Source organism: Hoplias malabaricus, chromosome 14, assembly GCF_029633855.1.
Source record: "Hoplias malabaricus isolate fHopMal1 chromosome 14, fHopMal1.hap1, whole genome shotgun sequence".
Classification (NCBI taxonomy): domain Eukaryota; kingdom Metazoa; phylum Chordata; class Actinopteri; order Characiformes; family Erythrinidae; genus Hoplias; species Hoplias malabaricus.
Window position 1 is genome coordinate 12671276 of NC_089813.1, and position 144179 is coordinate 12815454.

At 38.0% G+C, this 144179-nt stretch overlaps 6 protein-coding genes across 21 annotated transcripts; 3 read left to right on the plus strand and 3 right to left on the minus strand.

The window, feature by feature from the left end:
- The first annotated feature begins 2352 nt into the window (after nucleotides 1–2352).
- mmp23ba (matrix metallopeptidase 23ba) lies at nucleotides 2353–20397 on the plus strand. The gene is made up of 8 exons (XM_066644125.1): nucleotides 2353–4244; nucleotides 12645–12784; nucleotides 14311–14450; nucleotides 15312–15479; nucleotides 15891–16055; nucleotides 16505–16615; nucleotides 19491–19617; nucleotides 20223–20397. The coding sequence occupies exons 1-8, from the start codon at nucleotides 4128–4130 to the stop codon at nucleotides 20395–20397; spliced, it is 1143 nt and encodes a 380-aa protein (XP_066500222.1). The 5' UTR covers nucleotides 2353–4127.
- A 1205-nt stretch (nucleotides 20398–21602) lies between these two features.
- cdk11b (cyclin dependent kinase 11B) lies at nucleotides 21603–41095 on the minus strand. Of its 13 annotated transcripts, none has more exons than XM_066643738.1 (19): nucleotides 41080–41095; nucleotides 38934–39061; nucleotides 37606–37721; nucleotides 36824–36951; nucleotides 36585–36732; nucleotides 35496–35683; nucleotides 34814–34954; nucleotides 31063–31158; nucleotides 30481–30597; nucleotides 29567–29638; nucleotides 28852–29051; nucleotides 27447–27659; nucleotides 27004–27109; nucleotides 26745–26866; nucleotides 26157–26264; nucleotides 25905–26021; nucleotides 25306–25454; nucleotides 22756–22945; nucleotides 21603–22322 (listed from the first exon to the last, which is right to left on the minus strand). In XM_066643738.1, exons 2-19 carry the CDS (start codon nucleotides 39042–39044, stop codon nucleotides 22230–22232), a joined length of 2415 nt encoding a protein of 804 aa, XP_066499835.1. In that variant the 5' UTR covers nucleotides 39045–39061; nucleotides 41080–41095; the 3' UTR covers nucleotides 21603–22229. The 13 variants fall into 13 exon arrangements, with proteins under 13 accessions (XP_066499835.1, XP_066499833.1, XP_066499828.1 ...); XM_066643736.1 differs by having other exon boundaries at nucleotides 38934–39064; XM_066643731.1 differs by having other exon boundaries at nucleotides 40970–41092.
- Nucleotides 41096–42979: 1884 nt separating this feature from the next.
- On the minus strand, nucleotides 42980–60624 carry si:ch73-236j9.2 (solute carrier family 35 member E2A). Of its 2 annotated transcripts, none has more exons than XM_066643989.1 (9): nucleotides 60343–60624; nucleotides 58386–58834; nucleotides 51852–51987; nucleotides 49769–49896; nucleotides 48342–48462; nucleotides 47342–47395; nucleotides 46361–46433; nucleotides 45581–45726; nucleotides 42980–45488 (listed from the first exon to the last, which is right to left on the minus strand). In XM_066643989.1, the coding sequence occupies exons 2-9, from the start codon at nucleotides 58666–58668 to the stop codon at nucleotides 45260–45262; spliced, it is 1170 nt and encodes a 389-aa protein (XP_066500086.1). In that variant the 5' UTR covers nucleotides 58669–58834; nucleotides 60343–60624; the 3' UTR covers nucleotides 42980–45259. The 2 variants fall into 2 exon arrangements, with proteins under 2 accessions (XP_066500086.1, XP_066500087.1); XM_066643990.1 differs by having other exon boundaries at nucleotides 60313–60624.
- An 869-nt stretch (nucleotides 60625–61493) lies between these two features.
- LOC136666261 (uncharacterized) lies at nucleotides 61494–75436 on the plus strand. The gene is made up of 9 exons (XM_066644359.1): nucleotides 61494–61857; nucleotides 64813–64903; nucleotides 65004–65175; nucleotides 66663–66805; nucleotides 69946–70122; nucleotides 70376–70492; nucleotides 71543–71629; nucleotides 71860–72007; nucleotides 72931–75436. The coding sequence occupies exons 1-9, from the start codon at nucleotides 61844–61846 to the stop codon at nucleotides 72951–72953; spliced, it is 972 nt and encodes a 323-aa protein (XP_066500456.1). The 5' UTR covers nucleotides 61494–61843; the 3' UTR covers nucleotides 72954–75436.
- Nucleotides 75437–78166: 2730 nt separating this feature from the next.
- nadka (NAD kinase a) lies at nucleotides 78167–98424 on the minus strand. Of its 3 annotated transcripts, none has more exons than XM_066644833.1 (12): nucleotides 98339–98424; nucleotides 96342–96517; nucleotides 91481–91564; nucleotides 86244–86373; nucleotides 86019–86127; nucleotides 85810–85895; nucleotides 84705–84807; nucleotides 83331–83470; nucleotides 82745–82844; nucleotides 82430–82587; nucleotides 81849–81931; nucleotides 78167–80786 (listed from the first exon to the last, which is right to left on the minus strand). In XM_066644833.1, the coding sequence occupies exons 2-12, from the start codon at nucleotides 96515–96517 to the stop codon at nucleotides 80636–80638; spliced, it is 1320 nt and encodes a 439-aa protein (XP_066500930.1). In that variant the 5' UTR covers nucleotides 98339–98424; the 3' UTR covers nucleotides 78167–80635. The 3 variants fall into 3 exon arrangements, with proteins under 3 accessions (XP_066500930.1, XP_066500931.1, XP_066500929.1); XM_066644834.1 differs by lacking the exon at nucleotides 98339–98424 and adding an exon at nucleotides 97476–97673 and having other exon boundaries at nucleotides 86019–86124; XM_066644832.1 differs by lacking the exon at nucleotides 98339–98424 and adding an exon at nucleotides 97476–97673 and having other exon boundaries at nucleotides 78168–80786.
- Nucleotides 98425–121579: 23155 nt separating this feature from the next.
- Nucleotides 121580–139427, plus strand: LOC136666266 (Fc receptor-like protein 5). Its single transcript, XM_066644364.1, has 10 exons — nucleotides 121580–121886; nucleotides 122060–122256; nucleotides 122342–122582; nucleotides 130018–130287; nucleotides 133146–133424; nucleotides 135851–136189; nucleotides 137592–137855; nucleotides 138737–138985; nucleotides 139068–139184; nucleotides 139294–139427. Exons 1-10 carry the CDS (start codon nucleotides 121580–121582, stop codon nucleotides 139350–139352), a joined length of 2322 nt encoding a protein of 773 aa, XP_066500461.1. The 3' UTR covers nucleotides 139353–139427.
- The last annotated feature ends 4752 nt before the right edge of the window (nucleotides 139428–144179 follow it).

Genomic DNA, 144179 nt, shown 5'->3' on the forward strand with positions numbered 1-144179 from the left:
CCAGGTGACTGTCTGTGAGGAGTTTGGTGTGTTCTCCCCCTGTCCATGTAGACAAAAACCCAAGTTGGTAAGTGGATTGGTGACTCAAAAGTGTGTGCTGTGTGTGTGTGTGTCTGTGTTGCCCTGTGAAGGACTGGCGCCCCCTCCAGGGTGTGTTCCTGCCTTGCGCCCAATGATTCCAGGTAGGCTCTGGACCCACCCTGAACTGGATAAGCGGTTACAGATAATGAATGATAGATAGATAGATAGATAGATAGATAGATAGATATGGCAGTAGCTGCTCTTAAAGTGGAAGGCGGAGAGGATCGTCAGAGCATAAGGAAGTTCATTACTTCTGCAACACTGTGGATTTTTTTTCTGCATTCAAATTTCCTATTGACTTTCTAGAAAAGGACCCTAGTGGGATAACAACCTGTCATTCCAGTCATCACAGCAAGTCCTATACAGAATTGTTGGTGTAAGCTATTTTGTAGAATGTGTTGTAGCACGGATCCAGGACTAAAATAAAGTTCTGACAAAGGACCAACAGCAGTGTCAGTTCCATCTACACCTTAAAAGATGCAGATGTCCTGAAGGAAAATGAAAAAACACAGGAGTGACACAGGAGTTACAATGAAGAACTATTTTAACAAGAAGCACCTTAGGAAAGACCTCCTTTTGGCTTAGGTGCACTTCTGAGGACCGCCCTATTGTTGGTGATCCTCAAGAATGATTAGTTACGCAAACAATAAGGAGGCTTGGTACTGATGGACCACAAAAGCCACTCCAGCTTTTCACAAAGGTATAGAATAGTGCTTCTTAATCTCATGTGCAGTTGCTCCAGAGGATCTCCTTTCAATTCATGCTTTCCTATAGAGATTATACAAAATGTTTTTGCACAACTAAACATCCGCTTCTACAATTCATCTGAAAGTACAGTGATCAGAAACATCCGGATAAATATTCTTTCATGTTGTTAAACCACAAACCCTATTTCCACAAATGTTTAAAATAGTGTATAATGTAGTAAAGTATTAGTGACTTAGTGGGTTTTTCTTAAAGTAGAACTGATTCTGACCACAAACTTTCTATGAAAATGAGCACATACAGAAAGTGCTACAGAGCTAAACAGCTCGAGTTGCAAATGAGTTTCTCTGGTAATTCAGTGAATAAAAACTTACAGGCAAAATAAACTTCAACCTTGAACCAGTCAGCTTTTACTAAATATACCATTCCACCTTAAAAGATGCAGAGCTTCTGAATGAAAATGAACACAAGCGGGAGTTTGTTTTACTGTCAGAACAGTAGTTCTCCTGAATTGTCTTCATTGCCTTTAACTTAAAGTGGTACATAGACAACACTTGATTCAGTTGATTCGGTATTGTAAATTTGATGCCAGTAATATGTTATAAAAAAATTAAGGCAGGGGCATGTTTACTACTCTCTTCCATTTTTTTAACAATACTGTAAAGATTTTAAAGCAGACGATAGCATTTGCTTTAATTTTGAAAGTGAAATATTTTCCATTTTTTGCTTGATATAGGATTTAGGATTTCAACAACTCAGCAGCTCAGGGTCTCCATTAGAGTATTTGTTTTTAATCAATTTCATTTATTTATTCATTGTCTGTAACGGCCTATCCAGTTCAGGGTCACAGTGGTCCTCCGCAGGGCGACAAACATTCACACATTCGCTAAATAATTTTATCACGCACCAAATGTTTTCAATGGGCTTGAACTAGTTTAGCACCTCTTGTTTTCTATGGGACAATGCTGTTGTAATTAATGCAGAATGTGGAGTGGCATTGTCCTGCAATAATAAGCAAGGTCTTCCCTGAAAAATACAAGGTCTGGATGGTAGCATGTTGCTCCAAACCTGTATATATGGCTCAGAAATAACTGCCTACACAGATGTGCAGGTCACCCATGTCATGTACACTAATGTTCCCCCTCACCATCGTGGACGCTGGCTTTTGAAGTTTGTGCTTTAAAACAAAATGGATGGTCGTTTTTCCTTTTCAGCTCAGAGGATGCAGCATCCATGATTTCCAAACAGAATTCCAAATTTTGATTAGCTGGACCACAGGACACTTTTCCACTTCACCTCAGTCCATCTTAAATGAGCTCAGGCCCAGAGAAGAACTTGGTGTTTTTGTATCCTGTTTATATAAGGTTTCTTCTTCACATTTATGGAATTTTATTGTGCATTTTTGGAAACCCAGGCAGAGACGGGGAAAACACAACAGACACACAGCAACTGAGCTGAGGCAGTGCCTGAACTCATAACACCACGACCTCTTTAATTATGTGACAATGACAGTACATATCGCGCTATGCTTCTCTAATTATTTTCCAGAATCAGGAATGTCCACCAAGTATGGACAAATAAATATCCTTCTTTTCAGGATTATGTCTCCAAAAGCCATACATTTTTATTACAGATTCTGTTGTTTATTACAAAAAACTGGTTATCGGTCATATTTTTCCACACCTCCAAAGAACAATCTTAGAAATTGATTGCAGCCGCATGACCTTTGGGACATGGATCTCTGAGTTTTTTCACAATGGAAAGACAGACACAGTGGACAGATATTTAAAGATCAGCGGCAAGAGTAGATCTTGAATTTCTCCTAGTGGTTCTTCAAGGGTTGGTTCATTAGTATTTGGCTTTATAAATGGTCCTTTTGGAATATAGTGTAGTTTTATAAGAATAAAAATGGATGTGATATTACACTTTGATCTGGTAGATTTGGCAGCTATTGTGTAATATAAATGTAAACCGATCAGTCGTAACATCAAACCACCTGTCAAATATTGTGCAGGTCAGCTTCTTGCCATCAAAACAGCCCTGACCTTCTCAGGCATGGAACCTATAAGACCTCTGAATGTGTACTGTGGTATCTGGCACTAAGACGCTAGCAGCAGATTCTTTACCTGCTCTAAGCTGTAACGTGGGTCTTCAACACACTGATCTTGTTTCCAAAGATCTGGGAAATTTGGAAACCAAGGTAACACAATGTCTTTTAATATTCTGCAAACCGTTCTTAGACATTTTTGCTGCATTGCGATGTGCATTATCTTGTTTAAAGAGGCTACTGCCGTTGCAAGGAAGGTGTGTACCTGGTTGGTGACAATGTTTAAGAAGGTGGTGCCTGTCAAAATACTATCTACATGAATGCCAGCAGAACATTGATCACCGAATTACTGTGTAACCAACAAGAAGAATGAACTTCTTCCCAATTAATTTGTTGGTGCTACCTTCTCCACAGGTAAGTGACGCACTTACACCCTCACATCCACATGATGTAAAAGCAATTGTGGTTTATTAGACCAGGGCACCTCCTTTCATTGCCCCAGAGACAGACGTCAACCTGCATACTGGGAACACCCCAGAGAACCTGGTGTTTTTGAGGTCATACAGTCATCACAGTTTTGGCTCTTCTCAAAGTCACAAAGATCCTTACATTCATTATTCCTACTTCCAGCACGTGGACTTTAGGGACTTCACCAGTCATTGACATTAATGTTATGACTAATCAGTTACCATTTCCTGTCTTTTTCAGCCAATGAAGCTTATGAGTCTTCTGATCCTAAATAAAATGTCTAATTGGGATTATATAGATTTTGAAAAGTAGAAATTGTCCCCAACTACTAAGACTGAACTTTGGAGCTGTGGAAGAATATCCCTGCTGATTTCTAAATCTGAAAATCTAAATGGCTACTCTCAAATACGTCTCTTGCTTTTCCCTTGAAACTGTAACTGAACAGCTTTCTGACTTTACACAGGAGCCCAGAAAGCACCCGTTTCCACATAACCTTCTCTCACATATTACCTGAAACCTCTTAATACCTGAATCCTATGAATCCTAGGAATGTGAGCACACTCCCCTCATTTGTCAGATAGTAATCTCCACTGAAGAAACGTGAGACCACACGGCACTCATCCAGAGAGAGAGAGAGAGAGAGAGAGAGAGAGAGAATGGTATACAGGCGGCTCATCCTGTCATCCGGAGTTTGCTCAGCTCTTCAGCCCGAGCTCCGTGCTCTTCCTCCGCTGATGTGAAGGCGGCGGACCAAGCGGCGAGGAGAGAGCAGTAGAAGCAGGAGGAGAGCTGTCCTTCACCGCAGAGTCAGTGCCCGAGCGCCGCGATGTCCAGCTCCAGCTCCAGGAGAGAGCAGCGCTGCGGCTTAGCGCTGCTCGCCGTGCTTGGAGTCAGTTTAGCGGCGCTGCAGCGAGCCACTGCCCGTCCCCTTTGGACACCTGAGGTATGGAGGGAGAATTCTGTCAGTTTTTATCTTTTAATGTCAAATAAAACTTTGTCTAAATGTCTACGAGAACAATTTTACTGCTTCTGCCGCTTTTTCATGCGTTAGCATCATTAGCCGCGGACGGTTGAACGTTACATTAGAGGAGTGCAGAGTTTGTATCAGAAGTTGGAAAATGCAGCTACAGAAAGATTTTCATTAACATTTAGCAAATATGCTCAAGAAAATAAACCTTGCTTAAAAGAGTTACAATATAAAGATTTACTTCATATTATAAAAAAAGTGATTTCGCATTTATTCCCAAAAAATATCATGCCATCTCTAACTTAGTCGAACTTATTGGACTTATGTGATCAAGTTGGACTTATGTGATCGAATTGAATGGAAAATTAGCATATTTGAAATTTATAACTGCAGTACATTTTAAGGGCGACTTAGTACTTCTACAATAAACACTGAGACGACTTAAGAGCACACGTCCTTTATATTTTTGCTATTTAATACATTCATAGAAAGATTAGAACATGCTCTCACCAAACTACCTGGCATGTATTATACAAATATGAAGTAATTTTGGGAATCCTGCAGGTAAATAATTCCCAAACCCCATAGCCAGTGATATAGCATGGAACCGTAGTGCTGCCAAGTATATAAAAAAATCTTCAGCTTGAGAACGTTACATTTCATTATTATACATCATTATGTCATATATATGATATACAAAACCTCATATTTCTTGTTTTGTTATGTCATTTAAACAAGGCTACACAGCAAATTCACCAGTGTTAAATCAACACTATTAATGTTAACGTAACACTGAGAGTGTTAAATTATTACACTAACAGTGTTAATTTATCACTAATAGTGTTGATTTAACACGGGTGAATTTGCTGTGTGTTGTGTAGAAGCCGCCTGCTCACACAGGTCCTGGACATGCCACTTAGTGACACTAAGATTCCACTGTGCTTTAAGCCAAGCATAAATTAAAACTTGCTTGATTCAGTCCTTGAGTTGAGTCAGAATGATGCTGTGGTGCCATCGGTAGCCCTCAGTTAAAACAAAATGACCAGATTATTTCTTATAAATACAAGATGTTGAATGTAACTTCTACATTATGTCTCTTAATCACATTTGTTTCTCAGACAAGATGTGGTTTATTATAATTATTAAGTTGTTTTTACGACATTAATATATTATAATAACAACATACTTTCTCATTATTAAAGAAATGTATTTTATGGTTACGACATGATATATTTTTGTTATAATTTGCCGCACTATGCCTCCATCATATTCAAATGAATAAACATATACAATATTAATTTTTCTAACAATAATGTGAACAGTGTGGTGGTGTTCTGCATTAACACTCCATAGGGAACTTTTATTTTACAAGACATTAAAAGCCCATGCAGGTTTTCAAAAGTTACTTTCAGCTTCAAAACTCAAGATAATACACCAGATGATATCACTGCTGAAATTATTGTAGCACATTTGTAGGATGTGAACTGATACTTCTAAAAAAATCATTGGTCCCTGGTTTCTGCAGCATTTTCATATTATTCTCAAATTAATCATCTCTACTCCCATCCCAAGAGTTGAACTCATATTACACAGCAATCAACACTGGGAGTGTGAGGACACGCTTTTCACACTGCTGCTAATCTCCCCCACTGTACTTTCCTATGTGCCAAAGTGGAACGCTTAATGTCCAGGTCATTTACAACAGCTGACACAGGCTTGTGCTGGCCATCCCATCCACACAGATAGAGCAAGGTCAGCTGTGCTTTCTAAGGACTCCCAACTTTGGAGGCTGAGGTATCACCGGGGGGATAGAACCAGGAATCTCCTGATGATAGAACCATTGCTTAGACCTCTGGGCAATTCAAGAGCCTGAGTAGCCATGTTTGATGTTGTCAGGTGATGATTTAGTGATGGTTTAATTATTCTGTTTGGTTAGTGTCCTTTTAAAGGCGAAGTTCACAATTGTAATCAAAAAAGGCTTTTTATAAAATTCAAATATTTCCTCATTGTTTGCTTGCTCTTCGGTCTGTTTGTGTGCTGGAAACCAGTCTATGTTTATGAAGCCCCAGTGTCTGTAAATTCGTAAAATAAAACAAACTGTCTCGGTCCACTATGCTTGACTTTCTCTCTCTGGGAGATGTTTTAGACAACGGAGAGAACTCCAAACATTCAAAAGAACAAACCGAGATGAGGGGGTTGCGCTATTCCTGATCCAGAGTGGGATATATTTACATATTACTTAAGGTGGAAATGTCTCCAAATTTGGGAGATGGCTGAACTGCATTACTGCAAAGTGCTACAAAACGAATCAACACCAGTTACAAATAACTAATATTCAAACGGTGAATAAAAACTGACCAGTTAAACGTAAGCCACGTTAAATAACAATATTTTTTCTTCTCAAACATATAATTCTACATTAAAAGATGCAGAGATCCCCACAATCGTAGACATCCCATTTAAGTTTACTTCCAAGGACAAAAAAACTATGAAAAATAAGAATTGCTTTATAAAGCTCATTTAAAACTTTGTACACTGACCATAGAGCTGGACATAGGATAAACAAAAAAAACATAAAATAAAGTATCAAGATAACACAAATGGCATATTTAGATGTGTATTAAATCAACATAATGAAGCATTGTGTTTGGATTTCCAAGCCCATGCTACATTAGTAATTTTGCATATTTCATTTTATCCCTATGTTTTTATGGATGATGAAATACTTGGATGTGTGTGATAGTTTGTATTTCCCTTTTCCTGGGCTAAAAAAAAAAGTCTTATTGGTCTTATTTGCCTGCAGCTGTCTGTCCAGACTCTACTTTAACACCACAGCAGTGCTGTCAGCAGGTGTGTTATGCTTGCAATCACTCACCCTTTCAGGCCTTGATTAAAGGCTCGAGCACTAATACCATTCCAAGTCTGATCGAATTTGAGATAAAGGTGGAATTAGCTGAAGAAAGGTAAATTTCACACTGAACTACTCTTCCATTGGCTTGTGTTTGAGTAGTTATTCTTGAACATTACTCAACTTAAGTATAGTGTCAGGTCTGGGGTTAGTGGTTTCTGGCAGAATTTATCGCACGCGGCCTTGTGAGGCAGCCACACTGCCCTTGGCTTCAATGGAGTATGGGCTGCCAGATGCTGGTGATTCAAGTGCACTTCAGTGCACCTTCTGGTCAGTGAGGTTTTCAGGTTCACCAGGTCCTTCTGAATATTAGACAAAGTGTCTGAGTTTTAAGGTCTTTAGACTGTGCATTTCAGAAAACTGTTTATAATCCTGAGCTGATCCGTTTTATAAATATTTTCTTTTGAAATTTGTCTCTTTAGAAAAGAGCCTCTAAAAGCTTCTAAAAACCCTAATACAAATGAACATTCATGGTCCTTTAGGCCTTCAGGGAAGACCTTATGAAAAATGTAATTGTTGTATTTTTTGTGTTAGTATTACTATTATATTTAATTGTATTTAATATAGTCATAATTACTTGGCGTATTTAAAAGCATTTGTGTGAAGGGTGTTTAGTAGAGGTGGGATTTACAGTGCATCTTATGATACGATATTATCATGATACTTTGCTCAAGATGTTATCATGATACTAAGCAAATACCAGGAATTATATATTTACTGGTGTCAGTTTCATAGAATATGACAACAAATATGAAACAATATACAACTAAGTGCATAGCTTAGCTTTAGCACACATACACTGACTGCAACTCTTCCAAGTGTGTCATGGTGTAAAATAGCTATAAACGGTTATACATTGGAACAGTTCTGCTGTCAAAATGTCCAGGTAGAATTGGATTAGTGCCACCACATGGAGTAAAGCAGTGACTTTAGTAAGTCAAACTGGAGAGGTGAGTCTTAAGAAGTTCACCTACAATTCAATGGAAATATTGATATTTGACGCCATGTATCGATAAAATGTGGCAAACAAAAATGAAACGATATATCGCTGTATCAATATTTTGTCCCACCCCTAGTGTTTAGCGTGTTCCTAGGCGTATTGACCCGTGATATAACCACTACACCAAGGCATCAAAAATTATTCTAAGTGACTTTGTTGGCGTAAGTTTTCAAACAAAGAAAACCTGCTTAATTCTTACAGAATCATTGTGGAGGCAAAGGGTTTTTTTGTATTCAAATATTTGTACTCAGAACTACCACAGACACTTTAGGGAAACTTTTTGAAAGGGTCCAGCTGTGCAATACGTCATGTGATTATATGCATTGATCTGACATCAGAGCTTATGCAAGTGGTTCTTCAGCACAGCCCACATATAAACAGACTGGCCAGACACTTTATAACAGTTCTGAACCGTATACAGTAACAATGAAAGAGCACCAACTCTGGCTTCTCTCTGTGTGCGATCAAGCTGTCCTCCAAGCTGATCCCCAAAAGCAAACCGTGTCATCTGAGGGTTCGACTGTGCCGTGCCTGCCTTGGACTTCAAACGCCATTTATTTTTTTTTCTCCCATTTTCCATTTATTTTCCCCATGAAAAAAAGAGAAGGCGTCTGCCAAGAGTGCAGCTTAGAACAACAAGCCTGCGAAAGCATTTGATATAAAGCCAGACTACATGGCCTGTTTTGGGACTGTTTTGACTCAGGAATGTCTCCTCTGCCTTGCTGGTCCCCCCCAAAAAAAGCTCTCCACCTTCTCTCTGTCTCTCACCATAAACTGCTGTTATCATTTTTTACGGGAAATCCAAACGGGATCATTTCAAATTTTGGCCAGCGACCAGAGTGGAGCTCTGGCTACCCCTTTACCAGAGGATTTACATGAATAAGGAAAGTTAATCAAAGCTTCTTGTGCCACGTACAGGGATTGTTTCTATTATCAACTGAAGGAGACAGTTAGCGCCAAGAATGAAAGTTCTCTGTAAAACATCGTGGAGGAGCCAGTGGTTAATGCCAAATCTGTAAACTTTTAACCCAGACACGTCCTGGCACTCTGTGAAGTGTGCATGTGTGTGTTCCAATGCTAAGAGCTGAGGTTAGTGTTGGGTTACTGCAGCAGTAGCTAAAATGTACTCTAAGAACTAGACATGGCGCAATAATCACATTTGTTTTCTTCTGATATTGAGTATATTGTCTATTAGACCAAACCTTTGCTTCCAACTGGCACACCAAAATACATTCATTCATTCATTGTCTATAACCGCTTTTCCAGTTCAGGGTCACGGTGAGCCTACCCTAGAGAGGGCGCCAGTCGTTCACAGGACGACAAACACACATTCACTCACATCTTTGGACTTTTTTGAGTCGCCAATCCACCAGGCAACGTGTGTCTTTGGACCTTGGGAGGAAACTGGAGCACCCGGAGGAAACCCACAGCCTATTTCATGGCAGCTACAGCTTATTTCATGTCATTTTGATGTTACGGTTCGTAAAGACGTACTAGAACTTCTTGTGAAGAAACACTGCCAACACTCTTCCCTTTGTAGCCTCATGAGATGGGGAGACGTAGCTAGCAGGTGAATGTCTGCGTTTGAGGGGAAAAAACTGGGCAAATATAAGTGCTATGTTTAGATAAGTGCATATTTAAAACTGAAATGTTACATTTTAAGTCAGCATCTAAAGTCAACACAGGATGAAATCCAAAAGGACATTAATCTAACATCTCAACATTGCCATTGAGCCAGAGCATGTGCCATTTCATGCTAAAGCTGTTTAGGATTGAATCCAGCATTTTCTGCAGACATTGAAGTATTAAATCAGTGCCATCTCTAAGAACACAGTACATACATTTTCTTATATTATGTATATAGTTATGCCACAAAACCAAACAGTCTGTATAATCTGACTCGATATATTTTAATTGGAATGTGTGGTTTAATTGTCAAAACAATTAATTTATTTTTCCATTTATATTGAGAATAGTATTATTCTGATCATTGTAATTTAATATTTAAAGTCAAACTATGCACACAGCACTACCAGTTCTGTACATTCTGGACATTTGCAGAGAGATGAGTAAATTCTTACCAAATGGGTAAGCTAATTTGCCTTTTAATAGCATATCTAGCATGTGTTCACTGCTTAAAAATGCCTGCATGTGTGCTTGTGCGTGTTTATTTGGTGGGGACGTTTCCAATGGCACATTGTTACCAGGAATAATTTATTTCCCTGCCTGCTTGTTCCACTGAAGTCGAATTCACAAACTTACGGAATGACAAGGCCACCCAACATTTTCGACTGTCATTCCCGGCTGGTTATATAAACTGCATGTGTAGAACACTGTTTCAGACATGCAGCCTGATTGAAGAGCGTTGTTGCACTTTTCCAGCCTGTAATGCTTTCAGCAGTGCATGTTTCAATTGTAGTATCATCCATTATGAATGTCTTTCATTAGAAACATTGTGGCTGAGGCACGGCTAAAAGAATGCTGAGCTTCATTGGTGCAGGTTTTAGTTGACATCCTTGTAAAGGGGATGACAGTAATATTTGCATAATGATGATTCAAGAATGTGAACAGAACAACATATGGATACTGCTGCTGGCAGGAATAAGCTTTATATTGTCATCTTTTGGTGTAATTTGAAAACTGTCTTTTTCCATTACCATCCACTGAGAATTGAAATTTTCCATCCTCCTGAAAAGTTACCATTTCAGATATGAGGTTTTATTCTGATGACGAATTTGAACTGAGGGAAATTGGGTTTGGGACATTAGTATATTGAAAAAAATAGAACTGAGAGGTTTAAATAGAGAGTGAATATAATAATGTATATAAATGTAATTCTAAATATCTGCAATTACGCCAGTCTTTGTAAGATTGATGGATGGGGTATTCATCAGTTTCTATATAATTCATAGTGGGCTGTTGAGAAATTCACCAGTCTCTGTACAATGGTAATGTGAGGAATCAGCGTTCACAAAGTCCACAACACAACTATAGCCATTTCATTTACTCACCAAAACCACATGTGAACCCACACATAGCTTATATTCTGAAGTCTTATATAAAAAGCTGATAATGGGAATATAGTGAAAAGTTTGAAGGGACAAAAGGATTCTCTGAGAACTGTTTTGCTTGGCAACACCCTTTATTGACCTTTCTGTGTGCTTTTAAATGCATTAAGGTCTTTAGATGTCCGGTTCCTATCACAAGGAATGTGAAGAACTCTGATTTTCTCTGATGTCATATCAGACATCTATGAATTAATTTTATTATACAGGAAAATAATTTACACTATTTTTGTTTGAATCATAATTTGGGCTGAATTAATTTGTTAAGCATATTTTAAACTAAAAAAGTGATAGTGACTATTAGTTAAAATATGTATGTATTCATTTTAACTCTCACACTGGGATTCTCAGGTCCTTTAGACCACTGATTGCTCAAGTTTTGGAAATTAATTTAGTTTGAGAACCCTATTGCTCCAGGGACCTGGAGGTTGTGGGTTCCAGTCCCGCTCTGGGTGACTGTCTGTGAGGAGTTTGGTGTGTTCTCACTGTGTCTGTGTAGGTTTCCTCCCATGGTCCAAAAACACATGTTGGTAAGTGGATTGGTGACTCGAGTGTCCATAGGTGTGAGTGAATGTGTGTGTGTTGCCCTGTGCAGGACTGGCGCCCCCTCCAGGGTGTGTTCCTGCCTTATGCCGAGTGATTCCAGGTAGGCTCTGAACCCACCGCGACCCTGAACTGGATAAGCGGTTACAGACAATGAATAAATGAATTCCATTAACAAAACCGCTCTTAAGTATTTACGTGCAGTTATATTCATATTAATTTTTATGCATTCATTTATTTTTGCTTGGATTCAATGTAATTGCAAATATCAAATCATAATAAAACATATCCTCTTCTAATAGCGAACACAGTTTGAGACTGATTAAATGTTTACATCCGTTTGAGCAGAATACCTCCATTTGTTACACTGAGTTATAAGAGAGAAATATATTTTACTCACGATAACTGCTGCTTTTAGTACTTCTGGTAAATCTCCCAGGCTGAAGACCCTGCCAGATGTTCCTCACCTCTACACTCACATATTCCCTGTGAATTAACAATGCTGACTTTTGAGTGTAGTATTATGACATCGCTCCAGCTCTGGGTACAAAGAAGGTTTCAGACTGAAAGACAAGTCACACAAAGGCACCAGTTATGCAGCCCGTTTAAACAAAGCCCTTGTCTGTACATTTCATCAATGCACATTTCGAATTGATGCCTGTTTATTTGACTAAGTCTTTCAGGATGTGTTTCTGATTTAACTAACCACTGAGGCTATTAGAGGAGTCCAAACCTTTAAAACCGCCTCTGAAGCCAAGCTACCATGCATTCTGCAGTATACGTGGCATATAATCATTGCTTAGTGGAAAATAAATGATTGCTTATAATCATTTGGCTAATCTGAGATTTTTTTGTCCAAGGAAGAAGCTCACATTTCTGGAGTTTTGATCATCGGGATTCGTAAAGATGCTCGCTCCCACGTGCTTCACCTTTCCAGGAATAAACGCTACACCTTGACCCCGGAGAAGCTGAAATGGGACAAATTCAAGCTAACCTACAAGTAGGATTTGGGATTTCAAAGCATGCTTTTTTCTCCCCCACATATTAAATCATACTATGAGCATCCAAATTGTTTTTCCTCCTGCCAAGACATTATTGCCAAGTCCAAAGGACTTCTTTGTCTCTGTCAAACAGAAATTACAAATGCATTTTCTCTTTTTATTTGTGGCGTTAATGTACCATGGATCCTTTTCTTGGTGTATGTGTTACAGAACAAGATTTATATGGTTAATGGAACAGATCTGCAAATAAAACCCAACATAATTATACAATTTCCCCAATGTTTTGGACTTTGCCTACTACTATCTATAAAAATGGACAGAAGTATATTTTATGGCCTTAATTTGTCCATAGTTCGGTTCATTTGTATTGACACCACCATTATTTTCTCCATATTTGGATTAAATATATTAAGCATTAATCATCTTTAAATACAGACCACATTGTTGTAAGTTTAGCACTAAGATCGGACAATAACTCAATAATAACATATTTTGCAGTATTAAATATTTCAATTACAATGATGTCATTTTACAACATTATTTCTGTATTTCTATATACATTATTTACAGCATCTGTAACTGACTTTCATCATAGGGCACTGCTGTTGGTTCTTTGCATTACATTTTTAAAATATTAATATTGACAAAGCCAAGAGGTGTATGTTTGACAGTGGTGCCATTTTTCTTGTTTGTTCTTGGCAGGTTTTCTTTGGCTTTTAGTGTTAATAGCGATATCAATATGGCGCAACAGGTAGTGTCGCTGTCACACAGCTCCAGGGACCTGGGGCTGTGGGTTCGAGCTCTGCTCCGGGTGACTGTATGTGAGCGTGTTCTCCCTGTGTCCGCATGGGTTTCCTCCCATAGCCTAAAAACACACGTTGGTAGGTGGATTGGTGACTCCAAGTGTCCATAGATGTGAATGTGTGTGTCATCCTGCAAAGGACTGGTGTCCCCTCCAGGGTGGGTAGGTCCCAGACTCACAGCGACTCTGAACTGGATAAGCGGTTACAATGAATATAAATTTTGGCCACACTGTCCTTCCATACATAGCACCTTATTTTTGACTAGTTGTTTTCCCTCAGATACAGACATTCATCTTCTAGCTGGATCTCCCCGTCATGAGGCTTGTGTTTCCAATCAAATATGTGATATACTGTTGTCATAAACAGAGGAAGTAGGTTACAACCGTGTCAAAAGTATTATAGTATTAGAAACTACATAAGTAGGTGTGAGATTAGTTAACATCTTTTGTGATCAGTTATGAATACAGTCTGAAATGTGGCATTTAATACAAAATGTGGCATTTATTACTCAAAATCTTCAGTCGTAGTTCCAGTGCAAAAACTAAAGAACCAAAGTCTGGACACCAGACCATTACACACATTTTGTTGTATTTGTATTAAGTGGAAAATTGTGTATAATCAGGGTTTTTTTTTTCTTCTTCTAAAAACTGATTCCCTAAATGCACATTTTGGATGGCAACAAACTAACGGTTGTGTTTATATTTATTGCTGTGTTTGTGTAGACTGCTGTCTTTCCCAAGGAACCTGATGAATGCCAGTGACACACGCAGGGGCATCGCTAAAGCCTTTGCTATGTGGAGTGATGTGTCGCCTTTCAGCTTCAGAGAGGTGCCTGCTGATCAGGACGCTGACATTAAAATCGGTACAACACTAACATCACTGTGAGAATAGCCCATTGTAACCCTGGCTTTAGACGCTACACTAAAGTATCTGGCTTCGAACACAGCCATTGTTAGTTAACATATTTTGCCTGGAACAATTGTAACAGACCACAGTCGAGCAGAATGTAAGTGGTTCCATTCATCTGAAACAGCAGTAAATCACTTGAATGACTGAGACGAGGATGTTGACCATTTTTAAGGTCTTAGCAGTAGTGTGATTTGTGAGGAAATTGACCTCTTACGACAGTAATTATTGTAATTTCGCTATAGTATTAAAATGTCACTACAGTTCCCTCAAATACAGAACAACTATTAATATTGGTTTAATGTGCATGTCATAAACAAGCTATTTCTGAATCATTATCCTTCTATGTAAGTGGCATAATTAGTTCAGATGAGGGAAATACAATACCGTCAGGTCTCTAGTTTGCCAGAAACCAAGAAATAGGATCAACACTAAAATAACAATAAAATAAAACCCACTAATAAACAAACTCTAATAAAAAAACAAAACATGACACATTAAGGGCTGGCTGTAGTGGTGTTCATGGAACTTTGGCAACGTTCGAGACATTCTGGGTCAAAGTCAAAAGCAAGTCCTCTGGAGACTTGGAAATTCTTGTCAGAGACTGGTGTCAAAGAAATTACAGTCAATCCCCATGTATGTGCACCTCGGGGAGACATTCAGTGTTGGTTCCAGCATAAATTTGCAGAGTTGACTCCTCAAATTTATGCTCCTTAGGGCCATTTACAGCTTTTGGAGAGCATGTTCTGCTGATCTTGAGTCAGTTGTCTGTGTTGGAAAGCTGATTATGACTCAGTGCTCCACTCCACTTTGGCAGGCTTCTACCCTGTAAACCATACAGACTGTCTGCAGTCGTACCTGCATCACTGCTTCGACGGCATCACTGGCGAACTGGCCCACGCTTTCTTCCCACCGACTGGAGAAATCCACTTCGACGATGATGAGTACTGGATTCTGGGGAACATGCGCTTCAGCTGGAAGAGAGGCTAGTGCTGCTCAAGAATAAATAAAGCCTGCAAATGTGTCTATATTAAGAACTATTAGTTACACTAATAGAAAAATGCACCTAAAATTTCCCTGGAATTCAGTGTTAAGGGCAGCCTGCAGCCACTCCTATTCACTAACGAAAGAGCTTGTTTTCTGAAGTCAATTCTAGGTGTAGTGCAGCAGGGATTTGAGCCAAACCAGTCAGAATATTGATTTGAAACTTGTTATTACAGGCCTAAGATTTCAGAATTAGTAGAAGGCTAGATAAGAACAGCTTAGAATGCTTTTATTTATAGATTCATTCAACACAAGTTACCTAGGTATGAAAATCAAAAGACTCATGACTGATATGCAGTTAGTATGTTTTTTTTACCCTTATAATGGGCCTATGTGACTATTCTTTGAACAGGCGTATGGCTGACTGACCTTGTGCATGTAGCAGCTCACGAAATCGGTCATGTGTTGGGCCTGATGCATTCCCAGAACCCCAGAGCCATAATGCATCTCAATGCTACACTGACTGGCCGAAAACTCATAACACAGGATGATGTCTGGGGTCTACATCGACTATATGGTACGTAACCTACAAGCAAAGCAAACAGACGGTTTCAACAAAGTTTATGTACTGGCTACAGATCTGTTACTAAAGACTAATTTATGAGCACAGCATGGGTGGTCATCAGGGGGCGGTAAAATAGGATGACTGATATGCAGACTGTGACCAATGGCAGATTAGAACCTGAGGTGGGGCTTCAGGGGCATAACTAGCTACAACTGAAATATTTTTTTGACAGTTTGGAATAATGTGTTCAACTTTAAGCAGAGCTGGTATATTTTATTATTACAGAGCAATACATTTCACCTTTTAATTAAAAAAATGTCAGTGTGCATTTACTCTTTAATCTCCCTTCTGTCATAATCAGAAATATAAAATCTCTTAAATGGTGTTTCATAATTATTTGAAGCCACGTTTTTAGTTTCCCACTACATGCCTAATACCTCTCTCCCTCTCTGTCCCTCCAGGATGTTTGGATAGATTATTCATCTGCCCCGCTTGGGCCAAGAAAGGCTACTGCGTGAGCAAAAGAAGGCTCATGCAACAGCATTGCCCATACAGCTGTGACTTCTGTTACAGTAAGTGCAACCAATGATGCCAGTCCAGTCATAATTCTTTAGAATCAGACACAGACGGTTAGTTAATAATTGTGACACTATTTCTTAAAGGACTGAAGGTGGACTACAGCCATTAGGAAACGTTATTGCTGTAAAAGCCGAAATGAAACTTGGCCACAGTCAGACATAGGTAGATCTCTCACTTGTCTTGGCTAGAGTGGTGGTGCATTAACTGCTGAACCAAAAGAATATCTGGGAATGTAGAGTGAGTGCTGGGGAAGTTCCACACAGAGGAGCATAATTTATTCCTCTAAGCGTGTTTCATTTTATTCATAGAGGGCTTGTAAATTAGCTGATGAGTCACATGAGTCAGGAACAGTGTTACAGTTTATTATTTGAGACTGTACACTTGATTTTGGCATATCTTTCAGCCACTAAAATAAACTGGAAATTGGTGTTCATTGCAAAAAAAGGTGACTTACAAGTAAAGAAAATGGTACAGGCTTGTCTTACAAGCTTCAAAACTTGTTTTATTAGCTAGTTATTTTTAGTCACAGTCAGTTACACACTGGAATTGTAAATCCCATAAATTCACCACCAGAAACTGGCATTACCATAGCGCTATAAAATGTAAAGAGCTACGTCCAAAACACTATACACTATAATACACTAATATTATTTTACAGATCATGAATATGCAATATAATGTAGATTGTTCATTCATTCATTTTCTGTAACCACTTATCCAGTTCAGGGTCGTGGTGGGTACAGAGCCTACCCGGAATCACTGGGTGCAAGGCCGGAACACACCCTGGAGGGGGCGCTAATACTTAATTGAGGGACACAAACACACACACCTATGAATCGCCAATCCAACTACCAACAAGTGTTTTTGGGACTGTAGTAGGAAACCGGAGCACGTACTTGGTGTACATGGGGAGAACACACCAAACTCCTCACAGTCACCTGGAGCAGGACTTGAATCACCAATCACCGGGTCCCTGAAGCTGTGTGACTGCACCACTGTGCCGCCCATTACGTAGATTGTGAATTACCATATTCAGTTAGTGCTAATACACCAAGTACAGGGGGTCCTCGACTTACGACGTTGATCTGTTCCTACGTCGCGTTGTAAACCGATTTTCGGTGCAACTCGGAACATATGTACATACTGTACATAAATAACATACTGTAAGGACTTATTCTAACACCTATCCCGAGCCGCGTAACCGTGCATTCTTCCGCCGCGCACACCAAACACGAATTTCACATTACGACGTTTACGACGCAACACTTTTTAGCCAAAACAAGGCTTTATACAGTAAATGGGAGGTGTGTCGTAACCACGAAACATCGTAACTTGGGACTGACGTAACCCGAGGACCTCCTGTACATGTAATTACAAAAAAGGTGATAATATACACTGATAGCCGTGTCTTGGTCAGGAATTGTCTGTTTAAACCCACCTTTGCACTCTGACATTAAAAATGGCAAACGCTGCGATGGTACCATTATGATTCCCGTTATTATAGAATATAGGGAGCAAAATCTGAATAGCTTGTTTTATTCCATGATTGGTATGTGGGTTGGAAGGCATCCAAGAAAACTATACAATCATCCAATCCAACTGCACTGAAATACATCTAATTTTAATAAATCTATTAAACGGTTGCAGATTAAAAAAAAAAAAAAATTCTATCTATAACACCTTAGGTGCAATTTACATGAATTTGTCCTAAATTACATTAGGGCATATCATCACTGTCCAATTAAAATCATCTATCTCCATTTTTGTCGATTTTTAGTTTTACTACATAATGTGAAAATTTCATGCAGAATGGACCAATAGAAATCATCCAAAATGACTTGGAAATAAGTCTTTTTACATTGTTTCATTGAAAATAAACAAAATGAAAAATTCACCTTTTCATGTAGTTATCATAGTGGGAGATACCTTTTTAACTGGACTGCAACAATATGTTATGGTTTAACTACGAAATCAGCAACACAATCCTGGGCACATATTTAATAGCTGTTGAAGAAGAAAACATTTGTGTAATTCTGTAATGAGCATGTTTGTAGTAAAGAGAACCCCCCTGTGCCATGATCAAATTAATAATTCATGTGATAGACACACCCAAAGAATTGTAATATTCATGAAAATATATTTTAGGGACAGTATATTCTAGGTTTTTTTTTTTTTTTTTTTTTAAACAAAGTGTGTGTGTGTGTGGAGGGGGGGGGGGGTTTAACACTGAATTCAATTGAGTCTGAGGCGTCAGACTTCAATCATTAAGCAATTGAAGTCTCTTGGTGGAGTCTTGAATCTGGTCATTGGAGTACAGTGGTTTAGCTGAGGGATCTCAGCAAGGCGCTCTGCTCAAGAATCCAAGTATTTTGAGCCAGCCCCGTGTCCTGGAAGAACACAACAGGAAACGTCTCCTCCTCTAGACTCCCCAGCGCAGACAGCTTTTCCATCGAAGCGTTGGGATTTTGTTTGTTCAGGAGAATGAGAGGATGCGGTTCCTAATCTGATTCCCACTGGAGACAGTGCAGTTTGATCCCGAAGGGAAAATTTCTTGCGTGAATGCAAGCCACTGGAATCTCAGAATTTGCTTTACTGGCTTCAGATGCGAGAACAAAGACCACAGTATAAATGGTTGGTCCTAATGAGAAGTTAGCTTAAAAGCATTTCTTTAAGCAATGACCCATAGTGTAAAGTTTTCTTTTTTGCCAATCCTCGCAAAACCATGGTAGAACCCTGTGCGAATGGGAATCTCGTCTAGAACCAGAACTTGAAGGTGACTTTCATAAAGAGCTTTAAATATGTATATTGCAGATGTTACATTAGCGAATGTCATTTCCAAGTAGTGACATTGTCTTAATGCCCAAACAGCATTCCCTTTTCCCACCGTCGCCCCAACTCCAATGCCATTACGAACCAAACACAAGCTTGTTGCTGAGGGAAAGAAACTCACCTTCCGTTGTGGAAAGAAAATTGCCGCAAGGCAAGGCAAAGTGTAGTAAGTTACTGTTCTCTTTTCCTTATCACTGAGCATGATGAGTCTAATGCTTTTATTTTGCCACCTGTAAAGTTATACATTTTACAGTAAAACGTCAGAGATCACCCTTAATTTAATTTTTCCAGTCAAATTGTGAATTAAGCTAAAATGGTTTTGAGATTTGTTTTTTTGAGAATTGACTTGTAACACAGTTACACAAGGTGAACAGATAATTAGTGGGGAAAAAAAGCATAAACTATTAATCTGTGAACAAAATTACTGAGAAAAGGAATAATAAAAAAAAAAAAAAATGTGCAAATCAAACAAAAAAGCTGATTTCTGTTCTTTGAACAAAGGAATGGCCACATACCTCAATATCACTAAATGTGTTTGGGGTCCTGTTTTTAAACACATACTGATCTTGAAAGTTCTAAAGTTTTGGTGTATTTTTTCTTTTCAAAACCGATAAATAACAATGACCGTGCTTGTACTTAATTGGCAATTTTGTTTGTAAACAAATGAAAGGTGCTCTCTGACTTGGTGCATGATTATACTTCTGAATATTAGTTTGCTTACCCCTTGTTTTAATCACAATCCACTAACTGCTTACATATTGATCTTTCTAGCTGGTATAAAGACGGCGAGTTGCTGGAGTTCTCACACCCTGGCTACCTCTCCCTGAAGGATGACCACATTAGCATTGTGGCTAACGCAATCAATGAGGGTACATACACCTGCATTGTGAGGAAGAAGAACAAGGTTTTAACAAACTATTCATGGAAAGTACGGGTGCGTTTTTGAGGGCTGGAGTGAACTTGAACGTACACTTCAGGTATAGCTATAGTCAACCATCAATGCAAAGAAGCACTGGGTAATACCAGCAACTGGTTCTGTTCCAAAGCAGTTCTGTTTCCTCCTTATTTAAAGTGCTCTGCCATTCTGTGATCAAGTGCTATCTAGGATAGGGGGAAGGAAGAAAGAGAAAAAAGCAGAACAAATGAGATGGAACCTAAGCTTAAATTCATCATAGCACCACATGGAACCTCACTCTCACGGGCACATATCCAACTAGATTCATACACAAATCTACCAGTGATGTCAGGGTTTTTCTGTTCTCTTGTTTTTGTAAATTGTGTGTTCTTAGGTGCAAAATAAACTTGTTCTGTGACAGTTTCTGATTTTCAGAATTGCAACGAAACATTTGGATGATTTTTTTTTTAAACATCACACAGTATGTTCTCATTCAGGAGTAAAGGAAAAGAATACATCTTGAAATCTTAATCCTAAGGATTAGCCAGAGCCAAGGAGCATCTTCAGAATGTAGCATTCTGAATCTTCTTGTTTCTGATCTATTTTATTTATGCTAGTCTATGCAGAAATTATTAACCAATGCCATCTGGCAAAGACCACGTTAAAAGATTTACTTCAGGTTGACAGCAAGTGGCACTTCAGATGTCAACCAACTAAATCACAGTAGCTAATCTGCAAGTTTCCAACATTTAATTGGCAACCATGTTGATTTAAGACACGCTAGCAATTTAGTGAGTGGAAATACAAGCAGACTGATGTTGCGTGAAAGAGCCAAGGAAACTTCAGAAGTCCACTGTGAAACAAGGACTTGGGGAAATTATATAATGTTGCGAAGGGGTGGAGAAAGAAAGAAAGAAAAAAAAAAGAGAGAGAAAAACTTCATTTCATTTTAAATGCCCAAATCATAACATGTCTATGACAAATATGGAGAAAATTGTTTAGAGAAGTCAGAGTGGCTTCTTCTCTATTAAAACGAAAAAGGGAGACAAAGACCTCTTGATTTTGCAGAGTATGTGCAGTGCAAAGAATGACATCATTTTTGGACATCTGGTGCTGGGGCTGCTTTCAAGGCTGGTTGGCTTTCTTCCCCCGTCTTTCTTGTCGTCTCTGTTTTAAAACTCAGTTTCCTTATTCCTCCCTTCTGTTTTTTTTTTTTTTAAATAAATAAAAATATACGCGTCATACCTACAGACTTAAGAATTACAAGTGTAGTTATAGACTTACAAATTGTTTATTTATCGCAGCAATGTCACCTCTACCACTCAGATTCTGGTGAGTTTTGGTGCACTAAGTTATTAAAGAAATACCGTTATAAATCCAGCTTTTTTAGGAGGAAATACAGGTGAATAATCCCTCGTCCGTTGCATAAAACCAGGTTTGAATTCAAAATCCATGAGGTTCTGATGCAACACAAACTGGACCTTAACTCTGCACCAACACAAAAATAAAGACGGAAGGAACATCAGGTGCTCTAAGAATGTTACAAAATCAACAAAGGAAATTAAAACAATAAAACTTACTGACATCTGAAGTCAGAATCCCAATTTGGGTTTGGTTTTTTTTTTTTCAATAGAAGAGCTATCACTTGCTTCTAACTGTGAGAGGAATGTGAACTTGAAGCAGTAGGAAGTCTCTGTGTTCTGCATCCCTCTGAAGAACAGTTTGCAAGAGTCTATTCTGTGTCTCAGCAAGGTTCAGAGAAAGGGTCATGGCTTGCTTTTTTAATGAGTATCTCTTCAACAGAGTCCTGGCATTAGTGCCACAAAGACAGCAAGAATTCCCTTTGCTCTGGCCTGGTAACTGCATAGCGATGAGTCAGGGTCTCAGAATTTTAAACTAAATCCTGGGCCAGACTTGGACAGTCCTTGGTTAGCTGTAGTTAGATGGAATCCAGTGTCTTTTAGATCATCATCCCCCTGAAATGGACATGGAAATATGTTAAAGGTTAAGCAAAAGAGATAAGACTATTAGAACAAGACAAGTTCTATCTAGATTACTTAAAATATCTGAATAGAATTCATGCCTCAATTGTCATGTCAAAACCTTTAGTAGTAAGTAGCTCTTTAAGTAGCTCTTTATAAAACCCAAGAATGATAATTAAATACATAAAAATTATTAATTAATAGTATTTATTTTTGTTTGTTTGTTTCCCCATACTCTTTCAAACCCATGCTGCAAGATTTAGCCATTAAAGCTCTAAGTGGACTAAAACCATCACGACCTCTGGCCTACTTAACTGACTGATAGAAAGCAGCCAAAGAGCACTGTAAAAGAATGATGTTTCTGATTCTACATGTACAACAAGCTTTCCAGGCACAACATTGGCAGGTTAGCTTTGGTTTTTCTTACCAGCTGGCTATAGCCCAGACCACCCTCTGGGGGTCGGGGGCTGGTCCCCCTCTTCACCCGCTGTTGCTCACTCTTTGCTGGCCAAGTGGGGAACATGGATGGCTCAATGGGGAGCGGAGTTTCCCGGAAATACTCATGCTTCAAGGCCTCGTCAGCACTGATCCGCTTGGCAGGACAGTAGGTAAGGAATCTGTGTGCATGAGGGAAGGTAGATTTATTAAAGTGACAAAAACAATAAATTCATGCATACCTGCTAACACACTATTTTTTCTTTTAGTTTAACCCCTTACTCACCAACTAACCTGTTTTGGTTAGTTGTATTTGTTTTGTAGTTTGGGCAATACATTTTTTTTAATGTGTCTCTTAATCTGGCAACCCACTCTATCCAGCTCCTAAATTACTCCTTGGTTTCACTGTCAACCTGAACCTTAAATCTGGCTCACATTTTGTCTGATCCATTTAATGTTAATTATTCTATATCATTAAATTTACAAATGCCAGGCTTGGAAGGATTTCTATTTATGTTTGTTTTTAAATTAAATAATTAAAATACAAAGCACTACTACTTGCAAAATGGATTCAAATTGGGGTAGTACAGAAGTTTCATTTACATGTTTTAGTCTGCAAATATAGTGTTATCTCTCATCTAAATAGTCATACTTGATAGTGGCTAATTATACCATGTGTAAATCAATATACTAAGGTCTAATATAAACAGCAGTTTCTTGGCATGTTTACAAAGCAGTTTAGAATGTGAAAAAATGTCCTAATTTTCCAAAACTGTCAAGAGCTAGCTCAGGGGAGAGATAAATACTGGAGATATACTAGCAAGATATTTATTCTAGGCAGCATGTGTGAATCTAAAATGTTGTCTGATGGCAAAAATGAGGATGTGGCAAAAGATGCCTTTGCATATTGTGAAGAATACAAATAAAGTTAATGTTAGTCATTTAATCAACATTTAACTGAAGGAAGAATGAAGGGTGGTAAGGGGTGAAGACTACTATACGTACGGTGGTACATAAAAGTTTGTGAAGCCTTTCAAACAGCACAAACAAATATTTCTTAGGACAACCTCTGAAAAGGAACTGCTGATTCTCATCAAACTGGAAAAGGTTACAGAACCATCGCTAAAGGGTTTGGAATCCAAGCCACAGCCCAACAGATTGTGTACAAACCACTGTAGCAGAGAGGCCAACCAACAAAGTTCACTCCCAGAGCAGTGTCTGAAGGTCACACAGGATCCTATTTCTAAGCAACAAAGGCCTCTCTCACACTGATTAGTGTTCATGTGTCCAGCTTCAGGAGAACACTGTACAACAATGGTGCACATGGTAGGTCCACAAGGAGAAAGCTCACCTAAATAGTACAGCTAAGGCTATTAAAAAATGTTTAGTGGGCTGATGACCCTAGGGTCCTTGTGTGTTATATCTAGGGAGATGACAAAGCAAGAAATAAGGTTCTTATTAGAAACTTATTCCTTTAGTGAAACATGGTGGTAACATTGTTGGAACAAGGAATTCTCAATTAACATAGGAAATTCTTGAAGGAAACCATTAAGACATCTTTTTGTGAACTGAATATCAAGAGCAATGATGCTTGGGAGACAAGATATTCTAGGTAGGTTCTAACAAGTCCTAAACCTAATCCAAAAGAAATGTCACAGAAGGACCTGAATTGAGTAGTTAATCTGGAAAGAACTCAACATCCCAGGACTAAAGTTGTTCAGACTGGAGGAATGGGCTAAAACTCCTCCAAGCTGATGTCCAGGATTGATACACAGTAAACAGAAACATTTAGTTGCATTTATTGCTGCACAAGGGGTTTCATATACTGTTGTCACTCAGATTGGCTTTTTCTCAGTTACTAAATGATGAAGTGTATTATTTTTGTGCCTATTGTTTAGTTTGGTTCTCGTCCTATAGTTTTAGGATTTTTGTGAAAACCTGATGGCGTTTTAGGTTACATTAATGTAGAATCACAATTCTAAATGTTCCACAAACTATCAAGCATAACTAATGTAGCTATTTTTCTCCACCCTGCATCTAACAGAAGGGCAGAAAGTATGCTCCTGTTGCTCCAGAATACAAATCATTCCTCATCATATTCACATACAGTATGACTGCATGCCATGTGGATATGCCACAGACACACATATGCATGGTATTTGAAGCCAAGCTGTTATCATTTAGAGATTTTCATGCTGAAATCAGCCATACATTCTTTAAAAAAAAAAAAAAAAACATGGAAAAATTCTCCATAGTCTGTGATATGCGAATGAAAGGGCAATAGATAATTCAAAGATACAATAATTCAAGGCATTACAGACACTCCAGTAATAGCATTCTTGTTTGAACTGATCCGACAATAAAGAGAGCTGATGCCTGTTGCACAAAGCTCATGTGAACATCCTGGCTATGACTATCTAATTTGGATGAAAGTTCACAGATATTCTATATTAGATATATCAGCCAAACAATACCCTGCTGAAGAGTGCCCCTCTCTCCTTCCTCTACATATTCAAAATGGCACAAGGAACTGAAAATTTACTTGTTCATGAGGTCAAAGCCCTGGTCCGACAGCAGTGCTCCAAAGCGCTTGCGCAAGTTGTTGTAGGGGTACTCTGTAAAAGTCATCTTCTTAACTGCAGGCAGCTCATTGTACCCTGGCCAAATTTTCTCGCTGGGAGAGCCTAGGTCCTGCAATAGAGGAAAAAATTATTCAAAAACAATCGTGCATATAACACACAAATGGCTTTGAGAGGGTTTGGGGAAAGGTTCTGGCAAAGGCTAACCAAACACTCATCAAATATTTTAATAGTACACTAAATCTCAGAGAACAAAACCAAAGCTACATTTGACAGCTCCTCTAACTGGGCTGTGTTTGGTAGCAGGCATTGGCATGATAAAAGTACAAAAACTGGTTTGTGTTTACAGGAATGGGGGATCTTTATAAAATGTGTGTCCCGTGGTCAGATATCAAAACGATAATTTTTTTTGTTCAAAAGATTTCATTTCAAATGATTAATACCATGTAAAGACAATGAAAAGGAAAACTGACTGCACTATTACCAAGGCTGGACAGTATACAAAATGTGGTTTTCTCCACTCAAACCACAAGTGTATCTTTTCTGTATAAACTCAAACTACCTTAAATATTTTGTTGATTTGGTCAATCTCCGACTTGCCGGGGAAGAGTGGTTTTTGGGTGAGCAGTTCGCCAAATATGCAGCCCACTGACCACATGTCAACAGCTGTGGAGTATTCCTGTCAAGAAAAAAACGAAACACTAAAATTCCTAAGTTAAAGTAGGCTTTCATGAAATATTCCGGATAACCAAGATTACGACAGTGAGTTTAAACTTTCAGTAGTGCATGGCTCAGAATTATTACAGTCACTAACCTTTGCCCCCAAAAGCAGTTCCGGGCTACGGTACCACAGAGTGACCACCACTGGTGTGTAGGGTTTTAGGGGAGAGCCATACTCTCGTGCCAGTCCAAAATCTCCAATCTGAAGGAGACAGTAACCAGACTGAATATAATCACAAATTCACAACAAGGTTTTGCAATCATTTTCCACAACTGCTCATTTTCACAACTCTTAAATGCAGCTGACATAAATAACAGTTTAACTGTATATGTTTATCTTTTGCCTTTAGGCAAATTCATGTAAACAGTGAAACACCTAAACCTTACAAAAGCAATTCAGATTTCACACAAAACCATGTTTAAAAGGAAATACTGTTTATACTCTGAATATACCGAAAAGACCTGCTAGATAAGGACTCAGTTTTGACTCTGAAACCCAAATGAGTACAACATGTAAGGCTAAATGCCAGAGATTTGACACACATAGACCCGTCATGAATGTTTTACTGATGATGTATTACCATATAAATTACTTATGTAGTCTAGTATATCCTCATATTCATGAATGGCCATTTGAATGAGAAGATTCTAAATCTGTTTTCTGTCAGAACAAAACAGACACCTTTAAAATGCCTTTGTGGCTGAGTAACAGGTTAGAGGTCTTGAGGTCACGATGTAGAATCCAGTTGTCGTGGAGATGACGAACTCCTCTCAACAGCTGAATCATCAGTGTCTTCACTTCACCTAAAGGAATGAAAAAACATATGTGACAACGGTTAACAGATTATTTGTAAATTATCCTGCACATTATTTTGAAAGAGAAGAACCCATTAAAAATTTTGCAAGAACAACAACAAAAATTATGTCCATTTGCACACTACCTGGAAGGAAGGGCTGTTTCATGGTCTCCATTAGGCTCTTCAAGTCATGCTCTACATAGTTCATCACTATGTAGATCTTATCCATATTGCTACCCACAACTATCTCCTACAAGAATGATGGTTAAGAATGACATGGTTAATTAACCAACATTACACTCATAACTATACAGTCTTACTCCTGTACCTCAGCGCAGGACATTCACTTACAGGAAAATACATGTTAAATCACTGAGTAACACATATTCCTATGCAGAAGATTGAACATTTTTGTTCAAACAGCTCTATACCCTCTATAGAAAATTAAACCAAGACTAGGGCTGGCCCAGAATATTCACACATCCCTTCATTGGGTATTCAGTTTTTAAATCAGGGATTTAAAAAAATTTTTTAATTGGGAAAAATTAAACAATAAAATAAACCCCCTCAGTGCTGAAATAACTCACCCTGACAGTAACAATGTTGGGATGCTGGGCCTTCAGGATAGTGTTGATCTCACGAAGAGATGTAATTGGAAATCCCTCCTTCTCTTTCTCCATCTTTAACCTTTTGAGGGCCACAATTTCATCTGTCTTTTTGTCCTTGGCTCTGTAGACCACACCATATGTGCCTTCTTCTATACGGTTCAAACACTGGAATTCCTCCACACTCCGACAGCCCTGAAAACAGAAAGGTAATTTAGTTACATATAGCATATGCAAATGTAATACATGGTGACAGACACTGACATGATAGTCTGTATGCAAGTGTTTGTATCATGTGCACAAAATCAGTTTTTCATGGATGTGTGATAGTGCTTGATGCATTGGTTGGCTACAAAGTGATGACACCAAAACTGTAAATATTGGGGGCCTGGAGGTTGTGGATTCGATTCCCGCTCCGGGTGACTGTCTGTGAGGAGTTGGTGTGTTCTCCCAGTGTCCGCGTGGGTTTCCTCTGGGTGCTCCGGTTTCCTCCCACAGTCCAAAAACAGACGTTGGTAGGTGGATTGATGATTCAAAAGTGTCCGTAGGTGTGAGTGTATGAGTGAATGTGTGTGTGTGTGTCTCTGTGTTGCCCTGTGAAGGACTGACGCCCCCTCCAGGGTGTATTCCCGCCTTGCGCCCAATGATTCCAGGTAGGCTCTGGACCCACCGCGACCCTGAACTGGATAAGCAGTTACAGATAATGAATGAATGAATGAATGGATTGGCTGTGGAACACTGATCTGTATGGGCGATGTGTAAGCAGGCTAGCCATCTCAGCAAATAATATTCTTATGTATGCAATATATAATCATAAAATAAATATACCTATATTTGGCCAAATTAAGTAAAACAGCAACGTGCCTTAATAAAAACAGAGTTGTTCACCACACAGCATAAAATACAGCATACCCAATTGAGATGAATAGCTCCATTATTTCCTAAACTTTTACCCTCTTTCTCTTTAAATTGAATGAACTGTTCACATGGCCCACTCTTCATAAATTTCACATAATTTTAAAGCCGTGCTGTTGTTTGGTTATGCTTCATGACTTTCATTTACTGACACATGGTTCTAGGGTTTCTGTAGCCAACACTGACTCTAGACTCCTGCTGTTTGAGATGATGGAATGCACTCACTGGCTGCACATTATATTTTAAACAACACAGTGCTCCAGCTATAGACAAATCAAACGTGACACCAGCCTGTACTTTTTATCTGTGAACTTTGCTGATTGTTTCAACTATTAGTTCTTAAATTATAACTTAAGAGCAGCAAAGTAAGCTGTTTTGACATGAACAATAGATGAAGTTGAAAGAAAAGCGTAAGTGCTGAAACCTATGTCAACATTTACATTTTCGAGGGGGTAATTGCCTTGCTGTGTACCTGTAAAGCTGGGAGATATTTGGGCAGTTCTTTCTTCAGTTCTACAGGTGACACAGGAGGTGAGTCTGGGATATAGTTTTCTTCTGGTGTGGCAGATTGAGAATGAGACAAGGGGGTTCCATCTCCCCCATCTTCTCCTTCCTCTCCCTCTTCTTCCTCACCACTGTCCTCTGAGTCATGATCAAAGCGTGACTCTGGGACTGAAGAGAAAAAAAAGGTTCACTAAGAAAATAATTTAAACAATACGGAGCACAGCATGACTAGATTATTAACAACAGTCAGGGTACTTGTGTACACATTGGATTCTTGTAAGAATAGCATACCATTCTTTTTTAGCTCACTAAGACAAAACAATATTTTTATGCATCAGCAAAAACCAGAATGTCTGGATTATGTAAAAATGGTACGGACAAATTGTTCTAGCTCAAAATAAAGCAGCTGGAAAGCGGCAAACTACAATGGGGAGAGATGTTGCACATGTTGAAACATGGTCTATTTTGGTCATAATTCATTTTATAACTCTTCTTTTAGATGACTTTTTATTCTACGTATTTGTTCCTGCTCATAAAATGGCAAAGTAGATAAATAAATCTTATTTATTTGCACTTTGTCTTTCTTACTTCATTATGTTTCTCTACTTCTTTATATTGCATAAAGGCTCAACTATGGGTTTAAAATTAATAGTAAAACTTTACATGTGCAAGAGCTTTCTCACCAGCAGGAATGTGGTTTCCATTTTCTCTTTCCTCTTCCTCCCCTTCTGATTGCTCCTCATCACTAACATCATCTACAGAAGGGAAAAAGCTAACTATTAACCAGATCAGTTTTCACTTTTGTTCAAATGCAACTCTCCATGTATCATCTATTATTATTCATCTATTTTAGCATGGTGGAAGAACTATAGACAGGACCCAATTAAGATACAATAACTAGACTTGGAAAATTAAATGAAAAACAGTAGCCTGACACTTTGTATACATTTTGGTTTCCCTTGGCACCATTTGAATAGATAAACCTAGACTGTTATATCAATTAACTGACTTTGTTGCCAAATTTAAATGGAAAAGACTGTAAAACTGATTGTGTGCTGCCTAACTGGGACTATTTAATGTAAGTCCACACTATGGGTTTTTCCAGACATATATTAAAGCATATTCCTGGACTATACTTGACTTTCAAGCAAGAATCTCTATTCTGAATGATGAATAGGCAGGCCTGGAAACCTTCTACAGATTTCCAAAATGTAGGTGGTCGCAGGTCCGAAATGACTTCTAAAATCAGTTATTATGGAGTTTTTGCCTCATTCCTGCAGTTCTTCTGGGATTTGAATGAACTGAGCAACATCACATCAGCCAATGCATTTATATTGAGATTATATAGCACGTGCTCCTTAAAATGTGCAACATGGCACAATGTGCATCAGAGGTTGCCCTATAGCACCAGCATATCTGACAGAAACAAACATTCAGAGGAAAGGCAAACCAAGTTCATAATATCATTAAGAACTAACGTTATCATGGCTAGTCCTTTGTCAGAGGCCATTTCTGCTGAAGAATTTTTGTTCCTTTCTGTTTCTGGATACCTCTGACAACACTATGTGATTTAGAGAGTAGATGGAAGCACTCTAACCTGCACTCTGATCAGAACCTGATTCTGAGCCTGACTCTCCCTCTTCATCTCCTTCACTCTGGCTGCTTGACTCTTCTTCGTCTTCATCATCGTCATCCTCTGATGCAGAACCTGAACCTTAATTACACAATGCATCATATCACAAATGCTGTACAAGGACAAAATTAATTTTTTTAGCATTTAGTTTTGTCATTTAGAATCACATGCACGAGTGTAATGCTGTACTTTTCACGCTAGTGCAGGCAGCAAATTGTTCGGATATCATAGTTAATCAGAATTTACATGATGCACAGCTGCACCGCAGAGCCACACAATACAAAGTTCACTCATTTTCACATGAGGTTTTGGAGGACACCATTTTAGTGCATCTGAGATTCTGTGGGCTACATTTACAAGTTATTCCCTTCTCTGAATCAGAAGACAGATGTTTACATGGATATCTGCAGAAGTATGAACCCACTTATTGTTCATATAATCGTACCACATAGCAATAGCCGCCTTAAAATTGAATTTCCCACAACTTAAAAAAAAAACTGTTTTTGGGGTATTGTTTAGGAAGTTGAGTGACTGTTTGGTTCTTACCTATCGAGGACTCTGCTGTACTTGTCTTTCTCTCACTGTCACTGATATCTTGAAGATCGGCGAGCAAGTCTCTAATCTCTGACTTCTCTTCTTTTACTGGGGGGGAGAAAAATCAAGCTTCATCTTAAAAAATGAACACTATGCTTTTCATTACAGAATAGTCTCAATGTCTGTAAGGATAGATAAATATGTGCTTATCTTTTACAGTAACCTTGCAAATATAAAAATTAAATAAATAAATACATTAAAAAAAAAAAAAAAAAAAACCCACAACGTGAAGGAAACTGGGTGATATAATAGCCTCTGGGCTGCAGACCACAGGACATACCCCGCCAGTGAGGGAACAGTAATGGCTAGCACACGCCACTAAAAGTCTCTTATTACCACACAAGCTGGGCTAGACTGGGCTATTAAGACTTGTAGGAAAAACTCTGGCTGAACTTCATTTCACAGTGTGGAAATAACTCGGCATGTATTAATAGAAGACTTCTAAATATGCACTGATTATACTCACCTACTCGCTTTAATGTGAACAGCACTGTTTCATCCAAAAGTGCAAAGTAAAATTTTTGCAATATTTATAAATATTGGATTTTATTTTAGTAATCTAATTAACACACACGTGATACTGTCAGCACGAACGAACTTGCCATAAAAGAGTTTGCCAACACTACTGGCTACTGTAAGATCCAATGTCACATTAAAAGCCAAAAGACAGGAGCATATTTGTTTGACTTTTCTCATAAGAACAAAGGCTAATATTTATAAAAATGAATTTTTTTTTATTTACAATGGACATATACATTTCCCCCTTCATAATTAAGGCTCATTTATGCGCAAAATTAAATATGGATACAGATACAAAAGGAACCTTCTGTCCATACGCTGCGTTCATTTTTTCCGTATTTGTGCACATTCTTGGAAAGCTTCCGAATACGGACGGAACAGAGCAGTATCACTGGAAACCATAGAGGCAGTGGAGAAGACCGTTCGTGTAAAAAAACAACTTTGGTAAAATAAGTGAAAAGAATTCTCTACCCATGTCATGAAGTATCCATTAGCCTCTCAGATCATTGCCGTTTTACACCACTGCCTCTCATCTTTTTAATAGCAAGTAACAATACGCTAACCCCATTTCGTCCACCCTCGCCATGTTGGGATGCATGCAATGTAAAGGATGCATCAATGTAAGAAATATAAATGAGCTTTTAAAACACCACTTTTTGGTGGTGTAAAAAGTAGGATATCAATAATTTCATATATAATTCCACCTCCAATGTAACAATCTGTGCAAATCAACTGCAAAATAAACTGAAATCTTAAAATCTGAATATAAAAATAAATCTCTTAACTTGGAAATCTTTAACAACTCTATCTTGTAAAAGTGCTCCAAATCTGACAGATTGCAAGGCTAGCTCCTGTGCACAGCCCTTCTCAGGTCATCCCATAGATTTCCAATTGGATTTAAATCTGGACTCTTTATGGGCCATTGCAAAACTTTTATCCTTCAGTTCTTGGTAAAAACCACTGCTGCACCATATTTGATCCACTTGTTGATGACAAACTAAGATCACTGCAGTGCATGGCTCTTGCAGTAAGGTGCACCTAAAGCCCTATTCAAATGGGATTAGTTTTACCTGTGGATGTGGGGGTAAAATAATTATTACCTGGTAATAGTTTTAATAGTCTTAATCCTGTCCAAATAGACTATTTCAGACTAAACCTTTTACCTACTGTAAATCAAGCGATAAAAATGACCCCAGGTTATATCAATCCCGTCCAAACTGAAGTGTGGGTTATACTGCATCATATCCCAAAGAAAATGAGTTTTTCATGGGTTTTCTCAAGCTAAAGGAGGCGTTTAGATATGAAATACACAATTTAAGAAAAAGCTCTGCGGCTGAACAACGCACCACACTCAAATCCACAAAACGACTAGTAGTCTCCATATATGAATGTGTTATAAATGTGTGTTGTTACCATTAAACAGTTAATAATATCGGTTAAAAAAAAATAATAAAAATAAACAAACAAACAAAAAAACTGTGTGAAGGATTAGTAAAGTTTCTTGTCACCTTCTCGTCTATTATCTGATACGGGGGACTAGAAGACAAAGCCGTATGCTTTTGGTGGGAGGGCTAATCTCAGAACAGATCTAAAAACTCCAGTAGCTACACACTATGGCAGCAGTGCCTGAATCGAGTAGCCCGTGACATCTGTTATTTTCACCCAGTGCGAATCCACCATAAACACTACTGACGTCTTGTGGAATAAGTTTATTACCCCAGCTCCCCATATAAAATTAATCCTGTGCGAATAGGGCTTTAATCAAGAAAATCTAACTAGAACAGCTGAACTAAATATAGGATTAAGCATTGTGTTATTGATATCAGCTGTGTACTATTTGAGTTTGAATGTGATTGGCTAATTCTGAACACAGACACATACCCAATTAAAGGAGGGTGTGCACACTAATTCAACTACTTTTATTTTTTATTGTTGTTCCCCTCTAATGGATTACACATTGTTGAATTAGGGTGGAAATAAACCTGAAATTATTTATATAGGTCTAATTTTTACAGCATAAAAATCTGTCAATTAGACAGGGCTGTGTGGACCTTTTAAATCCACTGTATGTGGTTAATTAAAGTGTCAGATGAAGGTATTTACCACATTGTTTATATCAAGAAAATGTTGTAATGATTTTAAAATAATCTGGTAACAAAATTATCAGGTCTGCATATCACTGGAGTATAAGTTAATACTAAACACACAATAACAGTCATTTAATATAATATGCTAAAAATTCAATGTTGGTCTTCTACAATCAAGAAGTGTGTGAAAGGAGTCTGTCTGAAGGCACATAAAACCAAGATGTAGAGTTTATTTGGATCCAAGACCCAGCATGGAAACTATGTTGCCTGAATCCCTCTGCAATGATGTAATCAATGATGTAACTTAATAATATAAATATATAACGTTATTGCATTGCAGTTCTAAGAATACAGGATCTTCTCAAAAAGAAACAGCATTAAAATGGCCAAGACGAAATGTATTGCAGATTTAGAGCTCCTGCATAAAGGCCTCTGATTATAGTCAGGTTATGCAGTAGCAAGTATATTTTATTAATAATTTTTTAATAAATTAAGCATAAGAAAATGCAGGTCTAATGGCAATCATAAGGTTGGCAAATGATTCCCAAGGTTACTGACACACACTTAATTGTCCCATTTAAGCTTAAAACCTCCAGTATATAAATAGTTCTTGAGTGAGCATAGTATTTTAAATGTCAACAGCCCTTGAATTTACAGTAAGAGCAGTAATTTTTTTTTAGTTCTTGTTACAATAAATGAGAGCTCTATAGATCCCTCACATATTATCAATGCACATTAGGGACTGAACCTACTACTCATGCTTGTGTGATACCTGACCCTTACTCAGTCAATGTCCAGTGACATGCTGATAACACACAAACAAGCTATGATGCCCAAAAGCAAAAGCTGAATGTGCTATACTATAATCTGAATCTAATTCAATGGAAACTGAAACGTCATCTGACCAAAATAAAATTATTTTGTATTAAAAAAAAAAAAAAAAAAAAAAAAAAAAAAAAAAAATTATATTTGAAGTTGTATCCAGTCTTAGTAACAAAACTAACTTTAACTCATTAATTTTAACTAATCATATTTACTATTCATCTTGTACATCTACTAATGGAATACTTTATAACAGTCAGCTATGATGGACTCACCTGGACGGCACTGCTCGCTACTCTCTGGTCTTTGTTCTCTCTGCTGGCGAACAGGGCTCCGGCTACGACTTCGGTGCCTAGGCTTAACCTTGTCTCCGTACTCCTCTGTGGCACCTCCACGGTGATGAGAAGGAGGTCCTACTGAGACAAAAAGAACACTTTGAATCATTGACGCAAAGAATTGAACAGTTCCACTTGCAGTGTTTTGTTAAACATGAGTGTGTGAGTGAGTTACAGGCCAGTTCAATGAGGTGTACTGCCTCTACAAAAGTACTACTGGTAGAACTATATATTTCTGAGAGGAACAACACAAATGACTGAGTTACGACATGGGTGCCACAGACAGACCTTTACATAGATATTAACTAACATATTTAAGGTAATGTGAAGCTGTGTGCAGCTGTGACATTACAGTGCTCTACCTCATCTAACAACCAGTCCTCAAATAGCTCAATGTGGTTTTCACACTAGCCTGGGGCTTTTGGGTTGAGATTATTCAATGCAACAAGATGGAAATTCAAACCCAGCCTTCCAACAATAAATGACACCCAAGATGACTGTACTACCAAAGCGCAACAAGAATTCAAGAGAACTCTTCTCCTTAAATCAGTGTTGGTCATAAAACATTAAGTAAAATTTCTAAAAGTCTCATAGCAGTCCTCCAAAGCAGACGTCAACACACCTTCTCGGCGTGTGTCCCGTTCTTTGCGTCGCTCTTCAGCCCTTCTTTCTCTCTCTTTTTGCTCACGCTGCTCTCGTTGTTCTTTCTGCTGCTGCTCACGGAGCTTCCTCTCCCGCTCCCGTTGCCGCTCTAGCTGCTCAAGCCGGTCCCTGCAGGCCGGGGGAAACGGGGGAAGCCGATCAGCAGATCTCCACCAGCCCCAAACATTCACATAGGCAGGGTTAGTATCAGCCAGGCCTAGCCTTGGCTGCTCAGTCAAGCAAGGATTCCCACTCACTTTAAAATACTGAATGGCTCATTACTCTGAGGCACCAGTTAAACTAAAAATTTATCACCATTTTTAAACTGTCAAATACAGGAAAAACTAAAACAAACCGAACATTTATAAAACACACTCATCTTCCAATATTAAGGAACATACAGGTAGACGTGGGTAATTTGATACTATAATGTGCCTATTGTTATTCTACCTAGGGTTGTTGATGGCAGTTTCTATATGTGGCCTAGCTATTGTGTCTGTTTCTCAATAAAATATTTCTGCCATGAAGCCCATTACTATTCCTCAAAGTATACTTCTTGATACAAAAAGTAGTAATTTATCAAAGATCTAAATTATGATGTGACATAAAAGTATACTGTGTGGAGCATGTCGTTATTCACCAGGTTGTACTTTTGTAAGTTCTTCCTTCAGGTTTTTGCAAACATTATTCTATGGCGCTTCTCATTCCAGTCCTTAGGTAACACACTTGGGTTAGAGCAAAAAAGTGGAACCATTTGATGGGCCCCAAGCACTGGGTTGAGAAATACTGCTTCAGTACACAGAGCAAGTATAAGGTCAAATTCTCCAGACAAATATCTACTTCCATATTACAGCACCCGCCTGAAGGCAAGAGTCAAGCCAAGAAGTTCCTGTTAAGATATTTTAATTAAAACCACAGTGCTAAAAAAAATTATATATATACATTAATCAGTTACAAAAAGTGTGTGCTGTTACACAACAACAATAAAAATCTGCATTCTAAAACACCTACAAAAGACACTAATAGGACATCTTAGCAGAAGTGTGTGTGTGCGTGCTTCTGAAATCACCTCTCTCTGCGGGAGTGGGCCCTGGCCTGATCCCGTCGTTTCTGTCTTTCATAGTCTCTGCGGGCCTTGTTGTCCTCTTGCCACTGTCTCTTCCGCCTTTCATTCTCTCTTTCTTTCTCTTTGTCTTTTGCACGCATATGTTTTCCAGCTTTGGAGAGATGATTTATTAGTTACACCACTGAAGAAAAAGCTGTGTGTAAAAGCTAACAGGAAGGTGACTGGTCAGTGTCAGATCTTACCTCCTTCTGTGGAGTGGCTTCGGTGTCTTCTCTTATCCTTCCGCTTCTCGTCTTTCCTATGATATGACTTGTCTTTTCTCGCCATCTGTTGTGGGGGCTTTATAGCAAGGGATTCATCTTCTTCACCTCTGGAAAAAAAATTCAGCCGGTCCTGTTAAGTGTATTGTCTGACAATAAGAGCATATGTTAACCTACTTTCTGTTAGATATTAAACACAGGCCTCATGTATGAGGGATCAACATTGCATGACAATGGTGTATAGTTATTGCAGATAACTATAGATAATTATGGCACTTAACTAATTTGGGCAGAAATTTCACTAATAATGTACCTTTCAAAAAATGTAAAACTCTGACAGATGCTTTTCAAAGTACCACATTTACTCTGCAGCAAGCAGCATTACTGCCCACCAACCAGTATTTTTTGCCTTTGTGTATCCTTTAGTTTTGTATTACTCAAAATATCTTTTAGATACAATTGTATGTGACCTAATATACTATAATTAGGCCTAGAAAGTTATATCTTAATGTCACAAAAACACCCCTCTCTGTTGTACTAGATCACAAAAAAAGAAAATTATTTAATTTAAGCTCCAAATTACCAATATTTTTTTTTTCAAATATGTCTTAATTAAATACCAGATTAAGTGAACAAATTCTAAGATCACCAAGAATCCAAAAATCCATAAATTCAGAATCCAGGTTTATCCCTAGGTTGTACTTGTAAAAATGAGGATATGAAAAAGCACAGCGTGCGGAAGAAAAAGGCTTATGCTTCCATACCTGTCTTCAGTTGAGTCCTCCCGCATGTATGGAGAGTTACGTATTGTTATTTCCATTCTGTGGTCCCGTAGCTCTCCTTCCTCCGGAGTGTCCCGTTTGGAATCCCGATCATCTGTCTATGCAAAAAATGAAATAAGGTAATCAGTAAAACTGCTCATAATCAGAAAAAGATGGTTATGCAAACCTAACCAATCCAACATAGCACTCAAAACTTCCCATTATCCCACACAAGCACAAAAAGCTGAGACGTTCTACAAAGTTCCGGAAAATATATATATAGATATGAGGATGGGAAACACAGATTATTCTGGAGAGCTGGAGAAGCATTTACAACTCGTTGGCAGCTGACTAAATCTGTGAAGTGAGTGCTTTGACGTTCTGGTCCACACATTATAAAAAACAGACTTGCATTTGCCAAGACTCCAATATGTTGCTTCTCCAATAAATGAGCGCAGTGATTAAACATGGCAAAAATAAAAACGAATAAGAAACAGAAGTGGAGAGTGCAGCTCCTGCACCTTTTAATGACGACTGTAACAGACAGACGCTTTTGACACAAACTGAAACTCAAAAGCATTTAGACACAGGATCTACGAACCTGCAATTCGGTCTGATTTGACAAGAGTCCCAGTGTCTGCAGTTTAATTTTTTGGTCAAATGTTTACATAGACATTTAAAAGTAACCTTGGGTGTGTTTTGTCTCAAAGGTTATCTTTGAATACTACTACACTAATCCAACTACTGTATATAGACACACTATTTCAGATCAGGACAGACTTGTAAGAGATGGATTGCCAACCACATCCTGAAAACTGTAGAAGTAGTAGCATTTCCAATATTCAAGAATGAGCAAGAAGATAAACTAGACAAAAATAACTCTCACTGCAACTCACTAACAAAACCAAAGTGGATAAAAACCAAACCCTGGACAGGGCCCTAGATATCCCACTCTCACCGTTTACACCAGAGGACCATTTTACACAATTTGGCCTAATAATGTGTTTTGGGTCTGTAGAAGGAAACAAGTAAAACTGAAGATTTCTAATAGACAACCAAACAAAATCAGTTTAAACGAACAATTTTGAAACACTTCCGTTTCTAGCTGATATTTTAATGGAAATTCACAAAAATTCAGCTAAGACTTGTCCACATTAATACACAGCTGATCAACTCAGAATGCAAAACCATACTGGGAAAGTACAGCATTTTCGTTTAGCAATAGTCAGGTTATCTTTCTGAAAGCATTAGAAATACGACAAGATAAGCTTTAAATCTTTGTGGTAACTTACAAATAACCAAAACTTTAATAGAGATCAAATGTAACCTACGTTTTTCAGGCGCTTGGGGTCAGTCTTCTCCTCAAGCTCTCGTCTGCGCTTCTTCTCTTGCAAAATCTCATCAAGTGTTTTAACTTTCCAAGTCTCTTTTTCGTCCCCCATCAGCTCCAAGTCACCACCTACTGTAAGACGAGCAATAAACAACAGGCAAACATCTACCACGAAGAAACACCTTTCAGCAAATATGTATAGTCAATCGCACCAAAAAGGACGTGACCAATTCCTTTATATCCTCTGCCTGACGTTTACCTTACCTTCTCTATCCTAAAATAATAAACCTGTAATTACACCTATTACAGTTCCACTTTTCTTTAAATTCTCAGTAAATAGGAAACAGTCAATTTGGAACTGGTAATGCAATAAAAGAATGTTGTTATAATTACTCAACTGTTTGTTTCCCTTGGACGGATGAAACAGTAAGTTACATACGTAGTCATGCATTTTTTCCACCCTTAAAAACCAACATAACCAAAAGTAATCCAACCATCATTCATCAAAGAGTAACACTATCCCATCTTTCCAGGAACCCTTAAAAAGGGTTTGATGATCTCTGATCATCAAAATGACATATTTCAAAGTTATTTTCAATACAATAGGATTCAAATCCACATTTTGTCTTCTTCCAACATATGCATGTCAATGACCTGATTCACCGGCTCTAAATTTAGTCGACTGTATGGAAACCAGTCGACTGGTTTCAAAGTGAAAATACTCAGGCATGGCACTGGGTGCAGGATGTGTTTAAATATTGTATAAATAAAATGCCATATGGACATATCAACAAGGTAAACAACTTTTTTCATTAGAGATGTCTTTAAAGAAGTAAATACTGCCTAATGTTGGATAAGATGTATATATTTTTCTTAATTTAGTACTCGCTGATCCATGCATATGCAGTTAGCCCTCGTCTATTTCTAATCCTCCATCACTCCCAGCCTGCAGCGATAAAGCCCTGCCAAATTGATGGAATTAGTTCTTTAGGAGCATAACCAAAAAAACAAGCAAACCCTGGCTATCTGAAATTTCATGTTAGAGGATGTCTTTTGAATGATTTTGGGACTGCTTATTTCACTCATCAAATGTTCTAGGACATGTTAACAAGGTGAAAAAAAAAATTCAGCAGATGTTCAAAATTCTAAATGATCTCCTATGGTTTGACGTGAAATGCTTTGATTCAGAGGGAAACAAAACTAGAAAAAATAAATAAATAAATAAAAATAAAAAACAGGAACTACACACTTGAAGAAGCATTTACTAATGTTATCCTATAGGAATTTGCCATAAAAATGAACTATGAACGTTGTCTAAGGCAAAGATGTTCAATAACAGGTCTTTACCTCAATAAAATGAACTAATGGCAGAGAAATAACGTACATTTACAACGTGTTGAGGAAAATCCCCCACAAACTTACTCTACTACTAATACTATAAATTTATTTTTTCCCCCTGGACAATGTTAGCAAGGTCCCAGTTGTATGGTAGCTATAGCGAACTATTGTGAAGAGCTCGGAGTCAGTTAGTGCTACGTTCAAGTTCACTTTCAAAATTAAACACTTTGAACCAACACCTTATATAATACATTTTCAGGATTCATAGAGTCAAAAATCCACTTTAACCAAACTTGTTTATAACTGGTCCCACTTGAGGTAACGTTAGGTGAAACAGACGGCTAGCGAGGGAGCATTAGTTGATGTAAACTGAATCAAAAACATTAAGTACAACATTGTACCCAAACGTTAGCGGACGTTACCCACCACTAACCGCGTGTTTCTTGAACAAACCGATGTAAAGTAACGGAAAGGACAGTGTTTAACTCGTAATCTCTCTGGCGACACGCTAGTAAACGTGTTTAAGCCGCTGCCCGTTAGCCGTTAGCAGAGTTTGTTGGGAATAAAACACCGAAGCGTCGCTCCGTTTCTGGAAAATTCTCCTCAGACACAGTTCACAAACCACCAGTAAACATGTCAGTAAACCGACTCGAGGCAAACCTGTCTCAGGTTGTAGAAATAACAAAATAATCCACCCACCTGAAACGTACTTCGGCGCGTTTTTAAACCACCGGAAAAATAGCCCCCCCCCAACCCCTATCTCCAGAAGTGCTTCCCAGTCACAACAGAAGAGACGACAAGAAACATACCGCCATCTAACGTTAGGGCTCCATTCACAGATTACAACTCTCAGGACAAGTGTAAACTCTCTCAAATCAGACTTATTTTAAACGTTTAATACACCTCGTTGTTTTTATAAGGTACAATACGTATCATGAGAAAACATGAACGCCATTGGCCAAGGATTTCTGCTTGAAAACTGTAAATTCAGAATTAAGACAGCCAGGTTACCGGTCCTGAGCATTTCATTTAAATATATCTATTTATTAGTCATGCATATTAATAAGATTTAAAGTGTTTTTTGTGTGTGTGTGTGTGTGTGTGTGTTTGCACTTCTAAATTCCTGGGTTTTAAAATGGCAAGCAAGAAAATTTCATTCATCAGTGCATTCATTATGAGTTTAAGGAAAATGTATTGCAATAAGATGCATCAATTTGTTTTGTTCTTTGGGATAATAATGTATCCAAAAGTATACTTCTGAGTTTTATTTTATAAGATTAAAATATAGTGAATTCGGTGTTTAATTTTCAATGTAATATTTAATACTATGCAACAGTCAACATAAAACGACAAAAGAGTGGGAGAATGAATTTTGAATTACAATTATACAAAAGAGTACATGGGTTTCCTCCGGGTGCACCGATTTCCTCCCACTGTCCAAAAACGCATGTTGGTAGGTGGATTGGCGACTCCAAATTGTCCACAGGTGTGTGTGAGTGAGTGTCACCCTGCGAAGGACTGGCACCCCTTCCAGAGCCACCAATGATTCCAGGTAGGCTCCGGACCCACCGCGACCCTGAACTGGATAAGCTGTTTATTGAATTTCTTTTTAATCTGATTTCTAGACCGGAGTATGTTTTCTTGTCCACTTCAGTAATCAAATAACTGCAGAAATTCGGTTTCTATTGATTATTAAACTAGTAAACTCACTCATTAAACAGAATAAACAGAAAAGCACCAATGACACCATAATTGGCAGGTAAGACCAGCCGCAGTGATGTAGAAACTAAGTCTCCATAAGCAGGCTGCGCCCTTTCCAGTAATTTTCATACTATTCCTCATTTAGACTTTAAACTTTGCTCAATACAGTGGAACTTTTTTAGCTCCACTTAACTGTTCACTGACTTGTGGAGTCATAGTTTCAGCCAGAGACCCTCACCTTAGACACCCTTACCTTTGGATAAGAATAGATAAGTGACTTAGAGGTCATGACTAAATGCTACAGGAACAGAGCCAGCAGCTCAACGCCCCTGCAACGTCTCCCCTCAACCAAAGAAATTTAAAATGCCTCGGCCCCTCACATAGCTTTGCTTGAGGGAGGAAAATGGGGAGAAGTCCTCTGCGTTTATACAAGCACTTGATTTTAAAGAACAAATTAATGCTTTTGTAAAAATAACCCCCCTCAGAATTTTTGTTTGTAGAAATGACTGTTTGCTTTTCTCCTCCTCTGTAAGACAGTTTGAGCAGGAGTTGGAATTTTTCTTTATGTCCCATCTCTCAATCATGGGCTTCTATAAACCACACCAGGAGTTGTTAAGTTCCCAGCCAGAAGATAACTAGTCTGGGGCTAAAGATAAACTCTGTCTCATTCCAAACCACACACTCAGTGAGATGACTGCACTGCCTGTCTCGTTTCTGCTGTGTGCTTTCAGTCCCAGTCTCCACATTTTGAGCTTGATAACAAATTCCTGTGGTTCCTCTTAATCTGCTAAAGAGGAAGGATTTTCAATGTTAAGTAAAATCCCCATGTCTGTGCTCCTGTCACTTTCCTGTCCAGAAAAACCAGAAAGTTTTACTTCCTGGAAAGACTCTTTATTAAAAGAAAAAACTAAAGCAAAAGTACCTGTACTGACTCTTCTACTCTGGTTCTATTTTTATACCAAGAATGTCACATTTATTTTCCAGTTGAATAAGGCAGGTATCCTATTTTATATTAATTTATTTGAGAAGGTTCTGTATTCAATAAAAGTATTCAATGTATTCTGTACATCTTAGCAATGCACAAACAATAACTTCTGACTTAACACCAAGGATCAGACGAATTTGTACAGAAAAGTCCTTTTGAACAGTAATTTGGTTAGACTGTATACAAAAGCACAACAAGATGAAATCTACTGTTTTCCATTCATACAGAAGCACAATGCTGTAAAACTGGTTTTCCAAGACATTTTACTCTTCTTTTGACATTGTAAAAAAAAAAAAAAAAACAAAAAAAAAAAACCTACTTTCACATTTGCATTAAGTGGAGAAAATTACAGTGTCAAAACTATAAACCAACAAATATGTTCTTAGAAATACATCCAGGGATGTTAAAGTCCCAGTCCACAGGCTCTGAATGACAAGATTTATATGAAACTCACCTCTACTTTGAGCAAGTAGAAGATGAATCTGAGGCTCATGGTGAAGCACAACATAACATATGATGCTGGTTATTGAACAGGTAACCCCATAAATATGTTTAGCTCAGTAGTCTAAGAAACACAGGTTTGTTTATAATTCAAGTCTGGTCATGAAATACAAGGCATCCGTAAAGGAGGAAGAAAATGTGAGAAGACTCTAGTACAAGAGAACAAAAATGGCATCATTTAAACACTAAAACTAGGACACTGCACATGAATAGTCATGTGACTGAATGAGTCTGCCACAGACACAATCTACAGATTGAAAAAAAGTGTTTAGTGGTTCATTTTCACTATTTAAACAAGGTCTTCAACAATTAATCAACAGCAACCAAAAATCGCAGTGAAATATTATACCTTGTTGCTGTTATATCAAAAAACGTTAAATCCATTTTCATACCAGCTGTCTGTTACCCTATGTGGAAATTTCATGATGAACAGACTAAGAGTCATGGTCCAAAATTGCTTAAAATAAAATCTCTTCATATGAACTGAATCCAATTACACTGAAGCAAAGAAGGCTGTTACCTACTACTATAATTGTATCACCTGGATATACAGGTTTATTACGTCAGTTATCACTTACATGAACGAGGATGAGCAACTCGTCAAAGTAAACTGTTATGAAGAAAAAAAAGTGGTGGAGCCCATTCAAAAACTCTTGCAAAATATTAAAGGATTACATAAATTACTCAGCCATATTTTCTGTAATCCCAAAAACAAAGAAAAAAAAAAAAAGAGAGGCATCTTAAAAATCATATAACATTTAGTAAAACAAACAAACAGGAAAAGGAATGGGAAAAAAGGTCAGAAGAGGTAAACTGGTATTTTGGCAGCCTCTCTATTTGTCGTGGCCATGGTAACTCACCACTCACTCACCAACATAATATAACAAATATAGACAAAAGGATATAACATTTAACAAGCGATAATTGTCTTTTTTCTACAATTTTGTTAAATAATACTTGAAATTGTGAGGCTATAGTGACAATAGCACTTTTAAATTCTGGTTGTTTTAGGATTAAAACATTAGTTATAGACAAAAGTGAAATTGTCGAAAATGCAATGAATAATTAACGGAAAAATCTTTGCTTTAAATGGATTCTTTTAGGGTAGTTAAACGTTCTAAAGTCATTCTTTGCTTAATTTTGGTCCCAAGTCCATAGCACGTGTACCCTTCTGGAATTACTCAGGCTATGCCTGTGTGTCAGATTTGATCCTAATCAAACTTTGGTGCAATCAACTTTGAAAAATTCTTCTCCATCAAACACTGTCATTCTCTTTCACTCAAAATACAGCTTCTTTTTTCTTGCAAACATTTTCATTACCTTTCTCGTAATATCATGTGGGTTGTAGACAAGACCAAAACCAACAAGATACACTAAAACTGTAAAATAATTAAGAATAAACATGGTCCTAACAAACAAGTTCCATTGCCTTGTTTATCCAATGACCACCAAACTAGTGAATGAACAAAGGAAACCTGCAGGTGATTGCAAAAGTGCTCAACGACCAGGTTCCTTTACATTGGTTTGGTTTTAACCGACCACAAATCCTAGAGGTGCTATTGAAAGAAAACATAAAGGCTGGTGGAAAAATGTAAGAATGTCATACTCCAGGCATAGCAGTCTACGTAGAGCCTGATCATCTGCTCGTCTTAATAAAGCAACTGCTGTGCATGTGAAGTCTGTTGGGACCCAAACTTGGTATATATTTGTAATCGCTTCTTTTTAAAGCAGGAATGCAAACATCCTTCCTCACAGGTCTTGAAGTGCCATCTGAAGCAGAAGTCAGTTCAGTTACATGTCTTTTAGTCAGATGCTTTGATGTTAGAGTCCTGGAGTAAGGGCCTATGGTCCAAGTCTGCTGATTGGGCAAGAGCTTGCAGCACACTTCTCTGAACTTGTTTGGCTTTGTTATAAAGCATAACGCCCACAAACACCAGTAATGTACCCACAGCAGAGAGGATTGTGATTGGGTTACTAAACACGATGATGCTGAGCCAGATGGACAGGGCATGCTTCACTGTGCTTGCCACACTGAGAAGGAAAATACACAATAAGACGTTAATTTAGAATTACTAACAAAGTCATTTATAATTAGTTAGAACACACCAGAGTGGAGTTCTTACCTGAAGGTGACAGGTGAGATGCGTCCCATCAGAGCGTAGGCCGTGACACTCTGCAGGTGAAACAGGATTCCGTCCAACAGTAGCAGCAACACAATGTCCTCGCTTAGGCTGAAGCTCTCTCCACTCTTCCCTAACACAGGTATGTCCTGAAGACACATGATGAAGAGGAGATAAAACAGAATCACAATTTACTCTTAGTCAATACTAACATTTACACTGCATGCTTTTCCTTCACGTAGTAAAAATTCAGCTTACTTTGCTGGGGAAAAAAAGCATAACACCACATGTGTGGTATATGTGCCGTTATTGTGCCATATTGAGGGAAAGAATGATTTGTAATCAAACTACACATAATATTGCCATAATTAAATGGGACTGTATTTGTGTGAAATGGATTTTCAATGGTCTGAATCCCTTTGAGGTCATAAATCTGCTGTTTTATACAGTGAGCACGCTCTCTTGCACTGTGTAGTAAAGAGCACAGCTCTAACATACAAAGAGTCACAGTAAACGCTGATAAGCATCAAACCCTACTCACATATTCAAAGGAATAATGTCAGTGTTTTTTTTACAGAATTAATTTACCTTTTTATTAGGAAACTTGAATTATGTTGTGACTAGAAAGGTAAAGTAATCTGCAGTGAAAGCAAGCATTTAATATGTGTCTGCTTAACTTGAATGTAAAGAAGTGGTAGCTGGGTCTAGATCAGCACTCTCAACCTTGAAACACTAAAGACATGCAGACCCTGACTTCATATTTAATGCAGAAAACTGACTTACCAGGAGGAAGACCCAGGCAGGAATTAGCATGATGACAGCAGCAGCACTAGTGTAGAACTGCAACTCTGGAGGGCTGAAGGGGGAACAAGGATAACATTAACAAGGACTTTACAAAAGCTAATTATGAAGAGTAAAGAACAAACATGTCCATGGTATAAGGCTAAACAATTTCCTCTTTTTCTACTCCAGTTCTGATGTTTCCTGTAATTTAGTAAAAAAAAAAAAAAAAGGCAAAACTGCCTTACTAACAGTCTATTTCTCTTCTGAATCTACAAACTGGACTTAAGCACAATCCACAATGTGCTAAGCCTAAAAAATGTAAATCTATTTTTATAATAAAAAGGTATCTTGAAGTAGTCATCCTTTAGTAACAAAGTAAAAAGTCAACATATTACACACCATGATTTATACTTTATAACGCACTGCAGGAAATACTCTCCCCTAAAACTCAGTGAGTGCAAAATTCGCTGAGGTCTGAAGTTACTATTATTCTAAATATTATGGTAAACATAATATGAATAAAGAGAATACACAAAATAGGACTGCTATACTATACATATTTTGAAAGCCTAAATACTAAAGTGTTTCCTATATGCTTCATGTCCCCTATCACTATATATATTATGCAAAAACCTATGTATGTTGGATGTGTTGTTTTTCTGAATGAGCATGATAGATTTATAAGAGTGTGCTTAACCATCTATTTGCTTAATTAGAGAAAAAGCAATGCAATCAACATTTAACCCCATTAATGTGTGGTGTTATTCAGAATGACCATCCCTGAGAACCAACAAAATAAAAATCTATACATTTTTGTGAGTTCACTACATATCAAATACATTCACCGCATCTGTGACACATCTCTTTAATAACAGAGAAAAATAGAATAAAAGGAACAGCAAAAATGGTGGTCACATGGGAGCCATGTTAAATGTCATTACATTCCAAAGGCCCCAGGAAACAGAAATACAAAACACTTACCTGAATTTATATTTGTCCCCACTTAGCAGCTTCTTGGAGAATACATTTTGTAAGCTACAGCACAGAGAAGAAAAAAAATAAATTATTGCACTATAAAAATGTATTACACTATATTCAAACTGTGCACTCCCTGTCCCTGTTCAAATAAATCAGAGAATAATGACTAATGAGCCCTTTAAATGAGATAACTGCAATTATTATATGTTAAGTATATATATTATATAATTATTATTATTATTTTAATTGGCCATTTCCTTATTCAAACTGTGCACTCCCTTTCTGTATGAGAATAATGACGAAAGAGCCCTTTGAATGAGATTAGTGGAATTACTGCCAATGAATCTGTTTTATATCTGTCCCAATAAGTTACTGCATCTACTGATGACCTGGAAAATGGCAGCAGAAACATATTGATCATAAGAGAACCAACATATTGAATATTTTGTCAGAATCTGTAGGAAATATGTCTTTAAGTGCTTTAGGATTTTTTTCCATGTGCCACAAAGGAATCTAATGATGGCAGTTTTTATGCAGTCATTTTGAACGGCTGATGGTAAAATCTCTATATAGTCGCAAATAAAAACATACTGCATTCACTAAAGACAGCTAAGTTAGGTTGTTAAATTAACAAAACATTGTGACAAGTGTAAGGTTCTTTGGTTTTGGATGTCAGCAGTGGAAAATCTTACAGTTTTAGTGTGGTGCCAATGAACAAATCTAAAAGACACTTCCACCTGTGCAGTTTATACATTTGAATCTTTCATTCATAAATATTAAAGTATTAAGGGGTACTAAGGGTAATGTGTTAACTCTGCAAATACACAACTGTGTAGTAAAACGTCAAATCAAAAGCCATATAAGGCTTGCCCTTTGTAGAGGATGGGTTATCATATTCCCACGTAAAAAAAAAAAAAAATCACAAATTAATCAGGTGTGTTCTAACATTTGAACACAAGTATATACTGAAGAAACATATTCTGTACTTAATTGTGACACGTACCAGTCCATAATGTTGGTGGAGAGAGCAGCAGAGAAGCCCAGCATGTTAAAACTGATTTCAGTGGCTGTGCAAAGTGCCAGACCAGCCATTACAGGAAACAAAGACAAGTTCACCCACAGACCTGTTGATGAAACACACAAAACAACATTAAAACACAATCCTGCACAGATAAATCTTAAATGTACAGTTGTGAAGCTTCAACGTTTTCTACATTTGAGCAAAGAAGTCAACTCACAAAGCATTAGGCTGTTCACATGAGAGGCAAAGAGTGGACTACATTGTATTTCTTGGCAAACAGCTGCTCAAACAGACCTTCTTTCATTTACTGCACTAAACATAGCTTTCCATTAAAACTTATATAACAGGATTATAATAAGATAAAAGCACATAACTAAAGTATATTATACAATATTAATACAAATCAGTAAACCAGTGTGTAATCTACAAACACCATTTCCAGAAATGTTGGGATGAAAAACAATGAACTCAGTCTCAACATTTAGAATGTGGTCTTTTTACTCATTTTTATTTAGATGTAGGTTTTACATTGCATTGTAGTTTATATTTAGATTTTTTTTTACATTACATTTCTGGAAATGAAGTTTGTACTACTCAGATAAGCTAAGTTGGCAAAATTGCTGTTCACGCTGTTCTTATCTTGACCACTGTTTATTATTCTCTGAGGGCCAAGTCCTATTTACTTGACAAAACTACACTGAGGAAAAACAGAGATGATTGGGATTGGGATGATAATACACAAGTGTTTTAATAATGTAAAGTGCTCATAGGGTTCATATATTTCTCATGTCTATACTGTGCTATTCATTCAGATTGGAAATAGCAAGCAGTGAATATAAGAAACTAGGTACATATTACCCAAGGCATAGACATTTCCACCTTCACCACTGTAGGTATATTCTTAGAACAACACACAAAAGCATGTGAAAACAAGTTGGGAGGGTTCAGCTTGGTTTTGTTTAAAGTGGAATTCAGGCCTAATGCATGTATTTATCATTCTGTTTGACATGCTAGTTCATGTGACAGAATTCATGGTTTACACACAACAAATACAGAATGTTAGCCCAGCTACTGATGGCTACCTTACTGGATAAACACTCACACCTCAAACCTTTTCAATACAAGTTTAAGGTAAATGCATTATGCTGCATTAGCCAGACAAAAAAGTTGTCATTGACAATCAAGTAGATGAAAAGAAAATCTAGAAAATCAGAAAATCTAGCTGTAGTGTCTACCCTGGTCTGGTTGGGAGATGCAAGTACGCATGATTAAAACAGATGGAACAGGATGTTCATTTTATTTTTGTCAGACTGCTCCTTTAACCGACAAAGCATTTTTAGAACATGTTAAACACTCTGTGATTCAATCTGTGCAAATTCAGCTGTGTTCCTCACACATCTGTGCATCACCTGTGTATTCCCCGAGTATCAGTCTTGACATTATAACTGTGAAAATGGGCGCTGAACTCTTCACAGTCTCAGCAAATGATACAGCTACATTCTTCAGGCTGACCAGCCCTAGCACAACAGTGGTGAACCTGAGTGGAAGTAGAATGGCAACACTTTAACAATTAAAATTTGATTATTTCATATTTACTTAGAGGCAATGCACAAATAATGAAAGCTCTAGCTTATGCAGTCAAACATCAAACAAACAAATAATTTATAGATTTAGAGTCCTTAAGTTCCCGGGAACCACAAGCACCAGGGACCTGAAGTGGGACCTCCAACTTTGTACTACTTCTGCCAGCTCAAGTCAATCAACACAGCCTAGTGCAGCTCTGCTACCAACAATGATATTAACAAATGCAGGTGGCATGCTGGGGCAGCAGGTAGTGTCGCAGTCACACAGCTCCAGGGACCTGGAGGTTGTGGGTTCGAGTGACTATCTGTGAGGAGTTTCATGTGTTCTCCCCGTGTCTGCGTTTCCTCCCATGCTCCAAAAACACACATTGGTAGGTGGATTGGCGACTCAAAAGTGTCTGTAGGTGTGAGTGCAATCAATGATGGACCTTGTGTCCAATGATTCCAGGTAGGCTCTGGACCCACTGTGAACGTGAACTGGATTAAGCACTTACAGATAATGAATGAATGAATGAATGCATCATCAGATCCACAGAAAAGACCACCAATGTCACCTTCAGAACCTGTCGCACCATGGTCATGACCTGATCAGTTCATCCCCTTAGGCAGGTACTTTGGTCAAATGAGGGTTAAAACAACTAAACTGCAGAAAATCATCTTTCCTCACAAAAGGTTCTTTGTGCTGTTCGCACTCAATTTTGTACTTATCTGTAGTAATTAGTGCTGCACCCAGCACTTTAAAACACCCTTCTTTGCTACTCTTAAGTCTACTGCTAGTCTATTGTCTCTTACCGTAGACTGTGAGGTACTGTAACACCAATTCCTTGTGCAATCCTACTGGGCCAATAAAACCTCATTCTGATGTGTTTATTATGGTAACATTGGTGCAATGTTCTAGTGAGAATGATTTAATCACAAAGCCACAACAGACAAATAGCCAGATGTTCTTAAAAACGTTTGATCCAGTGAGTTATTAAAAAGGTGTCTAAATTTTAAAAAATGTATCTTTCCCATTCCAAAATAATGCTGTGCTGTTTAACATTCATTCATTTATATTCTGTAACCACTTTATCCTGTTCAGGGTCATAGTGAGTGAAGAGCCTACCCAGAATCACTGGGCACAAAGATGGGAACATAACCTGAGTGGTTTTTCGATGTTAAGAGTGACTATCATTCAGTGTTCACTGTCAGTACAGCTCAAGTGTAAAGAGAAACCATTAAGTTACCAAAACAGACTGGATGTTGCTGTGACTCTTTAACAAAACAGTGTAGTTTAGCAAAATGTTGAAAGTTAATATGTGCAGTAAAGACACTGTATTTCCTGAATTTTTTATGGAAATTACAAATATGTTCACTCTGCTTGGAAAAAAAAAATTAATGGCTGTATTTTCACAAGAAACAAGCCTTGATCATTACCCTCCTAATGTTCCAGGTCTTAAGCATGAAAATATGTAAATATTCAGAAAATTGGCATGTTGCAAAGCACATTAGGTTCCACTCAGAGCAGTCCCCACCTGCGAGTAATAATGTGAAATATAGCAACCCTTGTGGTACAATTCCTAACCAAAATAGAGTCTGTATGTGTGTATGTATGGTTAGTGATTGTGAGTGTGTATGTATGGTTAGTGTGTGTGTGTATGTATGGTTAGTGTGTGTGTGTGTGTGTGTGTAACAAGACTTCCCTGAGGTGCTTTGCAGTGCTACCTTCAATCCATATTAATTAATGTCTTAATTTTGTAAAAGCCAAAATAGACATTGCTTCTGCATAAATCTTCACAGTCAGCAATGATATAAAGTACTGCTTGTAATATTTCTAACTTCATCTTTTACTGTGTGAACTTATCAATATTTGCACCTGTATAAACCAGTTTTTAGATAAACATGGCAGATTTGCAGGAGAGAAGCTTACCTCATTAGTCCAACAAACAACATGATCATGAGAAAGTTGGGTGGGTATTCCACTCGGGGTTTGTGCTGGTACAGGCAGCAAGGCACAAACATCTTAATGCAGCCTATGAAAGTGGTGGTGAGCATCTGAATAGCACCTGAGAAAGACATAATTATAAGAGACACATGAGGAAAACAGATTTGGGAATTATGCACAAGGTCTGTCAACAGTGCCTGAGTACATAATAGGCCTGAGTTATTAGGAAATATACAGAGATGTTTAATCATCCATAAAAAAATATATGATGTTTGAACCTGCCCTATTACTCTAAGGATTTGGTATGGATTCTCCATGAGCATTTTACAACCTTTTGTACAGTACAAGTGTTAAATAAACTGGTTTAATCAGGGGACAACTTAAGATGGTTGGCTAGTAGAAGCAAACAAATGGGATCATGATATATCCTCATTTCAGACTTTTCAGAAATTTGCCATTAAAATAAAAAAGATGTGGATTTTCTGCTACTATTTATATTATTCAATGCATATTCCAATACATATACGATTACCTATTCAAAATAATATGTTAATTAACAACAGTTTATAATAAGGTTTAACTACAACTGAACACACCATTATTAAAAATATCCATATTATACTTCAATTCTGTAAAATGTAATTAAAAAATAAACAAGATAAAAATAATACTTAAAAAGACCTACTAGAAACCGCTGACTACTACTACGACTTCTACACCCAGTGTGCTATGGTAGTAAAGCAGAATTATAAGACAAAGCAAAGAGTGTAGAAATATGTATTTTACTGATACTACAAGTACATTTTTCAAATGTTTATTCTAACCTAAAACAAATATGTATTCAGAGCACATTGGTTTGGTTCTCATGGATGCACAGAAACACGCTCTAAACCTTTTTAAGTGCTACAAAACTAAACAGACTCAAGGTACAAATGAGTTTCTGTAGTAATTTTAACAGTGAATAAAAACATTTAAAATTCTTCAAAGAAAAAACAGCAATTTTCTCCTCAATACCATTCCACCTTAAAAGTCACAGAGCTTCTGAACGTAAACAAACCAGTGAGAACTGCAGTTCCCCATAGTTCCAATCATAGACGATCCCGTTAATTGTACTCTATCATTAAATTTAACGTCATATATTTAAGTTATTTTTATGTAGGATTAGAATGGTATATTCTTTAAATGTTCCCATAGCTTGTTCGACAGCTATGCCATGTAAAATGTATATAATGTTGTTAGTGAGTTCTGAATGCAGAGCAGAGCTGTCCACCCCCTCATGGGTGTAACATTTTGAGTTGAATTTTGGTTGAATAGGATGAACTTTTGGGGGAATATTATAAAAAGGGAAGATTCCTAATCTATTAAAAATTAGATAGACATCAAGGCAATTCTGAACATTTGACTGAACTAAAACGAAAAATAAACCAGTCAGATGAATGAACAAATGAGAAGAAAAAAAAACTATCAATTCGAAAGCAGCCAGCCAGAAAGACCAACTACAATGATAAATTATGCTGACTAGGTCAGCTTTTGTTTGTCATCTCTCAATACGTTTTTGCACCAAGTCAAGCAGAGAGAGAGAAAGAGTGAGTGAGATTGTGGCGGAGCACTGTTACAGGTGTGTAGGAGGAATAAGACTTGATTAGGAAGAGAGCTACTTACCCAAGTTCTACCCAAGATATGGCTGCTGAGGTTACATTGAAATATGAGAGATTACAAAATATACTTATTTTATATACTTTAAGTTAATGTATTAGATTATCTAAAGATGTTCACAGAAATCTTTTATAGATGTGTGGAGAGAGATAGAGTGTGCAGAAAAAAAAATAAACAGTTAAAAGTGCGCATATATATAAGCCCATAATGGCCAGAATTTACCAGTATAGGAAAAAAGGGAGAATTTAACAGATGCATTACTATCATGCCACATGTCATACACCCAATCAGATTCTCATTAATTACTTATGTTAATTTAAATTACATCTATATTATTTACTAGTTTTGTTCAAGTATTGATGACAGCTCCATTGTGTGGTATTAAATTAGTACAACAAGGCAGGTACACTGTTGGTTTCCACTCTTCTGAAAAACAAACATGATAAAAAATGAATGAGAGTTACACTGCCAGGGGCACTGTGGTATAACTAAGGTTTCAGGCAGTGTAGAGTCTGAGGTATCACACACTCTTTTCCCAGCACCAACTACATGGGGCAGGTCACGTCAGTGGGTTTTTCAAGTCTTACTGCAATCCAGCTGTCATTTTAAAAATCTTGATGAACAATGAACAACTAAATTTTAACAATTGGGTATTTTTTTCCTTAAGAATGCCAGAGGTCACTGCAAGTTAGTTTGAAAGCTTTCATTTCTTTTAATATAATGGGTGTGCACATATGGATATGGGTATTATCTGTTCCAGATATCAGTGTGTCATTGGAGTGTATATATTTAAAAAGTTTGAATATTAGAAATGAATTAAACCTAAATAAAACAAAACCACTGTTTTCAGATATAATCAATTTAATGGCCCCACAACAGAGAGACTAGACAAACCCAAAAACCAACAGAACAGACTGAGTGGTTAAAATACTGGTGACCTTCATTCTTATGTAAGCAAACACAAAGGACAATACTGAGGTCAGCAAAAATTATTGCAGAAATGTCCATATATTGTGTGATAAGTCGATAATGTTACTATTGTGAAAGACAGTGTTAGCAAATATTATTAACATTTCATAATTAAATGCACTTTGTTAATTTAATACTTTATATATTTTAAAATATATAAAATTAACAGCTATCAATTTGTAACTAAACAGTTTTACACAAATTTCCAGTCCTTTGTACAATTTTGCTTCCTTAGATAGTGGATAGACTACACAGACGAATGGTGTAAGTCAATAGATCCTGTTTAGCCTTGTGTTTTCATAGGTGGTTTAGCAGGTTTACTGGTTGGAACCAAGTTCACATTCCATTGTTAAATTAAATCTCTCAGAAGATAAACAGATTCTTGTATATACTTATGGGAATTCATGTCTTATGGGAATCACCTAAACCAGTAAGTGCCTGCATTAATTTCTACAAGTTACAGAACCCTGATTTATTCTTCTTCACCTGAACCTCATTTAATAGCAAAACTATAAGACTTCATTAAGAACTGGTTCGGAGGGATGATTCTAACTAGATCTGTAACTAGTTGGGAATAAATTAATGAGACTCAGTGACTTTTGTGAAGTTTCATTTTTAATTTTTTTATTTATTTATATTTTTGGACAGTTGTGGAAATAGGCCACAGACTTATGTTATGTGAATACAAAATGTTTTAACGCCTAATATTTCTCAGATATTTTCTTTCCTGTATATTACTTTTCTCAAAAACAAAATTGCACCATGGCACTGCCATTCTATCTATTTTAGATCTTAAATCATGTTTTCAAAATTCATTGCCATGTTCCACAGGCATGGTGGCTAAGCCATACCATCAAATGTGGGGAAGTAAACCATGCACATATTTAAGGAATTAAGTATGTTCTGATGCTCCTATATGCGCCCAATGATTCCAGGTAGGCTCTGGACCCACCGCAACCCTGAATTCGATAAGTGGTTACAGATAATGAATGAATGAATGAATGATGCTCCTATTACAGCAAACACAGAATTAAATAAACACCATGTGATGTCTACTAGTCACAATTGACCTACAGCTAATAACAGTGAGTATTTCAGACCAAAGATGAAACTAATGAAAAGATCAAACATTGCTCAAAGTTAGTGCAAACTAATTAGTGCTCATTTAATCATTAGCTCTGTTTAGATAAGGAACAGCTATAAACATTGCAGCTGGGTTGTTGCCCAGAATTAAGATGGAATAGAATTAAAATGCTAATAATATTGAATGAATATAAACCAGGCAAGTGATGGCAGGCAGCAATGAAATGTAATGGTTTTTGCTTTATTCATTTAACTCTGCCTTGCATCTGACAGACAATCCCTTAAGTATATGCATCATTTGATTTCCCTCCAGTGAATGCCAAACGCTGACCACAAATGCTGCATCTGATGGTAAACAAAGCCACTAATAAAAATGATCAGTGTTATGTCTGCATCAGCATTCCCAGGAGAATGAATGAAAACTATTTAATGAGAAATTCAGTCCTCATTTTCTGAAATACATAAGTGTTCTAACATACTGTTGGGGTCTAAAGAGTTAATGAATACTAACGAACACTCGATTATTTTAAATATGCACTATTCGATAATCATATTTTGAACACACAGTGTTCAGTACTGCAGATATTTTCTTTCCTGTATATTACTTTTCTCAAAAACAAAATTGCACCATGGCACTGCCATTCTATCTATTTTAGATCTTAAATCATGTTTTCAAAATTCATTGCCATGTTCCACAGGCATGGTGGCTAAGCCATACCATCAAATGTGGGGAAGTAAACCATGCACATATTTAAGGAATTAAGTATGTTCTGATGCTCCTATATGCGCCCAATGATTCCAGGTAGGCTCTGGACCCACCGCAACCCTGAATTCGATAAGTGGTTACAGATAATGAATGAATGAATGAATGATGCTCCTATTACAGCAAACACAGAATTAAATAAACACCATGTGATGTCTACTAGTCACAATTGACCTACAGCTAATAACAGTGAGTATTTCAGACCAAAGATGAAACTAATGAAAAGATCAAACATTGCTCAAAGTTAGTGCAAACTAATTAGTGCTCATTTAATCATTAGCTCTGTTTAGATAAGGAACAGCTATAAACATTGCAGCTGGGTTGTTGCCCAAAGAGCATATTTTGCCCTGCTTCATGTATGCTTTCATGGCTCCAACTAATAAACGCAAAGACTACTTGCAGACAATCCCAAGAACAAATCATGAGTGTTTTTTTTTCGTATCATCAGCAATTGTGCCTTATGCATGTGAGGTATAGAATTCTACGTCCAAAAGCACATTTTGTTGTCTGACCTCAATTCCACGCTTTTCTTTTGGTGACAGATACAATCACCATATCATAATTTATAGTATAGTATATTTATAGAGAAGAAAGAAACATCACTTTATAGTTCATTACTATAGCCCAAAAATAATAATAAAAAAATATACTAGTGCTGGGTAATATCAGCAAAAATCAATATCATGATTAATTGTACACTTTCCCACGATTACGTTTAATGAAAGCTTATTTTGTTTTTGTATTTTTGACCCTCATATTTCAGTGACTTGTACTGTAAATATGCACCAGTATTAAAGCTGGGATATGCTTTCTAATATTGCTGGGAGCTTGTTTCTCTGTTGTTTTGAGCACAGTTTCTATTTGGTGTGTGATTGTACTTTGGTCGCTGAAACTGTTATTCCTCAGCATTTACATTTGACTTCTTTTTGTTCAGTGTCGTCTTAATTATAGTCAAAACATAGCATGTCCAAACCAGAGATGCTGTAATTTTCTTTGGAATTAGGTGCTTGAGGCACTCGGTTGGCCTCGGAATTTAGGTTGCTTCCATGTGGCAGATCGGGGCAGAATTACATGGCTACAGTTTGGGAGCATTGTTTTAAAAAGGGACAGTACATGAACACACGGTGAGGTCATAACAGAACAAAAAGTAAAAATAAAATATCTATATAATTGATATAGACAAGACTAGGTTGTTTAGAAGTTCTGACAGTCAATTTTGATTAGTTTTTGATTAATCGCCCAGCCCTACCTCATACGCATGTCATTTCTGATTCCATCTACTACTTTCGTGCTAGATTTGAAAAACTGGTAAAAAGAATTTATCAAAATGATAAAATACCAAAAACCCATCTGATTGGATAAGGTGTAAAGATTTGTTTACAGAGAATTAAAATGCTAATAATATTGAATGAATATAAACCAGGCAAGTGATGGCAGGCAGCAATGAAATGTAATGGTTTTTGCTTCATTCATTTAACTCTGCCTTGCATCTGACAGACAATCCCTTAAGTATATGCATCATTTGATTTCCCTCCAGTGAATGCCAAACGCTGACCACAAATGCTGCATCTGATGGTAAACAAAGCCGCTAATAAAAATCATCAGTGTTATGTCTGCATCAGCATTCCCAGGAGAATGAATGAAAACTATTTAATGAGAAATTCAGTCCTCATTAAATGGTCTATTATCTGCATGTCAGAGCTGTCAGGGCTACAGCCACATACAGCTGCAATAGGGCTGTCAAAACTGCTTTCCTGACATCTAAAAATATTAATTGCTCAACATCCGTACAACACCAACATGTATTATTATCTTGAGGAATTCACGGACACACGTTAATTTGGATATACTGGTTAGACTGGATATTCTGCTAGTAACAACATGTTGTCATTGTGACAACTTTTTGTTTTAGCTCAGTCACTATATTCGCATCCAAAAATTTTAAATTTCTAAAGTGAAGCTGCTTCCACTCCATTGTGTTAACTGCAGAAAAAATGAAGACTTGCTACGGGCAGCCCCACCTTACCACACCTTCCCCCTCCACTTACCCAGCATGCTTGGCTCTCCTTCCAGCAAGGAGAGGATGTACTTGTTGAGGAAGAGTGTGCAGAAGCTGAAGAAGAACCACAGGCACAAATAAGTCAGCGCTCTGTAGCTCCAGACCCCAGAGTCAGCTTCGATGATGGTGGTCTCTGTTATGGTGATCTTGAGAACTTGTTCTCCTGGCATGCTCTCGCTGCGAGCCAGGATCACCCTCTCCTGCCGCGAGCGCTTGAAGGGCGAGAGGAGCTTGCAGCACATGGACCTGCCACGTCGCCCACTGCCAGGCATGATGCACAGAAGGGTGGGTACCAAGCATATAACAGGTTGGCAAGGAACAGGGTAGGGAGAAGTGGTGGAAGAGATGTGTGTTTTTACTCCATTTTAAATCAGGTATTGATAACTTTGAAGATGGAGGACCTGGCAGATGGCTCTAGTTGTGTTGGCTGCACCTCTTCTGCAAAAGACAAAAAAGGAGGCAAATTATTGATGATAGATTCAAGACAAAAAAAAAGAGAGAGAGAAATCTGAATACTAGTTAGGTCATGCTAAACATACCATGGGTTTCCCCTGAAATTCCCTTTACCAGACCAAGTCCAAACACACAGCTTGATATGTGAAAAATAAAAAGATATTTAGTTGGAATCAAATTATGTACAAATGAAAGGCATATTTTGCACCTGGGCTCTCCCTACAGTTACAGTGGGAAAAAAAACTACTTACCTGTGTTCCTTTAATGAATGGATTTGTTAAAGGTCATTTTAATTGGACACAGATGAAGGACTTGATTTGGGAAAGGGGATGGGGCAATTACACTGTATTAATTCTCCACACATTGTCCATTTGATGACCTCCAATGACTATATAAGTAACTTTGCAAATCTACAATTAGAGACTGTATTCCAAATGTTGCTGTACGTATTTTGTCACCCCACTTTTTCAATATATTTGCGTCAGTGGTCCACAAGACCACCTGCCAATTTTTGGGTGTGTTGACCTGGTAGGAGTAGATCCATGTTTTTAGACACTGTGCTCACCATGTCAATGTAAAATCAGAGACAGCTGCTGCACACGTTGAGTTGGTCATCCTCTAGTCCTACATCAGCCGTCACAGGACGCTGCTGGCTGAATATGTCGGTTGGTGGGCTATTCTCAGTCCAGCAGTGACAGTGATGGGTTAAAAAGAAAAACTCCAGCAGCACTGCTGTAACTGATCCACCAGTACCAACACAACACACTAACACACCACCACCTCCACATTAGTATCAGTTCAATGTTGGGAATGATCCACCACCCATCAGTGTGAGGGGGTCCTGACCATTGGAGAACAGGGTAAAAGAGGATAACAAATTACATAAATAAATATAGTCTGTAATTGTAGAACTCCAACGTGAACCTACATTGTAGTTTGACCTGATTAAATGAACAGTGGGTGTAGTGTATCAGAATATGAGACTTGTTTTTGTAAAGTCAGTGTAAATCAGATTCAGCACCGTTAAACAGAATACACTGAAAGCATAGAGAAGCATAAGAAGTAATGTAAAACTCTGTAAAGTGTCAAGTATGTCACCACTATACCAGCATACAGCTAAACTTAAATATTATAAAAAATAATATTAATATTTTTGGTAAAACGAAAAATAAGTTTTTCCTCAGGGGTATGTGGTGGCTTCTGACAGAAATAGCTGCACAGTTTGTGCCTTGAAGGAAACAGGGAACTCCCTGTAAACATCAGAAGACCTGTCTTCAGCAGTGAGTGAATGCACTTGGCTTGACTTGGGTTTGACACGTAGCGGAGTTAGCGTTCAGCTAACCACAGTTTACAAAACTATACAGAGACAGACACAAAAGCCCTGACCCCAATATCACCGGAAATGCCCTCGACTGCACTATTAACATGTTTCTGTAACTCATCTTTGAAGAAGCCCCGCTGACCTGAAAGAAGAAGACGTTAGTTGAACGTACCCGCGGCCACATTGGCGATTCTGAAAACACACGTTCAAACCTTTCCGCTAACCTCTTCCAGACAAACGGCTCCACTCTCTCTCCCCTCGACATGGCCAAGTTAGATTCGGACTTTTTGGCGGCCAGCTCTCTGTTTTAATCAGAGGATACGTCGGCGAGCTCCAGAATATGTACACATGCTCCTAATCTTTGACCAGTCGTCTCTATGGTTTAGTTGCTGTGCGAGCAGAGGCGCCGCTCGCTTCTCTACTGCCGCTCTGCTCTACTGTAGACAATAGTTCTTCACACAGGGCGCAGTTCCAAACCACTCCGTACTCCCTAACTAGTGCACTACGGGAGTTCGGCTTCTCCACCCAGTACGGCACTAAGTACTGCACCGTTTCAAGGTGTACCTTCAGTTGTTTACACACGGTTTATAGGCTATACACTTAATGACAACACAAATAAATAAATAAATAAATAAATAAAAACTCTCTGGAGAAAGCGTTGGCTAGACTAATATCAATGGGGTAATGAAAGTGTTCTCTGCAGAAATGAAAGTTCATCCAATAGCTTTGCAATGTGTTTGGGTGGTGTTTGTGATCCAAAATTACACCTGAGTTCAGTAATTTTCTCGATGTTTACAGTTCACTGTGACATATTTAACACTTGGTTTAAAAATAGTACTTTAATTTGTTCTTTGGCTACCCCTAGTGTAATTTATTTTTAAAACACTTTACTGAAATTAGTGGTGAGAGGGAGGAAGGGTTATAGTTAAAAACTGATGCTTTTAATTGTTCATCTTTAATTTAGATGCTTTTTCCTTCTTGCTTTACATGTTTACCATGAGACTGTGTACAAAAAAAAAAGTGTGAACCTGATTATATGTGCAAATAAAATATAGATAGCAAAAAAGTATAAATCTTATGGTTTACACAAACATTCTACTTTTATTTCTTCAGAAAAACAGCTTAATAAAGGTAAACACATTTAGAATAATAATATTTTTTTATTCTAAGCGGTTACAGACAATTAATTAATTATTTGATGAATAACTTCTTGATTCTTCCTTTACTGCACTAAGTACGAAGCACTAGGTAGGGAGTACTACGTAGGGAGCACTACGAAGGGAGCAAGGGGCATTTGAGGTCTTTTTGTCCGTTACAGCGAGTCGAAGGTGGTTTCGACGGCGCTGTTTTTGCGCAGACTGCTTGAATAAAACATTTCCGTTAAAACACGGAATGCTTACAGACACGCATTGCTTATAGAGCAAAGTAACATCGAAAATACAAATGTCTATTATGACGTGTTCTTAGAGAAAACGGAGTATTTTGAAGTCTCATTTTCGCAGATCTCTGGTGAAGACACAGCCGCGCCGAGGAGTGCGTGGTGACGTCAGCACGCAGCTCTGCCCACTCTCTCTGCATCCGTATGTTTTCCCAAAAAATGTGAGGAGCAGGTTTTCTCGGTTTCGCAGGAGATCAGCTGATGGAGAAATAGAAAGCAAGAGTTTCTTCGCGAAATGGACGAAATTCGGTGAGTGCTCGGTCAAATCCACTCTTTCCGGTCGTAAACGGTGAGCTGAGGAACAGTCATAACTGGCTCTAACGGTGGGATGAACACATTTGTTGTGAAAATATGAGGTCTGGAAGAGGAAGTTTTGTGGCTATCCGTGAAACGCATCCGCCAAACCGGATTCGTATTTTGGGACTCTGGTCCTAATCTACATTCCTGGAGTTGTGCTGTTGTGGCTTGGTCTTGAGCACCAGGCTGTGGTAGTGTTGTTATTTAATCATCAACAGGCTGCAGTTCATGAAGCTCAGATGTGCCTCACATGCTTTTCATACAGTCCTGTCAGAAGGTCTGGGCCCTCCTTGGTCTAATTAACTTACACTTTTAGTTGTTCTTCTAAGGGAAAAACCTTCATATGCTACCTCTGCTTAGAACAAACTCAGATTGTAATGCACATATATTATTTATTTGCTGAATTTAATAGCAATAGTTGTGCATAAGTTTTTCACACTTTCCACAGGCTGAGATGAGAAACCTATTCACAAATGAGAAACATATTCACAATTATTATTTATTTGCTGAAATAAAATAGTTTGACTGGCTCTGGCTAGTTAAGGTGATTGAACTGCTTAGATAGAGTATGTTTTAATTTGAGTTTGATAGTTTACTTGCCAAACATGTTGGTAGACTACAAAGTCCAGTATAATAAAACTGGATGACCCACATAACCACTGTAACCAAGAGACAGACCACAATGACAAGGTAAGGCATTGATAGACCCACATGACAAGTGGAACCAAGCTGAGAGACCAGCACTACCAACAGGATCAAGTGGCTGGTGACAAATAAAGGCCATTGTAAGATAAATCTTTGATATATTCAATACTGTACAACCCCTTCCTTCTTCAGTTTCCACAATTGTCACTGGGCCATTAGCCTCCATAATGTGTTGACAGTCAGCACTTACGATGACCATTCTCTAACCATTAAGCCATGGCTGCCCCACCTTGAAATTAGATTAGATTCAGCCCAAATATGTCCTTTAAGTTAAATGCTTTTCCAATTTTCCAGTTCCAAATTTCCAAATTAGCAGTTGTAGCCAGATTTAATTTTTGTTTTGGTCAGGTAACTGCAATTAGTTCCAAAATGCTTGCTTATGCAAATGTTGTTTTCTGTACTTGTATTTGGTTATAAGGTCACAGTTAAGGTTACCGTCTAATGACCTCTCTTGTTGATGTGATTACCTGTTGTCAAACAAAACATATGTTCCTTGCAGATCAGGTAGTGATGTGAGGATTTCCTTTTCACACTTGATCTACATTTTTTTCTGATTTTACTTGACTTCCCAAATGTTTTTTTTTATTATTATTATTTTATTATTCGTTTTAAGAGTTCTCCCTAACTTCCGTTTTACACTGATAGAAAGAAATAAATGCACTTTAAATTTGGTCTAAAAACAAAACCCAAAACATTAAAGTGTAGTCTCTGTGTATGTACACAATACACCCAGCACTAAGAACATTAGCATGTAATCAGGGTACCAATAATCCTCTACCCTGTTTATTATTGGTCCGTTTCTGAATTAAAAAACCTCAGGTGATCAGATTATTCTGTGAATAGTCACAGTTTCTCTCTGGACTGCACCGTTTTAATCAACACTGGTTCGTTCCTATTTTGACTGTGCCCCTAGGCAGTGACTCACACCAACGGTTGCTCAGGGACTCGCTGGCCTCTCCCAGTTCATATCATTTTTATTACCTACGTTTGCAAAATGCCAACCTGTGATTACTCAGAACAGAAATCTGAGTGTTGTTTTATCTTGTTTAGCCTTCTGTGGTCAAACTTTTCTTTGTTTTATTGTCTTAGGGATATAGATATTCTTACATTTCCTGTGAATGCCTGTTTTTTGACCCCTGTCTGGTTTAACAATTGTATAATTCACCCAGTTAAACCCACTGTACTTATGTAGTGTAGTACTCCCCTATACATCTACGTTCCAAATTAAGAATTAATTTTACACATGTCAGTGTCACATGTTGACAAGTGTCCCACCCCATAATATTATCTTCCAAAAAGCAGCTCTGTGGTCACGAACTGACCATTGCACAAAGGACACAAGATGGGAAACATAAATTGTGCATGTCGAAATCTGATTTGTAGTTTCTTTTTTGATCAACGAGATGAACCTGCAGGGTATGTGTTTCCAGTAAAAGGCCAGTGACATTTCTGTTGTAAGTGTTTGGTTATTACAGGAATTTCTGGGTGTCTGGATATTAGCATGTGGTTATAATACAATGGTAATAATTACTAACACAGTAATTTTTTTTTTTTTTTTACAGTGAGGTCTCTGTGTCAGTTGGTTAATAACTGGTTAATATAATGGGGGCTGATTAACACTTTCTAAGTGACCATTTATTACATTAATGCTTGCATATCCATTTCTTAGTAAGTGATTATTGCAGTGAGGTTTGTGTATCAGTTTATTAGAAGGTGGTGTTACAGTGGGTTTGGGGCATACATTTATCTAAATAAGTGGTTATTACAATGATGGATGTGTATTAATGTCTTAGTATCTTTTCAATAATTCAAGATTCATTTATTCATTATCTGTAACCACTTATCCAGTTCAGGGCCACGGTGTAATACAAGATTTGTGCATTGATTTTTTTAGAAGATTATGATGATGATGATTATTATTATTATTATTGGTATTATTAATATGAGGGCTTTATTCAAGTTAATAGTAATTGATCATTTCAGTAGGACTTTAAACTCAATTCATATTAAGTTGTGAAGAAAGAGAAAATGGAAAAATTTAAGTGAAATATACTGAAAATGTAAGGAATGTAAAGTCATTTACTTTTATTTGTTCCATGTCCTTAATATAACCAATTATGCCAGTTTTTCTGTAATGTGTCTTTAATGCATGGCCATGTGCTTGTTTCTCCATCATTGTAATTTATCACTTATCATTGACAGTCCACTGGTGTCGCGGGAGGACACCGTTGATCTGCCGTCTCCAAACCTGCAGCCCAGACACAGAGAGCTTTTACCAACTCCTTGTGGACCGGTCAGTGTGATCAGCAGTGCTTTAAACACAGCATCATTAATGGCCACAATTAAAGTCATTATTCCTACATTCTACTCAACACCTGCTTTCCTCTGTCCAGGTAAAGCGCTGGTCTGAGCTTCCATGTCTGGTGAAGTTGTACTTCTGCTTCACGCTCTGCTCCCTGCTGGCGCTCTTCATCCTCACGGTGGTGAACATCCAGAGGGAAAGTAAGAAATCGGGCAGCGATGACGATGATCTCACTATCTCCCTCATCCAGCTGGTGGGCATCCGTAAGTCACCATAACTGCTTTCTATTTGCTATTTTACTGGCGTCTGACATAAAGATTGGACTCACTGTTTTCTTTCCTCTGTTTGTACAAAGTGTTTTATTGACTTTTACCCATTCCACAATGAGACTGGTGTTAAGGGAGTCTGTACTCCTTTACTGCAATATCAGGTCATACTTTTCTGGTAAGGTTTTACACTAGACTTCTGATTACTGTGAGGATTTGATGGAATTGAGCAGCAGTTGAATTGGTGAGGTTGGGTACAGATGCTGGTGGTTTACTTCTCTTTCACATTCCAATTTAGTTATTTTTTAAATAATGCTTATTAAGGTTCCAGACTTTTGAAATGTACTGTATAGTTGTTTTGAGCATTAAGGTAGAACCAACTATACAATGTGTTTAGTTATATTAATATTCCTTAAACCATAGTGAGTTTTTATGAATTATTTTTTTTTATTTATTTTTTATTTATTTATTTTTTTTACTTTTTCCCCCCTTCGTTCGGCTCTAAGCTTAGTGGAGCTGTGTATGAAGAAACACACGAAGAAGCTAGACGGTTTGAAAGGAAGTCTGAAGAAATTGCACCCAAACTTAGCCAATACTCTTACTGGCAAGCCTAGAGAGAGATTGAGAGAGAGAGAGAGAGAGAGAGAGATTGAGAGAGAGAGAGAGAGAGATTGAGAGAGAGAGGGAGAGATTGAGAGAGAGAGACATTTTCAATATTGATATTACTTAATATTAATAAATTATTCACATATCTTAAACAGTTTATGAAAAAAATACTTAAATATCACAATCATAGAATGGGAAGTGAATTCAGAAGGTACTGCAGCATGCACAGAGCAAGGATCTCACCCAATTTGTGTCCTGCTGTAAAAAAAAAAAAAAAAGTAACATTAAGGCAACATTAAGTGAACATGTAACATCCACAATATTAACACACAATATTCAAGACTCCATGCAAAGGAAAATAGAAATCATTTAGAAAAAAGAGAAAAGTGAGATAGCATCCATGAAGTAAGAGGTGAGATGGAGATCAGTAAGTTCATGTTGGTGGTGGAGCTGAAGCAACAGTATTTTTAAGTTGAGTTAGATCAGTGTTTGCAGGGGAAACTGGGCCTCAGTGTCTGATAGAAGTCACTGATGAAATGTACTGTTGTTTTAAAGTTATACCATTACAGTATAATACACTGCATGGTACAGTATTAGCACTATTAGCACTATTTTACTGATTGCTGCGCTTCCAGTAAGTTAGACAGCACAATGTGTCAGTAGGCTTACTTATTCATCAGTGATCAACTTCTAACTTCAATATCTCTGGTGACCAGATTATTTAGAGTAAACTATAAGACAACAATCCTGCTTATGTTTTTTCATATATCATTTGAGAGAGGTCCCACCTGCTAAAATGGTTGTGTCCACAATATGGCTCTAAGGGGTTAAAAGTTAAGTGTTCTTCAAATCTTGCATCTGTGTGATATTTCCTGTAGTGTTCTGCGCATACTACATCACTCGGGGAGTGCTGCAGGAGAACAGGCAGGAGCTGATAGTCTTTGTGCTGACCGTGCTTGTGGTCATGGTGCGGTCAGTGGTCAACTTCACCGTGCTCCCAACCTACGAAACACTCCTACTGGTACGTCAATGACTGAACGATCTCTGTCTCTGCACCACCATGTGTTTGTGCACTCAGATAAACACGGGTCCAGTGCTGTGAGTAGAGATGCTAAGTAGAAGAGCGGGTAAAAATTCTGAAGTATTAGCACTTGATGTCAGAAGCAGAGAAGAGCAGAATCTATCTGTCTATCTATCTATTATTACACTTATGTAGTGCCTTTCTAGACACCCAAGGACGCTTTACAATCCACACTGCTCAGAACGCTCAGAACACTCAATCCACGCACACACTGGTGAGAAGCGGCAGCCAAACGCGCACAGCGTACTCTCAACCAGGAACGACCGTCCACCTGGAGGACTGCATCGGGCTCTAGGATTTCACCCAGGACAGAGTGCCAATCCATATCTGGGCACACACACATTCACTCACACAAACAGACATTCATTCACATTAGAGAAGCCAATTCACCTAACCTCCATGTTTTTGGACTGTGGGAGGAAACCGGAGACCCCGGAGGAAACCCACGCAGACACGGGGAGAACATGGAAACTCCACCCAGAATGGCTCTTGTTATCATGTTGTCTGTTTTAGGAATCCCAGAAAAACTCACTGGAATGTTTTATTTCAATGTGAGTCGATGAGTCAGGCATTTCAGATCCCAAGATTAATATGCTAAAGCACTGAAAAGTATATTTCATTTATTATATGTCCCTTTTAAACCTTTCATAATTGAACATTTATCATTATATTAAGGAATTAATTATTTACTAATCAAACTATAATGTTTTCATTTTTTTTTAACTTTGTCCCTGTTTTAACCAACACAATATTTTAGAGTTCCATCACTAGATTAGCATTTTTCCTTTACTGTGTATTGAGATAATGTAAGCTTTATCACCAACTGTGCTTTCTGTATTGTAATGCAATCTGTCAGAAATATTGCACATATATTTGAATCAGAATCCAATTTTTACCTAGATTTCTACCCAGTTTAATCATTGATAATTATAACTATTGCTTATTTTCTAACTGCTGCTAACACAACATTATTGGACATTTCAGCACACTTGGAGTAGAACATTAACAATGCAACCTTTATTTTAGCTAAACGATAATACATTGTCTAGCATTCTAATGTGTGAAAAGTGGACTAGTTCCCCTTTTTCAGTATGGCTGAAGCAGGTTTAAACTGATGAGAGTACTTGCGTACTGTATCAACCATTGCAATTCAGACAGTTTCATTTTGAGAAAATTTACACAACTCCACAGCTTTAACGGGGCAGCTGTGAAGTTACCCAACTCCACAGCTTCACCAAAATGCCACTAGGCGTCCATGGAAAAGCAGAAGTTACAGCAAAAGGAATACAGACTTTGTACATTCATACAGTTACATGGGTTCATAAAGGAAATTACGGTAAGGGAAGTGGAAAACACAGCCACTGAGGAATATAAAAACGACTGAACTGTACCTGAAGAATATAATATATAACCTATATTTTGACATACAAAAACACAAAAATACACTAATTTTCCAGTGCAGATATAAGGAGTTTTGTACTCCGCTACCATATAATTTCTGTGATCAAATGCTATCTTTGGATCTATGACAATCAGTTTGAAGTTTTATTTGTACTTGGTTGCCATGTCAGCACTGGTAATAAATATTTGTTTATTACTAGTGCCCTTATCAATACCACATAATAAAATGCAATATACAGTATAAAAAATATATATATATATATTAGTTACAATTGTATAATAATAGATAACTTTGGCTGATCAAATAGAATGTAGACAAGTTTAAACAGACAGCTTTGTTTTAAATTTCTTGTTAATTTCAGCCTTGTTTTTGTTTTTTTAACAGTGCATAGCTCAAGAATATTACATATGTCAAATAAAAGGTGAAAGTAATGTATTTTGCGAAAAAAAATTTAGTTGTACATCAATCTCAGTGATCCCCCACAGCTCTGTTCATCATCAAACATTACTTAATTTTTATACCTTTTATAAAAATATCTGAAACCTATACAATATAAGCATCATGCTAGATGATAAAAATACCCTATGTTTGTGTATGCTATCCCATCCCAGCTACATATACAGACCCGCCACTTCCCGCACTCACTGGTGTATAGTGCAGCAGTAGTCCTTCCATTTCTTGTGGCTGAGGCTGGCAGCTCAAACCCCGAAGCCAAGTTTTTACTATCCTCACTTTTTATGTCGTTTTTTTCAAAAACTGCGTATTTGCGACTTTACTTAAAGACACACTATCAAGTTAATTATCATGTTTTTTTACCTTGTTATCAAGTCCATGTGGTATAGTTGATATGCTGGAAGTTTCATGAGTGCTCCGGGTGCTCCGGTTTCCTCCCACAGTCCAAAAACACACGTTGGTAGGTGGATTGGCGATTCAAAAGTGTTCGTAGGTGTGAGTGTGTGAGTGAATGTGTGAGTGTGTGTGTTGCCCTGTGAAGGACTGGTGCCCCCTCCAGGGTGTATTCCTGCCTTGCGCCCAGGTAGGCTCTGGACCCTAGATTCCAGGTAGGCTCTGGACCCACCGTGACCCTGAAATGTATAAGCGGTTACAGATAATGAAGGTTACATGAAGATGAAGTTTCGTGAGTGAATAAACAGTGAGATGCCATGGCTGAGCATTTCTGTTTTGAAACTGCTTTGAAACAGACCTGTTCAGATTGCTGGGGTTTCTTAAGTTATGAATATAACCAATCCCGTGAACATATGAGTGGGGCTGCAGGCAAGTGGTAGAAAGGTATTCAGAACCACATGTAGGGACTAGCTGCATATTTCTAGATCCACATATACAGAATGTGAAGGTGTAGTTACATCTAAGCCACTTTCAGAGATGTTTTAGTGTGTAATTTTGATGAACAGAGTAAATGAGGTGTAGAGGGGCCTAATTATTTGTTATGCCACATACAGAGACCCACCCCTTGCTCTTGGGGCTTCCTCCATAACATCTGATAATAATTTTATCTTATTCAAGACAAAGGTTGCAAACATGAGGTGACAGTTTGCTGACTATCTTTGACCAGGTCATTACAAGTTTATTGATAAGGTTTGTCAATGAATGTTGGCCTGGTTTATATTTTGCAACAGGCCTTTTCCGTGGGCACTCATTGGTTATGTGTGTGTTACAGGTACGGTTTGTGTGTATCCTTTGTGTGGGTTTGCTTCATGTGGTCTGTGCCTTGCTGCTGATCCGGAGACCTAATATGATGGCCTTCCGAGTGGGCGGAGCTTTAGAGACCATGCAGGAGCAGTACTTCATACTGAACCTCTGCTTCTCAATGGTAACCTTTGACCTTCAGGCCCAGGTGATTTCCACATGACTCACATAATAAAGTGCATTTAACCAGTGCTTCCTGTCTTTGATGAAAAACCGGGTTCTCTAGAGAACCAGTGTCTCTGTAGCACTTAAAAGTTTCCACTATTGTTGTTTCCACTAGTTCATGAAGTATTAGCTTTTTTAAAATGTACATTTTATAGTTAATTGTTCACCCCATAGCTTTTTGACAATTTTTATATTTGCTTTACAAAAGACTTATGTTTTTCCCCTCTGTTCACCAGTTATGTCTGTGCATCCTAATCCTGACCTCAGGCACTTCTGTGTCCTACGCCCACACTGTTATTCTGGGAATTGGTGTTGTATGGGCCTTCCTCACTGCAGCCACTGGAGCCATTGCTGTGAGTCTGTGTGCTGTATTTAAACTAATGTCAAGTGCACTCGTGGTCTAAAGCTGGGATACATTGCTCCAGTGCATTTTGATATGTGCAATGTACTACACATAATCACCAGAGAGGGGCAGTGTAACCTCTTATTTTATCTTTTGTAATCATAAGTAGCAGTGGTCTAGCAGATAAGTTACTGTAATATTCTCCCTTAGAACTGTGGAAGGACCAAACCCCCCATAATTGAAACAAATGTTGGTGAATTTAAATACATAATAATACAATTAAATAATAAAATGTGCATAATTTTATTTATTTATTCAGTCAGTCATATATTTCCAATACACTAGAGAATGACATGAAATAAGCCTTGAAATGAAATCTGTCCCACTCATCAAGTCAGCAAGGGTGGGCTCTAGCTAATACGGTGTTGTGACTGGCTCATTGTTTTCATTCAGTTGCTACTGCATAAAGTCAAACATACACAGTGAGATTTATGCCCATTTTCAACCTGAGTTCAAGCCAAATTTTTCATGACAGTCTGTGTGCCATAATAATACTAAATATAGCTCACAATGTGAGCAAAAGTTTTGTACAATGGCAATGCCCCTAGTCAACAGATTATACAAATATGCAGTCTGAGTTACTATCCAAGCATAATAATTCAGAATTCCCAGTGTGTGTCTGGATTAACACTGGTCTAACTCCACATAGCTGGGCCAACTAAGCTTTGCAATAATTAAAGACATGTTTCCTGTTGCTGGTGAAAGGGATACTACCTAAGATATTGATGACTTCAGAGAAGACGGTGTAGGCTTATTATGACAGAGGATAATTCATGTATTGTCAAGTATTATTTCAGACTTGGAAAAAATACAAACATCAGAGATATGTACTGGATGAAATTCACACATTTTTCTGTAATCGCTTTACTTTTATTAGCTCAAGTGAAACTAAATCTGTTCCAACTGGGTTTATTATTATTTGTTCATAAAAAATATTCATTGTTTTTGTTTATTTTATAAATGAACATTGTAATAGAGTTTGACTTTGATTTCTTTTCAGGTTTTAAAGGAAAAGAAGCCCCTGGTTTGGTTGTTTGCCCTCTTGAACTTGCCACAGCTCGCTTATTTCATTTACCTTCTTTACTCGGTAAATACAGGCAATATTATGTGTCACTGTACTTCTCAAGCAAAAATTACTACAGATATGTTTTTTATTAAATATTTATTTTTCTTTCAGAAGATGATTAGCCACAACAAAATGCTATTTAGATTAGATTAGTCTTCGAATAGAGTCATTATAAAAAGGTAGAATTTAGTGTTTGAATGAATGATCAGACATCAGCTGTATTATTAAAACATGTTTCTCCTCTTTCGCAGATCATTTCACAGTGGGGGCAGAGTAAGACCTACATTCTAGAGGCGGCTGCAATAACAGGCTGCTTACTTTCTGTGACGATTAAAAGTGTGTTGTTCTGGGGCCTGTACCGACTCTACCATAGCTTTGGCCAAGGCCTGCGAGAGAGAAGTATGTACTGTATCTGTCTCACTATCTATATGTACACTTATACATCAGCATTTATCAAAAATGTATCAGTGTTTGCTGTGCTTCCATCTTCTAAATCAACCTGAAATCAAATTAACCTTTGAATCTGGGTTGTTTATGTTTATACTCACATAAACATAAGTGGATATATTAAAATAATAAAAATCAATTTAATTGAACTAGCACATTAATTAAGTTAGTTGGAACTTCTTCCAACCCGACATATATACAACAATAATGTCATTTTTCTGTGGGTCAGTAAAATTAGTCTTTCTGATTTTGTGCTACTTCTTACATGGGGTGCAGTCACTTCAGAATTGTCCAGCCTCTCTGTCTGAGCTTGACCTGTATTTATGTGAGAGTGCAAAGACAAGGATAAACAGAGAAAAGCAAACACCAGTGCAGAAACATAAGAGCACTGATTAAGTTTGGCAAAAATTAGAACTCAGAAGAAAGAAAACAAAGCGAAAATGGACAAAAACAAAGCTTTTGCTCCTTGCTCTCACGATGAATTGAGCTACAGCTCATTCTTATTTAAAGGAACAGGCACTGAAACCTGTCATTCAGAACAGGGCTGTTTAGACAGAGGGAGAAAGGTGCTGTAGTATTTGATCCTTGTGGCATTTTGAACAAAGAAACACAGACATTTCATTAAGAACCCAGAACTGTGCTAACCTGTTAAAAGTTAACATTGCATAGAGTTGCAAAAAGGTGTGCATAAGTATAAATGGGCAAATCTGATAGTCCAATTTGTAAGGCATTTTTCTAGTAAATGAATAAATAAATAAAATATTTTTTTATTGAAGGTAGTTTCCCAGTAGAATAAAAGCATTCCTTCTGTACAGCAGGGGTGTGTGTTGATTAATTCTGGTTCCTGATTCTGTATCTCTCTCTTTTATCTGTAGTGTTTGCTTCAGACAAGCAATAAGCACCTTTTGAAGAGACCTGGCAGAAGAGAACCTTTACACTGCAAAAGTTTTAAGGAATTTTTAATATAGACTATATGGCAGCTGCATTTGGAGCTAAATCTATTTTTTTTTCAAAACTCACATAGCACATCTTTTCACATCAACCTGAACCTCTTTTTACTTTTACTTTTTACTTGCTGATCATGGTAAGATGTTTAGACCAGTTTCAGAGAATCTGTGAGTGAAAAGGTATATTTCAGTTTCTAAATGATCTTTTTGGAAGTTCATGCTAATTCATACAGTTGTGCCAAATATGTTAAAAGGAAATCTGTAAGCATCAGTATGGTGAACATGTCCAGTACTATTAAAATATGTTGTAGAAACAAAGCACAATACTTTATTTCCTATCAACAATAGGCTACATTTTCCCTATTTTATGTGCTCTTTTAAATTTTTGTTCTATTTCTATGTGAAGAAAAAAATAAGCATCTAATTACCCTATAATATGCAGCAATGTGCAAAAGTTGTAAACACCCAAGATTATCCTTATTATTTAAAATAATTTATCTTCTCAATAAGTTTGATGCTTTTATGGTTTTAAAGGATTTCTTTTTAAAACCAAAAATATCATATGGATTTATTAAATCAACAACACACTTGATTTTACATAATAAAGTATTTATTAACCTGTAAAAATAGGTATTATATGATAACCTCAAATAATACTGGACTGCCATGAGGAGAGATTTGGAATGGGTTAAACATTATCGTATTATTTATTCTTACCAACCTTAACTACCCCATGATTTTACTCAGAAACAATTTTTTAAATTGCCCTTTTTTTCTGTGGTGCTGCGTCCAATGTAACCACATTACATCAATACTTGCCTCTGTCTTCTAGTAGTTTTTAGAGTCAAAGTTTATAATTAACTCATAAACAATTACAGCGTTCTCATTTGGTTTATACATCATATATGAACAAAAAATGTATGTGTATTGGACATGTTCACTGTTTCAATTTATACGAGTGTTTACAAGCAGGGATCCTTTAAAATTTGGTAGTATTTGGTAATATACACTGAGTGGACTGACTGAATCAGGTAAGTTTTATGCTTCACCTCCCGGGCTTAAACACTTTACAGTAATTTAAAGTTTAATTCCAAATAACAGTTGTAGACTCTAATGTTACTCTTACCAACACATTGCAATTTTTAGGATTAGCCAATTTACCCACAGACACTCGGGCCAAAAATGTAGCCTGAGATATCGGTAGTGTGTTTACCTGGCCACACTGTCAGCATCCTGCTAGCTATATTCTGATTGGCGGTCTGCACTTTCACATATAAAATTGTCTTATTTTATATGTAAACAAAATAGCAAGCTTGTGATTTATGGTTATGCGCATAAGTCAAATTTCTCATTGGTCAATTTAAGTGGCAAAAGGTGCCAGATTCTCCCTAGGAAGTGTGGCAATGTGAGACCAGCACATAACTTGTACATTTAGCTCTGTAGTAAGCCTGTCTGTTGATTAAACTGCTGTGGTCATAACATTTTTCTTTTACTTTAACCTTATTTTTAAAATTCTGTTGTTTTTTTAGTTTTTTTTTTTATAAGCATTACAGCAAAGTGCCTCAGAGTTCTTAAAACATATATTGTCAGTGCTAACATCTACAGATTTAACTATATTTCTGTAAGAGGAAATAATTTTTTGGCCCAGCCTATTTCTGTAATGCTGTTTGTCATCTCAGAGAAATGTGCTAACCTTCATCCATTCATACTGACTGTTCAGTCAAGTGAGGCCTGCTGAACACTGACATAATTAAATGGCTAAAATTGGATTTGATGTTTTTCTTGTTAGTTTGTTCATTTTGGTTTTATTTTTATTTGTTTTTGTTTTATTTTCAAGGACTCTACAGTTGTCTTTTTAACTACCTACATTGTAAATTACATTCTACTGTAATATTTTCATGACTGTGATATGATCAAACACAATTTTATATGACACAGAGGACTCAAAATTGTGTTTCAGTTTAAGTTATACCTGTGAATCAGGGATCGCTAAAGGTCCAGTTGCACAACCTGAGATTTTAGAGAAGTATTGTTGCAATCTATCCATCCCATTTGAATCAGTTTAACAGGGGGTGTTTGTGTAATACTTTATTATTATTATTATTGCTTCCCCCGTGGAGAAACCAAAGTTCACTGAGACTGATTGGATTTCATTTTTTTAAGCATATGTGATACTATGAACTTTTTGTACTTTTTTGTTTTATGCCCTTTTTTATTACTGCACTTGTATGCTGTCTATGGTGGTTCTAATGTGCACACGCTATATTACATTTAAGAGCTCCTTTATGATATAAAACCAATAAATACATGTAAACCATGTCACTGTGTCATTTAGATGTTGATTTATCTTTGAATCATCAGGCCTCATATAAACTAGGGCAGTTGCTAAATTGGAAGGAAGTGAGCCTCAAAGCACATCAAAATCCAAATCAAAATGGGAAGCTTTTAAAAAGAAAATTTCTAAAATTTCCTCATATGACTTTCTTTGGAAACTCTTAAAAATGTAACAAAGGGTTAGTCATCATACACTTAAAATAACTACTTAGTCATATTCTTAAAATAAATTAAATTATAACATAGTTAATCTTTCAATATTCTTATACTTTGGCTGCTAAAATTGTTTATTTTTAGTGATCTGTGACACATTTGCAGTTAAATTAATTATATTCTTACATGAGTTTAAGTGATTAATATTAAACTGCACTGCTTTGGGACAATAATCTCCTCTAAGATTAGTTCTAGAAATAAATTCAATTCAAATTATTGAAATATTGTAGTTGTTTTTTTATGTGTCACATTAATAGGAAAAAATATACCTTGAGTTTATTTTTCATTCATTCATTCATTATCTGTATCTGCTGAGTCCATTATTTTAATTCATTTATTTAAAACAAAAACAATATTACTATAACACTAATTTCATTTAGCAAAGCAATTCAGTTAACAAAACAATTTACAATTTGTAAAAATAATTAAATCTGATGTTGTGCTGCTGCTATAGTTAAGCTAAAATAAGGCTTCGCAAAAACATGATACTTTTTAAAGTAATTTACACTGCAAACAAATTCACTGTTATTCAAGACAAAACATACATAAAATATAGACTAATATATATCAAATGAGAATGTGGCAGCGAACTAGCATGCATTTAAAAACAATATCAGTAGTTTATATAGTAGCAGGTCTTAAAACATGGTTTGCTAACAGAAACATTCCCATATATATAGAATGCCCCCTATCATGTTATAAATTACAAGAGTTTTTATATAACTCAATTTTCTTCTTTTTGTGAATTTGCTTCATCAGTTTTGGCTGTTTAACAATGGTTTGACAAATGGTATCTGTCAAAACTGGTGCTCATTTGTCCACTGGAGTGATTTGATTTGGGTCTTTGCTTGCATTCTGTTCGGACTGTTGGTTGTTGCTAGGTTACAGGGAGGTTGTAATAAATATGAATTGACACTAAAAGAGATTTGTTCTGAGGACAGAAACACGTCTTAAAATGTAGTATGGAAGAATAAATTTATTAAATTTAAATAAATTTAACTGTTCTGAAGTGTGTGTGTGTTGTTAAAATTATTGGCCTGTTTTGAATGAAAGGGCTTCCATTTTAAACGCATTAAACAATATAATGTTGCTAATACTTTGGAGTACTTGGATGGCATAATGGCCCAACTGATAGTGTCGCTGTCACACAGCTCCTGGTGGGTTTGAACATTGAGAGGTTTGGTGTGTTCTCTCTGTGTTTGCACAGGTTTCCTCCCAAAGTCCTAAAACACATGTTGGTAGGTGATTTGAGTGAGTAAGTGTTTGATGCCTTGTGTCCAGCGATTCCAGGTAGGCTCTTGACCCAGTGCGACCCTGAACAGCACAATGAATGAATGAAATATATGGGCAGGGGGGTGGCAGGCAGTGTCGCAGTCACACAGCTCCAGGGACCTGGAGGTTGTGGGTTTGATTCACGCTCCAGGTGACTGTCTGTGAGGAGTTGGTGTGTTATCCCCGTGTCCGCGTGGGTTTCCTCCCACAGTCAAAAGTGCCCGTAGGTGTGAGTGTGTGAGTGAATGTGTGTCTGTGTTGCCCTGTGAAGGACTGACTCCCCCTCCAGGGTGTATTCCTGCCTTGTGCCCAATGATTCCAGGTAGGCTCTGGACCCACCGTGACCCTGAACTGGATAAGCGGTTACAGATAATGAATGAATGAATGAATGAATGAATATATGGGCAGGGCAGTATTCACTGTCTGTGAGGCTTGTGTGATAGTAGATAAGGGCTCTGCTGGTGTCTACCACAGACCAAGCCCAAATAATGGCTGAGTTCGCGTATCCTTCCTCACAGACAAATGTAGGTATGTTAATTTTATGAAAAAGATTGTTTAAAACTGGCTTTGATGTAACTATACACATTTGTCTCCATTCAGAATGTTGCTTTCCAACGAAAAACATGTCTCAGGGTATAAGTGAACGTTCAACGGAATTCAGTGTAAAAAGATTTTATTCGAAGTAAATCTGGAGCAGATCTGTTGGTCCATTCATTGTGAAATAAACTAAAATGGAGCCAAAAAGATCCCCTAAAAAATGGAGATACATTTTTCATTGAAGCGTGACAAGTTCAAAAGCCCTCGACTACAAGTTGGTTGTTTTCTTAAGGATGTTGATGTCTGAATTCACCCATTTTGTACTGTTTTGTAAACTGTGTAGTGTCAAAGCAGTAATGTCAACTATGGTGCTGTCTTCTCATTTCTGCCATGGTATGTCCACTAGCATATTGGTTAAAACATTTTCATTGGAGGGGGTCTTTAAGGACACAAAATAAGAGTTTAAACCTGTGTAGCTCTAAACCACCGCTCTAGTATTGTATAAATGGATCCTTTAATTTAGATCTTTGGGTTTGGCATTAGCTGTTGTGACAAAAATGTGTACAGCAATGAAACACAAGATGTAAAATGTAGAAGCATGTGGTTATGGCTCAACTCAAAGGGAGTTCAGACAGAGGAACAAAGCTGCCATTTTCAGCCTGTGTTTCCTGTAAAAGTTTGATTTAGTCACTGCTGTCCTTCAGTGAGAAGAAGGAAGAAGGAAGACAGACAATTAATTAAGGTCTGAGACTTTAAAGGGGTTTTTATATATTTTTAACTTTGTTTCCTTGGTTAATATGCAAGCAGAGTCAGACAGGGTGTTTTTAGGGGTTTAATTGATAACCTTAAACCTAACCATTCACTCATGAAGAAAAGGCACATGCAGTGAGTTCTAAGGAAAAACCCCTAAAGAAATACCTGCCAAACCATGCCCTCACACCCCACCGAACCTTCCAAAAAAAACAAAAACAAAGCAAGCATAATTCAACATTAATTAATAATAATAATAATAAAGTAATAAATGTATGCCAGCAAATAGAATGCAAACGTTTGAGTCTGTTCACAATGCTTTTGAATATGTTTTGAATTATGCAGAATTTTCTGAAAAGTAGGTGAAATTCACCTTCAAATTTACTGTATAATACATACAAGTCTAACTCTGTATCCACAAATATAAAGCACACTTCCTGTAAATAAAACAGACTTTTCAGACACTTCTGGATCATTTATTAAAGTGCTAAGTAAAAAATGCAAAACCCATTTCAGAATATATTCTCAAAAGTTACAAAAACTGTCAGATGAAAAGTTAAAAAAAAATTCCAGATGAATGGTTTATGTTAACAATTTCAGTCTTAAAAATTCAATCCTATTTTAATTCAAATAGCCTAGTTGTAGGTGGATTTAAAAAAAAAAAGTACAGGTCTGGCATCCATCTGTATTTGAAAAATCTATCTATATAAATGCAAATGTAAAATGAAGGTGTTTACACTGATGACATCATCTTCCCTAGACAATAAAACTATACTCATGAAGAACTCAAGTTAATAGGAGCAATTAAGACTGATAACCTTTCAGAGAAGCGTTTTCAGTTCAACAGTGAAGACGACTGACATGGACATAGAACTACGTAATTTATGATTTATATATATTATATATATATCCATAAAGATAATATATGGAGTACCTAACAGAGCAACACCTGAACATCTATGAACAAACATTAGTGTAAACCAAATGTGAGGAAAGGCTACATCAAAAGCGATCCATGTTCATTCTTAACAGAAACTGAATTTTTTTTTTTAGTGTACTGCATTCTGTTCATAAACGCTGATATAATTCTGACAATTGAGAATCAAAAGCTCCTTCATATTTTCTTAGTTAACAGCTAACTAAACAGGATATTAGGCAAAATATAGTTTCTTTTCAGAAAGTACTGTAATAAACCACACTTCATTTATAATCAGCTTATGCTTAAGAATTGTTTAGATATGTTATATGGGCAGAAAATATTAAAGAGAATGATTCTTTAGTAACAAAACATGGCAAGAGCCATGTTTAAGATATTTAAGGGGTAGAAAAGCTATGACAACTGACAAAGCAGCTTGCTTCAAATGTTTTGTGCATAATAAAAATTCAAAAATTTGGCCACATTATGGGGAGAATTAATGTAAACAGACTTTCCTCCTATTTTGCACCTTCTGAGGCTGATTAATCATTGACTAATAACTGTACAGCCCTATACACACACTTGTAAACTGGCTCATGGGCATGTGGTCACACAATGTACGTAGCAGTAACAAAAAATGAGTTTCAGTGATGACATTTCTTCATTTTGCAGCATGGCCAGTTAAAATGCCTCAAAACCTCAACCTTTCTGAGTAAAGTCCAGTGATTTGTTGGGTGAAGCACACTTCAAAGTGGATTAAATCAGCCCCCACCAACACTTCCCCAACATCCATGATATACAAATATAATCTTTAAGAAAATCATTCTTACATACAAAATATGATGGAATGGGGAGTTATACATATACAACTCTTTAAAAATATTGCTCTAAATTTAAACTCTCTGAAAGGATAATGTAGGAATGACAAATGTAGTATGACTGGAATGGACTAGTTGAGATATGGATAATTAAATATTCAAGTTGGTTGACTAGCTGTAAGACTGACGTTAAACAAACAGTAGTTTTCCAACATTTCGTAGATGAAACAACAAAAAACAGGTCTATGACATTTCAAGCTTCAAGCTTTTCTGATGGCTTGTTTTGCAGCATCTTTCACGACTGACTCTTGCTTCATGTTCACAGAAGATCTGTAGCGATGATGCACAACAAAAATAAAATATAAAACACTGCAGTCCACCCCTTAAACGATTCTTTGTAACATTCCAAGTGATTTAAGGCACAATTCTGTCAAATATTCACTTATTGCTGTGGTGCTGAAAACTGTGTTCATGGACAAAACCTGATGTTTCATTCAATTTTGTCACAATATTTTACAGTGAAACTAAGTCATATTGATTACAATATTTCTTACTTCTGGGCAACGCATGACAGAAATACTCCACAGCCAAACTGCACACTGAATATTGTTTAAAAGTTATGACAGACAGAGAAACGAAAAAAAAAATAATGAACAAACAACACAGGTAGAAGCTTAACAACAGCTTCACAACAGTCTGTGGTCCAAGGATGGAGGGCAGGTGATTACACATAAGCCATAGAAAGCAAAGAAACCAAAAACTGCTTCAGACTGGTGTCTGCATGTCTCCAGCTTCAGAACTCCTCTTCCTCCTCTGAGCTCAGGTGACGCTGCTTCTTGCGGACGTTCCAATGCAAACACTGTGCTAAGCTCTCAAACCAGTCATTCACAGGATCCCGGAAACAGATGGAAGGTACAGGAAAGCAGGAGGTGGTGATGGTGATGCTGGAAAAAGGAAATGAAAACCGATCACTGTCATGTTGAGCATTCCTTTTCATTTACGGGACTGCAGTCCAGCTTCTGACAATAGCACCTTTCAAGCTTCGTTATCACTTTCCAGAAATCTCAACATCAATGAATTTTACATTGAGGAAATATTTCTTTACAAGTAGCAATGAATTAGGGGAATTTCCTTCATGACTTATTTCAGATTCTATCTTTGAAAACCAAGCTCAGACTGAAAGACTGATGAAGTCATGGGTACTTGAGACAGAAATGCCTAAAGGAGTGTTGATCTCAATAGTAATCAAAGTCAGGATGAGGCCCATCTTGCCCTTTAGCTCTTGTACCATTCTATGTAATGTATACTGCACTTTCCTTTCAATTGTGGAAATGCATAAACATTTGAAAACTGTGGGGAAAAAAAACCCCCTACAGTTCAAGATTTGAAATGTAAGTATTTAATTATAAGGAATCTAATTGGTTGCAGATAAGTGCATAAGTTCAGGATGTTAGTCTTTTGCAAATTCATAGCTTTAATTGGCAATGGTCAGAAAAAACAAAACAAAACTGTACAGCAGTAAGAATGAATTTGTAATAAAATGAATAAATCAAGCCTTAAAATACAGAATAAAACATTTTTTAAACATGCTGTTTGGTATCTAAAGTCATTCATTCATTCATTCATTCATTGTCTGTAACTGCTCATCCAGTTCAGGGTCACGGTGGGTCTGAAGCCTACCCAGAATCAATAGGAGCAAGGCAGTAACACACCCTGGAGGGGGCACAAGTCTTTCACAGGGCGACACACATTCACTCACGCACTCACACCTATGGACACTTGAGTCCATATCTTGGATCTTAGAGCTGTGTTCCTGCAACGCTACCTGCTGCATCGCTGCGCCGAAGTTTAAAATCACTGTGTAATAATTTTAACTCAGCAAGTAATTTCAAAATTGAATGGCACTGCTTATTAAATCCATAGTCCTTGAAAAATGAACACATTTCTTTTCTTAATACACCAGTTGTCATGTTGCCAGCAACAGCAGAAGCAATATAATTACTCACCTGTCCCCATGTCCAATCTCCTGTCGTTTCCTTCCATCAAAGGAAACCCAGGCGTTGTTTCTGGCTTCACGAGAAAGCGTAATCTAAAGGTAGAACAAAGGACCAAGTAAATAATTGTTCAGCTTAGGCTCAAAAGAAATATTTTGCTTATTGCAGCTAATGTTAAAATGAAGGTAGGCCACATTCATCGATAAAGAGTCAAAAGAAGTCTGTATGATACACTGAATTCTAAAACCCCAAAAAAACATTAACATTCTAAGTTATATTTTGGTGCTGTGTGCATGCAAGGGACACATGATGACACATTCTGCCAATGATAAAAGCTTTTAAAATATTTAGTTTACACTTGGATTAGTTGTATGTAAACCCAACCAAAACAAACTGGTTCAATTAGATAATTGATTCTCTGTAACTTACAGTGTGAAAGAACTTAAGTAATAAAATGACTCATTATTCCCAACATTAACATAAAGCTCATTCTTAGTATTATTAAACGGAAACAATCTTGATTATTTGAGATAATGATATCCTATCACATATTCATTAGATTTCAACTGTAAAGCTGTCTGTTATGAGATTACCTTGAGCTCGACTCCAGCAGGAACTACGATGGGTCTAAACGAGAGCGAGTGGGGGCAGATGGGTGTGATTAAGATGGCTGGGACATTGGGGTGGATCATGGAGGCTCCAGCTGCCACTGCATATGCAGTACTGCCAGTAGGAGTCGATACTATCACACCTGGCGAGAGAGTGAGAGAGATAGAGAAGTAAGTCTGAATGATTTATGCATTGAAATTATGCCTTAATTAGCATATTATCAAATGTGAAATATGATTAATGTGGAAACTGCAAAGCATAATAAAATACTAGACTAGTACAACAATATGCAAACTGACCGTCGCCTTGTACTGTAGTGATGAGGTGACCATCCAAAAAGAGGTCAACGTTAGAGAGGTAGGAGGAGGGGCCTCTGTCCACAACCACCTCATTCAGCACCTGAGGGAGGGAGGAATGGAGACAGAGAAAACCTTTAAGCTCATCATAATTATCGTCACCAAACTTGTGTAAATCCAGTGAGCTGCCCACAAACCAAATACATTTACTAGGTATTTCACACAGGATTTTGAGGTAAGGACTTAAAAACCTTAACTTAAACCTTCTATCTTGGTTAGACTCTGACCGCCACACTGTTATTAAATAATTAACGGACTGAAACAGAGCCCGTGCTGAGTCATGCTCTGGCACGTGCAGATATACATTAACTAACCAGAATAAACAGGTCAGGGTTGTGTTTGTTGTGCATGTCTGTCCACACGCCTTCAAGACAATGGTCCAAGGTGTGTACAAATGCACTACAATATCAATAGTTAAGAACCCAACAGACTGGAAATGAGTGGTTTAACTGTTACACAGCCTTAGTCGTATAAAAATACAAACAAATCTCCCGGCAGAGACCTTTAAAAAAAAAACCTTTTCACTCACTTGATATTGCATAGTTTTACGGCTGGACTCGGCATCCCCATTAGTGATGATTAAATTTTTCTCTTTTGTCTTGCTTTTTTCTCGATTATCCTTCACCACCTTCACTTTCAAGCGACTCCGTAAAATGATGGCTGCGTTACCTGCAGACATTTATAAACCAAATTTTTATTGAGTGTAAATTGAAAACAGGACTACAAATAAACAATAAATAATTATATTGCCCTTGTTCAGATTTATATAAAAACTAATAATAATAACAACAACAACAATCTGAAAACAAATATGACTGGAATTATTTACAGAGTAGTACTCAATCTCAATAATCATGATCAGAATAGCCAATGGATTTTTAGTGACCTTTAAAGCAGTTTCCTGGATATATATATATATATATATATATATATATATATATAAACAAAACAGAGACTCTGTGCAAAATGAAAATAAAAATGCTAACTTTTAGGTTATGGCTCATGTACATCTATAAAAACACCTGTTTGATCAAAGTTCATCACTGCTTCCACAAATGCAAGTTAAACCTCTACCATGCAAAGAAGAAATCATATGTAAACAAGACCCACAAACACAGCTGCCTTTTCTTTGCCCAAGCTCATTAAACACTGATTTAGGCAAATTAGAAATGTGTCCCATGATCTGATGGAACAAAATGTGTAATGTGTTTTGGATACTGTGTCTTCTGGGCTAAGGAGAAGAGGGACAATCAGGTTATTTATCAGCGCAATGTTAAAAAAACAGCACCCATGTAATAATCATGCAAGGTTTGGAAAGCATTTCTCTTTTAAAACCACAGCAATAGTTGTCTTCAGTTCCAAATGTTGTGAATGGTGTGTTCAAAATAAGAGGTGATGCCACAGTGGTAAACATGTCTATGTCCCAAATATATGGAATGTGTTGATGTCAAAAAGGGGTATGGTTTAAAAAAAATCATTTTGTCCAAACTCTCTAAAATCTTAATAAACATATCCAACATACAAATCAGGAACTACTTGTAAACACTGTTAATAGCAAAACTCCTAACAAACTTTGTTCCTTTTAATGGCATCATACTTTTCCCTGAGTTTGTGTTAAATTACACAAGTAATAGCCCTTGGGATAAAAAGGCAGCTTTATTGCATTTTAATGTGAGTGTACACACACACACAAGGGTTTGGCTGATGGGAAAAGGAGTCACAAAAGAGGGAAAACAAATACTTCCTGGAAAGTATCTAAACTGGCAAGGAAGGTGCACATAAAAGCAAATACATACATAACACACAACACACATGCTAAGATTACGGCCATTTTTAAGAAGCATCAGACGAGTTGGAAATAATTCCAGGCAAGACAGGTCTCTGTAGAAATCCCCTCACGTACCTTCAATAACCTGTGTGACCTGAGATTGGTAGGTGTCAAAATTGAAAGGCGTCAGAAAGCCGAGAGAGCCCAAATGGAAAGCCATAACTGGAGGAACACTCTCCTAAAACAAACAAACAAAAATATGCAAACACCGTTTTAACCTGAAACTAGCAGAGGTCAATGAACCAATTGCTCAGGAATTCAAATTTTTCACCACAGGTTTTCTTTAGAAATGACCAGCTGTCACAAAAGAATCATAGGTTTGTGCTGAGGGGAAAAAAGAAAAAAAAAAAACTTTTCTTGAGACAGAGCTAGGAATTTGCTATAATGACTCTAATAATGATTCATAGAGATGACTAAAGATGAGATATATGTTAAGATAAAGAGTTATTTTACAAAAGTGAAGCATGATAGCATCACCATGAAATCCCCTTCTCTAAATCAGCTAGGGTTCAAACATAAAATCCAAAACAACAGTAATGGTTGGGTAGTTTTAATAGCAAACGCTCTTTTGGAACCTCATGGAGACAGTTACCAATCACACTATGTAATATGTAATAAAACTACACTAACATTTAAAATCTTGAAGTACTTTGAATATTTTCAGATTTTACTATCAAATGAATAACAATTTAGCTGTTGTCAGGTTTTCTGCCTTGGCATTATCATAATTTATGAGAATTTATCATTAGTTACATTTACATTAAGTTGTTTCTCAGTTGGTTTAGTATCACATACAGCTTTCTTCACCAATCTGGACCTAACTTTTTCCAGCTTCATACTGCTTTATACACAGAACCAAAATGTTAGAATCATTTCTTTGAAACCAAAAGAATTTTACTGTAATGAAAACACAGATTCCAAACATTTGAACAGTGGTTTCCAAATTGTCTTACTGAATTTTTAGTTTTACTGCTTAAAACAAGATATTATTCACTGTATGCAAAATATGTAAACCCACTGGCACCTGAATGATTCTGTCAGACTGGTAGACAAGCAGTGCAAAGGTTTGATTGTGCAATACTTCTGTCAAACATAAATCAAAAGGAGTTGTGTCTAATGGCTTGATGACAACGTTTTCACTATAGAACATGCAGTTAGATCCTGGTCCCTTTATTCATACCTGGAAGAGTGAGGACGCATACAGTAAAGTTCCATCTCCTCCCAAACAAATAATGAAATCTACACGATTGGAGATGTCATCAAAATCTGTGAGGCACAAAGCAAGCCAAGTCATGTCACACATACTACGTAACTGAACATGCCAAACTGCAGTGGCCATGTAGGGTATTTAAAAAATAAATCAATAAAAAAAAAAACAAGACAGCTTACCTTCTCTAAAAGTGCAAAAGTTCTTTTTAACAGCAACAAAGCTCTCGTCGTTGGCAATGGCCGGGTCCTCCAGGACTTTCCTCTCCACGTAAACAATCATCTTTTTCTGCTGAAATCCGACAAAATAAAAGGTGTTGTTATAAATATTTTTTATTAACATTTTACAATTTTAAATCCAATTTTAAATGTTACTGCACATTATATTTGAAGATGTATTATTCTAACCTCTGTGAGGAAGATACAAAGCTCTTTAAAAGGCTGCAGCAGACTGACATCTTGGATCTTTTTAATTACAAGGACACTTTTGGGTGGCTTATTCCAGGTCAGCCTCTGGCTTGCTGGGTCCTGAATGTGCCTGAAAACAAAGACACACATGCACACGCTAAATATTTAGCCATGACCGTAAGTCAGTGCTCTGTGGTTACAGTGTGTCATCAATAGAATGACTCTGCATGCTGCTTTGTTTCTTATACGTAACAGAAAGAAGCCTCAGCACTTAGGGCCACACTTCAGTGCACCTCAATGCCCCTGCATCATGAAATCATTACTCAATTTTCAACTACAATAGGTAATTCTGTACCTTGCTCTTTTTTCTTTAGCTCTAATTTGCATGTACATTTTTAAAAACAATACCGCACAGATTAAGCTGATGGCACCTGCAGGGCATAAATGTTCCAAGTTTGATGTTGGTGTGTGGTGTGTCTTAAAATTTGAACATTAAGATCACAGATGTTAGAAAATATATTAATTATCAACTGTGAAATTCACGTGTAATTCAAATTATATAGAGCAAGAGCTCCAAAACAATTTCTGGCATGTCGCGTATATGTATTTCTTCTGGGCTGAACTGGGAAAACTTGCACCACAGACAGTAAACGCTGATCATTTCCATCCTATTAAGACACTTTGGCTTAGGACACAAGTAGCTCAGCAGATATACAAGGACGCATACATGGCCATTACATAACCTAAGTAAGTATTAACTCTCAACACACACACACACACACACACACACACACACACACACACACACACACACACACACACACACACACACACACACACACACACACACACACACACACACACACACACACACACACACACACACACACACACACACACACACACACACACACACACACACACACACACACACACACACACGAATTATGAATCTTAGAGTAAGGTCTGAACCAACTGTCTACCAAAAGTTTCATCATATAATTCTATTTGTTTTCTGGTTGTCTTTCTTACCACAGACACACTAAGCCTTATAAATAATATATTTGCATAGTACAGCAAGGTATCGAGTTAAAAAGTCAGCTCGGGAGACTCTTTGGAAAATCATATATCCATCTACAAAGTACAGTTGAGACAGCATTGTTTATTTTACCACAGGAATGCTGACTGACAGCAATGCAGTTTCTGTGTAGTGGTATCCATCAAATACCATCATAGCGAGGATTAATAGAGTGTATTAAAAAAATAATAAAATAAAAAACAAATGTACACACAAATGCACTGTATGGAACTTGGTGCCATAAGCCACTACTGCTCCTAGATACAATTATTTTCTGCCAAGATATAACATTAAACTTACTGGATAACACAAAATGTAATTTTATTTATGTTGATTATCATAAATCTTGTAATTATTAAGTATTTTTCAATGCATTATTCTCAGTAAAATTTATTTGAAGTTTGAAAGGCTGCATAATTTGTTAGTGTCAGTTAAGTTCATCATTATTATTTGGTCTGCTTTAAAAACTTTGTTTATTAACTAAAATCATTAATACATTACACATTTATTAAACAAAGGACTGTGACAACCCTAACCAAAGAATTTACCTACAGTCATTGAAAGCAGAAAAGATGTGAGGTCAGAGAGCCTCCTAATCTCACCATTTCCATGTGCAGTTGTTGCCGCCAGTAGGGGATTGTTCTTGTATACACTGGTTGAATTTCATTGTTTTCTTCATGTGATGAAGCCACCAATACAATGAAGAGCACTGTGATAAGCAGCGCCAGTTTAGCTTTGAGTAGTCCAAGGCTTCTTTACCAGCTGTCCTAACGCTACTGTCTCATTCTGCTGCTGAACGATGACAAGCACCTAAACAGATTCAGAAGTACCTTCGATTCCTTATGCTGTGCTCATCTATGAATGAATGATCTCCTCCATCTTTCGCTGTCAAAGGGTATTTTTAACATGTCTTTTATTCCCTGGAATGGTTCCTCAGACCATTCCACAGAACAGGTTTAACATCAGGTCCTTGTCGCCAGCTGCAATCTGTAACTTTCTCTGCTCAGCCCTGTGGACTGAGGAAGCCTCTCACTAAGCTTTAAAACAAGCCTCCACTGACCACGCCACCTAACACCCACCCACACAGCACCTGGCCCCGCCCCCAACAACAGAGACACCCAGCGATTTGCTGGCAGGATTATGTTCCTTTGAAAGTAGGACTTCCCCCACGTGGAGTTCATCCACAGTTGCTTCCCTACTCTCCCTGTGTTTAGAAAATGACTTCTAACTGAAGAAACAGTCACTGTACTTCAACAGCACACCAACTGAAACTCCATTTCAGGCCAGGACATGACACTGCTATTTTAAAATAGTACTCAGCTGTGATAGTTTAAAGTTTGGATAGTGGATTAAGAATTGAGAGAGAGTTCAGAGTCCAGAAGTGATACACAGGAGCCTAACTTACTACCAACAAGGGCCATAAATAAAATATTGTTCTTGATCTGTACTTGAATAAAGTATGAAAAACTGTTTCCATACTATTATGTGCTGTGAACTACATAGCTTAGTTTTGGATGTGAAACTGTTCTTTCTGTATGCCTAATTGATACAAACAGACCCAGTCAAATGCTAAACTCACCCTTCTAATCCTTCAATTATCACACAAAATGAGGGTGGAGCAGTTTCATCAAAAGTCACACCTTTGAGAGAAATTATTCATGAGAGGAGCAAAAGGAAATTCCAATCCAAGACATACATGCAGTCATTTGGGGAAAATGCTATTTAAAATGTAATATTTTTGTTTAGTATTACTAGATTCTGAAACTTGTGCTATAATTTGTGCACATATCTATATATTATTCATAAGTTTCAGAATCTAGTAATACTAAACATACCAATGTAAAACACACTGTCACATAATTTACAAAATAACAATCAAATATCCTCATATTATCCACCAGTAGCATGGCACAGGCCTCTAAACAAGTAGAACAAGAAGAAGAAAAATTTCCATATGAGCATGGGATTTGGCAGCATTATTTTCATGAGTCTGCATTGCATTATTATGAGTCATTTGCTGTTTTAACCTATGTAACCTACGCACCCACCCTGCTTTCTAACACTTTTGCAGCTCTGAGGAAAGTTCTACTACCTCTTTTACAAGTGCATTGTTTTGGGCTCAACTGCTGAAAGACATACTTAGTGCAATCCATGCTAGATACTGAGAGAAGACTAATGGCTGAAAAACAGAAAGTATGCAAAATTGTGAATTCTGTGAGACCCATGTGGCTGAGAGATGCAATGCTTCATATTACAATATAAAATAACATGACAAATAACATATTAAATTGTAAAGGACCTTTGTAATAAGCTTAAGTAGTTATTATGTAATTTCCAAGTAAAGCTCTGGAAACTTCTAGTGCTGTTAACAGGTAAAGGAAATAGCTGGTTCAAAATTCCCATAATCGCTTATGAAAGAACATCCATTTATGACTTGCTCTTTGTAAAGCTATTGTATTGTACATACGACTAAATAACTGACATCAACAAAGCCACCTCAAAGTAATCACGCCTCAACAATTCACCTAAATCCATCAATGTCAACAAAAAGGAGGGGATTCCAGTTCAGTTTTGTATCTTTAAAGCCAACATGAGTACTGGGACAAAAGCACAGTCTCTGGATCTCAGAATAAACACATGAACGGTAATTCTGTGAACGCCCATGGTTTATCAAATCTAGATTAGTTATGACAACAATCATTCCCTGAAAAACAACCCTCACAGGCTATGTTGTCAGATAAAGAGAAGAAATGCATGTAGTGAACTATGTTGAAATTAATTACCTCAATGAATCGAGCTACAGTGACCAACCACTTGATTTGTGTGGAGATATTCTATATTCCTAAGTCATGCTGAATCTAATTATTGTTTCTGGTGTAATATTTGTTAGCATGCAACCTGCAAACACAATATCGGCCACAGTGATAAGATCTACCAATCTTATTACATAAGGAAGGGGTTTGATTTTATAACACAGTAAGTTCAGCCAACACATTGCCTTTCGCCAAAGAGGCTGACTCTAAATGCTAATCCATCTATTCGTACAGCCAAAGAGGGCCACATTAGCTTATCTCCATGTTATAAGGGTGCAAGACTCAAAAGGGTAATTTTAGAAGCAGAGAAGAGCAACAATTTACAAGCTTCTTTTATAATTTAGCATTGACCCAAAATTCTTGAATTGCCATGAAGTAATTTCTCTTCGGGTCTATTCTTGGATCCAAATCTAACCACTAGTCCAATTATTCTCTCAGCTGATTATCAATGCTTATATTGCACTTCATGCAACAGTCAATAGTGGTTGAGAGTCAAATTACATCTTTAGAAAGGAAACAACACCTTTTCAGTACTTTGTAACTAAGGATTGCCCTGTTTTCAGGAAACATCCTCTGTAGATGGCTTCCTCGTCTTCTTTTTTCCTTTGTGACTATTCAGTTACATGCCCATGTAGTTGTTCCCACTGGTCAAATGTCTAAGTGTAACTGTAGTCGGTGGATATTTTAGCCCTCAATTATGGCATTTTAGTTTAGTACAAAGTATGAATCACTGGTCACAGACACTGCCCACAAAAACTGACATAGTATTAAAAAAAATGAGCATACCCCTTTTTCATGATTACAAAATATTTTAATTTCTAATCAACTGTACACTGTTTACCCATAACGCTGCACAGATTGTGCCCTATGGCAAATGATTTTGAAATAAATCCAAATACAAAAGTTCTAATATCTTTTAGCTGTTTTTCTGTGTATTTACTGTAGATTACTTATATTTCCTTAAAAAAACCTTTAAAAACAAAATGGAAACAATATTTAACACGTGAAAAGATAAAAAAAAATCTACAAAAATAAAAATCTGATCTCTTTATTAACATTGCACTGATGTCTACCATTGAGTCAACTACATGACTACAGCCTACATTGTGCAAGTCTTTTCATTAATATAATCACTAATAGTTTAATCAAATGTATCTATACCTGCCACTTTAAATGTTGCTTTAATAGGGCCCATTACCTAGATATTATCACAGACATTGGAACAGTAGTACACAAAGATCTAGCAGTAGCTACATAGTACATTACAAGAACATGAGCTCCAGTAACCCAAGGCATTTTGAAAACTGCACTGAAACAAAACGGTCAAACAAACCAGTCCGACTTACATCACTGCTTTGGGGTTTTTCAGCATGCAAGCTTTTGGCCCAAATGTAGTCACTGGGCTTGGTCCATGCAGTGACTGGGTCCGCCTAAAATGAGAAAGAAGAGGAAAAGATTTACGTTACGCCACCAAACAAATTACATTTTTAACACAACATGAAAGCATATCCTGTGATTGTTTTTTAAAAGTACAGAAAGAAATTGGCAAATTATAAAAGATAACTGAGAAAACTTTCTGAAAATCAGTTTGTCACAGAAAAGTGCTTCATCAGTGGAATTCCATATATGGCAACTTACCTTTTCATCACCTTAGTGATTTTACAAGCATAAACACTAACCCAGCTTAAGTTCAGTTTTCTAGTCAAATTCAGGACCACATGATTAAAAATAAGCAATTATAAAAGGATCAGCGTGAGCAGCCCCTTTTGTGCTCAATGAGCTGTTTTTTTGTTCATTAAACATCAGATGCTATACGTGACTGAATGTGTTTTTATGTATTCTGGCACTACGACAATGTTTCAAGCTTGTTATTAATATGCAACAAAACAATAGGACACCTGTGGCACATGAAAACCTCCTTGTGAGTATAAGCAGCATCAAAGACAGTGAATTTCAAATGGCAGCGCACTTACACGGCCAGGCCAAACAAACCAGTTCTAGAGTTCTGTGACGCATAAGCTGAAGTAAGTACAGGTTTTAACTTAAAAGGTTATAGTCATGTTTAAAAACAGTAATCCACCCTGAAAGGGCAAACCCCCAAAATTTTTGATTTTGAAACCCTCACTCTTAAACTCTTGAAAGATAGACACATTTCATGAGGCCACCTGTTGCTTTGTTGACATAAAGCAATTGTTATCAGCTTAAGGGCTTTGTTCTCTGGCAATCATTTGTGCACCAATTTAAATGATTTAAATAAGATCACTGTTATTGTCTTCAATTGGATGTAATTGTGATCACCTCTTTCATGAAGCACGTATGAAGGTATTTAAAAAAAATAAAGAAAACACTTTAAAAGCTGAGACTCTTTGATTATTTAAGCAGGTTTACCCACTTTGTAGGTTTACAGTTACCATCTGTAGACGCAAAATGTATCTGCGCCTACCCTGGCTATTAATAGAACTACAGGACCAGTGCTAACCAGATATTATCTGAGTGGTAAACTATTTAGCAACATATGGGCTACAGTACACCTGCATGCTGGTGTACATTAGCTATGTGCGTTTATGATTACAAATAAAATTATTATTTGTTTTCATTATCGGTGAAAGAAAATTGCTACATTTCCAAATGACACAAACACCCTCATGCTTAACTAAGCTTGCTGGCTTTCTTGATCATAGAAATCGCGCCACTGCATGGTAGCAGAGCGTATCACGTGTCTGAGAGTAAAACAGGTGGTGCAGCTTCACTAGATGGAACAACCTGAAAAATGTTCATACGCCCTACCATTAAAAGTACAATATGTATGGAATTAAAAGAGAGTGTAGCACACATCAAGACTCTTTTATACTGATAGAAAATTTCCAAACTGGAAGAAAGCCTTTTGGGGAACTTCAGAGGTAGTGTCTGATGTAGTGAATATGCAACAATGCACAAGCAGGTGGAAGATCAAGGTACTTAATTGTAGAGTATGATCTATCAGCATCTGTAACTTTTTACCTATAGTTTTGGTGAAATAAAATCACTTTGTGTGTTAATCCATGTAAATAAAAACAGAAAATGATGTTCAAACGGATAAACTTTATTGTTTTTTTGCAAATATTCACTCATTTTGAATTTGAGGCCTGCAACACGTTTCAAAAGAGTTGGGACAGGGGCATGTTTACCACTGTGTTACATTCTGGACCACATGATTAAAAATAAGCAATTATAAAAGGATCAGCGTGAGCAGCCCCTTTTGTGCACAATGAGCTGTTTTTTGTTCATTAATCATCAGATGCTATACGTGACTGAATGTGTCTTTCTGTATTCTTTTAACAACAGTCAATAAGCATTTGGGAACTGAGGACATTAATTGTTGAAGCTATTTTAAGTGGAATATCTTTCCCATTCTTGCTTGATGTACAACTTCAGTTGCTCAACAATGCGGGGTCTCCTTTGTCGTATTCTGCGCTTCATAATACACCAGGCCTGTACTTCAGGCAGGCCAGTCTAGTACCCCCACTCTTTTACTACGAAGCCATGCTGTTGTAACACATGCAGAATGTGGCTTGCTGAAATAAGCAGGGATGTCCCTGGAAAAGACGTTGCTTGGATGGCAGCATATTTGCTTCACAACCTGTATGTACCTTTTTTAATGGTGCCTTCACAGATGTGCAAGTTACCCAGTAACACACCCCCATATCATCAGAGATGCTGGCTTTTGAACTTTGCGCTGATAACAATCTGTACAGTCCTTTTTCTCTTTGTCCCGGAGGACATGAGGTCCATGATTTCCAAAAACAATTTGAAATGTGGACTCCTCAGACCACAGGACACTTTTCCACTTTGTGTCAGTCCATCTCAGATGAGCTCAGGCCCAGAGAAGCCGGCGGCGTTTCTGGGTGTTTTTTTATATATGGCTTTTGCTTTGCATGGTTGAGTTTTAACTTGAACTTGTAGATGAAACAACATACTGTGAACACTGACAATGGTTTTCTGAAGTGTTCCTGAGCCCATGTGGTAATATCGTTACAGAATGATGTCGGTTTTTATTGAGGGATCGAAGATCACGGGCATTCAATGATGGTTTTTGGGCTTGCCGCTTACTTGCAGATTTCTCCAGATTCTCTGAATCTTTTGATGATATTATGGACTGTAGATGATGCAATCCCTAAATTCCTTATAACTATATGTTGAGAAACGTTCTTAAACTGTTGTACGAATTGCTCATTCAGTTGTTCACAAAGTGAACATCCTTGCATGTGAATGACTGAGCCCTTTAGGGATGCTCTTTTTATACCCAATCATGACACTCACCTGTTTCCAATTAACATGTTCACCTGTGGAATGTTCCAAACAAGTGTTTTTTGAGCATTCCTCAACTTTACCAGTATTTTGTTGTCCCTGTCCCAAATCTTTTGAAACGTGTTGCAGGCCTCAAATTCAAAATGAGTAAATATTTGCTAAAAAACAATAAAACTTTATCTGTTTGAACATTAGATTTCTTGTCCTTGTAGTGTATTCAATTGAATATAGGTCGAAAAGGATTTGCGAATCATCGTATTCTGATTTTATTTATGTTTTACACAATGTCCCAACTTCATTAGAATTGGGGTTGCAATTGTATAGCGTAACTCACTAAATAACTGGGTTTTGTTAGGGAATTTGAAGAGTTTTTTTTAAATTGTACTTTACAGGATTGTATGTTTTTGGCAAGTCTCAACAGATCCTTAAGAAATATAAAAATATATATAAAAAAGAGACTTGGCCAAGATCTCAATATTACAATGTCACCATGCTTGTCAATGATTCAACATGTAACATAATTTTCTTTCTTTTTTTTTTTTTTATAAAACTGGGAGGTAGTGACCATCATTGATTTCTTTGTGTGTCTTAATAATTTGTAATGACACATTAAATGGTCCTACAAAAATTATTGTACAAAAAGTAAATAAAAAAACTATTTTTTAAATGTCTTTTTGTAATAACTACTTGAACTGGTACCCCTACAACTGACATAAACATAATCCAACAATCTAACTTGCATATTCACATTACTTTTTAATGTGTACATAATTTGTATTGACTATAAGAGTCTGTGACATGTAGTGGCTCTGAGGTTTACATATAAAATAATGCACAGGACCATTTTAGTCACCTAGCTACACTGAGAAGATCAGGGAATACACAATGAAATGATACCAAAGGTTACTAATTTAATCAAATCAGATGCTGGCTGTAAAATTCTCACAGGTAAATATCCCCACAATGTTTCATCAAAACAGAAACACAGAGTTTCCTTAAACTTTGACTGGAATGAGGTTTTCTAGTTAGATGGGGGGAAAAACAAACAAACAAAAGAAACTGGTTTTCTTGCAACAACTCCGAAAGTTGGTTTAAAGCTAAATGTGTCAAGTTTGAAGTAAACTTGCCAGTAACTCACAATACAATTTGCACAATGTTTTGTGGAAGGAAGTTTAGCAAAACTGGAAGAAGAAGTATGTTTCCATAGCACACACTCACTTAAAAATATATAAAATTGTGCATAAATTGTGAATATCATTTACGCTAACATAGATTTATATTAAATATTATTAAAATAACTTTCTTACTGTAATTGCTTAACAGTGTAATACTTACCTGCTCTTCTCTTATGAATGTATGATAAAATTATGTAATATTATCAGCTACCATATGTACCTACATACAATCAGAATCACTTTGAAATCAGTCAATATTTGCTTTTATAAATCAGCATAAATTCGGCATTTCAATTTAGCTAATACTGCATATCAATATTTGATGAGGTATTTATCGTATATCAGTAAATTTGCATCTTCATTTGGCGCTCGGATACTGGCTAAAATGTAATTTTATTAATTTTCCTTCTTTTTTATCCCCACAGAATATAATAATAATAATAATACAAACAATTCCAATAGGGTTCATATACATGCCTGAACACTACAAATTGCAATTACAACAATTTTTAAATGTTTAGGTATCATCAACGATATCTGCATTGTATATTAATATATATATATATATATATATATATATATATATATATATATATATATTTAATATCAGCATCAACACAGTTCCCAGGTCAGTAAAACCCTAATCTTGTATTTGTAACATACACTTCAAGACATCAAATGTCTTCTTTTCAGCAACAGTGTTAGCATATTTAAACCAGGAATGACCAGGTGTTCTAATCCTTACCTAAACTCTGCACAACTGGGCACAGCTGAAGTGGACATGCTCCTGGTTTTGGGCTTCCGAAAGGCTTTCCCAGGAATGTGTGGCTCCCTGCTGTCACAGGCAGAGCAACAGTGCGACAGCGGCTCCGTACATGTCTCAGACTTGGATGTCCAGCTAGTCTCTTCGGAATTCTCCATCTGAGAATTGGAGACAGGCAAGAGATTCAAGTAAGAAGCGAGAGACACTCTCAGAAATCTCACTCTATAAGGTATGTAGGCATGACCAAACAGAAGAGCAAGCCTGTTGTAATATAGGTGGTGGTATAGTTGGGCAACATGACGTCATAACTTGTAGCAGAGACTTGCCTTGGAAAACTGGCACTGTGGCAACAAACACGAGGACTGTGCTTCACAACACTCATGGTCAAAGCCAGACTAACCATAATTTAAATTTAAACGACATTAAACAACACTACAACATGATTATATAGACTGATGTCACGTTAACAGGCCACTGCCCCTAAACAACAACTTCAACTGTTCAGCTGCTAAAGCCCTAAGCATTTAGTGGATGATCCTGACAGACCTGTTTATTAACATGTTTCGTGTATTTTTTATTCTCAATGCCATGAGCCTTTCTGGTCGTGCTTATTTCAAAATAAAGCTCAGTCCGACACAGTTCCCAGAGCAACAAACATTTAGGATTTTCTTTAAGAAGATTTTTTTTTTTAGTTCTAGTCAAGTTAAGTTGTTACAGTGAAGTAACACAACACTTAAATTATTAGAATATTATATTCTGCCAGATGTCAAATAAACCTGGAATTGTAAAAAAAAAAAAAGGCAAATAAGCGAACTTAAGCTTTATATCTCAATTTTCTGTTCCACCTTAAGCGGTACCACTGTAACATTCTGCCGCCCTATGTAACGTCTGTACTATTTAAGGTGGAAATTCGAAGAAGCTCGTTTAAGCCTTCATACAAACTCCTGCATTTGCTGAAGTTGATTTCGGATTTATGTAACGTTAGATGGCATAGGTGATTCAAATCGGCCAAACTGTTATTGCCCCTTTAAAACGAGTTATCATTATACAATATGAGCGAGGTGAGTTAGCGTTAGCTTTCTAGCATTTGGTGTTAAGCATTTAGTGGCGACTTACGCTGTTAGGCTAAACCCGAGCTACCATCCGTGGGGGAGCGGAGAGTTTTCTATTAACTTATTAAACACTGCTCCGCCATTAAGAAGAAGCGAGTTTCCTCCATCTATAAGCTCCACGACTACATTCCCTTCTTCTCTGCGGGTTTCTATCGCAGTAGCTCGCCGCCGGAGACCTGTCATCTGCCGCTGCTGAAACTAAAAGCGCGAGTCACTCTGCAGAATCGGTTCAATGAGTCTGTCCGTTAGATTCAACGAGTGAGTTTTTGGAGCATAATCATTCATATGCAAAAATATGGACACCCGAGTCGAAAATATGCACAACTGGCATTTATATGTTGGATGTAACATTCATCTATGAATCTTCTGTAACCGCTATATTCTGATCACAGTGTGTCCGGATCCTACCTGGAAACAGGAACACATGACCACATTTTTGGACTCCGTCACATTATATTTTACACAGGGCAATGGTGTATTTGTGCGGAGAAACAAAAGGAAGCATGTAGATATTAGACTGGTCAATACTGGCCTGACCTGAGGAAAGCAATGCAGACATCAGACTATGGTCTTTTTTTTTAAAAATGTGAAAACTTTAAAATTAAAAAAACGGGTACAGGAAGAATACCGATGTCTTCCCACTTTGCGGTGCTGAAGAAGACTTTTCAGAGTACCTTGTTTTGAAAAAAAGAGTGGGAAGAAAGAGAAGAGGACGACCAGCAAACTAGATGGAAGAAATAATGAATGAGCCATTAAGAAACCTGAACACGCTAACAGACGACAGGATATTATGAAGACAACTATAAGATCAGCACGTCACTTAACATTAATAAATATTGAGAGCCAGCCGATTAGATGGCAACTCACTCTTTGATCCGAATCTCACTGAAGATGAACGAACAGATGAGTCGTACCTTCTATTCATTGTTACCTGTTAAAACGGACTTTTCGAAAGAATCGGATCGTTAAACTGAATCAAACTTCCCTTCTCTAACCACCAGTCAGCACGCAGCATGGTTACCTCAGCAACGCCGTCACGCGCTTATTGGTCCAGGTCGTCATAGGCTGGTATTGGATCCTCCTCCTCTGGTGTGGCTAGTGTTTACACGGTCAAGGTTTTGGACCTAGTGTAGGCCTCCATCACACAGAAGCGAGGTCATGGTGTGTCGCAACAGGATGTGCTGCGATGTAATTCTCCGAATGTTTGCCATTTTTGTCCCACTGATATTACATGTACAAACATGTAAATACCTCTTAGAGTCCCTCACCCCTCATGTTTGAGAAAAATAACTTTAAAAATCTGAATAAAATCCAAATCTTTCTTATTTCAGGGATATTGTTCATGGAAGTATGGCATGTGCTTTGTGGTACATCATGCTGGAAGTAGCCATTATAAGAGGGGCAAATCATGCCTAAACTGAGGGATATGGTCAGCCATTTTATTTATTTTTTATATAAGTAAACTTTGATTTAGCCATATTTAGCCACAAGACGTTTGGACTGGTGATAATGTTGTTGAACAGTTCTTACACTTGGACGGACAGATGTCTATATTTGCTAGCAGTTATGAGGAGAGTGGGAGGTTATTCCTATTCGACCAGAAAGTGTGAGACAAATTAAATTTATATTCAACTGTTCAGGGACAAGTTTCCTGAAGGCTATGTCATATTAAAATAATCTTAACTGGGAGAGTGATTAATACACACATTTAACCATGATTTTAATTCTACAAAGAATTAAGGAAACCAAGCACAGATTGTGATACTATCTGTGTGCATTCTAGTCTTAAGCCCCTTCAGAAGTGTACAGTTAGCCAGAATGAAAATTACCAAATCATTTGTACCAGATATTACCCAGAGGTTACCCTGCCAAACCTCATTACAAAGTCCAGGTATGGGCAGATGTGGACAGAGAATGTAATTTTCATGATGCTTCATAGTGAATTTATTCAGTGCCTTCTGCATGAGCCCCATGATTATACCACCACAACTAACATTTTCTGTAGTGACAATAGGTTTGACATTGAAAAACTACATGTGTACAACAGGGCAACTCTGGAAAATGTCTGTAGAATCAGGTCCAGATATACTGTGGAGTTGTCCTTACACACATGTAGTGTACAGCCAGAGACTTACAGTGTCTATTTAATTATATAAGTTTAATTTTCTTTTTTTAACATTTATTTTTGTGATTATTTGTGATTAACTCTTTGTTATACTCACTCAGAAAACTAGTTTGGTGTAACCTCTTAATTTTATTAAAGCAATATATTTAATTAGGTACAGATGCCTATACTTACGTCTGACTTTTATAGGGGAATTTAAATGAATTTTTAATATTATATTTTTGGTGATCAAAAAAATATATATTTGAAAAAATAATAATTTATGCAGAAACCTTCTGTTACAAAGTCTCATAAATAAACACCTCAAACTTCGGGCAATGTATTTTTAACCATTTTAAGGTAAAACTGTTGAATGGAAACGAATGAAGGTGAGTTATATTCCCATGGCTTGGCATTTCACAGATGGGATTCAGGTCAAAGTCATGAGATTGTAGTCCTTGAATTGTTCCTTGAAAACAGATGCAGCCTCTACCCACACATACTCACCACTGTGGTAATATTCACAGGAGATATCAATGTGCTTTGTGTTTATTTATCCACATTTTTCCAATTAAGTTTAAGTCTAAAAATAGCTGATACTTGCTTTTAAGATTATAGTGAACATGTTGATGTGACACATGCATTAATTTAACCGTACGCATCCATAGAACAAATTTGAGACTCCACTTTGACCCGTGTGTAAGTAAAAACACACACATACACAGGAAGCAGTTGAAATTAGGCATGTTGCTCAAGGGTAATTTAGCTGTGAATGTTGAGGGAGGAGAAAGCATTGTTTCTTCACCCAATTGCTCATGTCGGTCTAGGCTATGAAACCAGCCCCAAGGCCACTTCTCTAAACTTTAGAACACAGCTGCTCCCTTTCATCAGTTGAATCAAATATAAATATAACCGAGGATCAAACAGTTCTCCCTAATCACTGACTGTGAGTCTGTCTGACTGAAATGCTTTTAGAAATATTAAAAATAAATGATACCAAAAGGGAAAGTAACAAACTACAACAACCTCAGTGCGGTGATATTCATGTAGTCATATATAAAAATAAGTCACAATATACTTTATTTTATAGGGCACCAAAATGTAGGTCACTAGGATAAGTGTATCTGAGAAATAAGTAAATCTTGTGGATTTTGTGTTAGACTCTGAACTGCATAATCTGCTTTAAAGTGCCATATAATATTAAGGAGAGTTAATAAAAACAACATGGGTTTAATTCACACTGATACATACATGTTGGCACAAATTTACATACACTCATAATTACATGTATGCCATGACAATATTGGGCTTTAAAAAATGTACAGGTTAGTGATCATTTTACATAACAGACTTACACACACTGGAAAGTCTGAAAGGCTCTGTGCAGATCTGAGAGTGGATCTTTGACTTTTTACCCACATTTACCCATTTGGTATGCAACTTGAGTTTCCACAATCATCAGTCCAAAGAATGGCTTGTAAGTACGAGTTAAATCAGATCACTTTGCCAAAGACTGAAATAAAACACAATCTTTCACTTTCAGCTCAAAAGAAACATTTGGGAGACTGAAGAACCATCAAGAAACAGGTCTGCCATAAATTGGTAGCAGCTCCACGTCAATAGTTAAGTTTGCTTCAACATAGGCTGAGAAGCCACAGAGCAAGAAAGAAGCCACTGATTCAAAATCACCTTTAAGCTTCTACTCTGAGAATTGTGGCCAAAAGAAACTAACTAAAAGTACAAAACATAAAGGGAAAGCAAAGGGGAGAAAGTGTCAGAGAACTAATGTGTACCCTCACACTTGACTGAGGATAGAGATTATACTTCTACACATTGTGTGAAAATTTCATGGACCAATAGAAATGTTCCACAACAACTTGGAATAAAATATTTTATAATGACTTTCGTTGTATTTTAATGGTTTCTCCTTCTCCTGTAAAGTTATATAAGGAAATTTAGAATCTGTGGCCTGCAACACACTCCAAAAAGATTGAGGTATGTTTACCATGGTGTCGTCCTTGTAATTACACTCTTTAAACACTTGTCATCTGACAACACCATTTGATTAATTTTAGCAAGTTGAATTTCTTGTGCATTCTTGCATAATACAGAACTTCAGAGAAGATTAAAAAAAAAAATGCAAACCAGGTGGTTTATAAGAGAAACTGAGGAAACGGCTGAGACAAGAAACAAAAGCTGGCTACCAAAAAAAAGAGGGTAAATGGAGAAATAACAACCATAAAACCGGAATAATTTCCTAACTAAAAGTACAAAATGTAAAGGGAAAACAAAGAGGAGAAAGCGCCAGAGACAGAAACCACCGTCTACCCTCACACATGGAGAGAGATTTATACTCTTCCTTATTAACACTTTTATTTTTAAACACACAGAGAAGAAACTTGAGAAAATTTTGAGGGAGACTGCATGAACTCGGCTGTTTCTCAGTTGCTCTGGTTGAGACAAACGACCCTCAGCACTCCCTGCCCAGGTGTGGGCCGTTGAGCCTGATTAGCCCTGAACTTGGCGCGACATCTCCCTCTAGTGGTCAGAGACGGCCTAGCGTCAGCGCCAACCACTACCTCCACAATAATGAAAACTTCTCACATATGAAAGTCATCCATTCCGTGGTCATTAATGCACCAGCCATACCATTAGATATGTAGTTTTTATGTACACATATCACTAAACACACTTTGGATGTTCCCTTTCATCTTTAGCAGTGAAAACAATGTTAGTATAGGTATTTTTTTCCTGATCTGGCTGCTGTGTTTGTGATCTTGTGTTCTTTGTGGTGTATTGCACTTAGTCTTCTCACATTTTCAGGTGTTTAGGGAACCAAAAATGTGCATCAATTATAAATGGTACTTTATATTTACCTAATTAAATAAAAATATATTTTTGAATCTGTGCTTGTACACTTTGGTGTATATTGTAAGTGGTGTTAGTGTGTGTATTTAGAGAAGGATGAAGGCAAACACGCACATGGCCTTTCCCCCCAAAATATTACTGGAGTTGAGCTTCACAGAAAGAACCCCAAACATTAAGAAAATGTCCATGTCCATGTCTTTTTTAAGTTTGAATTTCACACTGTTGATAAATTGGATTTACATGTTAATGAAAGGGTGTTAGAATTAAATCCACTCTTGTGGAATGTAACTGTATTAAAAGGCTTTAGCAGGAAATCATGGTTGGTATTGTAGCCTACTCTGTGTGACCTTGAGGATTAAGTTTGGCCTCGAAGGCTGTGTGATCTAATGTGTGTAGATCGTATGAATTCAGTTAAAGTTATTCATAATTCATTATTTTTGAAGGTTATACGGTTTATAAAAAACAAGCTCAGTAACGAAGGAATCGGTGGAGTAGAACTGTTCAGAGCAGGAATGGATAAACACTGCCACCCAGTGGTACATTTTGGAACTTCTTTCTCTACAGAGTGCATCAGAAGAATCACCGGCGGACACGTCAAAGCTAGTCTTGGACTAAATCACTGGAGCACTGTTGGTGTGAGTGGTAAACTGACTTTCCACAGTAAACTAAAATTCATTTACAAATGTGATATAGGACGAAACAGAGCGGTTTATGTGGATGTTTATATAAGAGACTGGATAAATTATATCTCTTCAAATTGCTTGGAGGAGATTTCAAGAGGTGTTGTGGGCTTAATACAGTGAAACACAGACAATGGTAGACACCCACCTGTTGACACGTGAAAAGCTTGAAAAGAGAGGATTTGACAAATTTTTCATGGGTGCAACCCACGTACTCAGCTCTACTGCTCATCCCACAAATGCATGTTTGCAGGTCTAAATCCAAAGACTGCACAGAATTGTGTTCTGTGAACTGTATGACAATTTCAGTCAATGACATAATACCTATATCACATGCATTCACGAGCATGTCGCCCAACAGTTGAGCATCATCTATAATTTATCATTTTAATTCAGGTAATTGTTTTTAATCTGCAAATCTGTCTCATCAGACTTTGAAATATTACCACCTTTGAATTTGTAGCACTGATTTTTTTTGCACTGAAATTATGCGTCTGAATATAATTGCTCTTGAATAGAACTCGTGAATTTTCAAGAACACGTTTTCACTTTTATTATTCAAGGTTAATAGATTCAGATAAAAAAATTAAAGGTAAAAAAAATTCAAACAATATATTTCAAAGTTGCTCAAATTCGGTAGACAAAATTCAGACACCAAAATACAAGTTACAAAAAATTCAGATACACATCCGGGACACCAAGGATGAGCAATCGATTCATTCGGATTTTCTCTTTCACCTTAAATGCTGCACTAGTTGTACACTAGGTAGTTCGCCGCTAGATGGCGAAATACCAACACAACTTCCATACCGTGGAAAAACTACACGTTTAGCTTACTTCCGCGGATATTATCTCTTTATTTTCAAAGTGTCTCAAAAATCTGAAAGTCTCACTAAAGACAAAATATAACAGACTATTGATATCCTGAAGATGAAGAAATTTTACTGTGGAATTTTTTTGTAATGGCCCTGTGAACAGAGCATGTGATATGACAGAATGGGGAAACATGAACTGTGGGGATACATTCATTCATTCATTATCTGTAAGCGCTTATCCAATTCAGGGTCACAGTGGGTCCAGAGCCTACCTGGAATCATTGGGCGCAAGGCGGGAATACACCCTGGAGGGGGCGCCAGTCCTTCACAGGGCAACACAGACACACACACCTACGGACACTTTTGAGTCACCAATCCACCTGCACCCGGAGGAAACCCACACGGACACGGGGAGAACACACCAACTCCTCACAGACAGTCACCCGGAGCGGGAATCAAACCCACAACCTCCAGGTCCCTGGAGCTGTGTGACTGTGACACTACCTGCTGCGCCACCGTGCCGCCTGTGGGGATACAGTCATGTGAAAATTAGAACATCCCATGAAAGCCTTTGTCTTTTTAAACATATTTACATTTGACTTTCATTTGAACAGCACTAAGCAATGGAGCTTATACAAATAAAACTGAGGAAATCACTTATAAACATAGGTTGTACAGTATAACTGGATAATAAAAGTGAAAACGTGTTCTTGAAAATTCACGAGATCTATTCAAGAGCAATTATATTCAGAAGCATAATTTCAGTGCAAAAAAAAAAAAAAAATCAGTGCTACAGATTCAAAGGTGGTAATATTTCAAAGTCTGATGAGACAGATTTGCTTCCATAAAAGACAAACATATATCAGCCACCTCATTAGTTAAGACTGAATTAAACAGTGATGCACTTTATCAGGCACTGTCACATCAATGGGGTCTAGTGGAAGAATCCTAAATGCAGAAGAGTATTTTGAGATGTTAGAGATATTTTAGCCTGACATTCACATCTGTTAGTTACAATATTAATACAAGATGAAGCAAGAGCAAGCCTGTGTTTGTTGGATGCATGTTTCTCACACACGGCCCTATGACACAGGAAAAGATGCATCACAAGATAAAAAAAACTATAAGTTAAATTTAGTTTGAACTGTTGATGTTTTATTGGTTTCAGAAATGTGGGTGATTTCATTTTGAAACATTAGCTTTTCATTTGAGATTAAAATCATTAGGCTATAGCCAAGCTACTCATGTGTTATTTTTAATGAGATTATTTTATATATCTTTAGAGCAAAGCATTCAAAATTTTGCATTTTATCTTGCATTGTCATCTGTCCAAAAAAAAAAAAGAAAAATTGACAAATGAAATGTGCAATTATTTGTCATTGCACAATGAAATGTGTCTTCAGCATTTAACCCATCTGTGGCAGTGAACACACTCACACATTAGTGCCCCAAGGGCTGTGAACACACACCCATCCCTGGTGCCTGGGGAGCAGTTGTGGTTTCGGTGCCTTGCTCAAGGGCCCCTCAGCTGTTGATTGAGGGAGGAGGTCAGTGCTGTGGGAGGAGGTTACTGCCGGTCATGTGAATCAAACCAATGCCCTTTCAGTCCTAAGCCCACTTCTCTAACCATTAGGCCACGGCTCCCCATTAAAAAGCTCTTTGATTTTTTTTAAAATGTTTATACACAATTCACTGGTTGCCATGTTGAGAAAGACTGAAAAACACACTGCCTTGGATTTATTTACAGTGGCTGCTAGTAATTTTCTGTTTACTTTAAAATAAGATGAATTATACTTTAAATGTAATGGGGATAATATGAAATGTGGTAAATCTGGAAAATCTGTTGTCTTTTGGTTGCTACATGTACTGGCGCACTATGAATGGATTTAACAGAATACACTCTAGCCCCAAACCTATTCATTAAACTACAAACCACATTAGCAAAAATTTGGGACATAATGGAAAATTAAAAACAAACAATAACAAAAAACAAAAACAAAACAAAAAAAACCCCCAACAAAACAAGAAATACAACACAAAACAGAATCTGTGATGTGTTCATTCTCTTGAAGCATCCTTAAAAATATAAAATAACACAAAATTGATTTCTAGTGATTTCACTGAACAACTGGAATTACTGTGTATATAAACAAATTTAGAATATTAAAAAAATTGGATGGAGAGAAAATAAATGTGCAAAGTTTATAGCATATTCAAGATACGTTTCAAACTTTAAACATTCTAATATCAGCAGGTGAATTGGTAACAGGTAAGTTTTTAAACACTGTGTCCATTCACTGTCCACTCTATCATGTCGCTTTTCCATCGCATGGGTCCGGCTCTACACGACACGACTCGCTTAAAGCTTGTCGCTTTTCCATTGGCATGGGTCCCCCGTGAAATGGTGACGTGACGATGCATGTCTCTCAGGAATCGTGGCTTTGTAAACCACAACGGCAGCAGTAAGGTTAGTCGATGTTTACTCAACGTGTATTTGTTTTTGGGACTAAACACGGCTCCACGCCCCAGTTCACACAGGTCAGTTTTACTTGTTGCCGAACGTCCTTTCACTGGACATTTTCGTCAACCAATGGCCCAAGGAGCACATGAACCTCTTCAAAACACATCGAAGTAAAGTTACAAGCTGCGTGTCACGCCTGTCTCTGCGGACGTCTCGCTTCCTCCCTCAGTTCAGGACGCAGTACCACTTGAGTCTGGGAAGGACTCAGAAGACTTCAATTCCCATGATTCAGCTGATGGTCACATGACTTCACCAACCAATAGAACCCCTCTCACACGCTCCAGGTCACCTGAGTTTTAATTCACAGCTGTTTCGTTTTAGTCACAATCACTCACTCACCATATAAACCCGGACTGTTGCATTCACCATTTGCGAAGTATTGCTAACCTTTCCTGTTACATACCGAGCGAACCTTATTAATGAAAGACAAACCGTGTATGACCCTACCTTACGTTCTTCTCGACTCTGTTTTTGGATCCGGACTGCTATTGTTTAGTACATTGTGTTTTTGACCCTAGCCTGTATCTCACTATTCTTTGGATTGTCCCTTTTGCTCTGTTTGCCTTCTCTTTACGGTGTGCTTTGCACATCCCTAAAGTAAATCTCTTTCTGTTAAACACCCGCGAGCGTCTCTCTTGTTTACCAAGCCTGACACTGCGGTTGTGAGTCCGTTGCTAGAGATTTCATAAATGGCGTTTTGTTCTGGATTTGAATGAGCTCTGTATTTCCTGGTGATTGACATGGCTCTGGCCAATCAGCACTCTGTAGGGTTTACACGTTACCATTAATACCTACTGAAGCAAGCCGGGACTGAAAATCTACCAGATATGGCCAGTGGAAAAGCAAAAGAGTCGTGCAGAATCAAGTAGAGTCATGTAGGTTCCATGCAGTGGAAAAGGGCTATTAGACACTTATATCTCATTGGTCCACCATGTAAAATCAAAGACAGTAGCTGATCTGTGGCTGCACAGTTTGTGATAGTTAACTTCATCAGTGAACACAGGTCGCCGTTGGCTGGATGTGTTTGGTTGGTGGGATATTCTTAATCTAGCAGTAACAATGAGGGCTTTAAAACTCCAGCAGCACTGCTGTGTCTGATCCACTCGTGCTGCTAGGCCTGAATCTTGTGAATACTGTTAACTTTTAAACCCAGGATTTAACCCCACAACCTCTAGGTCCCTGGAGCTGGGGGACGGCGACACTGTGCTGATCTGTGCCACTGTGCAGCCCTTTCAGATCATCAAACAAATTTTTAATTAGTATGTAATTTATTAAAGGGCTGTTTATCCCTGTGAATGTAATAAAACCCTTTAGCTAATAATTCAAATAGTGAACCAACAGAATTGTCAACTGGATCCAATTTCACAAGCCAATCCCAGCATGATTACTATTTGACCAGTTGAATTTTAATCACAAGGAAGCTTGGATCAGTGGTGATAAAACAGGAGTTGTTACACTCTCTAAATTATATCAAGGCCACATTGACAACTCATACAAGCACCCAAAAAATTCAGGCCTCACTTGCCTCAGTTAAGGTAAAAGTGCATGATTCCACAATAAGAAACTGCTGTGCCAAAATGGGAGTTGCGTTGGAGTTGCCTGAGAATTGCAAGTTACAAACCACTGCTGACCAAAAAATCCCTCCAAAATGCTGTTCCTCCATTTGCCAAAAAGCATATTTAGACTTTTGGGATAATACTCTGTGGACTGATACATTGAAGGTGGACCTTTTGGGGCTCCATTACATCAGGCAAAAAGCTAACAATGCATTCCACAATAAGAAATTCATACCAACCGTCAAATGTGGTGGTGGTAGTGTGACTGTTTGGGGATGCTTTGTTCTACATTACCTTGACAAATGGTCATGACTGACGGAACCATGAATTCCCATCACTTTGTGGCCTAAAGCTCAAGTACAGTTGAGTTATTCAGCTGGACAGTAATCTGTAGGTATTTTTATTTCCAAAGTCTTAAATCAAGCATTCATTGACATTCAGAACAACGCTGTTCAATCTGTATGAGTTTGTTTGACCATATATAGTACTGCACTAGAACAAGCTTAAAGATTCTCTCTCAACTGGCAACTGTCAGAAGCAAAGTGCAAATATATTCAAAGAACTGCCCACTTCCCCAAAAATACCATGAATTCACATTTTCTATAATGAATTTTAAATGCATAACAAGCTAAAGCATGAAGACTGCAGTAGTGTGAAGGGTGGGTTACCAACACTTAACATTGACCCTTCACACAGATGTACTCAGTAAATTGATAAAGAAGTGTGAAATCCACTAGACTCAGAGACAGCTTTTTCTCAGGCCTTATATTTGACACCCACTAACACATAACTATCTGTCCAGGTTTATGACAAGCTCCAACTCTCCCACAAGTTCACACAGGCACAAAATGTTAAATTCACACATTCCTGAACTTTGCAATTTGCACATTATAATGCACTCTATACATAGAGTACACATTTACAATTTTAAATGTTATTTAATGTCATCTCCTCAAGTAGCACTGCGTTTTGTTGTGGTAATTTAGCTTACCGAGGCTTGATGATTCACTTGGTCTGTGCCGATGACCCATAAAATTCTCACAATGCTTTAAAATGAACATGTTTGAGTATATTCCAATTAAAATGTTTCCAATTTCTTCAAAGTTACATTTTTCTCATATTTCACGCCACTGTGGCACAACAGGGAGTGCTACTTTCACAGAGCTCCATGTGGGTTCAAACCTCACCTCGTTGTGTGAGGAGTTTGATGTGTTCTCCCCATAACTCTGTTGGTTCCTAAGGGTGCTCCGGTGTACTCCCATGGTACAAAAAAACATGTTGTAGGTGGATCGACTATATTAAATGTCCAAAGGTTTGTGAGTGACTGTAATGGACTGGCACAATTTTAAATGAATTTTCCTGCCTTTCGCCCACTGACTCCGGGTGGACTCCAAGCCCATTGCGCACTTTAACAGGATGAAGTGGTTATAGAAAAGCAATCAATAAATTTATACTTTGCATAAACATTCTTTACAATGTTTATTGACTATACACTTCTCCTTGTAGACGGATTGATTCCTTATCCAAGATTAAAAGATAAGTGTTTAACACACTATACATCTGGTGCCAGTCCTTCCCAGGGCATTAAACACACAGTCCCTTGCACACTAAGACCTTTGTATAGCCAATCAACCTATGTTTGTGAATTATGTGAGGAAAATACAGAAAAGTCACACAGACATTTGAGGAACACACAAAACTCCTTAATGACAACAACCAATGGTGAGGGTCAAATGCCATTCTGCAGTTTCTTTTTTTTAATTATTGAAGATGACACAGATGTGAGAGCCAGTGGCAAAATTGAAACTATAACTTCCTCTACAAAGAGACATTTAGTGCGTTGCTGAGGGTGTTAACAGTCTTGTCTTCCCTCCAGATTTCAAATATAAAGTGAGTTTCAGGACACTGGTGCGTCATAACTATTGGGGAACTGGGCCAACGGACTACACAGATGAGAACACGTATGTTTTTGGAGCTAAAAAATATATAACATTTAAAATATTTATTGAATCTTGCAGATACTGTTTATATACTTCTCTTTCTTTAAAAGTATTTATGGTGTCTTAGAGGAGCCACAAATTGCCCTTGTTATGGAGAAATTTCATGGACTGAGATTCTTTCTTTGGGTCCTGATTGGATTAGAAACATGTAAGTACAAAATTTTGGAATATTTTGGAACATTTGAAAATAAATAGCTAATTAGCTACAGCTATTTTTGACAGGTACAAAAATGATCATAGTCTAATTTATCAAAACATTTGCCTCCAGTGGAGCACAAACCAAAACCAAGATTAACAGACATTAAGTAATTCAAATGTTTTAAATAATATTAAACAGTAAAATTAACAGGGGGCTATTTCAAATATTAGACCTGACAATGAACAAAACTTAAACACTTTTGTCATTAACAAGTTTTAAAGAGTTTTAGCAATTTTTTCCAATAATTCTTCCCTGATAACAACACAAATTCCAGATTCCTGTTTTCAGTAAAAAACATCAAACTTGACTGTATTCACCTGCAAGAGAGACAAGTCAGTTCCCTTTAAATATCGACACCTCTGCACCTTATCACTCAAGAAAGTCTGCGCCATTCTTATTTTAAAGCCAAAAAACATTAGAGGTCTGGTAAAAGCAGCGTTTAAAAAATTCCATGGAAAATATGGTGGAATTAAAAATTTTATGTCACACTATTAATGTTTTTTTTTAACCTTACATTTGTACATGGTGTAGGTCAGAGTTTCTCAACCGCTTGGAGCAATCAGAATTATACAGTCTACAACAGAGGTAAGTAGCAGCATAACCACTGCATTTGGGATGTTAAAGCATTAAGAGTTCCTTTCACTGGAACTAATGGCTCTTTTCCACTGCATGGAACATACACAACACTCCTTAACTCGGCACGGCTCTTTTGCTTTTCCACTTGCAAAATCTGGTATCTGGTCCCTGGTCATGGCAGTCATGGTGACCTGGCCCCTGTGCGCTGGCCCCTAATATTGTCACGGTGCGTGGTTGTGCGCCTCCAATTTTTTTTAAATCCCCAAGTACCCCCAAAGGTGCGTTACCAACACCTAACACTGACTCTTCACGCTGATGTACTCAGTAAATTGGTAAAGTGTGAAATCAATGTAGTGTATGTTGTGTATACACTGTAGTGTTTTGTATATAAATATATATAATATATATATTTATATATTGTATTTGTAGTGTTTGACCTTATTCAAACTTGTTCTGATTACTGACGTTTTGACTAATGATAATAATTGTTATTGTTATGATTGATTTAAATGACAAAAACATTAACAAGTAGTTAGAGAGTGATTACTGTCATCGCTACGTGAGTTCTTCAGGATTTTCAGACTTTTAATGAACAGACTCCACACACTGTTATTTCAAATAATGGAATCTTTTTATTAAAAGAAAAGAGACTATTTACTAGACATAGCACGACCTTAGGAATTCTCACTAGATCAACGCAGGTCAAACTGGTTCGAATTTAAAGGTAGGCTAGGCGAAATGACTTGACTAATGTGTTGCTAAATGAGATTTAATTAATGTATAAATTTATCAAGAGACTTAATTAGGCATCAGCTTCTGAAAAGTGAGTAAATTTTGCTTGCTTACGCTTTTTGCCTTTTATCACCGAGCCGTCGGTTCCCGCAGATTCAATCTCCGTTCTCCGGGTCTTTGCTTCTTATCCTCCCCGTGTCACTGAAGGTAGGCTCGCTAGAAAGGGGATTCCTTCCAGGGTGAGTCAGACACTCTTGGCCTTAGACGGTGTGACGTCAGTCGGGGGATTCCCTTCATGGAGAACTGCTGGCCTGGCTGGATTGTCCCCTGAGTGAGGGAGGCGTCTCAGAGTCGTTCGCTCGTTACTCGAGTCTCCAGAAGCGATGCCCTCAGAAGTCAGAGTATAACGCTAACATATCCGCTATCAACTAATCTCAGGGGTGATATCTTATTCTGGCCAAAATAAGTTTCACCTGCTTTGATCAGTCGTGAGATTAAACTTAGATTGGGCGATAAAACATAAACACAATTGAACAAAGATTACTTAGAGTTACTTGACGTTACGCTGTAGTTTCTGTATCACACTGCTAACTAGCACAAGGCGTCCCTTGGAAGCGGAGTGAGGTCCTTAGAGTCTTTGATGAGTCGTTCCGTCGGCGTAATGGAGAATGAAGAGCGTCGCACTTGAAGAGAGTGAGCGCAACGTGAGAAGGTCGCTGGAGAGCAGAAGAAGAGCTTGCAGGAGAAGAGTGGAAGCCAAGAGAGGGAAGAGCGGATGCGAAGAGAGAGCGACATGAGTCGGGCACTCTCTTTTCAGATGTGGCGCGGTCACGCCTATTTGGGAGGTATCCTTCCTTTGATTGGATCCTGGGTCTATTATTAATATCAAACATCTACGTATATGTATCTTGGGTATTTTATGATTACATCCCACTACAATATTATGCTAGCAGTTAGAAATGAATTTGTTTTCCTAATCAGAGACAGAAACTTTCCTTCATGATTGAAACAGTAATACACATCACTTCATTAGTTGGTAGACATTCACCTGAGGGCAACAGAGAGTAACATTTATACATATTGCATAAACATATTTAGAAACACTCGATTAAGTCCTTTATGTAATTAGACGGCCACAGGGCGAAACATGATTTCGCAACTGTCCACTTGGGGTCGTTGTTGGTCCATGCTATTCGTCCTGTGCGGATGGGTTTTCAGGAGTTCAGTGCGAGGTCAATTCTGTTGGCCATCTGTGTGATCTTGCATACGATAAGGTTTCCCACCTTGATGCCGAGAGCCATAAACTAGGTTAATTAATTCTGGTCTTACCCACTTTGTTTGATCTTCTTTTTGCCTAAAAGCGTCACAAACTGGCCTGTTATCTTTCATTCATGGACAAGAGGCGGGGGGTCATGGACAGGCGTCCTGGTCAGTCCTTTGATGCAGAGTCTTATGTGTGTACATGAGGGTGTGTGTGTGTGGGGGGGGAATGCAGAGTCTTTGCACACACGCAGTCTGTGGAATGTAGGGTTCTGTCCCAAGAAATCCTTATTCAGAACTTTTCATTTCTTTATTCGATCCATACTCCACTACATCAAACATCATTAGACTCAGAGACAGCTTCTTCACAGGCCTACTACATCCACTAACACATACCTATCTGTCCAGGTTTGTGACAAACTCCAAGTACACACAGGCACAAATTATTCCATCCATTTTCACTGGTTATGTAGTGTACTGTCACCTGTCCTTTTAGAGAATACTGCACCAATGTCAAGAATAAACGCCCACATTGCTTGCTCAGTTCTCGCCCAATCAGTGGAGCCCTGCGTGACAATCTATGGACACGGCGTGTGTCCAAAAACACACGTTGGTAGGTGGATTGATGACTTAAATGTGTCTGTAGGTGTGAGTGTGTGTCACCCTGCGGAGCAATGATGTAATCCACATGTCGTTGCTTTTCCACATTAAAATGCTGAATATGTATTCATTGTTACATTGTTTCCAATTGACTTGACCTTTTTACTGAAAAACAATACACAAGGATTTGCATTTAAAATATTCAGTGCTGACTTAGTGTCAGAACTGAATACAATCCACCTTTATATATTATCAGTCCACAATTGTATTGTTTTACATTGTGAAGTACTTCATAAATAAACGTTTTAATTTTGGCATGTATTCTGCATGTTAATGTGGAAAAGCAAAGACACGTGTGGAGTGAATTTCACATGGTCCTATTGCAGTGATTGCTTTTCAATCTGGCACTAAATCCTCTCCATATGCCAAGAACACACATTTATCTGAATACCCCAGCAATTAATGGGTGAAGGGGTCTATCTTTTAAGCTATGACTGGAACATCTTGAAAGCTGGGTGTCTCCTCTCCCCTGAGAGCTGGTTGGCTGGGAAAGTGGAGGAAAACTTTATTGATTTGGTAATTGCATTTTTTAGTAACCACTTTTCCTTGGACCTCATCATCTCAGTCTACATCATATACTACAGCCTCTGTCACACTTAGTACCATCAAACACAAATATTTTCTTTTTGTTGCAACGCATAACTTTACTGCGGTTAAGCCAGCCGCCATTTGAGAAACCACGGTTAAACAAGTGATTTTAGTGCGCGTATACTAGTGACAGAGTGGTACTCAATCCGCCTGAAGACCTGAAAGTAAGCCCTTCATTTTAAAGGAAAGGTAACTGCATTTAGATGGTTTTGTATATTGGTCATTTCTAGTAAGTAGTCCATACAACCAACAGATGTCAGTTCAGTGTTTGCCATACTATCTACCTATGAAATATGAAGAACTGATTTTACTGTATTGTTTTTGAGTAAATAGCATTCAAACTCCCCAAAATTATCAATTGTTTTTAATGATGACTCAGGTTTACTGCTTTATAAAATAGTTATTTTGAATAAGTACTAAAGATACTATGTACCTATAAAACCCATTCTTCAGGCACATTGAGTACCACTCTGTCACTAGTATACGCACATTAAAATCTGACGTGTGGCTAGTTTAACTGTGGTTTCTCAAACAGCGGCTGGCTTAACCGCAGTCATATCTTTGGCTGGGTGCCTCCTATCTTTGCTGCTGTTTAGTGAATTGGCAGGCTGGGAAAGTAAATAAAACTTTATGGTTTTTGTTATTGTAATTTTTAGAAAATTCGTTTCCTTGGACCTCATCATCTCAGCCTACACCATCTACATCTCAGACAGCAGGTAAGCAGATGACACACTCTGTCTTCCTTAGTGCCACTCATCAAACACAAATAAATACAAATGATCCCTTCATTTACAATATGTTTATTTTTCCAAATTTTCGTGCACTGGACATGTACCACTAGCCCATGTATTTAGCCATGGTGCTGTCTGAAACTATGCCCTATTCACTATATAGTGCACTATTTTGGAGGTTGCATCATTTTGTAGTTTCCAAAAACATAGTGGACAATTTTCAGTGCACACTAATATAAATCCCACAGTGCACCACAAAAATTAATGTACAAACCATGTACACTAGCAGATAGTACACATGGTAAAAAAAAACCTGCAATGTAGTGTCCGAAATTATTCACTACCCTTCTGAATTCAGTTCCCTATAATAGTATACTATATAGAGATTAATATAGTGAATAGGGAGCAATTTTGGACAAAGGGTGAACTTGTGTCTGTGAATTTTCACATGTGAAATTCCATTCATTTAAGTGAGATACTTGCTGAATTCAAAGGGCACCAAAGCCAACTTTTTGGTGATTTACATCGCTGTAGATATTATAATACTGTTTCATATGGATTACAAAAACCAAAACACAACAGTCACAGTAATTGTAGAGCTAACAAAATGCTTCTATGAGAACTCTTAATTTTTGCTGCTGCTGCTAGAACAAAAGCTCTTCAGATATTAAACTAATGAACCAAAATAGAGGAGAGTTTACAGCACAGATTACTGGCCCTGCTCACAGACACAGTTCACCATGTGAAGCAAAGTAAGCAAAGCAAAGTTTCCTATCTTAACCATCCATCAACCTTCCTTAACCATCAAAAACCATAAATGCACACTGGCCTCTCGGGTGACTATGGCTATACCTAGCCCCACTGTCACCGTTAATGCATGCTCAGTGCCACCAGTGATATTTACATGTTACATCACCAACAACTGCAACAGCATCTCTACAGTGCATTTCCCCAAGAATAATGTCCTGTTTATATAACACTGACACAATATAACACCACACTACCTGTCACCCTCAGTGACATGAATCAAACACAAATACAATAACTGTTCAAACAGGTAATGGTCTCCTCATTTAAAATATTTTTACAAGCTGTTGTAAAGTTTTTTTCAAATTCCAAACTACCAGTGGTGGACAAAACACACGAGTAAAATTACAGATACTCAAGTTAAAATATTACTCCAGTAAAAGTCCTCATTGTAGATCTTCATAGTACAAAGCTATTTTTCTTCAAATGTGCTTAAGTACAGCGGCACGGTGGTGCAGCAGTCACGCAGCTCCAGGGACCTGGAGGTTGTGGGTTCCAGTCCTGCTCCAGGTGACTGTGAGGAGTTTGGTGTGTTCTCCCAATGTCCATGTGGGTTTTCTCTGGGTGCTCCGGTTTTCTTCCCACGGTCCAAAAGCACGTTTGTAGGTGGATTGGTGACACGAAAGTGTCCGTGAGTGTGTGAATGACTGTGTGCGTGTGTGTGTTGCCCTGTGAAGGACTGGCGCCCCCTCCAGGGTGTATTCCTGCCTTGCGCCCAATGATTCCAGGTAGGCTCTGGACCCACCACGACCCTGAACTGGATAAGCGGTTACAGATAATGAATGAATGTACTTAAGTACTGAAAATAAATGTACCATGAAGTATTATGGCTCTAATGACCTATTATAATTTTTGTAATAAGTCTCATGCTTAACACATTGTAGGTGAAAAGACTGGTTCCCCCAGTCTTGGTTCCCCACACTTGGTTCCCCAGTCTTTTAATAAAATGTCATTAATTAGTCTGATATGGACCAATAGCGTCGCTGCTCTGACTGTTTGAAGTCTGACATGCTCTGCTCTGTCTGAGCAGCATTTAATAACCATTGATGGTTGCAGTTTCAAAACAGAGGAAAGTAGAGGAAAATATTAGTTTTTTATTGTAATTGTATTTTATAGAAAATACTTTTACTTGGATCCCATCAAATGAAAGATCTTGAATAACAGGTGAGCTGACCACATACTCTGTTTTTTCAACTTGTAATTTATAGATACTTCTTCTCTTTGGTTCTTACCAACTACATCTACATACGAGACAGCAGGTAAGCAGACCACACCTTTTGTGAAATTCCATTCATTTTAGTAAGATACATGCTGCATTCACATTGTAGCGACACAAATAATTTTTTGTGTTTTACTACAATTTGCTACAAACGCTGTACATATACAGTGCATCTGGCTTTTTGTGCATAATTGTATGTTACAGTTCCAATGTTGCTGTATTGTTCATGTGAAGTAAATAAATAAAAGTAATGAAAATGAAATGAAGACAGGAGCTAGTTATCTTGACTAGTAGCATGCCTTTATAAAATTGTGTTTATGGCTGTTGTCAGCATGTTTGATTAATATTGTATTTTTTTTTTATTAATTTTCTGTTTGTTTTGATGCATCACTTTGGCTGGGTACCTCGTCTCCCTGCTGCTGTGTGGTGAGTTGTTTTTTCAACTTCTTTTTATAGAAACTTCTTTTCCTTTGTTCTCACCAACTACATCTACATATCAGACAGCAGGTAAGCAGACCACACCTTTTATCATCTTCAATGCCATGCATAAAAGACAAATATAATAATTGTTCAAACAGGCAATTGTCTCCTCGTTTACATTTTTTTAAAAGCTGTTTTCAGTTTTTCTCAAATTCCAAACTACACTTGACTGATTTGAATGATGCACACTGATATGAAGATGAGTTATGTATGCTATCTGCATTCAAGTCAAAATGCCAAATAATTATTAGTCGGATTTCAGAATAGATATCAATGAGATCATACATGTTAAAAATACATGTTAAATTGATTATTATATTAAATAATATAAATGGTAATATTAAATAATGGGAAGGTCAAAACAGGATCATTTAACTAGGGTACAAACTAATGGACAAATAAATAATATTATTTATTTATTTATGCTTGCTAGTTGTTAAGAGAAAATTGGACTTCAAACAACAAGATGCAATATGGTACCCCTTTAATTGTCACCACTGTATAAACAGTCTTTGAATCATAAATCATATTTGAGATGTGGGTAGGAAATTAAGCTCACTGTGCGTTACAGATACAAAAAAATCTGCAGCCATAGTCTGTGAATTTTCCACAATGCATGCAAGCCTTCTTTCCTTGACATGGCATAAGGCCACGAGAAGGAGCTACTGGTTATTTATTTCAAATGTAATATTTTACCAGTTACTGCATATTACACTGCTCACAAAAAAATAAGTGAACCCTTATTCACCACAGTATAATACCATGTCAAGTCAACTTCTGGTATATCAGTCAGTCCAGTCAGGAGGCATAAGTGATTATCAGTATGTTTCACCTGCTTTGGTGCAATTGAAAGTGACAGCAGGTGCACTGGAGAGGCAACAGGAGGTGTATTTGTTTTGCTTTGATTGCAATGTCTATTAATGTTATATTTGTTATCTTTATTGTTGTTGATTTTAAAATATATTATTATATCATATGTGAAATTATATTATGTGAAAAAAAGACTATATAAATGGACTAACTAACTAACTAACAGGCGCATTGCATTTGCATTGCAAGTTGCATTGCAACTAATAAGATTTTCTGAGCCTTGCTCAACAATTTTATTATTTATTATTATTATTATTTTATTATTATTATTATTATTATTATTATTTATTTTGCTGTTTATTCTTGCCTACATTTGGATTTGACCCCAAGACTGCTGTGTGGAGGGCTCATTCCAGACTCGGATCTTGTGAGTGTGTCTCCTGTGTCCACAAACCTTTGCAACCCTGCAGCAACAACAACAAATTCCCATCCAGGAGCTGCTTGGCCCTGGTTGCTCTTGTTGTTTTTACATCCTCCATTAATCCTCTGCTCTTCTTCGGCACATGTACAGCATATATTCAAGAGTTCTTGCACACTCTTCTGCTGAATGGTGACAACAATCCATTTAAATTTCAAGAGTGTTTGGACAAGTTTATCTATCTGCCAAGCTTCTTGTCTTCACATGTGAGGGCAGAATACATAATATATTTAATTGATTGTGAGATCTGGAGAAATTTCTAAATGCAAGGGAAAAGTGTCACTTGTCGGTCATACCTCTCTTTGTTCCCCTGTCTAGTTCTGTTTCCATCTTAGATTTCCTGTTTTGCTCCCCACATGGTTTGTTATTCCAAATCTTTGTTACTCTGCCCTTAAGGCTTTCTTGTTAATCTTAAGGTGTCTGTGTTTAGTTAGATCTCTGTTTGTCTTTATGTCCCTGTCTTGGTTTTTGTTTATGTTTATGTTTTTTCTTTCTCTGGGTCCATTGTTTCCTTTTATTCTGTGTCTTCAGACTTCTATCTTCTTGTCTCTGTTTCAGTCATTGGTTACTTGTTTCTATAGTTCCTGTCTTTCTTTCTATGTTCAGTGCTGTTATGATCCAGCTTTTAGTTTCACTTGCCTTAAGATTATTAGCTTGTGTCTCTTTTCTGTTTGTCCTTGTTTAAGTGAAGTTATGTACTAACATAATTTTGGGAGTAGGACCCGCCCGAACTCCTCCTCTCAGCCCTATATTTACCCTGCAAATTCACGTAATTTATGCATTGCACAAACTTGCCTCATTTAGTTCAGAAGATGGATCTCGACTCGACTGCTTCACGACATCAGCTTGCTCCTCCGCGCTGGGTCATTCCTGCTGATCCCCATATTCTGAGCCGTGTTCGGCCTTTATCAAGCCCACTGAGCCTCCTGTTTTAAACTTGCTCCGGCTAAACAGCTATGGGACTGCCCAGTGTTTGAAGTTACGTTACGGCCGTTGTTGCGCCTGCAACTGCTTCGACTGTTCTATGCTCTGCTGTCTTACCCGCTCCGGGTCGGTGCTCTGTTCTCCTGCTTCTCCTCCCACTGCAATCCCGAGTGACCCCGCATCTGCCTCCGACACTGGCGCAAGGCTTCGAGCCTCCCCTTACCTTCATCTCCGGCCACGCTGCTACGGGACTGCCTCGTGTTTTGGGGAACGCGAATCTACCACTCCACAGCTATGAGCTCTACAGCGCCTTGAGACTCCAATTTCCTCCTCTCTGGCAGAACAGACTCGGCGTTCCAGTAACGTGCTCCGAAACAATGGCGTCCCCTTCGCTCACTCAGCTAAAGAGAGAAACTCATCTGCCGGAGTAAGGAGCACCTGCGCAGCAATGCGATGTTGTCACAACCTCCTATCTCTGACTCAACGCCCCCTGCTGGAGCATTCTTCATCTTCCTGTTACCCTTCCTGGTTGTGTCTAAGCTGGAGACATTACCCTCAATGTCATAGTCTTTGCTGTCTCACAGTTCGGTGCATTAGAGGGCTGTTTTGATAATAATATAATTATCTGAGCTGCATTGGATAATGGCTTGGAATCTGCAATATTTATGCACCAGGGCATTAGTTTACCTACACTGCTTGCCAAGGTGGTCCTAAATGTTGGAAAAGAAAGCAAGCAGCATATTTAAGCCTCCATTCCAAATCGGTTCCTCCTTCCCTCTGAACACTGCCTTGATTGACAGCATTGCACCCATTTAGACACAGCCCTCCAAATTCATTTCGTTCTCTCTTATCCTCTCTACACATCATCCCACCCCTCCCTTTCTCTTCCTCTACATCTGTCTCTACACATCATTCCACCCCTCCCTTTATCATCCCACCCCTCCCTTTCTCTTCCTCTACATCTGTCTCTACGCATCATCCCACCCCTCCCTTTATCATCCCACCCTCCCTTTCTCTTCCTCTGCATCTGTCTACGCATCATCCCACCCCTCCCTTTTTAACCCACCGCTCCCTTCATCATCCCACCTCTTCCCCCATTGCAGCTGCACGCCTCAAACCTTCTAGCCCGTACCCCTCTATAGGTGCTACGGTGGGCCTGTCTCCTGTCCAGCGCTCTGGGCACTCGATGCAGTCTATGTTTTGGGTGGCATATGATTTCGCAAATGTCCACTTGGTGGCAATGTTGGTCCATGCTGTTCGTCTGGTTTGAACTCAGGTTGAGAGGTCACTATTAGCGCAGTCCTCGGGGCCATCTGCCGATCTTGCAATAAGATAAGCGTTCGACAGTCCGACGCTCGACAGTCCGTTCGACAGTCCGACGGGGGCATCTCCCTTCCAGGGTGAGTTCTATAATACAGTCTCCAAGGCTCTGATTGATCTTTTAGGCTTAATGGAGTCATAAAATTGGGAGTACCACTTAGTGTCAGTCTGAATTCTTCTTTGAGCATGTCAGGGTCACTGAATAAGGGGGTTTTATAGTCTTTCAATTTTCGACCGACTAGGTGTGTGCGAGGCTGCTAACACACACACATTCTGTGGAATGTGAGGTCCTGATAAAAGAAAGTCAAAATTTTGAGTCTTAGCGTTTTTTCATTTCTTGATCTGGATCCATCCTCCACTACACCTCTATAGGTGCTTCGGTGGGCCTGTCTCCTGTCCAGCACTCTGGGTACTCGACGCGGTCTAATCTATGTAGGTCTACTCTACGCATCATCCCACCCGTCCCTTCATCATCCCTCCTCTTCCCCTGTTACAGCCGCAGCTGCATGCCTCAGGCCTTCTAGCCCGCACCCCTCTATAGGTGCTGCGGCGGGCCTGTCTCCTGTCCAGTGCTCTGGGCACTCGATGCGGTCTAATCTATGGTCTACTCTGCGTAGGTCTACTCTACGCATTATCCCACCCCTCCCTTCATCATCCTTCCTCTTCCCCTGTTGCAGCCGCAGCTGCATGCCTCAGACCTTCTAGCACACACCCCTCTATAGGTGCTGCGGCGGGCCTGTCTCCTGTCCAGCACTCTGGGCACTCGACACGGTCTACTCTATGCATCATCCTACCCCTGCCTTCATCATCCCACCTCTTCCCCCGTTGCAGCCGCAGCTGCATGTCTCAGACCTTCCTTCCTGTGGGCATGTGTCCTGTCCAGCGCTCTGGGCACTCAACATGGTCTTCTCACTGCATGGGTTCCTCATTGCTGATTCATTTTCATTTCACCCACCCACCCCCTGTTGCTTCATCCCACCCTCTACCCCTGCTGCTGCTCTATGCATCATACTTTCCAGCTCGCACCCCCTCTACATGTTGCTGTTGCGGGCCTGCCTCCTGCCTGGCCCTCTGGGCATTCTATGCAGTCTCCTTGCTGCACAGCTTCCTCATCCTAGATTCGCTCTCATCCTATCGTCTCATTCTCCCAGCCTCTACATCAGCAGCTTGCATATTTCGTGGACGCTCATCCCTACCTCTTCAATTTGCGGCCGTGTCATACCCTGCCTCCAACTTTACAATTCTCATTTTTCTATTTAGGTACTACTGCAGACCCTCATCCTGACTCCTCTGCTGCTGTGCTTCTCCCACCCTCCGACTTCCAGTTTGTACTCTTTTCAGATGCTGTTGTGGACTATCGTACCAGACCCTCATCTGTGCTGCCTTGCTGCTCACACTCTGCAGCTTCTAGCCCCCACTTTTTGCTGCTGCACTACTCAGAGTCTCTGACTTTCCAGGTCATCGTCTTCTTGGGTGCCATTACGGGCCATGTCCTAATCTTCTCCTTTGTGGCTGTCCCACACCCCACCTCTCCCTTTACAGCACACCCTCTCTCCTAATGTGGACCTTCATCCTAATCACCTTCCCCTTGTGGTTTCGCTGCATCTTGCCTCTTCCTTTACAGCCCTCCTATCTCATGCCACAGACCTTCGTCCCAACCCCACAGCTTTGCGACCGCACCGCCCACCTCCAACTTCACAGGTTGCACTCTCTTCTCAGAAACGGCTGTGGACGCTCATCCATATGCCTTTCCCTCACAAACAAACGGCACCCTGTGTCCACTGTACGGCTTGCACTCTCTCCTGCTGGATCTTACCTTCTGCTTCTGCTTGCAGCTAAGCTTCTTTAAGCTAAGTTTTCTTCCATGTGACAAACTGCCTTCTTTCTATCTCAACTTTCCTGCGGTGCTGACCTTTTTGGGCTTCTTAATTGGCCTCATCTGTCATCCCTCTAGATCACCATTCTGTTCTCAATTCCCTCTATGCCATTGGAAAGGCACCACCAGGGCACACCTGCCAACAAAGGACATCTCGATTTATTAAGGCTGCCCCTCTGTAGTACTTGACTTCAATGTTACTAATAATCCACTTTCCACCTATTGTTGCCAGCCTCAGAACCCTCACTATTACCCAGTCACCATCAATTACACTGAAGTAGAGATGCACTATCATGATGGCCCCAGATAAATGTCACTATTATTGTTACACTGTAGCTTAATGACATTTAGCTGGTGATACTTTAAAATTCTATTATTAGTTGATCAATTTGATTTCTGCTGCCGCGATGATCTTGGCCATCTTAAGACCAACTCTATCGCATTTCGCAATTATTACCCCTTTACCGCTGTGGCATCTGAATACTCAAATTACCAGAAGTTCCATCATCATAATTAATAATGAACCAATAATCAATACCTGAACCTGTCCATTCTGTAGCACTTAATGCCCAGCATTCTTGTAAATTTTTGGGGGTCTGGCTTCATACGCATTCATAAGCCACCATAACTCTTCCCCAAAGACTTGAGTTCACCTCCCCGTTTCAGCCTCTACGGGCGTGGTCCATACTAGCAAAGTGAAGTTATGTAATAACATTATTTTGGGAGTAGGACCACACCCGAACTCCTCCTCACGGTGGGTCACGGTGGGTCCAGAGCCTACCTGGAATCATTGGGCGCAAGGTGGGAATACACCCTGGAGGGGGCGCCAGTCCTTCACAGGGCAGAAACTTCACAAAGTTTAGTGCCAGTTTTTCTTCAGCTGCTATATGGAGTCAGTTACTGGGGACATAAGAGCTCAGTGAATATTTCATATATGGCATGGACTTACACACTTACCTAAAAGAATGGTAAAATCAACAACAGATTAACATGAATTATATGGTCCAAATCCTGCTAGCCAACTGCAAAATCCAGGCTTATCTACAATGGAATGGACCTAAAATCTGAAGTTATAAACCTCAGTATGGAAGCTATTTCTTTCACCCAATCAGATTTGTTACCTTGACTGAAGTAGTTGCTGCCATGTGTGTTTTACTCAGTGCTCTGGTAACAGAAATGTTTGTGTATTTATTATTAGCATCGATATTTCCATATTGAACAGTATCAGCATGGACACTGTTCAGTCTGTCCCAGTGTTCACAAAGAAGTGATGAATGTGTAGATTAATTCCACATCAGACCTGATCTTTCTGTTCCATACTCCATATTTAATTCTCAGTCTGCAGTCCGGACATGCATATGCACATACACTTTATCTATATTCACACACGCATGCACACACATCATCCATAGCATTAAGCTAATTTTATCAGCTCCACTTATGGTATAGGTGCACTTTCTAGTTCTGTTAATCAGTTTTGTTCATTTATTATTTAGGTGATGGGTTATTTTCAGCACTGGGTCTTGTGAATGGTGCTCCGTGACCATTGGTGTCAGACTAGAATTAGACTAACACAGAAATACTGCAGAAACCGACACTACAGCTGCTCTCTCTAAAAGCTGGAATAACAATGAATTATTTTCAATGAAATATTTTAAAAGATTTGTGCAATGTTGTATTTTGTTGTGTTTTTGTGTGTAATATCAAGATCTTAATGTGTATTTTTGCTTGAAAAAAAATACACTTCTATTGTTCTTTGTGCATAGTTAATTTGCTGTCTATATAATTACCTGTGGATAAATATATTATTATTCCATTTCAAATATTTTCACAAATATTCAGAGAATAATAGACATATTTCAAAAGGTATTGTTGTTTTTTTTTGACAGAGAGACCCAACGCTACAGTGAGGATCCAGCCAGCTGAGAGTGTTTTCATCGGAGAGAGAGTCACTCTGACGTGTGAAATAGAAAGTGGATATTCCTGGAATTATTTGTGGTATAAGAATAATAGTCTTCTCCACACTCCTCAGAGGAGGGAATATATAATCCATTATGTTGGTCAATATGATGAAGGTGTTTACACCTGTAAAGGAAATGGATCTTCAGGCCGAATATATACACAAACAAGTGATGCTGTTAACCTGACTGTATCAGGTGAGTGTGGTGTATTTTTTAATTTCATTAATTCATTGTCTGTAACCGCTTATCAAATTCAGAGCCTACCTGGATTCACTGTGCACAAGGCAGGAACACACCCTGGAGGGGGCGCCAGTCCTTCACAGGGCGACACACACTCACACCTATGGACACTTTTGGGTCACCAATCTACCTACCAATGTGTGTTTTTGGACTGTGGGAGGAAACCGAATCACCCGGAGAAAACCCACGTTGACAACACACCACACTCCTCACAGACAGTCACCCGGAGCGGGAATTGAAACCACAACCTCCAGGCCCCTGGAGCTGTGTGACTACGACACTACCTGCTGTGCCACCGTGCCACCCTTAACAATGAATTATTTTCAATTAAATATTTTAAAAGATTTGTGCAATATTGTATTTTGTTGTGTTTTTGTGTGTAATATCAAGATCTTTATGTGTATTTTTGCTTGAAAAAAATAGACACTTCTATTGTTCTTTGTGCATAGTTAATTTGCTGTCTATATAATTTCCTGTGGATAAATATATTATTATTACATTTCAAATATTTTCACAAATATTCAGAGAGTAATAGATATATTTCAAAAGTTATTGTCATTTTTTTGACAGAGAGACTAATCGCTACAATGAGGGTCCAGCCAGCTGAGAGTGTTTTCATCGGAGAGAGAGTCACTCTGACGTGTGAAATAGAAAGTGGATATTCCTGGAATTATTTGTGGTATAAGAATAATATTCTTCTCCACACTCCTCGGAGCAGGGAATATATAATCCATTATGTTGATCAGTATACTGAAGGTGGTTTCACCTGTAAAGGAACTGGATCTTCAGGCCGAATATATACACAAACAAGTGATGCTGTTAACCTGACTGTATCAGGTGAGTGTGGTGTATTTTTTAATTTCATTCATTCATTGTCTGTAACCGCTTATCAAATTCAGAGCCTACCTGGATTCACTGTGCACAAGGCAGGAACACACCCTGGAGGGGGCGCCAGTCCTTCACAGGGCGACACACACTCACACCTATGGACAATTTTGGGTCACCAATCTACCTACCATTGTGTGTTTTTGGACTGTTGGAGGAAACCGGAGCACCCAGAGGAAACCAAAAAAATAAGATAACTGCTCCATTCTGTTAATCTCTGTATAGCAGGTGCTTTCCCTGGCCAGTGTGCTAAAAGTACAAACAGGAAGGTGTAGGCATGACTGAAAAAAGACTTGGTGAATACACAGCATTTGTTTTGGTCTGACATGCTGGAGCTCTAGTGTGACATCTAGCGGCAGAATATCAGATTGATTACTCTTTAAAGTTTAGTGCCAGTTTTTCTTCAGCTGCTATATGGAGTCAGTTACTGGGGACATAAGAGCTCAGTGAATATTTCATATATGGCATGGACTTACACATTACCTAAAAGAATGGTAAAATCAACAACAGATTAACCTGAATTATATGGTCCAAATCCTGCTAGCCAACTGCAAAATCCAGGCTTATCTACAATGGAATGGACCTAAAATCTGAAGTTATAAACCTCAGTATGGAAGCTATTTCTTTCACCCAATCAGATTTGTTACCTTGACTGAAGTAGTTGCTGCCATGTGTGTTTTACTCAGTGCTCTGGTAACAGAAATGTTTGTGTATTTATTATTAGCATCGATATTTCCATATTGAACAGTATCAGCATGGACACTGTTCAGTCTGTCCCAGTGTTCACAAAGAAGTGATGAATGTGTAGATTAATTCCACATCAGACCTGATCTTTCTGTTCCATACTCCATATTTAATTCTCAGTCTGCAGTCCGGACATGCATATGCACATACACTTTATCTATATTCACACACGCATGCACACACATCATCCATAGCATTAAGCTAATTTTATCAGCTCCACTTATGGTATAGGTGCACTTTCTAGTTCTGTTAATCAGTTTTGTTCATTTATTATTTAGGTGATGGGTTATTTTCAGCACTGGGTCTTGTGAATGGTGCTCCGTGACCATTGGTGTCAGACTAGAATTAGACTAACACAGAAATACTGCAGAAACCGACACTACAGCTGCTCTCTCTAAAAGCTGGAATAACAATGAATTATTTTCAATGAAATATTTTAAAAGATTTGTGCAATGTTGTATTTTGTTGTGTTTTTGTGTGTAATATCAAGATCTTAATGTGTATTTTTGCTTGAAAAAAAATACACTTCTATTGTTCTTTGTGCATAGTTAATTTGCTGTCTATATAATTGCCTGTGGATAAATATATTATTATTCCATTTCAAATATTTTCACAAATATTCAGAGAGTAATAGATATATTTCAAAAGTTATTGTCATTTTTTTGACAGAGAGACTAATCGCTACAATGAGGGTCCAGCCAGCTGAGAGTGTTTTCATCGGAGAGAGAGTCACTCTGACGTGTGAAATAGAAAGTGGATATTCCTGGAATTATTTGTGGTATAAGAATAATATTCTTCTCCACACTCCTCGGAGCAGGGAATATATAATCCATTATGTTGATCAGTATACTGAAGGTGGTTACACCTGTAAAGGAACTGGATCTTCAGGCCGAATATATACACAAACAAGTGATGCTGTTTACCTGACTGTATCAGGTGAGTGTTATATTTTAATTTCATTCATTCATTGTCTGTAACTGCTTATCCAATTCAGAGCCCACCTGGATTCACTGGGCACATGCCCTGGAGGGGGCGCCAATGCTTCACAGGTGGTTCAACTCCCCCACTTTTGCTGAAACACAATTCCATCCCAGCCCACTTTTGTCAGATTTAAATGATACTAAAATATGCTACACAGGTGTCGGCAACACTAGGCATGTGCACACACAAGAATGTAGATGACTTTTCACCTATGGACACTCTTGCATGACCAGTCCACCTACCAATGTTTGTTTCTGCACTGTGGGGGAACACACCAAACTCCTCAGGGCAGTGTCCCAATGCAGGACTCAAACCCACAATCCCAGGACTCTGGAGCTATGTGACAGTAATTCTACCTGCTGCGCCACGTCCCTTCACACCAAAATAAACACATGAACCTGTCCAAAAAGCAGTGAACCCCAGACCATCTGCCATCTCGGCTGAAAATTGTTGCACTGGTCCCATGTCTGTGACTTCAGATGTCACGCTGCATAAACTCATAACATTTAAGTTCAGTTAAATCTCTCATATCCAGCCATTTTTATTTAAAATCAAAAACAGGACTCAAAATTTTACAGTTTCACAAACTTGAGTGCAACTTTTGATTATATTTTATGTTAGAATCACTCAATTCAGTTAATTATTTTGAACATTAGGGTTTACAGTGTATATAATATAGTCCTATCATACAACTGTACTTTGAAAAAGTCATTCTCTCTTTGTCATGCAACATTAAGATACACAAAAGGAAAAGGCAGGGGAAGATGGACTTAACACTCAAGCCTTTTTTCTCTCCCACCGCTCTGCCGCTAAAGCGCAGAGCACCTTTCCCCCACGTAGACACGTTGCAAGGAGAGGCACGAACCTCGTGTCATTGCAACTAGCAGCCCCCCACCCCTTCATCAACTTGCGAGGAGCAGCACCCAACACCACTTAAGCTGCATATGGCGAAGACTTCCGATATCGGTATCAATATTGGCGATATTGGCCCTGTATTTACAAAATTCTCGGTATCGCCCACCTCTACCCGTGTCCCAAGGAAACCCATGTGGACAAGGAAAACACAGCAAACTCCTCTCAGACAGTTACCCGGAGCAGGGCTTGATCCCACAACCCCAGGACCCTGACCTGGGATTAAATGTGCTATATCTGATATTTTAAACATTAATATAGCACCAAATAATTTATGTCTATGAAAATATATATTGAAATAAAGGCATCCTAAGCAGAGAATGAAGTCACACACCCTCAGTGTGATGTTCCCCGCTCTTGGTTTTCATTACTGGGTCGACTGTGCTTGCATTTTTGTTTCGCCCTGTGGAAATGTTGTCCCTCCTTATGTTTTGTTTTGCCCTTCTCAAGAGAAAAGACAGGATGTACAATCAGGTGAAAGCTACTATCCAAATATTCATCCACAAAAAAGATCAGGTTAATTAGATAAACAGGCTTCTGCCATGAATTATAAATGCTCCATTGTGTTAGTCTGTGTTTAGCAGCCGCTCTCTCTGGGCACCAGTCTAAAACAAATAGTAGGAGGGATGTCAATGCAATACCAAATGTTCAGGTGAAAGTGATTGACAAAAAATATAACTGCTCTGTTCCATTCATCTCTGGCCAGTGTGCTAAAAGTATGAACAGGAAGGAGTGTAGGCATGACTGAAAAAAAGACATGGTGGATATAAAGCATTTGTTTTAAGTCTGACTTTGGTCTGACGCTAGTGTGACATCTAGTGGCAGAATATCTTCTGCCACAATATTTAGTGTAAGATTTTCTTCAGCTGGCATATGGAGTTAGTTACGGGGGACATAAGAGCTCAGTGAATATTATGTGGCAAGAACTTACACATTACTTAAAGGAATGGTAAAAATGTATTATTAGTATTGATATTTTCATATTGAGTTATTATCCAGTTCAGGGTTGTGGTGGATCCAGAACCTACCCGGAATGGAGGGGGCACCAGTCCTTCACAGGGAAACAAACACTCACACATGTGGACATGTTTGAGTCACCAATCCACCTACCAATGTGAGGTTTTGGACACACGTGAGAGAAAATCGGAGCACCCGGAGGACACACCAAACACTTCACAGTCTCACAAACTCACCGGGACACAAACCTCCAGCCCCAGATCCCTGGAGTTGTGTGACAGTGATACCACTTGTTGCGCCACCATGCTGCCTATGCATTATATTATTAGTCTTTAAATTTCATATATTTAAAATTGCTGCTGGTTCTGGCATTGCATGGCACAAAAATAAATCAACCTTCTAATTTTGGTTGGCTAGCTTATGTTTAAAACAGAAAAATGGGCTCAATTAGAATGTTCATACTCAACATTGTCTAATTTTATGTGTATATACACACAAGCCTGTCTCATTTTGCACACTACAATATTAAACAATGCTCAGAATAGCAAAGGCAGCTGTGGTAGAATGTGTGGTAATTTTGAGACTGCTATTTCTTTAATACTTAAATTAAGCAGGTTTTTACATAGCATTAATTAATTCTGATCTTTGTTCTCTATCCACAGTAAAGAAGCAACCTACGTTGTCTTCAAACATTAAAGGAGATTTATTGACCGGAAACTCCATGACTCTGACCTGTACACTGGGTCAGTCTGATGGATGGACGTTCTACTGGTCCAGAGACACACAGAGTCCTGAGATCAACTCCAGCTCCTCCATCTACACCATCAGCTCAGTTAGTGTCTCTGATAGAGGTCAGTACAGGTGCAGAGCTGGCAGAGGAGACCCAGTCTACTACACACACCCCAGTGATGCACTCTGGGTAACCATCAATGGTAAGAGACTTTCACCAAAATAATTAGTACATATGAAAAATGGATCAAGGAGGACAACCAGTTATTTAATGATGAAGTTGAAGGGCTCCCAAGATTTGTTGGCAGTGTGATGCTTTGGAAAATATTTTGCTGGGAAATCTTGGGGGCTGACATTCATGTGGATGTTACTTTGACACATGCACTTTACACATAATTTTTGCAGATCAGTTTATTAATTAATGAATTAATTAATTCATTGTCTATAACCGCTTATCCAGTTCTGGGTCATGGTAGGTCCAGAGCCTACCCAGAATCACTAGGTGCAAGACAGGAAACACACCCTCCAGGGGGTTCCACAGGGCAACATACTCACACATTTACCCACACCTATGGTCACATTTAAGTAACAAATCCACCATAGCAACATATGTTTTTGGACCATGGGAGGAAACCCGGGCACCCGGAGGAGCAGGGCTCAAACCCACAACCACAGGACCCTGGAGCTCTGTGACAGCAACACTCCCTGCAGCGCACACAGTTAAATAAAGGGCAAGAATAAAAAAATACAAAAAACAGTCATTTAAAACTGTTTTTTAAGAAAATGCGAAATAAGCAAACATGATTACAATTATTCAAACAATTAAAATAACACAATTAAATTATATACTACAGAATAAAAAGTGAAGAGTATTTTTAACTGAGCAGTAACCCTGCTCAGAGAGGAATGTTTTAAGCCTTGATTTAAAAATGTCTAGATGTCTGGGTTCTTCTAATTTTCTCAGTCAGCTGGTTTCATTTATGAGTGGCACAGTAGCTAAATTCCGCTTTTTCATGTTTAGTCTTCACCTGAGGCAGGACTAACTGACGAGCTCTGTTCGGCTCATACATTTGTAGCAGATCTGATAAATACGCTGATTCTACAACTTTAACACATTTATAGACCAGTAACAACACCTTAAAGTCTATTCTGTAACAGACTGATATCCAGTGTAAGGATTTGAGGATGGGGGTGATGTGATCTCTTCTTTTGCTCCGCTGAAGCTGTTTAATGACCTTTTTTGGAAGTCAAGTTAAGAGACAATTACAGTAATCAATCACTGCTAGAAATAATGGCATGGATAAGTTTCTCCAGGTCTGGTTTAGTCAGAAAATCTCTGATTTCACTGATATTCTTAAGATGGTAAAATGCTGATCTAGTAACTGCTTTTATATAACTACTAAAGCGGAGATCTGAGTCCATTAATATGCCAATGTTTCAAGCTAGTTCTTTAGATTTAGGGCTCTCGAGTCCAGTTGCGCAGCCAATCTGTGTCTCTCATTGCTGTTCCCTAATAGAACAATCTCCAAATAGAATAATTCAACATATGTGTCAAATTTCTAAATAATAGCAAACTAAATTGCTCTGTCTCATGAATGAATTGTTTCCAAAAAGACTGGTTAATTTTCTAGATATCTCAAATTTCACTCTACTACAGGTAGCTAAAATGGATCTTTGTGTGATCTAATTTTGTTTCCTTAATCTTTTATTGCATGATCTTTATGGCATGTGTCACGGTTCGCAGGGTGGACTGACGGAGGCAGATGCACTTGCTAAACACATACTTTAATATAACAAAAGATATAACAAAACAAAGACAGGCAACTACGGAAGAGGAACATGACTAGAAACACAACGAAACGACTAGGAAGCAAAACGACTTGACTAGGAGAGGGAAAGAAACAACACAACATGACTAGGAACAAGAAAGAATAAACACGACATGACTTTGAAAGAGAAAGACACAAAACAACACGACTTGGATTAGGAACATAGCAAAACAAATGACCGATTAACGGAAGTGACACAAGGGGTCTTAAATACATGAACTGACGAGACACACCTGAAACAGATAACGAGGACAGCGGACAAGGAGGCGGAACAAAGGCGGGACAAGGGTGGAGACAAGGACAATAACAGACAGAGCCATGTGCAGATAGAGCACATGGCGGGGAAAACAGGCATGACAGGACGAGAGCGTGGCAGCATGATGGCGCAGCAGGTAGTGTCGCAGTCACATAGCTCCAGGGAGCTGGAGGTTGTGGGTTGAGGTCCAAGTTCTCCTTGTGTCTGCGTGGGTTTACTCTAGGTGCTCCGGTTTCCTGACTCAAATATGTATATGGGTGTGTGTTGCCCTGGCACATCCTCCAGGGTGTGTTCCTGCCTTGTGCCCAGTGATTCCGGGTAGGCTCCGAACCCACCATGACCCTGAACTGGATAAGCGGTTACAGACAATGAATTAAGTTTTGCATCTGAAGGTTTTGTATGATCAACTCTAGAGCATTTTAGGAACAATTTTATTTAGAAGGAACGCTTATATTCAGGATCTTCCTAGCTCAAAATGTTACAGAGGTGGTACTATATAAACACACATGTACTTGTACCAAATTACAAATTTTAGTAGTTCTGATAATGATATAACTTACTTGTTACAATGTTTACCCTTTAATATTTTATAATTTCAAAAATTCTTGTAAAGCATTTTGAGCTGAATTGTTATATGAAATGTAGTATACAAATAAATATTATTATATAAAATTAAGAGTATTCTGATTGAAGAAAATTAAATGTATCTTGTTAAAACACCCTGATGGCCACTGGTGTTTTGAAGGTGATTTAAATTTTTTATAGGATTCTGTTTTGAATTACATGCCTTTCCATTATTTATTTTATTTGTCTTTTTAATTTAAGGAGTCTGGATTTAAACTGCAGCTTTGTAATTTGAATACTCATATCATATTCACTACTTAATATATAAGTTCTAATAAAATACAATGCAAAGTATGCACTGAATATGTACATTTCTTTATGAATTGTGATTTTATTAATAATTATGTTACAGAGAGTCCTAAACATGTGTTGTCTATAACGCCTGATAAAGAGGTGTTCAATGGAGAGACTGTCACTTTGAGATGTGCCACTTTTATAAGGGCAGGAGAAGACAATGTGTGGACTTACATCTGGTATAAAGATGGCAATCTGTACCCTGACAGAACAAAACAGGAGATAACTATCCTCTCTGTTACGGAGTCTGACAGTGGTGAATACGCCTGCAAAATGAAAAGCAGATATAATTCTCAAACGTCAGAGATCAGTGATGCTGTTACACTGACTGTGTCTGGTGAGTTTGTGAGTTTGAGTTGTGGTTTTGTGTTTCTATTCACCTTGTGTTTGGTTGTTTTTGTCTTGTGTCTGCTTTCCTCATATTTCCTTTAGCCTGCTATGACCAACTCACACTCACAGTTGCTCTGTGTTGTATCTCACAGTATAAGATCTGTCTTTGTATTCTAGGGTCATTGTTATTGCACTGATGGGCATTAATCTCTTTGTCTTTGTGTTGAGTTTTGCTCTTTTGTTTATTAAATGTAATTTACACATCTGGGCACATTCTACTTCACTCCACATGACAGAGTATACCAGCAGTGGGGTAACTGGGCTCTGGGTTTGAATTGGTGGATTTTATGAAGCTCATGGTGGCCTAGATGTAGGAAGCTGCAGACTGCCAGTCTGGATGACAATGTTGGGGATATTATGGTGACAGACTTGGGGAGGACAAAACTGGGGATTTTTTGTAGGGAGGCATGGGGTTCTGACACCTCACACCTCCTCAGAAACCCTTCCTCCTTGGTAGCAGGCAGCCCAGAGCTAGGAGCCAGTAGGAAGAAGATAGTGGTGAGTCCGGCATGTGATTGAGCTCCTGGGATTTGGTCGACTCCATTTAGGAGTTGGAGTGAGTTCTGGCATGAGGCAAAGAAAACGAGGAGATGCTGGGAAAGTCTCTCTTACCAGCGTCAAATTCTGGCTTCTACAGCTCACTCCATTGTGTCCAGTGATACTGTCCAGTGACAGGGGGGCAGTCTCAGGTTCTGGAAGGCATAGGAGGTGGGCCCCCCTCCGTGAATGTTTTAGTAGAGCCTTCTGTGCCAGCAATGCCTGCCTCAACAAAATCACTGCAATACTCTGGTTCCATTGGCATAGAGAATCCTATGTGAGCACCATGCACCTTGGAAAGGACTGTGCCAGCATGTGGCCTCTGATGGAGATGGCTTAGTGTCACAGAATAGAACATTGAAGGGCGGGGCCCCTTTTGTGCCCCCATGGTTGAAAAAATGTCTCTAAAATGTCCTCTAGAGTGGCAAAAATTAGTCAAAATGCCCTATTGGCTGCCCTTCATATGGCAAATGAAAAACAAATAAGTGCTCTCTTGGGTGTCGTTTCTTGAAATAAATGCCGTCTAGAGCATTCCATAATGTGTCTTAAGAAGTGCCCTTATAATCATTAAATCTGTCAAAGATTTGCAAACAGAGTAGACACTTGTGGGTTTCCAGCAGGAACAGGTTTACTTTACTGAAGTTTAATTAAGTCCAACACACACCATAAAAAGAATGCATCCAAAACCAAAGGGAAAGAGAATAGTAATTATCAGGCAGAGGTCAGAAACACAAAGCATCAAAACACTAGCAGTCCGAATCCAAGTCAGAAGAAACGTAAGAATAGAATAACGCTCAGTATGTGACAGAATAGTTAACAATACTTTGCAAATATAGGATGCCAAAGCCTGGGTAAATATACTAACGGGTTAATTATGTATAAATATAAAACAGCTGTGATTCAAAACGCAGGTGACCCAGAGCGCACAAAAGAGTTCTCATTGGTTGATGGAGTCACGTGACTGCCCGCTGAACCATGGGAATTGAAGTCCCTAGATCAAGTCACAGACTCAAGTGGTAATGTAGCGTGAAGTGAGGGAGGAAGCGAGGTGTCCACAGAGACAGGTGGGGAAAAAATCATTTTGGCACACTAGAATGGCCCCGTGCACTTAGTGACCTTTTTATTTATTTTTTTTTGCCATTTTCCTACAAACAGTCCGCCACTGATGTCAGGATTACCCTGTTTGTTTTGGTTTTGTGTTTCTGTTCAATATATCTTAGGTTGTTTGTGTTTGTGTTGGCTTTCTTCGTGTTAGCCACGCCGTTCACAAATGTTCCTCATTGTATCTCACTAAATTAGGTTGATAAGACATCCTCTTTTACCCGGACATGTCCTCTTTTTTTAGACTTAAAATAATGTCCGGGCGGAATTTCACAAACGTCCGGGATTTTGTTTTTCTAGAGCTTACATAGAACTTCAAGAAGCGCTTCGTTCACAAACTAGTCCCGCCCTCCCCTACTCCGTTTGGTTCGCTTGAGTGCGAAGGGGGAGTTGTGAAGTAGCCTAAAATTTTCTGATTGGACGGTCTGACTGTAGAGCTACCGTTATTGGTCGATAACCTTCTCTGTAAACATTTCCTCTTTTTCACCATCTCAGATCTGGTCACCTTAACTAAGTAAGCTGTGTCTTTGAAGCATAGAGCCATTTCCATTACACTTATAGTCTTTTATCTATTTTCTTTTTGTTTTGAAGTTTATTAAACATCAGTTAATTACCTTAGCACAAGCTTACACTTGCTTGGTCTCTGGATGCCATTAATTATACTGTATGTAATAATCTTCTCCCTCTGTATAAACGTGTTTGTGTCTGTTCTATTCTCCGTGTCGTCTGTGTCAGGTGAAGCCCAGGCAGTATTGAGTGTGTCTCCACAGAGCTGGCTGACTGAAGGAGACTCAGTGACTCTAAGCTGTGAGGTTAATATCTCCTCTAAAGGCTGGACGTTCAGCTGGTACAGAGCTGTTCCCTACAGACAAGGTTTAACCCAGTTTACAGATGTTCATGGTAAAGTGGTGTATTCTGTAGAGCTCCTGTCAGACAGCAGAAGAGGAGCTGGAGGCTCCTACACTCTCAGTCCTGCTGCTCTGTATCACACAGGAGTTTATGTGTGTGGAGCAGAGAGAGGAGAACCAGCCTTTCTCACACAGTACAGCAGTCCACAGCCGCTATGGATCACTGGTAAGGAATTGTACTATCGAGTCATTATGAACACTAATTTAATATACACCCCATTTTTTTTTACCATATATTGTAGGTTTTAGAATAATACTCACCCTTGCCCATCTGTTGCTGCACAATTTGAGATCCCTCTGCCCCATCCATAAGTAGAAAAGAAACAGTGGAACTGCTATAGATCACTTATTATTTTGGTGGTGGGCCATTCTCAGCACAGCTGTGACACTGACATAATATTGCTGTAGTAGTATGTGATCAGTCACACAATATCCCCTTAGCAGTACTTATCACAACATTAAACATTCCTAAGATTTTACTTTTATTAATATATTCTCAACGCACTCAGAGTGCAAAAAGTTGTGAATATGAATGGACGTCTTCACTATAAAGAGATAAGTGATAACGTTAATACAATCTTCAACACTGACCATTTTTCATCACCAATTAATATATAGCTGCATTTTATAGTCTTATATAATTGCAGAGTATTTTCTATCTGTTGCTCCACATATTTTATTACACCCTTTTCAACCTGTCATTCAGTGGTTAGAAGCCCCCCTTATAATCACAGAAATACAGGTTTTTTAAAAGAGTAAAAGCAAATGTAGACACTTCTATTAAACAAAGGCTACCTTTAAAAGCTACTGAGAGCTATTACAAATGATTCAAAAGATCTTTTATAACACAATTTCATGCTTATCTCTAATGAACATAATACAATGTATATATGCATATATATAACAATTCCATATTTTTAGGCTGAGAATTATGTCTTTTTGTGACTGATTACAGAAATTGTAAGACTCAATCGTTTCATTTTGTTGCATCGTAGTGTTATAATGTTTTATTTGTTTAAAGAACATTTAAAAAAATCTCAGCTTGAGTTTTGCTGGTTGTCTGCCTATAAATTGCAGCTCAACATTGTCTGCTCCCATAGAAGATGACTGGTCCATGTTGTTCTATAAAATTCTAAATGGGGAGTATTCACTCTATAGCCAGAGAATATTGTGCCTCCTTGGAAATTTTGCTTTAGAAAGTACTGCAGCACTGCTGCAAGAGGAATGTAGGTGTTTTTACTTCAAGTTAGTGCTAATAAAAGTATCACTTATTTTAGCAGTGGCGCAGAAGTGTTCAAAGCCTTAAACATTGCTGTGTCTGATGTTTTTCATTCCAGTCCACAACTGAAGTATCTGGTCAGTGGTCCCATGTTAGTCTCTTTACATTAATGAATGGTGTAAAGGGAGGTTTACAGATTGTGCAACAGATGGGCTACAGTCAGTCACAAAATTAACATGCAACTGTTGTTTTGATGTCTTCATTTAAGCAAACATTATGACCAGTTCATGTAACACTCACTGAGACTTAAATGGCACACAAAACAGTCTATTCTCCTGTTTAATTTCAGGTAAATCTCCTCCAGTGTCTCTGATCATCAGTCCCAGCAGAATTCAACACTTTACAGATGACTCTCTCTCACTGAGCTGTGGGGGACAGAGAGATTCTGCTGGATGGAGAGTGAGACGATACACATACAAAGAGGTTTCAGACTGTTCATCAACTGCAGGGTTTACCTGCAACATCAGATTCCTTTCCACATCACACTCTGGAGTTTACTGGTGTCAGTCTGAATCTGGAGAGAGCAGTGATCCTGTCAACATCACAGTGCGATGTAAGTCTCTGTTATTCTAGTAAAAAACTGAAGATAAATAATTAAATTCATTCAGACAATATTATGGTTTTAATGAGAGGAGAAGAGGAATTACAATTAACACTTAAATTATTATTACTATTTTAAATTACTATTTAAAAATATATAAAAAACTCAAATATTATGAACTAAAATTAAAAAAGAAAACAAATTAGAATTTTAATAAGAAACTAAACAGTTTGTAAAGTTTTCTGAATGAATGTATTTTACAAACAATATTTCACAAACGTTGCCATGTCATTTGTCTGTGCATATGTTTGTATATTGTATTGTATAAAGGTCAAGGGCATTTATGAATTACAAAACAAAGTTACTATAGCATTATACACTGATAAATCATATTTCAGTTTTTCTGAATTTTCAGTGGAAAATATGAACTCTGTGGAAACACATTTTCCTGGAATATTAATGAAAGTGTCATGATTTGGTCAAAATACCACAAGGGTCAAACATCCAAGCACTTTTTTTCAAACCATGTTCAGACTGGCTTCAGCACATGTTATGAATGAGCCTCTTGTTTACTCCAAACATGAGATTTTTTAAGAGTATTATATTTTAACACTCACTATCTTCATTTCACACTAATAGTGTGGATTCATCGCTGGTGAATTTGGTTATTTTTCATAATCAGTACACCTACTTCTCTGAACTACTCGTTTGTCTTTGTTTTTTTAACATTTTACATAAACGCAAGTCCAACACCAGGATTTGAGAGACAAGGTGGCAGGACAATTCTGAGTACACAGCACAAAAAGTAATTTTATTTCACAATATGTCCCATTTGCTCTCTTGAAGAGGGTTAACTATTTGAACTCCACCCTGTTTTCACTGTTGTTCTGCAGATGGTGCTGTAATTCTGGAGAGTCCTGTTCACTCTGTGACTGAGGGAGATTCTCTGACTCTCCACTGTTTAAATCGCTCCAAAAGCTCCTCACTCCTCCCAGCTGATTTCTATAAAAATGGAGTACTTCTCCAGAAGCAGACGACAGGAGAGATGACCATCCATAAAGTCTCAAAGTCCCATGAAGGTCTCTACCACTGTAAACACCCAGGGAAAGGAGAGTCTCTATGGAGCCGGATCTCAGTCAGAGGTCTGCATCTTTCTTATTTATATTTTCATTCAATAATAATCTCTGTCCTATATTTTACTCTGTGTGTGTGTGTGTGTGTCAGGTGTGTCTGGTTCAGGATCTCCATCCTCAGTTCTCAGAGTGCTCAGTAGTCTCATGGCAGTGACTCCTTATTTGATAATCACCATTGTGCTGGGGGTGAAATATTACAGAGCTCGAGGTAAAAACTCTTTCAGTCATTTCTAAGTTTCTGTGGATCAGACTTAAGCTGAATCATAACATCTGATCTCAAAGACTAACATGCTGTGTTTTTAATGTGTATTTCACAGTTAAACCTGAGGAGGGGAACAGACCATATGCAGTAGTAGAAGCTGTAACATCTGTCTGAATGTTTCATATTTTTTTACATTACAGTTATAATCATGTGTGCTATAATGCTCAAAGTTGAGCATTTACATATATATTGTTTAAGCCTATATTTTCTTGTCACTTTGAATACTTTATTATATTTTCCTTTCTTTATATTTAATCAAATATTTGCTTAAATGTCTTTTAACTACCTTTTTCATATTTTTATAGCATTTTTACCATGTCATTATTTACCAGTAGTAGCTATTTTTTTTTTAATTAAAATATAGGATAAATATATGCTTGTGTGCACTTGTATACCAATCTTGTGACCTCCTGTTTTGTCACACATACTCATATATATATAAAAAATTGTTACAGGTAAAGCAGAGATGAAGCAGAGGAATAATAAAACTCATTGTAATCATCAGTTTGCTGATTGTATGTATGAAAAAGGTTTTTTTTTTTTTTTTTTCGTTTTTTTTAAATGTGTACATAAAGGCAGCGTTTTCAAATGAGAAGTTTCTCTACATCAGAACATTTGATCTGTTTGCATGCATTCTGAAATTAAAATACTATAGGCTTCATTCTGTTGAGCAGAAAAAGATTTTTGTTGTGGTGTATCTGGTATCTTGGATGTTAGTAAACGTGTCATCAAGTAAAATAAATTCATTCATTCATTATCTGTAACTGCTTATCCAAGTCAGGGTCGCGGTGGGTCCAGAGCCTACCTGGAATCATTGGGCGCAAGGCGGGAATACACCCTGGAGGGGGCGCCAGTCCTTCACAGGGCAACACAGACACACACACATTCACCTATGGACACTTTGGAGTCGCCAATCCACCTACCAACGTGTGTTTTTTTGGACTGTGGGAGGAAACCGGAGCACCCGGAGGAAACCCTCACGGACACAAGGAGAACACACCAACTCACGGGAATCGAGCAGGAATCGAACCCACAACCTCCAGGTTCCTGGAGCTGTGTGACTGCGACACTACCTGCTGCGCCACCGTGCTGCCCTTGTAAAATAAATTGATAGCAAAATAAGCAACGTAAAATAAAATGTTGGTAAATAGCTCCTAAGAATTCTAAATAGCAGTTACAGGAATCATGACCTAAATTTAAATGTTTACCACAGCTCAGTCAATCAGAACAGATCAAACCAAACCATTGATTATTCAAGTTCTTTACCAAAACATTTTTTACATTTAAAATGAGAAATGAACCATAAATAAAATACACACTACTATAATGTAAATCGATTAGAATTAATTTGTTGAAACTGTTAAAATTAGAAGAAAATGTTTGGAATCAGAAACTGTGATTCGCTCATTTAATCTAATTGCTAAAACATTTTATAAATTTCAAAGAAAAATATAAGAAATAATTAATGAATACAAAATTGAAATTAAACAAATGATTATAAACTACACGTTGCTCCAGCCCACCCCACCACACACACACATTATAATGCACACGTATTTTGACAGCAATTTTATTTCTTAGGTCTCTCACATGTCCTCCTGACTTCTGTAAACTACTGAACTAAAGAGAAATCAGTAAAATATCTCCATAAAAAACGCACTGCTTACACTGTACAACAGAAACATTTCATATATGTTGCAATAAAATGCAATAAATAATTGGAGCACAAATCATGCCATCTGAATAAAAATACGTTATGTTCACATTTCATATCAGTTCTGGCCAGTAGAGGGGGCTGTGAACGCACTGTTCGACCGCAAATCGCGGAAGACACACTCACAGGTGCTGGTCATAAAATTAAAATAACAAAAAGTGAAACTTGTATATTACACACACTGATATTTCAAGTGTTAATTTATTTTAATTTGATGATTATAACTGACTGATGATATATATATAACTGAAGCTTATTACTAATGAAAACCCCAAATTCAGTTTCTCAGAAAATTTGAATATTACTTAAGACCAATACAAAAAAAAAGGGTTTTTAGAATCCTAATGCTGGCCAACTGAAAAGTATGAACATGAAAAGTATGAGCATGTACAGCACACAGTACTCAGTTGGGGCTCCTTTTGCTCTGAATTACTGTATTGCAGTTTGGCATGGAGTCGATCAGTCTGTGGCACTGCTCAGGTGTTATATGAGAGCCCAGGTTGCTCTGACAGTGGCCTTCAGCTCTTAGTATTGTTGGGTCTGGTATATTGCATCTTCCTCTTCACAATACCCCAAATTTTCTATGGGGTTAAGATCAGGCGAGTTTGCTGGCCAATTGAGAACAGGGATACCATAGTCCTTAAACCAGGTAGTGGTAGCTTGGGCACTGTGTGCAGGTGCCAAGTCTTGTTAGAAAATGAAATCTGTATCTCCATAAAGTTGGTCAGCAGCAGGAAGCATGAAGTGCTCTAAAACTTCCTGCTGTGTTGACCTTGGACCTCAGAAAACACAGTGCACCAACACCAGCAGATGACATAGCACGCTAGTCCAATCTTTGTGAATCTCCCCCACATTTTTCAGTGGGTTTTGTTTCGCAATCTTCTCCAGGGTGCAGTTATCCCTATTACTTGTACACTTTTTTCTACCACATCTTTTCCTTTCCTTCACCTCTGTATTAATGTGCTTGGACACAGAGCTCTGTGAACAGCCAGCCTCTTTAGCAATTATCTTTTGTGTCTTGCTCTGCTTGTGTAAGGTGTTAATGGTCGTCTTTTGGACAACTGTCGAGTCAGCAGTCTTCCCCATGATTGTGTAGCCTACAGAAGTAGACTGAGAGACAATTTAAAGGCCTTTGCAGGTGTTTTGAGTTAATTCGCTGATTAGAGTGTTTTCTGAGATACTGAATTTGGGGTTTTCATTAGTTGTCAGTTATAATCATCAAATTTTAAAAAAATAAACACTTGAAATACATCAGTCTATGTGTAATGAATATATACACATACAGTCCGCTCTGTTACAGAGTCTATCAGCAGTAAATACACCTGCATAGGGGAGACAAATGACTCTCAGAAGTCAGAAATCAGTGATGATCCTGGTTCAGAATCTCCATTCTCAGTGCTCAGTAGTCTCATGGCAGTGATTCCTTATTTAATAACCACCATTGTGCTGGGGTGAAATACTACAGAGCTCAAGGTAAGAACTCAGTTTTTCAGTTGTCTCTGGTTTCTTTGAAGCAGACATTTATCAACCTTTAACTGAATCAGAACATCTGATCAAAGACTAATTGAGTATTTCACTTAGTTTTCTACTGATATAGTGTCTCCTACAAATACAAATCACACTGCTTACCTTGTACAGTAGAAACATATCTCATATACTGCACTAATTCAGTCCAGAGTATAAATCTGTTTAAGCTCTGACCAGTAGAGGGTGCTGTCCACTCACTACTAGACTCCAAACCCCGCCCACGAGGACAATAATTGGCTCCTGAACTGCTTCTGTTATTGGCTCACTATGGACACATCTGCATAAATTAGTTGCTGTTTCATATAAATGATGTGTACAGGAGTTAAACTGGGCGGGTCCCCTGTAAATATCTCAATGGTCAGTCAGTTGGGCACTTGGGCTTCAGAACTGGAAAATGGAGCAAAGGAAGAGTGTGACCTGGTCTGATTCATCACATGTTTACATAATGTGGATGGCACTGTGCCTGCGCTTTGCTTACGTGGATACAACATAAGACAAAGGCAAGTCAGGGGAAGCAGTGTGATGTTTTGGGTGATGCTCAGCCACCTTGGGTCACCTGCCTAAGCATTGTCACAGACCAAGTACAACACACTGTCAAATTAGTTCAGGAACGGTTCAGTAGTTCAGTGTGTTGACCAGGATTCACATTCCCCTCATTTCAATGTGACCTGAGAAACATAAGTCTAATCCATGGGGAATCCACCTCGCAACTTACAGGACCTAAAGTCAGTGGTGGACAGTGATCGTATTTTACTTTACTTTATTCATGTATCTGTACTTTACTGGAGTATTTCCATTTTGGGCGACTTTTTACTTTAACTCCACTACTGTTCAAAGTCAAATTTCTTACTTTTTACTTCACTACATTATGAAAATTTGACCTTTGGCTTGCAGTGACATTTACAGAGGTTTTGTGGTGTCCAAGTCTCGATGGGGATAATGCAGTCACCCTCCCAAATTTGGAGACATTTCCACTATAAATGACCCAGAACAGCAAAAACTAGTCAATATTTTCCACCTGGAGCAGGAATAGAGCAATATCCTAATCTTGGTTCATGTTTTCACTGGTAAAATTTTATACAGTCATTCATTCAGACATAACTGTGTGCCTTCCTCCCTTAGAACACCGCATATATGACATTTCAAACACAGTATAAGTAACAGCCATTCCTGTCCTTATCATAGTCCATCGAGAGTGTTTGCTAAGCATTAAGCTTCAGTTTAGTCCAGAATGCAGCAGCTATTCACCAAAGGTACATCATTTGATTATACCCTTGTTTTCCCTGGTTGTTTTCTACTGATACAACTATTTCTATACTGTAAGTATCTGATCTAGAAAGACAATATGTTTGTAATTGTTGAAATGAAGCAAAACAATTATTAAAATACACATCTTTCAACTTCACAATTCCTAATTAGTCCAATTACGAAATGTATTATTAGATAGAGATGTAGTTTTATTTTTATTTATTTTTTTATTTGTTGTGTTCTCTGGTGTTGACCAAAGAACGATAAATGTGCTTTAGCTTGTAGTGTAGATCATTAGCTCGGCTGCAGCTAGACTATTTTTAATCAACAGTTGCTTAATCTATTGTTTCAAAACAGCTTCCTCAACACTTCTGTTAACTATACAAATAGCACAAGTTTAACCTTGATCTTATCTGGTATCCAGTAAACCTGAACTGGATGAGCGGTTACAG

Bases quoted from the DNA above. Each gene is read 5' to 3' on its own strand.
- mmp23ba (XM_066644125.1), top strand. From the start codon at position 4,128: ATGTCCAGCTCCAGCTCCAGGAGAGAGCAGCGCTGCGGCTTAGCGCTG. The intron at 4,245-12,644 runs GTATGGAGGGAG...TTTTTGTCCAAG, and splicing joins GTCCCCTTTGGACACCTGAG to GAAGAAGCTCACATTTCTGG. The intron at 16,616-19,490 runs GTAAGTGCAACC...ATGCCCAAACAG, and splicing joins CAGCTGTGACTTCTGTTACA to CATTCCCTTTTCCCACCGTC.
- LOC136666261 (XM_066644359.1), top strand. The intron at 70,123-70,375 runs GTGATTTCCACA...TCTGTTCACCAG, and splicing joins CCTTTGACCTTCAGGCCCAG to TTATGTCTGTGCATCCTAAT. The intron at 71,630-71,859 runs GTAAATACAGGC...CCTCTTTCGCAG, and splicing joins TCATTTACCTTCTTTACTCG to ATCATTTCACAGTGGGGGCA.
- LOC136666266 (XM_066644364.1), top strand. From the start codon at position 121,580: ATGCATCATCCTACCCCTGCCTTCATCATCCCACCTCTTCCCCCGTTG. The intron at 122,257-122,341 runs GTCATCGTCTTC...CTCCCTTTACAG, and splicing joins CAGAGTCTCTGACTTTCCAG to CACACCCTCTCTCCTAATGT. The intron at 136,190-137,591 runs GTAAGGAATTGT...GTTTAATTTCAG, and splicing joins ACAGCCGCTATGGATCACTG to GTAAATCTCCTCCAGTGTCT.
- si:ch73-236j9.2 (XM_066643989.1), bottom strand. From the start codon at position 58,668: ATGCCTGGCAGTGGGCGACGTGGCAGGTCCATGTGCTGCAAGCTCCTC. The intron at 49,897-51,851 runs GTAAGCTTCTCT...ACTTCCACTCAG, and splicing joins TTGTTTGTTGGACTAATGAG to GTTCACCACTGTTGTGCTAG. The intron at 45,727-46,360 runs GTAAGTCAGTTT...ATGTGTCTTCAG, and splicing joins CTGCCTGGGTCTTCCTCCTG to GACATACCTGTGTTAGGGAA.
- cdk11b (XM_066643738.1), bottom strand. From the start codon at position 39,044: ATGGGGGACGAAAAAGAGACTTGGAAAGTTAAAACACTTGATGAGATT. The intron at 27,110-27,446 runs GTGAGTTATTTC...TCATTCTTGTAG, and splicing joins CCAACATTGTTACTGTCAGG to GAGATAGTTGTGGGTAGCAA. The intron at 26,265-26,744 runs GTGTCTGTTTTG...TGTCTCCTTCAG, and splicing joins GCCACAAAGGCATTTTAAAG to ATTGGAGATTTTGGACTGGC.
- nadka (XM_066644833.1), bottom strand. From the start codon at position 96,517: ATGGAGAATTCCGAAGAGACTAGCTGGACATCCAAGTCTGAGACATGT. The intron at 91,565-96,341 runs GTAAGGATTAGA...TTCTCATTTTAG, and splicing joins CCCAGTTGTGCAGAGTTTAG to GCGGACCCAGTCACTGCATG. The intron at 84,808-85,809 runs GTATGAATAAAG...TGTTTGTTTTAG, and splicing joins ATGCGTCCTCACTCTTCCAG to GAGAGTGTTCCTCCAGTTAT.